The sequence below is a fragment of the Schistocerca serialis genome, chromosome 1 (genome assembly GCF_023864345.2).
Source record: "Schistocerca serialis cubense isolate TAMUIC-IGC-003099 chromosome 1, iqSchSeri2.2, whole genome shotgun sequence".
Classification (NCBI taxonomy): domain Eukaryota; kingdom Metazoa; phylum Arthropoda; class Insecta; order Orthoptera; family Acrididae; genus Schistocerca; species Schistocerca serialis.
The window spans coordinates 348,562,239-348,706,417 of NC_064638.1; positions in this window are offsets into that span (position 1 = coordinate 348,562,239).

Consider the following 144,179-nt stretch of genomic DNA (forward strand, 5'->3'; position numbering starts at 1 on the left):
TTCTGACCCAACAAGTAAGTGAATGGAATGAGTCTTGGGTATAATAAGTGTCAAGTCGTGTGAACAAAAAGTTTATGAAACGCGTGAGATCGTATGAGCGCATGTTGACTCGAAGTAGGGCGCGTGAATTGCTTTTAAAACAGAAAATAAGGGATTCGGAAAGATTACCAATGGCAGATCGAGACCTTGACCGAATTGAGGTAGAGACCCCACATGAAGATGGACAGAGAATAGAGGACAGTACAACAGAGGATGCAGTATCGCGAGAAATAGGACAGATAACGCACCATAACGAGGATAATGTACGGCAAGGCATGTTGTTGTTGTTGTGGTCTTCAGTCCTGAGACTGGTTTGATGCAGCTCTCCATGCTACTCTATCCTGTGCAAGCTTTTTCATCTCCCAGTACCTACTGCAACCTACATCCTTCTGAATCTGCTTAGTGTATTCATCTCTTGGTCTCCCCCTACGATTTTTACCCTCCACGCTGCCCTCCAATACTAAATTGGTGATCCCTTGATGCCTCAGAACATGTCCTACCAACCGATCCCTTCTTCTGGTCAAGTTGTGCCACAAACTTCTCTTCTCCCCAATCCTATTCAATACTTCCTCATTAGTTAGCAAGGCATAGAAAAACGTAAGTCAGCATACGACAGAGGAGCAGGAAAGTAGAGAGACAGCCGATGAGGATTCTAACTTGCGTCTTGAATACGTAGAACCCATAGTACAAGTAATCAGAGCTCACTCACCACAGAGTACAAGGAATGCGAGCAGAAACGTGTCACAGCACAGTTCAATGCAATCGGTTGCAAACCAACAATTGGGCGAAAACACAGAGCGTAGGACGTCGGAAGAAAACGCAATAGGACCCACCAATCTGGCAGAATTATTACAACAAATTACGGAAACCATGACAAGGCAAAATAAAGACATAGCGAACCAAATTCAAATTCAGAATGCAGAAACCACGAGACAAATGCGTGAGATTAAAGAACAAAAAACAAAAAAATTCAGTTACACCTAGTCATATTGAAGACGAGGCAAAAGAATCTCGAGAAGTGATAGGAAACTTAATAACAGGTCACAATCAATTGAGAACAGACATTGACAACATACAAGTGGACGTACAAACATTGCGTAGTGACATTCAGGACGAGATCAAAACATTACGCAACAACACCCAGGGAGAAGTCAAGAAACTAGAGAAAGAGATAAACGAAATTACTAGACAACCAGCAGGTACAGCGCGTGAAGTTGTTGAAAACACAAAATCAGCGCTGAAAAGATATGATAACCGCATAGTCAAAATAGAAGCGCAAACGAAGCGACATTCTCAGAAATTGCGAACAGAGTTGTTGCAAACCATTGCAGAGCGTAGTGAACAGGATCGGACAAGCACAGAGTCTGCAACCACATCCGTATCTGTAACAGCACCGGAAAAACAAGCAATTAACGAAGATATTACGCATTTGCGATTCCAATCACAGGCGGAAAGTAAGATACGTGAAATCAGACAGCCTACACAGCAACAAACACGTTTCGAAATTCTTGATGAACAAACGTCATCACAAACACTTGCGGAACCACAAATGTATGTTTCAAGACAGTTTGGATCGTGCAATGAAGCAGCAAGGTTAGCCAGACAAGATACCGAACCAATACCTGACAATGGAAAGCCAGGTCGAGAAGAGTACAGTGCAATGCATTCAGCTACACGTTCACAACCGATGGAAGAAAACTATTGCGTACCACTCCAACGATACTATGCAAGGGTAGGCGAAAGTTACAGTGGACAATATCCAATGGATCTAACACAACCGGGAAGAACGACGGGAGAAATGATCAGAAACAAAAGCGGCGAAGAATCGCGAATTTCATATGGAACTATGACGAAGTACGACAACGATCATTTCCTCACAGTCAGAAAATTTCAACACTTTCTAGAAGGAAATTCATTACATCCACGAACTTTTATTGATCAATTCCGAGTAAGATTACCCGAACACTGAACGCTAGCACACAAATTAGACTTTATATCTGCACACATGTCAGGAACAGTCGCAGAAACCATGCAGAACGTTGCAGCGACATGCCGATCGTACGAAGATTTCAGAGAGAAGTTTCTCTCACGATACTGGTCCAGCGAAGCACAGAACAGAGTGAAGCACGACTTATTACAGAACCCATATTTTGCAAATTCAGGAGAGAAGAGTCCCGTGAAATTTTTCGAATTAATGGCAAAGAAAAATCAATGCCTAGATGTACCATACAGTGACGGAGAGTTGATTAAATTATGCGGGATGAAGTTACCATTTAAATACCAGCAATCATTAGTAGCGCGCGGAGGCAATGACGTCGAAGCATTTAAACATATTCTAAGGGAACTAGAGTTCATATTTTCGGAAGATGACGCAAGAAAAACACGAAGCGCACGTGAAAACGAAAGCAAAAAGCAGTGTAATCCACAAGACACAGTACGTGATAACTTCGCACCAAGAAACGACAATAGATTTCAACAAAGAACCGGTTATGATTTAGAAGAGAATATGGCAACAACCACAATTCACCCAGGAACGGCAACAACTATTACAAAGGGAATAACGACAACCGGAAAGGGTACTGGAGAACCAACAGACCGACAAATTATCAACAAAGAAACCACTATCAACAAGCTGAACAAGAAAAGAGAATACAGATAGAAGGGGTGGAGGTAAGACCACCAAACCCCGAAAAACGTTCGAATTGACAGCTAAGCGCCCATGCCAAAGGGAATGGCGCACCGACCCAGGACAATTGCAGCACCTTGAACACAGAAGTAAATACCTTATCACGAGAAGAGAAGAAGGAAGAAACAAATCCGCAGGGACCAGATGAAAACTAAAACAGGAAAATAACAATATCGCGTTGGGACGAAATTAATTGGGAGAATACTGACGAGGAAGATAGATTACCAGAGGCATGCACAACGAATGTAGGAGGAAAGGACGAAGTAATGAGTATTGCAGAGCTGTTTGAGATGGAAACCAGGGAAAGCGAATTCAATGAGGATAATGCGCAGTCGACAGAAGTTGAAAATAAGTTACTAGTGGGCACACAACCCAACGCATATAATGAAGGAAGTTATGAAGCGATAATTAGAGCATTTAGATGCGATTATGTGGAAGTAGCGACGAAGAAGGAGAAGATAGACGAGGATGAGGAAAAAGTAGAGGATGTTGAAGAAAACGTAAATGAAGGAAGAAATAGAGAAGAGGAAATAAAAGAGAGAGAAGTAGCAGTCGAAGCTAATCCTACAGAAAGTTCGAATTCACAAGGGAAATTCCTGAAAAGACTCATGTATGATTCAGTGGAGGATTCGTTGATGCAGGAAGAAGAAGAACAGAACCAACCCTTTCAAATTCAACCAATTGTGAAGGCCATGGTAAAGCATATCCCAGTCAATATTGTAATTGATAGCGGAAGTGAATTGACTGCGATCTCAGAAAATTTATTCATGCAGTGTAATGCCAATGAGGAATTGCCAGTTCTGAAAACACGTAAGGTTAAAGTAAGAGGTCCTATTAGAAACAATTCTGCGGAAGTTAAGAGACAAACAAGGTTAACTCTTTCGTGTCAAGGTCAAAAGATCGAAGCCAACTTCGTGATTATACCTAAACTAACTGTAGATTTGCAGATTTTTTAAATGAGAGACGAGCGATAATAGATATGGGGGAAGGTAACGTAACATTCAACTGCTCTTCCAAGTCCTTTGCTGTCTCTGACAGAATTACAATGTCATCGGCGAACCTCAAAGTTTTTATTTCTTCTCCATGAATTTTAATACCTACTCCGAATATTTCTTTTGTTTCCTTTACTGCTTGTTCAATATACAGATTGAATGACATCGGGGAGAGGCTACAACCCTCTCTCACTCCCTTCCCAACCACTGCTTCCCATTGATGCCCCTCGACTCTTATAACTGCCATCTGGTTTCTGTACAAATTGTAAATAGCCTTTCGCTCTCTGAATTTTACTCCTGCCACCTTTAGAATTTGAAAGAGAGTATTCCAGTCAACATTGTCAAAAGTTTTCTTAAAGTCTACAAATGCTAGAAACGTAGGTTTGCCTTTCCTTAATCTTTCTTCTAAGAAAGTCGTAAGGTCAGTATTGCCTCAATATTTCTACGGAATTCAAACTGATCTTCCCCGAGGTCGGCTTCTACCGGTTTTTCCATTCGTCTGCAAAGCAATTCGCGTTAGTATTTTGCAGCTGTGACTTATTAAACTGATAGTTCGGTAATTTTCACATCTGTCAACACCTGCTTTCTTTGGGATTGGAATTATTATATTCTTCTTGAAGTCTGAGGGTATTTCGCCTGTCTCATACATCTTGCTCACCAGATGGTAGAGTTTTGTCAGGACTGGCTCTCCCGAGGCCGTTAGTAGTTCTAATGGAATGTTGTCTACTCCCGGGGCCTTGTTTCGACTCAGGTCTTTCAGTGCTCTGTCAAACTCTTCACGCAGTATCGTATCTCCCATTTCATCTTCATCTACATCCTCTTCCATTTCCATAATATTGTCCACAAGCACATCGCCCTTGTATGGACCCTCTATATACTCCTTCCACCTTTCTGCTTTCCCTTCTTTGCTTAGAACTGGCTTACCATCTGAGCTCTTGATATTCATACAAGTGGTTCTCTTTTCTCCAAAGGTCTCACCCCTAGTAAGATAAGCCTCTACATCCTTACACTTATCCTCTAGGCATCCCTGCTTAGCCATTTTGCACTTCCTGTCGATCTCATTTTTGAGACGTTTGTATTCCTTTTTGCCTGCTTCATTTACTGCGTTTTTATATTTCCTCCTTTCATCAATTAAATTCGATATTTCTTCTGTTACCCAAGGATTTCTACTAGCCCTCATCTTTTTACCTACTTGATCCTCTGTTGCCTTCACTACCTCATCCCTCAGAGCTACCCGTTCTTCTTCTACAGTACTTCTTTCCGCCATTCCTGTCAATTGTTCCCTTATGCTCTCCCTGAAACTCTGTACAACCTATGGTTCTTTCAGTTTATCCAGGTCCCATCTCCTTAAATTCCCACCTTTTTGCAGTTTCTTCAGTTTTAATCTACAGTTCATAACCTATAGATTGTGGTCAGAGTCCGCATCTGCCCCTGGAAATGTCTTGCAATTTAATACCTGGTTCCTAAATCTCTGTCTTACCATTATATAATCTATCTGAAACCTTTTAGTATCTCCAGGATTCTTCCATGTATACAATCTTCTTTCATGATTCTTGAACCAAGTGTCAGCTATGATTAAGTTATGCTCTGTGCAAAACTTTACCAGGCGGCTTCCTCTTTCATTTCTTAGCCCCAATCCATATTCACCCACTATGTTTCCTTCTCTCCCTTTTCCTACTCTCGAATTCCAGTCACCCATGACTATTAAATTTTCGTCTCCCTTCACTACCTGAATAATTTCTTTTATCTCATCATACGTTTCATCAATTTCTTCATCATCTGCAAAGCTAGTTGGCATATAAACTTGTACTGCTGTAGTAGGCGTGGGCTTCGTGTCTATCTTGGCCACAATAATGCGTTCACTTTGCTGTTTGTAGTAGCTTACCCGCACTCCTATTTTTTTAATTCATTATGAAACCTACTCCTGCATTACCCCTATTTGATTTAGTGTTTATAACCCTGTATTCGCCTGACCAAAAGTCTTGTTCCTCCTGCCACTGAACTTCACTAATTCCCACTATATCTAACTTTAACCTATCCATTTCCCTTTTTTATATTTTCTAATCTACCTGCCCGGTTAAGGGATCTGACATTCCACGCTCCGATCCGTAGAACGCCAGTTTTCTTTTTCCTGATAACGACGTCCTCCTGAGTAGTCCCCTCCCGGAGATCCGAATGGGAGACTATTTTACCCATGAGGACGCCATCATCATTTATCCATACAGTAAAGCTGCATGCCCTCGGGAAAAATTACGGCCGTAGTTTCCCCTTGCTTTCAGCCGTTCGCAGTACCAGCACAGCAAGGCCGTTTTGGTTAATGTTGCAAGGCCAGGTCAGACAATCATCCAGACTGTTGCCCCTGCAACTACTGAAAAGGCTGCTGCCCCTCTTCTGGCCTCTCAACAGATACCCCTCCGTTGTGGTTGCACCTACGGTAAGGCCATCTGTATCGCTGAGGCACGCAAGCCTCCCCACCAATGGCAAGGTCCATGGTTCATGGGGACGGATGTTGCATATATCTGTATAGTTTTATGTTTTGTTTATTCTTTTGTCAAGAAGAATGCACAGTTCTGTAACTGGTGAGCCATTAGCCACTGGGAACATATCTTGGAGTCCTCCCAGGGGGGTGGGTGTGTATGTTTGTCCTTAGGATAATTTAGGTTATGTAGTGTGTAAGCTTAGGGACTGATGACCTTAGCAGTTAAGTCCCAGAAGAAAAAAAAAGATTGTATCTTCTGCCTCCACAATGTTTTCTTATCGTAAGAAGGGGCACACAATTCGTCATGCGGTTAGTGAATAAGAAAGTAAGGAACATTATAAAATCACGTGATCCAGATGCAAGGCAGAAAAGTAAATAAGGTTATCTACTTGCTGGCTTTTATACTGGCGCATCTCTACGATCTGTTACAAAAAGTCAAAAAGGCGTAATTTCCACAGGTATGACCCCTTTGTGTTCCTGATTAAAAAGCGTTCAAGGTATGAAGTACATAACTTTAACAATCATTACTTGAATATAAATGTAATGAGAGATATGGATATCACATTTCCACTGCATGCTAGAAACAGTCGAGAAGCCCATACGAATAACAGTTTTAATTGGCTCGCCGTGCCGAGAGAAAGGGTTTCAGTGGTTGCATAAACATTATCAGTATTAATAAAGTAGTTACACAACAGGCTACACAAATGAAAAAATGGTCGGTATTATTCCGAAAGTATGAGTACCCTGAAAGAGATCCAACAGGAAGCGGAAAGACAAAGACGGAAAAACCTTCCAACTACAAAAAAAAGACTAATTTTTCGAAATGTAGGCAGAAGAGACTGCACCCCCCCCCCTCACAACCGATCTGCCATTTTTTCTACACATAAAACGAATTTTTATTGAAAAATATAACTTAAATGAGCTATATAAGAGAAAAACAGTACATACAACAAATTACGTGCCAATGTAGTGAACAAATTACACATTGTATAAACTTTCCAAAAAAGCTGAAAGTAAAATAACATCTATGTCTTATTGTTAAGGCAGCTACTGTATTTTAGTATGATGTATATTAAAGAACATACTGCATTTTCTCCTCATAAATAATTACTGTTCTTACATTATTAATTGGAAATAAAAGAAAAAGGAGTGTAATTAAGTGACCAGAAAACATTCAAAAAACTGAGTTTTTAATATAATTTAACTTTCCATGTCCTTGCTAAGAGCAAAGTGAACACAATCATTATGGCACTGAAGTTTAGCAGCTGTGTTTGATGCCAAGGTAACGGAATCTGAAACACTGCTTCACCTATACTCGTTCTTATGTAATTCATTTGCTGATACTGCTTTGCCAAGCTAAAGTCACTGGAAACGTCATATAAAGGATGTTACAAAAAGGTACGGCCTAACTTTCAGGAAACATTCCTCACACACAAAGAAAGAAAATATGTTATGTGGACATGTGTCCGGAAACGCTTACTTTCCATGTTCGAGCTCATTTTATTACTTCTTTTCAACTCACATTTATCATGGAATGGAAACACACAGTAACAGAACGTACCAGCGTGACTTCAACCACTTTGTTACAGGAAATGTTCAAAATGTCCTCCGTTAGCGAGGATACATGCATCCACCCTCCGTCGCATGGAATCCCTGACGCGCTGATGCAGCCCTGGAGAATGGCGTATTGTATCACAGCCGTCCACAATACGAGCACGAAGAGTCTCTACATTTGGTATCGGGGTTGCGTAGACAAGAGCTTTCAAATGCCCCCATAAATGAAAGTCAAGAGGATTGAGGTCAGGAGAGCGTGAAGGCCATGGAATTGGTCCGCCTCTACCAATCCATCGGTCACCGAATTTGTTGTTGAGAAGCGCACGACCACTTCGACTGAAATGTGCAGGAGCTCCATCGTGCATGAACCACATGTTGTGATGTACTTGTAAAGGCACATGTTGTAGCAGCACAAGTAGAGTATCCCGTATGAAATCATGACAACGTGCTCCATTGAGGGTACATACTGACGAAACTAAAATGAGCTCTAACATGGAAATTAAGCATTTCCGGACACATGTCCACATAACATCTTTTCTTTATTTGTGTGTGAGGAATGTTTCCTGAAAGTTTGGCCGTACCTTTTTGTGACGCCCTGTATATCCTCAAAGCTATTTCGATAATCATCTTGCAATTCACGGGTGTGCACCCAGCGATCCGGCACATGATAGGTTGCAACTCGGCCCCCGGAAGAAATTCATAGGAGAGCGTGGCGTTGGCACTGTACTCCGCTAGGGACGCACTTTCGCCGACGCTCGGCTCGCTTCGATTTTACAGGTCATGACGCAGACCAGTGAAAGTTCGGTTTCCGCAAATACAGAAGATGTGTACTAAGTTCAAGCAATTTAGACTTTTTAACTTTTTTTAAAATGGACAAGGAAATGATGGCTTTATTTATTTAGCGTTACAGAAACAACCCTTACCTATGTGGTCAGTCATCAAAAGGATTTTCGCACACATTAAAATTTTAACAATGCTTAGTAATAGTGTTTGCGAATATTAAAACACTAAACTTCAAATACTCGGATGACCTGCCTGTGGCCAGAAAGCCGCGCGGTCTGGGGCCCCTTGTCACGGTACGCGCGGCTTCCCCCGTCGGAGGTTCGAGTCCTCCCTCGGGCATGGGTGTGTGTGTGTGTGTTGTTCTCAGCATAAGTTAGTTTAAGTTAGATTAAGTAATGCGTAAGCCTAGGGACCGATGACCTCAGCAGTTTGGTCCCAGAAGACCGTACCACAGATTTCAATTGTAGGCAGAAATCATAGTTACTCCTAACAGCATGTCGACTGGGATTGCCTATCTCAATGCCGTAGTTTATTCGTATAGACATAGTAAATAATTCTTGTCCGTTGTATACATGATTGAACACTGAAACTGTTGGAACTGGAGGTTATTCATAATGAATCAGTTACAGTCAGGTGCTTTTAAACGTGTTCATTTTTTCATGCTGAGATTTCCAGATGCCTTGCATCCCATCTTCAGATATTTATATTTATTACATGTTGTGAACATCGTTTATTTACTTACGTTATTACAGAATTTTGCAACATAATTTTTAAGACGCGCAAATGAATATAAACATCTGAAGACAGGGTGAATATAAAATGAATGTACTCTCAAAAACAGGTATGCTAAGAGATGATTCGTTGGAGTGGCTTATCGGGAGAGCTGCATTGGTAGCGCTGCACTCGTGTTATGTGACGAGGTAACCCGCGATCGAAATGTCCAAAAGGAAAGCTGCATGTGTCCTTCATGGCTCCTTCTACTAGAATTTGAATCCCATTGTTTCGATAACTAGCTCAGCTGTGTCGATATTTCTGCTGTATAGTTTGCAAAATAAGATATAGAGATCCCATTCAAGGCGTTAACTAATACCCTCGAAGCTCTTATATCTCAAAAAGTTTCAATCCAGTCCTCAGTTGGCAGAAATCGGAAAAAATCGAAAGCTTTTCGTCAAGTAGTTCATTTGCTTCGGATCCCGCTCGACAATTTTTTATGTCCTACAATACCTAGCGAGGAATGTAGCTGCAAATCCATCATTGTTGAATATGAGCTAACTGTATAGGCGTCTAGACGGCAGCTGTATCAACCAAGCGCACTGTTGACACACAACTCATACGACGCCTGATAGGTAGCAGTCATTTCCATATGGTGCACGCGGAACATAGAAACACGACAGTTGGGAGCACTCGCGTTCCCCTTCCGGTTAATTGTTACTTTTTTTGTCAGTTATTGCGTCCCTTGACGGGTGCCTATCTCGCCATCTGGCTTAGACATGGTCTGCAGTCATGTGTTCACCATTAGCGTGCTTGATATGATAATAACAATGGTGAGTACACATCATCTTATGCATCTGGTTAATTATGGCATTGCCAAAGTCGTTTTTATTACTGATCAGTTGCATGACATAGCAAATTTTAATTTTCCTAGTGAATGCTTTTCAAATTATGTATATTAAAACTTTTTGTATATAGAACTGTAGTTATTACTATTGAAACAATAGACGTCTGTAGCATATTATATGTGGGTTTGACGCCAAGTTATACTGGGGTCGGGGGGTGGGGTTGGGGAGGAGAACCATTATCAAACTACGGCCCCCACCCTTCCACAACATTACCCTGGTTCCTAGCCTGCCCAACGTTGGGGTAAAGTGCGACAAATAGTAATATTTTCTGTGTTCTATCTTGTTACTGTGTTAAACGTATTGTTAATCGTATCAGTGTAACTTCCATCCCCATCTCAAAATACATAAGAGCATGCTCAGCTATAACCACTTTGAAACATTAGCCTACCCCGAAGATTAACTTATACCTAAGTAAGAGTGTATGTAGGCAATTCGTAAGCAGTCCGTCTTAACTATCCCTTGACTACCACCTTACATTGCTTGTATTTTACTTTTACGGGAAGGAATCCAGACGACATGCACGACGTGCAAGGGTGTTGGCCGTGAAACGGGAAACAACCCCGTCACTTAACACGTTATTACACGTCAGCATTTCATCTGCGATTTCCCTTATGCTTCTAATGGGCACCCAAAGTGACTATGTCTCTTTAGCTGCAATTTCATATGCGCAACAAAACTTAGCGATGTTCCGATGCCTTTTCGTAAGCTAAGACATAATTTCTGTTGAATCTTCAAGTGCTTACCTTATAGTACTTAATTTACAAATACACAATTCCTGTATAGAGAAGCAAAACTGCACAAATTCGAAATTTAGGTGTCCGCGCCAGACAGATACAAAGCGGATCATCAGATAGTTTCACGAGTAAGTAAAATACGAATAACAATGAATTCCGAGAAAGAGTTTACATAAGTTCAGCACAGAAGCATGAAACTCAAGTGGCGCGGCACTGATAAATTATATCGCTGGACATTTAATTCGGGCACTGTGATCTCTAGATAGAGATCACCATTGCTCAGACGTAAATCATAAGACGATTGAAATTGCACAGATGTTTGCGGAAGCAAGTTAAAAGTTTTCTGTACGTTCTGTTAGATTCAGTACATTAATTTATTGTCACTGATACATACCTTTACTCTCATTTTTCAGTTTGCTTCGTAAGTGTTCCAGTGTCGAACAATAACGAAGAAACGTGTCTGCTACTTTTCTTTTAGAAAAAACTAACCATGCTTGAATTAATTGCAGAACCAATTAATTAATTTTCTACTCTTCCTAATCTACTTCGCTTCTCTAAACGATTCCGTTTTTCGCTTATGGGTATCAAAAGTACAAAGCGTCTCACACAGCAGTTTTACATCTCCTTCCGTACTTGGTGATACATTGTCAGGTGCATGGTAGTTGGTACCAATGATTGTACCTCACTGTCGTGTTTATTCCCCTTTCCATTGATGTATCGAGAATGACTGTTCAATTGTTACCGTGCGCTCCACTGTAATATTAGTCCTAATGTTGCCCTGGTGGTTCATATGAGAAAGATACATAGGACATTGTAGTAAATTCCTAGATTCCCACTATGTAGCCTAAGGAGGCTTTCGTAAGATAGTTGAATTCTATATTCGAAAGTCAAGTCACTCCGGTTTTTCATCATTTCCCTGACGCCCTCCAGTGAGCCGAACAAAACCATGACCATTCGTCCTTTCCTTTTATACGATTCGTTCAGTATCCCTTGTTAGCCGTATCTCTTATGATGCCCCTGTACTTGAGCAATTTTCTAGAATGAGTGGCACTAGTGTTTTGTAAACAATTTCCTTTGTAATGCATTTTTCAAGCATCCTAACAATGAAAGGAAGTTTGTTACCGTACCTGCTTTACCTACAACTAATACTATGCGAACATTCCATTTCTGGATCCCTAGAAATTGTTACACTTGGATATTTGCACGTGACTGTTTCAAATTGTGACTCACTGATATTGCAATCATCAGATAATATGTTTTTACATCAGACAATAAGCGATGTACTTCTTATTGACAAGGTTGTCTATTCTAGAGATCTATAGTGTGTTATCAATATGATTACAAACTTCGTTTGATACTTCGTATTGATTGTACTTTTGTTAATAAGCAGTGTTGTGTCACAGTACTGAATGAAATACTGCTTTGTAGAAGTCAAGAAACTGCACCCGCCTCATTGCTTTGATCTTTGGCCTTTTGTCGTATGAGAAGAGCCTGAGTTAGGTTTCGCACGATAGTTGTTTCCGGATTCCCTGCTGGTTGGCATTCTGTTAAAAATATTTCATTATATTTTCTAAGATTCTTCTGCAGTTGGATCTAATTGATTTTGGAAATAATTTTGGGACTCATTTCTGCTACCAGATGAGAGTGACCTGTTCTTTCTTCCAAATGCTGGGCAAAGCTTTTCTTTGTGGAATTGACTTAATATTACAGTTAATGTGCTAATACTGTATAGAATCAAATAGTGGTTCCATCGGCCGTGGTGTTTTGCTCAGTTTTAGCGATTTTACCTGTTTCTCAACACCATTGACACTAATTTTTGTACCACTTACTTTTGCAACGGTACAAGAATTAAAATTGGACAGTATTTTTCTAGGAACTGTTGCACCCCGGAATAGTACTGCAAGCTAACACTAAAAATTTGTAAATGTTGTTGACGGTGACACCTAAAAGTGACCTCGGAAGCGAATGCGACAAGCGGGATCGGCTGAGCGCCCCTGCCTCTAAACGAAGAACAATGACAGACAGATTTCGTCATACTGGTGGCAAAGCATGGTGCCACAAGAAAGCCCAGTTATAACGCAACAATAACATTTCAGCTGTTGATGCACCAGGAAAGGGTGAATGAAAGATGAAGTTACATAAGTCTGAAGCTGTTAGGAGAGCTGATTACACGAGAATACTAATACACACTATGTCAGAGCTACCCCCATCACAGCAGAGTTGACGGAAAGCGCCAGCATAAACACTACGCCATTTTAATCTCACTGTCAGTTGCAGCTGCCCTGTGCTGTAGGGGAGCTATGTCGATCGACTCCTGTGTGGCTGATCGCCTACAAGCACCTATAGAGTCACTGCCTCGTAACTAGAGGCCACGGGTCGAACAGTGTCGGACTTACATATAGGCCCACTAGGCAAGGGCCTAGGGGCGGCACCTTAAGGGGCGGGGGGGCATTTTTTGCTCTGTACTCGTTTTAACCCTTTACGTTTTAAAATAACTGCACTTACAAACGACAAAAATTTTAATATTGTTAAACAACTTGGGAGTGGCCGAGCGATTCTAGACGCTACAGTCTGGAACCGCGCGACCGCTACGGTCGCAGGGTTGAATCCTGCTTCGGGCCTGGATGTGTGTGATGTCCTTAGGTTAGTTAGGTTTAAGTAGTTCTAAGTTATAGGGGACTGATGACCTCAGAAGTTAAGTCCCATAGGGCTCAGAGCCATTTGAACCATCTTTAAAGAACTTGCTAGTTTAAATAAGCCTTAAGAACGAAATTCGACAATACAAAATGGGAATATACATAGTTTACTTGGTGACTGAGTGGCAATTTAACATTGGGTTTCTGTGTAGTATCATCTTTGTGATTGTTCAGAATATTTTGAAGTAAGCTGTCAGGATGGCAATCTACAATACAGTGTTTGAAACGTTATTATTCCGAGAATGTTGTCGGTTCTACTTAACCCTAGCATATTTTCCCCTGAAAATACCGGGACCCCTAAAAACCTGTGATAAACTAATCATCAGTTTCTTAAATACTGTAACATGTGTGGGCCTCATTATGTAAAACCCGACTCTAGTTAAATTTCTTGTAGAAATTATGGGAAAGTATCAAGTCAACCCTCCATTACTGTAATTAATGTGAAAGCTCTGTGGTCTCCAATATCTGAGCTTTGATTTAATGACACCCGTTTAACGAAACATGTTGATACTGGGAATGTTCTACATGTTTATACCAAAAGAACATTACCAGAATATCTAATAATATGTGAAATACATTTCACAACAGTTTAAAAGTTTTATTTATTTATATACTTTAGTTACTTTTTTGGCGAAAAAAAGAAGAAACCAACTTTCGTTTGTCTAATTTATTGTGCAGCAGCCTGCACGATATCAAAGTTCCCACTTTGTCCAATCGAGTAGTACGTGGCATTGCAGATTTTATTTTAACTTCTTAACTAAGCTTTTTTTCTTCAAGAAAAGGTTATTTTTATTTTACGTTGGAACAAAAGATACATTTGCCTGTAGACATAACAGCAGTGTTCACACAAATGACAACACACCACATCAACTGCCAACAAGACTATTTAAACTTTGTAGTCTGTCTTCTCTACCCACAGAAACAACTAAAATGTTGTAGGAATACATGGGATAAAAAATTGCTAAAATTATTTGCTTTTTAAATCAGAAAGACAGTGTCAAGAATATTCAGAACATATATGCGTCTCAGCTAAAATTCCGTCCCATTTTCTTTACGAGACGAATTTCAGCCAGCAGGTGTTCACTGACAATAGAGAAACAGGCGACAATGAAATTAAATTAATCTGCATTGTCGTTCTTTCATGACATGAGAATAATTAGCATCAACAATAAAAGGCACCTTATGACCATGCAAGGAAATTTCCACAAACATAAAACCAAAGCAGAGGGGAAAAATCCTGTTGAATGACCAAGTACACGTGTCATGCAATTCATTATTTACACTAATAGATAAAATAATAGAATAATGTTCACAAAAAGGATAAATATAATAACACTGTCCAATGTAATAATAACAGAACCCAACATCTTTACACTCACTCATCCATGATCCCTCCCCAGAATATTGAAACGACAAGTCAAAACAGCTATCACCAAAGTTTTCAGCCACTCGCTAACAGCTAGTACAACCGCCAACCCCCCAAAAAAAAAAAAAATAATTCGGCTCTATCCCCCCCCCCTCTCTCTCTCTCTCTCTCTCTCACACACACACACACACACACACGCGCGCGGTATAAACATCATAAACAGAAGTTAGTAACGAACATATACTTCGTTAGGTTGGCAACAAATAGGTAAACATGCCAAAGAAGATGAAACACGTAATGGAGTCGCAATATTTACGCTGTGAAAAGAAGTGTACGACGAAATAGTTGTATCCAGTGACAAAAGAACGATAGTCCACCGCAAAAAAGAGTGAGAAACATGGTGAACAGTGTGTGGATGACGAGAACACAAAGATGTAAAAATATGGCAGTGATAAAAGTGGTAGTGCGATCTCCAGACCAGGGTCAACAGAAGCGTCCGATCTTACCCGTCGGCTTTGACCCGTGACGTAAGCGTGTTGTGGTGTGTGACGTCATTACGGCGCGGAGTTTGATTTGCGATTGTGGCGTGTTTGTAGATGTCTTGTTTTTGTTTGTCGTGCTCTCTGGTGGTGTGTTCATGGTTTTCGTTTGTTTCGTGTGGTGGGGTCAGTTTTCTGTTGCTCAGGTGTTGGATTTGAAGCGGAATTTCTATTAGTGAGTTAATGGTTAATTTAATGCTCATTGCTGTACGTCGGGTGAGTTTGTTATTGAGTGTATTTGGTTGTGGTTTTTTGTTCAGGAATGGATATGAAAGACCGCCTTAACAGTGTTCGGTTGAGGGCGATGATGGGGGAGACAGCTTTAGAGCTGATTAAATTTCTTCAGCTATTTGGCTTAATTGCCGAGGTCGTGAAGTGCGGTGTGTGCGGTGAACCTATGAAATTGGTTAAAGTTCCGGACTCTCGGACCAGGGACGGATACATGTGGTGTTGCCGGAAAGATGGCGTATGGCGTTCTGTAAGGCGTGGTACCTGGTTCGAGAAGTCTAGATTGGCCATGCGTGAGATTGTGCTTATTACGTATTATTTTTGTTATAGTTGCGGGCAGAGTTTTTGCGCGTTTGAGACTGGTGTGAGTGAGAGGACTGTTTTAGACTGGTATTCCTTTTGTCGTGAGGTGTGTTCCGAATTTATTAAGTACAGGGGTAAGTTGGGTGGGCATGGGGTGCTTGTGGAGGTGGATGAGTCGCAGTTTGGTAAAAGGAAGTATGGGAGGGGGAAGTCTGTGGCTGGTCTTTGGGTGTGGGGGGCTGTTTTTCAGGGGGGTGGGGGTACTGAATGTGTTTTTAGGGTTGTGGAGGGGAGGTCGAAGCCTGAATTAGTGGGGTTAATTGAGGAGTATGTAGAGCCGGGGTCCACAGTAGTTTCAGATGCGTTTTCTTCATATAGGGGGTTGGGTGAGAGGGGATTTAATCATTTAGTAGTGAACCACAGTCTAGAGTTTAAGAATTATGATACTGGGGCTTGCACTAACACAATTGAGGGGATGTGGGGAACGGTTAAGTCAGTTCTTGGGAGGGGGAAGAGGCGCTCTTCCAACCTTCAGTCTCATTTAGATGAGTACTGTTGGCGGAAGAGTGTCCCAGAGGGCTATTGCATTCTTCGGGTTTTTTTAAGGGCTGTGGGTAAAATGTATAGACCGAAAGTGGTTAGTTAGGGTGGGCTGGGTAGGTGGGTGGGTGGTTTATTTTGTTGTATAGTGTTTGTGTGTTGTATTTTGGAGTTGTGGGGGAGGGGGTTGACGTTTGGGTGGGTTGGGTTTTTATTTTAGTTCAGTATTTTTTCGTTGGTGTGTGTGTGTGTGTTTTTGTATGTGTGTGTGTGTGTGTGTGTGTGTGTGTGTGTGCGTGCGTGCGTGTGTGCATTTGTGTGTGATTGTGGTGGCCAATCTAGTTTGTGGAGCTGGAACTTTTTTGAGGTAAGTTCCGTTTTTTTTTTTTTGGTTATTTATGTATGTTTTGTGTATTGGGTATAGGCTGGAAACATCCGATCTCACGCGTCGGCTTTGACCCGTGACGTAAGGGACCTACACATGTATGTGTGTGTGTGTGTGTGTGTGTGCGTGCGTGTGTGCATTTGTGTGTGATTGTGGTGGCCAATCTAGTTTGTGGAGCTGGAACTTTTTTGAGGTAAGTTCCGTTTTTTTTTTGGTTATTTATGTATGTTTTGTGTATTGGGTATAGGTTGGAAACATCCGATCTCACGCGTCGGCTTTGACCCGTGACGTAAGGGACCTACACATTGATCTGTAGCGTAGCCCTGAATACGAGGTTAGGTTGGGAGTTTTTTTTTGGAATGCGGCCGCGGCAGCGGCCGCCTATGATTCGAAAATATTGATTTGACACTAATGAACATGTATACGTAATATGAAGCAATTTGATGAACATATTGATCTGTAGCGTAGCCCACTTGAGGTTAGGTTGGGAGTTTTTATTTGGAATGCGGCCGCGGCAGCGGCCGCCTATGATTCGAAAATATTGATTTGACACTAATGAAGCCTGTGGGGGGATGGGGGGGGGCACTGCAGACTCCCCCCACCGCATAACGACACATGATGATCAAATTTTGAAAAAAAATGAAAAATTTTTTCCGTACCTGCTAAACTGCATAAGTGCCGATGTATGTAGGTGTAAGGGAAGCTTTCGTTTCTTAGTTTTCTATTGGGGGATGTGATCGGTAGGTTCTGTTGAGCTATATAGGTTAAGGGAAGTGTCCGATTATGGATAGGAATGTGTTTTTTGGTATTTGGTCAGTTTTGTGATGTTGATTTATTTCGTTGTTTTGCGTGGTTTTGAATGGCGGTCGGTGGCTACATTTCTGTATATTTAGTTTCTCCGCACCCAAAAACCCCTAATTTCCCACGCTTGTCCCGTCACAGTCATTAGGCTTTTTGTGAAACTTGTGTATTTCAGTGTTTACAATACGTATGCGATGTTTTTATATCCGCCATATTGGAATTGTTTATAGTCGTTTCCGCGGTATTTGTGACGTCATGGGTCAAAGCCGACGGGTAAGATCGGACGCTTCTGTATTTCCGATTCCACCGATGGTGCCTTAGAACAGGAGAAGGCGAAACGCGTATGGGATAAATAAAGTAACTAGCAGCAGGAAAAGGCAGTTTGATTTGCAAAACAAGTATTTATATGCTTGCTGCGGAGGATGGCCACACAAAACAACTTGTTACTAAGAAATAATTATTCACAACTATATATTTATTAATCAGAAATACGTGATTGTCTTCCCCATGCACCGGCAGCTCAGTCAGGCCAGCAGTCAACAGCGGTCAGTGCGCGTCACCTGGCAGTTCTCTTGCACCGCGGAATCCTCTCATGGCAGCTGTTACGTCACAGGTGGTCAGTGGCCTCCTGGCATAGCATCCGGCACGGCTCTCAAAGGGTGAAGACAGACAGCAGCCTCTCGGGGCTGATCTCTGAAGTGCTCTCATTGAGGACATGTATCCAGGAGACTCGCTATCGAGCCCAACTGGCAGTATTCATTGTCTTGAAGAGTTCGAGACCAGTTGCGGATTTAAAAATTTTGCGCCCCTAATCAGACCATATTATATGAGCCCCCCACCCCCAAAATAAAACAAATTTTATTTTAAATAATAACTATTAGGCCCGTTTCACACTGGGACACTGGTGACGGTCACCGAAAGAGATACATTTCTTTAAACAGGAGCGTTCATACCGGGACACTACACTGCCTCACCGAGCCACTGTGACGCAGCAATGAGTCATCCTCGCCACATCTGACGGACAAAGTCACTGTGTTCACAGCAGTCACCGCCGGACATGCATTAGTTTGAATTGGAGTGTTCACACGGGAACACCGATCACAGACGCAGCGTTGCACATATGCCAACTGAAAGGCAGGATCATTTCAGAGACAGCGACGCAAAATATTCATTGTGCATTATACTGTACACACTGCAGCCCTGAGATTAGATTTGAATAACATGGAAGATTTTGTAAGTGAAGTAGAAAGCTGTCCTGCTATTTGGGATGTGAAAAGCGATGACTACAGCAACAAAGTGGTGAAAAGAATGCGTGGCAAGAAATTACAACGAAGTATTTGCCTGATTTCAATGAGAAGAGCATGGATAAGAATAACAAAATTAAGTTGCATGTTCTTTTTCAAATACCTTATTTTTCGGACCATAAAAGGCTTGCGAAATTTAGTTGCTACCCCTGTACGAGTCCATTTCACTAACTAATCAGTTGGCAATACCTGCGGTGTCGGAAACCAGTGATCTCAGAGTGTTCACCACAATCACCAGTGACCATCACTGGCGACCGTCACCAGCGTCCCAGCATGAAACGGGCCTTACCCCATCACTTAACAGTTGCCGTTTTGGGTGAGAGTGCTGTGAGCTTTTTTCCGCTTCACTCTGCTATTCGTTGTTCTGAAGGACGTGTCAGCGGTCTAGTCGCACTCAATCAAAATGTAATATGCTTCCTGATCTGTACTTGGTGCACGACAGCGGATAAAACAAACTTAAAACTGCATTGTATTAACACATTCTCCGGTCGAAAGACAACAGAAGCGAACACAAGGAAAATAACTTTTCTTTTATGGCAGAGCTTGTATAAGAGAACGGATTTTTGTTTTACATTCACTTTTAATGTTCTTTTACACGAAACCGTTGAAAATTAAAATAAAAAAGTTGTGTTACGATATAAAAATTGAAGCGAACATCCCATACATTAGAAATTAATACGTACTTTCACAGAGATGCGTTCAAAATTAAAATTAAACTGTCGTTTTACAATGTATAGCCGCTAAAAAAAACGTTCGGTATAAATACATGAATCTATAGGAAATCGTAAGAAATTAAAATGAAATAGAGACTTCGGTGCACGGACTAATAACTAAATACAGACGAACAAACACAGAACTGGATTTGCTATTACTTAATTTTACAGACTAATGTGGAAAAATAAAATTTGTTTTGTAATATAATTGTTAACGTGTAAAACATTAGGTTCTGTGTAGCTAGAGGCTGCATAATAAGTGTACACAATACCTTTAATCCATATAAGGGCTGAACAGTTTTGTACTGCAGCTACTGCTCTCACCATAGCTCTTTCTAACGGTATTAGCAAAGCTTTTACGTATTTATCGACAGAACAGAACTACGTTATTTGTTAACACTTTTTCATCTGAACGTACTCTCCGATAACGTATATTTCCGCGATAACTATACATTTCAGCAGACGTCAAGAATACGTATCAGTTGTAATATAGTACAGTATCACTATGACTTGACTGTATAGCGCCGATCGGCCAGGGTCAGTCGGGTATTGTTCAGTATCGTTGGGCGCCTTCTGTCACGTCTGCACGTAAACGAGGTTTAGTTCCTCTTTCTGCCATCGGCAATTGTAAAATAAAAAGTAATACGTAGTTTGTAAATCCAATGAATGTCCTCTAAGTTATAAAAAAAATCACATAATAATCTTAAATTTTTAAAACTTATATGAATATGTACACAAACTCACCAGTGAGCAAAGTTTGCGTCTGGCTTTGACGGCAATCGTACGAGGGTAATCCCAAAAGTAAGGTCTCCTGTTTTTTTTATAAGTACCAAGACCTGATTACTTCTACAATGGTTTGCATCAGTTTACAGCTTGAACATTTAGCTGTTTTTCGACATAATCACCATTTCTGTCAATGATAACCCACTGAACTATGAAGATACGAGGGTAACCCCAAAAGTAAGGTCTTCTATTTTTTATAAGTACATAGACCAGTTTATTTCCACAGTGGTGTACATCAGTTTACAGCTTGAACATTTAGTTATTTTTCGACATAATAACCATTTCTGTTGATACATTTTTGTAGACTCTGTGGCAGTTTTTGAATGACCATGTCATACCAGCTCGCTGCCATGCTGTTCAGAAAGTTATGAATCTTTTCTTTCACCTCATTGTCGAAGCTGAATCGCTTTCCGGCCAAATGTTCTTTTAACCTAGGGAACAGGTGTTAGTCGCTGGGCGCCAAGTCAGGACTGTAGGGTGGGTGGGTGATTATGTTCCACTGAAACTGATGCAGGAGAAAAACGGTTTGCCGAGCGATGTGTGGGCGAGCGTTGTCATGGAGAATGTGTACGCCCTTGCTCAACATTCCTCTTCTCTGGTTCTGAATTGCTCGTTTGAGTTTTTTCAGAGTCTCACAGTACCTGTCAGCGTTAATTGTGGTTCCAGCGATTCAGCTCTGACGATGAGGTGAAAGAAGAGGTTCATAACTTTCTGAACAGCATGGCGGCGAACTGGTATGACATGGTCATACAAAAACTGCCACAGCGTCTACAAAAAAGGTTATTATGTCGAAAAATAGCTAAATGTTCAAGCTGTAAACCATTGTAGAAGTAAACAGGTCTATGTACTTATAAAAAAATAGGAGACCTTACCTTTGGGATTACTCTCGTATCTTCGTAGTTCAGACGGTTAGTTAGGAGGTCCGCTTCGATGTGAAGAATGGACAAGAAGTTCGATTTCTCCTCAGACAATGTAGAACGTAGGTACGATTTCAGTCTTTTAAGAGCCGAAAACGAGCGTTCTGCTGAACAATTTGTAAGTGCTGTACATAGAAATATTCTAAGAGCAATGTCAACATTCGGAAATATGGAATGTAACCTCTATTTCGTAAAAAATTACTCATTTCGACTGGTGTGTCACTAATCCCGTATGATTTCAAAAGTTCCGCGAAATGTACATATTCACTAGGAAAGGAAGGTTCTAAATCTGTGTCATATGCTGCTTGGAGTTTTGCTGCACGTTCAGCAATATCGTCAGGTGAGCTGTTCTTAAGGCTACTGAAAACTCTGAAGGAGTCCTACAGTGTTCTATTGCTTTCCTTCCTCCTCACTAATTCGACCTACAAGTTGTCGAGCTTTCAGCGTACCATGGAAGGTCGTTCCTATCATGAATTTTCCTATTATCCTGCATGGAGTCAGTGTTGGCCTAAATTTAAGCCACAGTCCTCTATAAGCTCCACTGAAGAGCTCAACGTTCCTTCTTAATTTATGATACTATTACCTAGCTTACTGGACATATGTACCTTTCTGATTGTTTTAGTTCCCCTTTGTACTTTGGTAATCATTGCTGTAAACTACCTCATAGTCAGTGGTACAAGCTTCAGTGTGAACATCTTCAAACAGGTTAGGTCTGTTCATCGCCATTAGATCTGATACACTAATTTGGCTTATGTACTATCTCTGTCAACTACCAGTAGTCTTCAGAAAAGACATTTAGTATTGTTTTGCAGGATATCTTGTTGCACCCACCACTTACAAAATTGTAATCATCCCAGCCAATGGTTGTATGGTTTACATCTCCTTCAGTGACGGTAGTGAGACAGAGGAGTTTAAGTACCAGTGAGCTGAGGTTATCTCTAGAGTTTTCATTTATGTCTGGGAGCGAGTCTAGCAGTCAATAGAAGAATGCAGTTATGTTTATGCTCATCCTTGATAGTCTTACCAAAATTATCTTGGGTGTAATTTCAATTTCTATATCACAATCAGTGTACTTCAGTTGCTTACTTACTATGATGAAAACACCACCTTTGTATTCTGTTAGCTTATCCTTTCAATACAAACTTAGATTTACTCAAAAGTCAGCTACCTATGTAGTGGCCTGTGATGTGCAATGCATCTCTGACCTCTATAGCAGCACTCAACAGCTCTCAGTGCTATTGCAGAGTTCAAGCCTTACATCTGACTAAGAATTGAACTTTGTTAAATTCCTGTGAGGATGACTGGTCTTCTCAATCTTCTCTGTCAGTCACTGGAGTGATCCAAGTATGATCTTGGAACCCAGATGACAGGCATCTTTCATTTCAACGTGCACTGCAGTTTCGTGGTACAGCCTTTTCGACATGCTGAATGAGGCTGCCTCTTATAAACAATGAATACATTATTTGATTCTTCTTATTCCCTGCTACCACTACACTTAATTTTACAATTATTCATTATGTGTCTGAAATGTTGATGACTAACAGACCCTTATCCACTGGCATTCATTTTACCCGGATAAAAGACAGAGCAGGCTTCCCAACAAGTGAAGCGTAACACTGGTTCAGTTGCAGTTTCAGTTAAGGACAGTACCTGAAACTGCACACCTTGAGTCTACCTGGTCTCATACCTCTCTTGTACAGGGCTCCTAAACCAAACACTGACACAACACCTACAGTGAAGCTGAGAAGTAGTGATAGGCCTTGTATTTTCTGGAGTGAAGACAGTGTGTTTGACAGAGGTTAGTATTTGAGGAACCTTTGCTGTCTCTGGATGTGACTTTCAAGTTTTCCTATCACATCCATTTGCAGCAGCAAAGGTCATTCTCAGTTGCTTACAAATATCAAACAACATATCCCTTGCCACAGAACAGTGTGCTATTGTTCTTATACAAGTACTGTACTACTTTGCTCTTTGGATAACCATATCGCATTAAAAAAACATTCCAGCATTACTACCTATATTTATTTTGATACACTGTTGAAATACAGTGTGTAAACTTTTAGATGGCAGACCTCTCCCTAGTCCTGAATCGGTAGAAATCGGTAAACATCGGAAGGCTTCGGTCGGCACACAGTTGCCACTGCTACCAACGTTACGTAGCTGACTGTGTTGTACAAGGTAGCTGTTGTCGTCTGCTTCGTTATTGTTTTGCACTGTACTGTTCTGCCTGTTTTTATCGCGCAGTTGTGCTAAACATTATCAAAATGAGTGAAGAGGCAGTTGCTGGCCCATCTCGGGAGTCGCCAACAACCCCTACCGGTAGGCCTATAAAAAAAAAAAAAAATAATAAAATAAAATAAAAAATAAAGAAAAACAAAAAAATTGTTTTATTAACTTAAGTATGTTGTTAAATTAACCTAATTATGTCATGTATTGGAAAATTCGACTCGTTCCACATCATTACGAAATATCGTATTCATGATCCATGGAACTAGTATTAATCTAATCTAATCTAACCTATGGTTAGAAGGAAACCAGTATTATGTAGCGATGCTCGCAAAATTATATTGCGTGTGATTGAATGCTGCGAAAGGGAAAGGGAACAGAAAAAATTGCTTTCATTACTCTTTTCGGGCGTTCGGAGAACAACTCACCAAAGTTTTATTGCAATCGGATGAATAGTTTGTGAGTGCACAGTAGACAAACATACATACATTCATTTTTATATATATAGATATTAATATACATGACGATTTCAGTTTCGTTTACGAACAACATTTAAAGCGAGTTTTACTTCCAAGCCTTTCGTCTGCTTTCGTGTAAGCATGATGCGCAATTTGTAGTGCCAGCACTGCAACTGGTAGGTGTGCCTTGTCCCCCCCCCCCCCGCGCCCCCCCCCCCCCCCCCGCCCCCCTAACGGCTACTCTCCCTTTGTCAGCCAATGCTTGCTTCCTCCTCTCCCCGCACTCCCCTCACAACTCAGCCGTCTTACAGTTAACACACTGTACTTACACTTTTATCAGTTTTGCTCATGCAGTTCTGAACTTGTTCAGATACTAGTGGGCTCTTTTCTACAGCTGGTATAATACCTGTGAACCATTTCTAACCTGGCATGTGGTCTAGTTCTATTGATTTACTGACATCCTAATATTAAATGAAACGAGATTATCTTTTAACAGACTAGGCAGCTGGAAACTTAAATATTAAATTATCTAAGTGACTGTCAATATTGAGTCTTATGATGCAAGTTGTCCAATGCACAACATGTATACAAAAAGAGAGACTTTTACTAAAATGTTTGAATAGCGTATGCAGCAAAAATTTGAAAAAGGGAATCTGCTGTACAATTCAACTCTTTAATTGTCCCAACTTATCCCTTATTTCAGTATGGAAGTCAAGAAGTTTCATTCTTATTGAAACAATTTACATTAAATATAGAGGAGACTTTGAGTCACACACAGGCACAACAAAAAAATTGCTATACATTTAAGCTTCTGGCCAAAAGACCTTCTTCTAAAGTAGAAAACATACACGCATTCACACAAGCACCACTCACACACATGACCACTGAGGTCCGCTGTACACAGTCTGGTCTCAGTGGCCAGACTAAGCAGCTGAGAACATTAAATATTAAATCCTCTAAATTGTTGCTATTATTGAGTCTGATGATGCAAGTCCTTGAATGCACCATATGCACGCAGAAAAAGTGTTTTACTAAATTACTGTGATAGCATATGCAGCAAGTAAATTGCAAAATGTTGAGTTGTAGGCAGGCACAATGAAAAGACTGCTACACATTTAGGCCTAAGCTTTTGGACAAAAGGCCTTCTGCTAAAGTAGTTTCTACTTTTTTTTAAAAAATAGGAATAATTCTTGTGTGAAAATATTATCATTATTCCCATCTATCTAAAGAATTTTCTGTAAGACATCCACTCACAAATATTTCATACCATGTCTGAAGAATGTCTGAAGATGGCCTTGTAAGCCGAAAACCAGTTAACAATAAAAGTAATATCGTAGAACAAAAGCAAACTAGTGCTTTTCATTTATTATAATTTTGTTCTACCAAGAACCAACGGAAGATTCTGTTAATATTTCATATCATGTTTATGACTTATTTGAGACAGTAAATGATTGTTTCATCGCTAAAGAATTACTTCATAACATTAAGTATTGAGATATCAAAAACTGAAAATTAAAAAAAGAGTGAAAATTTAGTTCATTAATTTATAGCTTCTGCTACTGGTGTGATACCATATGATCTGCCTGTCATGCTGTGACAAGAATTTTCTTATGATTAATAGCACATAGGCTTGTACTCATGTTGAACATTTGACATACATAAGAAGAAATACTCCATTTAATTCAGGAAACCAACTGTTTTTGAACAATTGTCATCAGTTTCATCACCACTACCATGCTCAATTTTTTGACATATACTGATGGAAAAGAGCTCCTGCAGATTTCTCCATGAATTACAGCCTTTACCTATATGCAACCATGTTGCTCCTGTGTACTTTCCAATGTCATCTACTTGCCTTTTATTAGGCCACGTCTTGATCTTTTCTGATCTCTTGAAGTCCAGCAAAGAACATTATTGGTCAGTCTACCCATCATTCTCTTAGCTGCATCTCATGCCTACACCCATTTCACTTTCATTACATTCTTAATTATATCTTCTACTCTCATTTGTTCTTGATCCATTTATTTATTTTCCTGTCTCGCCTATTTATTGTCTTAGTAAATATCCCCTGTACTCAAAGTCGGTGACTCGCTGAATAAGTCAAAATTGGTAGCAGACATTGATTGTAAGCTTTACATTTCGGGTATGTTGGAGGTCACTTTTTTATTCTTTCTTGTGTGGTATATCATGTCTTTTTCCTTGACTGCCCTAAAAACTAAAGGTCATTAACTGATTCAACAGCTTAATTATCAATTTATGCTGTCTTCTTGTTGATATGTTCGTTTTCAGGCTTACTTAGAAATTTACTGTGTCACATTATGTTTAAGAATATTCTAAACATGATTTACAGCAAAACAGGCAAGAAAAAGGGGAAAAGAAATACGTGAGAAATAGACGATTCTCAACTTCATCAAGGCATAGTAAGGAAAAACATAACCTGAGGCATTTGCAGAAGCCATAAAATTGCGCAGGAGATGAAAATGAAACAGAAGGAGCTGCAGGAAGACACAAATGAAGTAAATTAATGTCTGGGCTACATTGCTTCAGATCGAGATTGAAAGTATGAAAAACTAAGTGTTCGAACCTATTTCATTTTTGATTACTTGGCTCTGTAATGTAAATATTGCTACTCCATCCTTATCCAATCTGAGCTTATCTAGCAATCTTTAATGGCCTCATTATGAACAAGGTGTCAAACCTTAATAGTCCTTTCTTCTCAGAGTATTATATATGTTGTAAATGCCTAAGTATGCAACTTAGTAAAATCTCTCTTCAAAATGTACACATTCTACACAGAGTACGCGAAAGAACTTGCCCCCCTTCTAACAGCCGTGTACCGCAAGTCTCTAGAGGAACGGAGGGTTCCAAATGATTGGAAAAGAGCACAGATAGTCCCAGTCTTCAAGAAGGGTCGTCGAGCAGATGCGCAAAACTATAGACCTATATCTCTTACGTCGATCTCTTGTAGAATTTTAGAACATGTTTTTTGCTCGCGTATCATGTCACTTCTGGAAACCCAGAATCTACTATGTAGGAATCAACATGGATTCCGGAAACAGCGATCGTGTGAGACCCAACTCGCCTTATTTGTTCATGAGACCCAGAAAATATTAGATACAGGCTCCCAGGTAGATGCTATTTTTCTTGACTTCCGGAAGGCGTTCGATACAGTTCCGCACTGTCGCCTGATAAGCAAAGTAAGAGCCTACGGAATATCAGACCAGCTGTGTGGCTGGATTGAGGAGTTTTTGGCAAACAGAACACAGCATGTTGTTATCAATGGAGAGACGTCTACAGACGTTAAAGTAACCTCTGGCGTGCCACAGGGGAGTGTTATGGGACCATTGCTTTTCACAATATATATAAATGACTTAGTAGATAGTGTCGGAAGTTCCATGCGGCTTTTCACGGATGATGCTGTAGTATACAGAGAAGTTGCTGCATTAGAAAATTGTAGCGAAATACAGGAAGATCTGCAGCGGATAGGCACTTGGTGCAGGGAGTGGCAACTGACCCTTAACATAGACAAATGTAATGTATTGCGAATACATAGAAAGAAGGATCCTTTATTGTATGATTATATGATAGCGGAACAAACACTGGTAGCAGTTACTTCTGTAAAATATCTGGGAGTATGCGTACGGAACGATTTGAAGTGGAATGATCATATAAAACTAATTGTTGGTAAGGCGGGTACCAGGTTGAGATTCATTGGGAGAGTGCTTAGAAAATGTAGTCCATCAACAAAGGAGGTGGCTTACAAAACACTCGTTCGACCTATACTTGAGTATTGCTCATCAGTGTGGGATCCGTACCAGGTCGGGTTGACGGAGGAGATAGAGAAGATCCAAAGAAGAGCGGCGCGTTTCGTCACTGGGTTATTTGGTAACCGTGATAGCGTTACGGAGATGTTTAATAAACTCAAGTGGCAGACTCTGCAAGAGAGGCGCTCTGCATCGCGGTGTAGCTTGCTCGCCAGGTTTCGAGAGGATGCGTTTCTGGATGAGGTATCGAATATATTGCTTCCCCCTACTTATACTTCCCGAGGAGATCACGAATGTAAAATTAGAGAGATTAGAGCGCGCACGGAGGCTTTCAGACAGTCGTTCTTCCCGCGAACCATACGCGACTGGAACAGGAAAGGGAGGTAATGACAGTGGCACGTAAGGTGCCCTCCGCCACACACCGTTGGGTGGCTTGCGGAGTATCAATGTAGATGTAGATGTAGATGAATAATTCAAATAATGAGTGCTGCTGAACCCTCAAGTTTACGTAGGTGAAGAATGTGAAATTAGCAGCTTTCAGCTAATATGTATTGCATCCCTTGTGAATTGATGCTAGGACCAGGTCTCTTGGTTCTGAGTGTGACTTTTATATCTTAAGCAGTAGGTAACAAGAGACAATGTGAGCAAATGACAGTTCATTAATAGCAAGGACTGGCTGAACAGAAGAACTAGAACTAAGAAGTTCATAAATATTAAGGAAGCTTTTAGAAAACTGTAGGTGGTGCACTGGTTAGCACACTGGACTCGCATTCGGGAGGACGACGGTTCAATCCCGTCTCCAGCCGTCCTGATTTAGGTTTTCCGTGATTTCCCTAAATCGTTTCAGGCAAATACCGGGATGGTTCCTTTGAAAGGGCACGGCCGATTTCCTTCCCCATCCTTCCCTAACCCGAGCTTGCACTCTGTCTCTAATGACCTCGTTGTTGACGGGACGTTAAACAACACTAGCCTAACCTAACCTAAATAAAACTGTAAAATTACAAGGAGACAGAATGGGTGGCAAAACTTACCTTCAGGAGCTGAAATTCCAAGTTCCACTGATAGAAACACTTAAAAGTAGAAAAAAAATTTACCAAGCATTAATAACTTGTATGTTCTTTTCTATTTTCAGAAGTTAGAATTCCATTTCTGAAGGTAAGAACTGATCAGAGAATGTGCCTTCATGTAATTTTACAATTGAATTTCTCTTCAAATAATAAGTAATTTGTTGTAAATTTTACCAAGACAACATACATTCAAACAATTTAGTTAAGCCAAATGATATCTGTCTTAAGATTGGGAATTCAAACAGTGTATAGCTGTAAATTTTAGGGTGCTATAAATGATAGGCACATGGTATGGGACAATCACATTCATAAAATTTTCTCCAAAATAAGCACGAACATTTTCCTAGTGAGGAAAAGGTTTAGGACAGCATATCTAAATACACCTTAACCACTTACTGTTTCTTAATAAAGAGAAATATTTCCCATAAAAATTTGAAGAAGTTAGTAATGATACAACAGAGGACAATAACATGCATTTAAAATCATTTCCCACTGCAGTCCTGCATAGTTGAAATTATAGATCAGTAAAGAACAGTAATTTGAAATGAAACAAGTTAAATTAATTGAAAATATGGTTTCTGTAGAGGAATTTTTCAGTTGTTCATTTTTCTCTTTATTTAACTATTGAAGCAAGTCTTACAGAGAAAGGACTGGAATAAACTCAGTAGAGTAAGTGACATGGGAGAAAAACAGTTTGTTTGATATCGTATACAAATATATTTGTGTATTTCAAGAAAGATATCTCATAACTGTAATTTGTTTCCTTTGTCTTCTCACAACTAGTTCCAAAGAAAGCTCACAAACTGACATTACATGTATAGTTTAATTTGAGCTTCATATACAATATGCATTTGAAAATTTCAATGAAGGCCCTCAGAAAATAAAGGAAAATAAGGGTTACAACCAAAATACCTTTACTGGCCTTCAGAGAATCACCATTAGCTATGACACACTTCTGATATTTATTTATTCGTGTTCTGTACATCTAGTGTACAAGAGAATTGTGTGGATGTGGAATGAGTCATAATTATACAGGAGAACAGTAGCCTACTTTTAGATACTCATAGATGCAAATTGCAGTATGTGTAAATGAGCAAATTACAAGCTTAGACACTTCCTTCCAGAGGTATAAAACAATAATAAATTACAATTATTCTACATTAAGTTATAACTTTTTTTAGAAGGGAAGTACATTGTTATTCTGACATAGGTCATCATATTCAATTACAAAGTGCTAACAGCAAATATTACAAGACAATGGGTCATAACTGACTTACAATATAGAAGTGCTTATGTCAAAGAACTCATCAAGAGAGTAAAAACTGTGTTCCAGAAGATTTTTTTAAAAAATTTGCTTTTAAATTGTGGTATTACATTAATAAGATTTTTTATGTCCATAGGAAGTGCTGTAAACACCTTTTTGCATGAGTAGTGTATACCTTTTTGTTCTAGGCTCAAGTTTTTTCCATCCACATGCAAGTCGTGTTTTCATCTTGTCTTATAGTTGCGCTAGTCACTATTGGTTTTGTGCATGGGTAGGTCCTTAACTAAAAAGGACATAAGGGATACGATATATTGTGAGGTCAATGTTAATAGTTTGTGTGTTTTAAGAAGATTTCTACCTGAATGATTTCTACTCACTCCACTTAGAATTTGGATTGCTTTTTTCGGAGTGACATATATACTTCATTTGCCATTGGTTCATTTCCCCAAAACATTATGCCATGTGACAACAATGAATGAAAATAGCCAGAATAAGGAGCCTTAACCGTGTCAGTATTTTCTGTCACTGCTGTGATACATAGAGAATAAGCTATTGAACAAGTCTTTTTCTCAAGTGCAGAATATGGCACAACAAATTAAATTTATTGTCAACGTGGAGGCCTAAAAATTTAGAAGAATATGCATGCTGTATATCTTGACCATTACAGCTTAGACTGTCCTGCACTTTCTGAGACCAATGGAAATGGATGTACTGGGATTTTTTAAAATTTAAAGTCAGGTCATTGCAGGTGAACCATCTATAAAGATCATTGAACACAAGGTTGACATGTTTCAATGTCATTGTCAGGTGTTTTTTTCGACTAAAAGAGATATATCATCTGCGAAGAAAGTAAATTTGGTTGTAGCTTTGTACAGTGTGGAAGGTCATTAATAAAAATAAGAAAGAGCAAGCGGCCCAGCACAGAACCTTGCGGCACACCTGTACTTACTGTTCCCCAACCAGATGAGACAATTGTGCAATCTCCATGATTAGGTGATACCCTCTGCTTTCTATCAGTTAGGTATGATTGAAGCCACATTCCCATTGTGTCACTTTAACTATAATAGACAGACATAAAGCTGTCGGAAACTTTTAGCAAACACTTTTTGTGGAAACACATGAAGCACTGTGGTCATGCATCACTGGATATCTGCATCACTACCTTAGATGAGACATGGTGCTTACAATACAATCTGGAGACCAAGTGACACTCAGTGATATAATGTTCATATTCTTCCTCACAGCCCTCAGATAGAAGTTCTTAATGGATGGTGCCTCTGTTGTCAAAAAAGGCAATCAACATCACCTTAATCTTATTTCAGATTTCTGCCTTTTTGCAGAAGTTTGGAAGATTATGAACACCATGCCCTAGACTGTTGCATGGTTTCTGAATCATATTGGTAGCACCAGGTTTCATCTTCCATTATGAAGCAGATCTCAAACAACCTGTGACCATGGTGCTTCAAGTGATTATACAAGAAGCATTTGCTGACAGTTTTCAACAGTTTTACAACCAATGTCAGAAATGTGTTGTAGCTAATGGTGATTACTGTGAAGTCCAGTGAAGGTATTTTGTTTTTACTTGTGTTTTTTCTATTTTATGAGACCATTCATTGAACTTTTCAGATGCATTTTGTAGGTTAACTGGCAGTGTTATTGTCATATAGTAGTCAATCATATGGTATTCACTCACGTGTGCCTCCATATAAGTCCACTGATCCATAATTGCTCACTATATACTTACTTCAGTCACTTTCTTAATGCTCTCATGGCACACCCCACAACAAATGATTCTGAATCAGTTGTTAGTATGGAGACACCAAGTATTGGATATCATTTAATGTTCACTTTTTTTTCTACCTCTATAAGGTTCATTTATCTTGTATGTGTACTATAAAGAAATGCAAAGGAAACATAGATGTCAAACAACTTACACTTTTCAATAATAACACATGAGTTCATTATATTTCCTTTTCAATATTTAATTCATAACTTGAATACCAGTAACCAAATATACACACTGCAAGACATTTAAAATATTTTTATAACACAAATAAAGATCTTCTGTCACTTTCTTTTGTGGTCTGATTTAAAAATAACACACCAAATAACACAACACACAGTGTTTTTTTTTCTTTCCCCTGATAAATTAACAATGAGCTCCTCATTTCTTCTGCTATCTAACTCTGACTATTCACTACACTGTTTTTATTTCTCATCACATCCACTACTGCAGAGTGTGAATGGCTGCATTGTTGTTGTTGCTGGATTGCCTCGCTACTCTATGATATGTTTTGTGGTGAGCCAGGTGTTCTTGTTTAGAATTTCTGAGGTTAATGGCTCACCTTACTAGTGCTTTTTGTAATGAAGAGTTCCCACACACTGCTTCTGTTGCTTTAAGTCACATGAAACTTATGTGGTGCTCCATCAGTGCTTCATGCAATACTGCAGGGTACTCACAACAGAACATACAAAACTACACCAATTCTTCTGTTTAACATTTTGTACCTCATATAACTCCTTATATCTACTTGTATTTCTAGCCCTGTTTCTTCCTTCCTGTCCTTTCTCTCAGTTACAATTGTACATTTATGGTTAAGATTATTGTTGCACAGACCAGTCTCTATCATGTTTTATATCAAGTAGAACACTTGGGAGATTCTGTGTTCTTTCAGTTACTGCTTCACAGTCCATGCATGCAACCTTGCCCATCTCTATAATATAGACTTATCATTTGTGCTGCATTACTCTGAAACATCCATAAAAAATTAGTATTTCTAGAAATGCTCTTTATTACCTATTGTATATGCTAATTGATAATTCCAACCTGGATTTTCTACTGTGTGATCTGATCTTCACTCTTGTTTCTCCTTCTCTCTTTTTTATTTTTTCTATTTTCCATATTCGCATGATTTTTATATGGTTCTTTTTATGATTCTGTAGCATCTCCCACCTCTCCATTTTACAGTAAAACATTTTGTCTATGTGCCGTCTGCTGGCATAGTCATGTATACACTCAGGCTTCTAGGAAGTTTTGTACCTGTAGCTATTCCTGCTGCAAAGGTGCCTACCTGCATTGTCCATTAAGCCCTATGGAGTCTCAATGATGAAAGTATTTCAGAACAGGTGTAATTCATTTCCAGGAATACCATAATGCTAATGATGTAAGCAATACAAATTTTCAGGTAAAGTAGGTTTTCCCACATTTAGTATCACCAAAAATATTACCATGACAAGATCCAGTTTCACATCAAATGTTATATGAAAGTAAGTTCCACTTTACTACACACAAACATGTGGCATTAACAACATAGTCACCCTATGAAGCCACAGTCCTTTTTGAAAACAATATTAACAGAACACAGCGGCTGTTTGGTATAGAAACAGTGGACATATTCAAAGGACGTTCGCACAAAATCACACGTGTTATGGAAACTAATGTGTTGAGTCACACATAAGTGTTTGGTGAACAATACTGTTGACTGATTCTTACATAAAATTGCTACCTGACTCTTGTGAATATGCTGCATAAAAATAAAAACTTACTGTGATTTTGCAAACTACATTGGTGTGAAAAATGGCTGGTTTGGAAATTGCTAATTCAGATGGTCTATATGCTATGACAGCAATCTTGTTTGCAAAATATGTGGTGGTTTAGGAAACTACAAAAGATCATGGAACCATGTTATGCATCCACATTGGGAATAAACCATTTACAATTTATAACAGACCATAACCAAGGGAAACTGACCATATGAACCATACGATGCTAGTTTTATACTAGATTTCAAGTGAATTGCATAATACACAAAGCTGATTTTCAATTTACATAAATTTCATGTTTATAAACAAAGTTCAACCACTGAACATAAAAGCAAAGCACAATAGTCATCCTGTTAATTAAACATCAAGGCAATTCAAGAGCATTATTGAAGAGCATTAGTATGGCAAAAACATGTGATTAAATAATGTTTCATTTGAAAGAAACCAAATGTACTTAAGAATTTCCAAATCTGTTGCATAATGTGTTCAGCAATATTTTATTGTTCATTAGTTAACATTTGAATATCTTATTCTAATATTATTTAAACTTTCTATGATCACAACTATAATTTACAGGCCTTTCAAACACAAACAATACGCTTTGTATATATCTTTTCGCTGTTTGTAATTACCAGGTGCTAAATATGTAAATTAATTTGATAGCATTGTTCTAATTCATTTTGGAACAGTGCAATTTATTATAAATACCAGCAATTGGTACCAGAGTCAACTCAGACATACTTTATATGTGCCAGAGTGATAATGTAGGTTACATTATGCTACTGTCATATACTCTGTGCTATGATTTTGTTCCTTTATTGGAGAAACCCCCCCCCCCCCCCCCCCCATGAACCATGGACCTTGCCGTTGGTGGGGAGGCTTGCATGTCTCAACGATAGAGATAGCTGTACCATAGGTGCAACCACAACGGAAGGGTATCTGTTGAGAGGCCAGACAAATGTGTGGTTCCCGAAGAGTGGCAGCCGTCTTTACAGTAGTTGCAGGGGCAACAGTCTGGATGATTGATCTGGCCCTGTAACACTAACCAAAACGGCCTTGCTGTTGTGGTACTGTGAACGGCTGAAAGCAAGGGGAAACTACAACCGTAATTTTTCCTGAGGGCATGCAGCTTTACTGTATGATTAAATGATGATGGCGTCCTCTTGGGTAAAATATTCCGGAGGTAAAATAGTCCCCCATTCGGATCTCCGGGCGGGAACTACTCAAGAGGACGTCGTTATCAAGAGAAAGAAAACTGGCGTTCTACGGTTCGGAGCGTGGAATGTCAGATCCCTTAATCGGGCAGGTATGTTAGAAAATTTAAAAAGGGAAATGGGTAGGTTAAAGTTATTTATAGTGGGAATTAGTGAAGTTCAGTGGCAGGAGGAACAAGACTTTTGGTCAGGTTTATACAGGGTTATAAATACAAAATCAAATAGGGGTAATGCAGGAGTAGGTTTAATAATGAATAAAACAATAGGAGTGCGGGGAAGCTACTACAAACAACATAGTGAACGCATTATTGTGGCCAAGATAGACATGAAACCCATGCCTACTGCAGCAGTACAAGTTTATATGAAAACGAGCTCTGCAGAAGATAAAGAAATTGATGAAATGTATGATAAGATAAAAGAAATTATTCAGGTAGTGAAGGGAGACGAAAATTTAATAGTCATGGGTGACTGGAATTTGACACTAGGAAAAGGCAGAGAAGGAAACGTAGTAGGTCATTATGGATTGGGGCTAAGAAATGAAAGATGAAGCCGCCTGGTAAAATTTTGCACAGAGTATAACTTAATCATAGCTAACACTTGGTTCAAGAATCATGAAAGAAGGTTGTATACACGGAAGAACCCTGGAGATACTAAAAGGTATCAGATAGATTATTTAATGGTAAGACAGAGATTTAGGAACCACATTTTAAATTGTAAGACATTTCCAGGGGCAGATGTGGACTCTGACCACAATCTATTGGTTGTGAACTTTAGATTAAAACTGAAGAAAATGCAAAAAGGTGGGAATTTAAGGAGATGAGACCTGGATAAACTGAAAGACCCAGAGGTTGTACAGAGTTTCAGGGAGAGCATAAGGGAGCAATTGAGAGGAATGGGGGAAAGAAATACAGTAGAAGAAGAATGGGTAGCTTTGAGGAATGAAATAGTGAAGGCAGCAGAGGATCAAGTAGGTAAAAAGACGAGGGCTAGTAGAAATCCTTGGGTAACAGAAGAGATACTGAATTTAATCGATGAAAGGAGAAAATACAAAAATGCAGTAAGTGAAGCAGGCAAAAAGGAATAAAAACGTCTCAAAAATGAGATCGACAGGAAGTGCAAAATGGCTAAGCAGGGATGGCTAGAGTACAAATGTAAGGATGTAGAGGCTTATCTCACTAGGGGTAAGATAGATACTGCCTACAGGAAAATTTAAGAGACCTTTGGAGAAAAGAGAACCACTTGTATGATTATCAAGAGCTCAGATGGAAACCCAGTTCTAAACAAAGAAGGGAAAGCAGAAAGATGGAAGGAGTATGTAGAGGGTCTGTACAAGGGCGATGTACTTGAGGACAATATTATGGAAATGGAAGAGGATGTAGATGAAGATGAAATGGGAGATAAGATACTGTGTGAAGAGTTTGACAGAGCACTGAAAGACCTAAGTTGAACCAAGGCCCCGGAGGTAGACAACATTCCATTAGAACTTCTGACAGCCTTGGGAGAGCCAGTCCTGACAAAACTCTACCATCTGGTGCGCAAGATGTATGAGACAGGCGAAATACCCTCAGACTTCAAGGAGAATGTAATAATTCCAATCCCAAAGAAAGCAGGTGTTGACAGATGTGAAAATTACCGAACTATCAGTTTAATAAGTCACAGATGTGGAGTACTAACATGAATTCTTTACAGACGAATGGAAAAACTGGTAGAAGCTGACCTCGGGGAAGCTCAGTTTGGATGCCGTAGAAATATGGGAACATTGAGGCAATATTGACCCTACAACTTATCTTAGAAGAAAGATTAAGGAAAGGCAAACCTACATTTCTAGACTTAGAGAAAGCTTTTGACAATATTTACTGGAATACTCTCTTTCAAATTCTGAGGGTGGCAGGGGTAAAATACATGGAGCAAAATGCTATTTACAATTTGTACAGAAACCAGATGGCAGTTATAAGAGTCGAGGGACATGAAAGGGAAGCAGTGGTTGGGAAGGGAGTGCGACAGGGTTGTAGCCTCTCCCCAATGCTATTCAATCTGTATATTGAGCAAGCCGTAAAGGAAACAAAAGAAAAGTTCATAGTAGGTATTAAAATCCATGGAGAAGAAATAAAAATTTTGAGGTTTGTGGATTACATTGTAATTCTGTCAGAGACAGCAAAGTGACTTGGGAGAGCAGTTGAACAGAATGGACAGTGTCTTGAAAGGAGGGTATAAGATGAACATCAACAAAAGCAAAATGAGGATAAATGAATGTAGTCGAATTAAATAGGGTGATGCTGAGGGAATTAGATTAGGAAATGAGACACTTAAAGTAGTAAAGCAGTTTTGCTATTTGGGGAGCAAAATAACTGATGATGGTAAAAGTAGAGAGGATATAAAATGTAGACTGGCAATGGCAAGGAAAGCGTTTCTGAAGAAGAGAAATCTGTTAACGTGGAGTATTGATTTAAGTGTCAGGTGGTCGTTCCTGGAAGTATTTGTATGGAGTGTAGCCATGTATGGAAGTAAAACATGGACGGTAAATAGTTTAGACAAGAAGAGAATAGAAGCTTTCGAAATGTGGTGCTACAGAAGAATGCTGAAGATGAGATGGGTAGATCACATAACTAATGAGGAAGTATTGAATAGAATTGGGGAGAAGAGGAGTTTGTGGCACAACTTGACTAGAAGAAGGGATTGGTTGGTAGGACATGTTCTGAGGCATCAAGGGATCACCAATTTGGTACTGGAGGGTAGTGTGGAAGGTAAAAATCGTAGAGGGAGACCAAGAGATGAATACACTAAGCAGATTCAGAAGGATGTAGGTTGAAATAGATACTGGGAGATGAAGAAGCTTGCACAGGATAGAGTAGCATGGAGAGCTGCATCAAACCAGTCTCAGGACTGAAGACCACAACAACATATTGGAGAACTGTGGGACAGCTTTGGAAAAGATGGCAAAAGTAAGAATTCTGTCATGATTCCTGTTTATCTACGTAATTCAATAAATTTTGATCAAAATGCTGAGCAAAGTAATCAAGCTGTGTCTTGAAAGGCAGATGTAATATGAACATAATCAAAACCAAAACAAGGCTAATGCAATACAGTCAAATTAAATCAGGTGATGGGTGAGGGAATTAGATTAGGAAATAAGGCATTAAAAGTAGTAGGTTCTTTATTTCAATTCCAATAATACATTGTAAAATCAGTAACAATTTTTACATTTGCACATGCACCAGAACCTTTAAACCATAGAAAATTCGACTCAGTCTCATTTACCATGTTAGCACTGTGAGTCCTTAGAGCTAGAGGCATACTAGAACTAAAATAATTTCACAATAATTCTTCACATACAATAGGTGGCAGGAGAACACACATGTAGATGGTATTATGTGTGCAAGCTTTTGGAGCCAGTGGCTCCTTCTTCTGGCAGCAGATTGAATGAGAAGGAAGAGGGGTGATGGAAAAGGACTGGCAAGGCTTGGGAAAAAGAGTAGAATTCAGAAAATTCACCCAGAACCCCAGCTCAGGAGACACTTACTGGATGGAATGAGAAGTTCCTTCTAATCCCGATGGTAAGTCTCCCCTGACCCGAGGTTCTGGCTGACTTCTACAAACTCTACCCCTTTCCTAAACTTCACTAGTCCTTTTCCTTCATTCCTCTTCCTTCCCTCTCAATCCTTTAGCCAGAAGAAGAAGCCACTAGCTCCAACAGCTTGCATGCCTAATACCTTCTATATTTGCGTTTTCTGGCCACCTACTGAATGTGTATAAATATTGTGAAATTTTGCTATTGCCCTTGGCAACCAGATAAGTAACTGGTTGGAGAAAGGAACTGCACATATGAAAATATGAACTGAAGGGCTATTATTGAAAAGAAGTGTGTTGCTGTTGAAACACAACAAAAGTCATCCAACAAAATAGATATTTTAAGATGGCAAAATGGAAGATTAACAGCCAGTTGATTTGAAGGATGATGACTAATTGTTGTGGGAAAGTGGAGACTATGCAGGAGCTGGTAGTGTGAGAAGAAGTTGCTCAACAGCTTCACGATGCCACCAAGTTGTAGCAGCAAAGTGCAGGCTACATTTCAACACTGTGTCTTTCGCAACAAAGCAGGGTGAGCTCTATTTACTCCAGAACAATTTTCATATTTTTAATTTTCTGCTTTACATGTCAGTATGTGTTCAATGAAAATTGGATTGATTGGCAATAGTAGTTTTATAAACAAGTGTTGGTAACTTTAGTGAACTGGGAAAGTTTTGAGCACTAAATATTACTTGAATTGTATGCCAGTATGAACTATAAATATGGAAGAGCATTCAAAAGATTTTTTGAAAAATAGCGGACAATTTAAGGCAGATCAAGAGAAATTTAAATCAGATATAAATACCAAAATGGGACAGAAATGGAGAGTCAGATACTATCAGAAGCAGTAGTAACAACTGAAAAAAGCAATGTCATTGGTAGTGACTGAAGTGTTATGAAACAATGTGTGTATAGTGTGTGCAGTGACTGATAGTGAGATATGAGTGAACAGTGTGGCATTACATTATTTAATAAGTTATTTGTAAAAAAAGTATTGTATACCAGGAGTAAATCTAATGCTTGCCTCTAACTAGAAGTCTGTAAATGTATGTGTATACAATTTAGCTTATTTTAAATTGATCTAAACTTGTAAATACTTTTACATGCCCTATGTCCTTGTAACAAGAGATTTACGGATGAATACAGCTACTACTACTACTACTATTACTACTGCAGCAGCAGCAGAACAGCAACTACCATTGGCAACAGCGGCAGAGCCACAGTTACCAGTGGCAGCAGCATCCCCAGAATCATTATCATCAGAAACGCAGGCAACAAGAGAAGAATCAAAACCAATAACGGAAAATGCAACATCAACACTGGCAGAAGTAATAGGAGCCACTCATCCCCTAAAAAAGACAAGAATTTCACGACCATGCCATCTGAAGGAGCAGCAACATTGGAAAACTCATCAAATGGACATATACTGAGGAAGAGGAAAGAAGCAGTTCCATCCTATCTCAATGATTTTTTTGCTGGAGGATTGCAGGAAAACCACAGTAAGATAAATACAACTGTAATGTTCTTACATATTAACATGCAGTCTCTTAAGAACAAACTTAATGAACTTCAGTATTGGCTGGAAAACTTAAACTGCACTGTGAAAACTGCACAGTGATTTCAATAAATGAACACTGGCTTAGCCAAGAAGAACTAAAATTAAGTGTACAATTTGGATATGAATTGGCAACCGGCTACTTAGAACAAGTATTAAACATCGTGGTGTATCTGCATATGTTAAAATAGTGTGAACCTAAACTATGAAGTTACAGATGTAAGTGGACTGTGCATAGAAGCAGAATTTGAAGCTACAGCCCTAATGTTTTCAAAACAGGAAATTATGATAGCTTCAGAATACCCCTCCCCCCCCCCCCCTCCAAACACAATGAAGACCTGTTTGTGGAGCTTCTGGAGGAACTGATGCTCTTGCTACTCAAATACGAAGATTACAGAATACTAATATTTAGTGATATTAACACAGACATTAGGTTTAAGAACAGAAATGTTAATTACTTGCTAAATATATTAAGATCCCTTAACTTCAGTCGTGTAAATGACAAACCCACAAGACAGAAGCTTGTCTAGATAAGAAACTGTGTAATTTTCATCCAGACAAAACAGAATTCAACACAGTCAAGCATTTCAGATCTACGGACTGTAGAAAAATTACAATACCAGTTAAGAAATCAAAGCTGAACAAGTTGATAAGTATATTGAATTTAATACAATGGGATAAAATAATAACCACTGCAGGTGCAAATGACACTACCAACAAATTTTTACAACTATTAACTGAAAATTTTGAAGCATGTTGTCCTAAGTGCTGCAATAAAATATTGAAGCAAATTGTTACACCAAACCACAAAGTTTAAAAAGCTGGTACACCTCACATCTAAGTAGAATAAGAACCATAATGCTACTCTATCATGATAGGTCTAAGCACAATAATGCTGACAATGACATGTATATGACAGTGAAAATGATTTACAAGTCTGAAACCAAGGTAGCTAAGTTCAAGAAAGTGATGCATATATACTGAACTCAGTGAATAAATGCAAAGCTGCATGGGAAATTATTAAAACAGAAATAAACTGTGATGATAAATTATACCAGACACTAATTCCACCTTATATTCTAAATGCACATTATGTCAGTCCTCAATCAGATAACTGCATAATGGAGGATGTGAGTAAGGCAGAGGTACTGCTACCAGAAATGAACAGTAAGCAGACAGACAGCTTTCACTGGTCTCGTGTAACTGAGAAGATGGTCAATGAATTAATAGCTAAGCTCAGTAACTCTACAGTGGACCATTACTACAGTCTCTCAAATTACTTCATTAAATATATCAGAAATCAAATTGTAATATCATTGAATAAAATAATCGACAAAATTTTAAATGAAGATAAATATCCAAAATGTTTAAAAATATCTGTAGTTAAACCAGTACATAAGAAAAGAGATCTAGCATATCCAGATAACTGTTGATCAATAACACTTAAACCAATAGTATCAAAAATAATAGAATAGTGCTTGCATAAACAGATGAATCAATATGTTGAAGATAATGATGTACTTACCTGCTCACAGTATAGTTTCAGATCCAGACTTTCTGCAGTCAAAGCAATTGAGAGTGTGGTAGCAAAAATATACAATTGTTTTGAAAATAAAGACTTTATCTGTGCAACACTGTTGGACCTCAGCAAAGCTTTTGATATGGTCCCCACAATACTCTCATACAAAAGCTCTACCATTACTGAGTGAGAGAGAATGATCAAATGTCAGAATGTCTCCCAGTTGTAAAGAATATAAAAGATTCATCTGCAGTTGTACCATGCAATGCAGTGCTATGTGCTTATGACACAGCAGTTATTACATGTGATACCAATCTTGAAAATGCATAAAACGGCATGGCAGTGACAATGGAGAGATGCACTACTTGGTTTGAGGCAAATGTACTGTAGAAGAATGATAGTAAAACTGTATTCCATTTGAATGCTCCCAGTAAAACAGTAAAATTATTGGGATTTCATATAGATCAAATCTCAGCTGGGATACCCACACAGGGAAGTTATGTGGCAAATTGGCACGTGTCATCTATCTGCTGTAGCGAGGTGAGGAGCAGTGTCAGCAAAGAACTTCTGTTATAGGCATACTTTGCATTCTTCCGTTCCCACCTGAGTTACAGAATGTTATTATGGGGAAACTCCATAGGCTCAAAATTAGTGTTGAAATGGCAGAAGAAATCCATAAGGTGCATAGCAGGACTTAGCCTGTATGAATCATGTCGAGATTAAATCTAAGAAACTAAATATAATGAGCGTGCCTGGCTTATTATGTATTTACAACTGCCTTGTCTTTGTTAAAAAGAATCTGAGTAAATTTGACTTGAGGAGGACAGTTCATGACCATAACACAAGGAGTGGACGTACAATTAATATGCCATATGCTAGGCTTGAAAAGACAGTTACAAATATCTTGGTTCTGTCTACTTCAACAAATTACCTGAAAATGCCTACGCAGTGCCAGTACATAAATTTAAAACTAGTCTTTTGAGGTGGATGAAAAGTAAAGTAATTTACTTTGCTCAAGTGTTCCTTGAATATGTGACAAATGAACCACTTTCCTTATGACAGTGAACAATAAATTAACTGCAGACTATACATATGTCACACTGTCCAACTATTTTATTACTATATCATGTACGAGGTGCATTCAAGTTCTAAGGCCTCCGATTTTGTTTCTAATTAACTACTCACCCGAAATCGATGAAACTGGCGTTACTTCTCGACGTAATCACCCTGCAGACATACACATTTTTCACAATGCTGACGCCATGATTCCATGGCAGCGGCAAAGGCTCCTTTTGGAGTCTGTTTTGACCACTGGAAAATCGCTGAGGCAATAGCAGCACGGCTGGTAAATGTGCGGCCACGGAGAGTGTCTTTCATTGTTGGAAAAAGCCGAAAGTCACTAGGAGCCAGGTCAGGTGAATAGGGAGCATGAGTAATCACTACAAAGTTGTTATCACGAAGAAACTGTTGCGTAACATTAGCTCGATGTACGGGTGCGTTGTCTTGGTGAAACAGCACACGCGCAGACCTTCCCGGACGTTTTTGTTGCAGTGCAGGAAGGAATTTGTTCTTCAAAACATTTTCGTAGGATGCACCTGTTACTGTAGTGCCCTTTGGAATGCAATGGGTAAGGATTACACCCTCGCTGTCCCAGAACATGGACACCATCATTTTTTCAGCACTGGCGGTTACCCGAAATTTTTTTGGTGGCGGTGAATCTGTGTGCTTCCATTGAGCTGACTGGCGCTTTGTTTCTGGATTGGAAAATGGCATCCACGTCTCATCCATTGTCACAACCGATGAAAAGAAAGTCCCATTCATGCTGTCGTTGCACGTCAACATTCCTTGGCAACATGCCACACGGGCAGCCATGTGGTCGTCCGTCAGCATTCGTGGCACCCACCTGGATGACACATTTCGCATTTTCAGGTCGTCATGCAGGATTGTGTGCACAGAACCCACAGAAATGCCAACTGTGGAGGCGATCTGTTCAACAGTCATTCGGCGATCTCCCAAAACAATTCTCTCCATTTTCTCAATCATGTCGTCAGACCGGCTTGTGCGAGCCCGAGGTTGTTTCGGTTTGTTGTCACCCGATGTTCTGCCTTCATTAAACTGTCGCACCCACGAACGCACTTTCGACACATCCGTAACTCCGTCACCACATGTCTCCTTCAACTGTCGATGAATTTCAATTGGTTTCACACCAATTCAGAAAACGAATGAATGCACGCTGTTCAAGTAAGGAAAACATCGCCATTTTAAGTATTTAAAACAGTTCTCATTCTCGCCGCTGGTGGTAAAATTCCATCTGCCATATGGTGCTGCCATCTCTGCGACGTATTGACAATGAACGCGGGCTCATTTTAAAACAATGCGCATGTTTCTATCTCTTTCCAGTCCTAAGAAAAAAAAACGGAGGCCTTAGAACTTGAATGCACTTCGTACTTCCTACCCCCATGAACCATGGACCTTGCCGTTGGTGGGGATGCTTGCATGCCTCAGCGATACAGATAGCCGTACCGTAGGTGCAACCACAACGGAGGGGTATCTGTTGAGAGGCCAGACAAACGTGTGGTTCCTGAAGAGGGGCAGCAGCCTTTTCAGTAGTTGCAGGGGCAACAGTCTGGATGACTGACTGATCTGGCCTTGCAACACTAACCAAAACGGCCTTGCTGTGCTGGTACTGCGAACGGCTGAAAGCAAGGGGAAACTAAAGCCGTAATTTTTCCTGAGGGCATGCAGCTTTACTGTATGGTTAAATGATGATGGCGTCCTCTTGGGTAAAATATTCCGGAGGTAAAATAGTCCCCCATTTGGATCTCCGGGCGGGGACTACTCAAGAGGACGTCATTATCAGGAGAAAGAAAATTGGCGTTCTACGGATTGGAGCGTGGAATGTCAAATCCCTTAATTGGGCAGGTAGGTTAGAAAATTTAAAAAGGGAAATGGATAGGTTGAAGTTAGATATAGTGGGAATTACTGAAGTTCGGTGGCAGGAGGAACAAGACTTTTGGTCAGGTGAATACAGGGTTATAAATAAAAATCAAATAGGGGTAATGCAGGAGTAGGTTTAATAATGAATAAAGTAATAGAAATGTGGGTAAGCTACTACAAACAGAACAGCGAACGCATTGTTGTGACCAAGATAGACACAAAGCTCACACCTACTACAGTAGTACAAGTCTATATGCCTACTAGCTCTGCAGATGATGAAGAAATTGATGAAATGTATGATGAGATAAAAGAAATTATTCAGATAGTGAAGGGAGACAAAAATTTAATAGTCATGGGTGACTGGAATTCAAGTGTAGGAAAAGGGAGAGAAGGAAACATAGTAGGTGAATACGGATTGGGGGTAAGAAATGAAAGAGGAAGCCGTCTGGTAGAATTTTGCACAGAGCATAACTTAATCATAGCTAACACTTGATTCAAGAATCATAAAAGAAGGTTGTATACATGGAAGAATTCCAGAGATATTAAAAGGTATCAGATAGATTATATAATGGTGAGACAGAGCTTTAGGAACCAGGTTTTAAATTGTAAGATATTTCCAGGGGCAGATGTGGACTCTAACCACAATCTATTGGTTATGAACTGTAGATTAAAACTGAAGAAACTGCAAAAAGGTGGGAATTTAACGAGATGGGACCTGGATAAACTGAAAGACCCAGAGGTTGTACAGAGTTTCACGGAGAGCATAAGGGAACAATTGACAGGAATGGGGGAAAGAAATACAGTAGAAGAAGAATGGGTAGCTCTGAGGGATGAAGTAGTGAAGGCAGCAGAGGATCAAGTAGGTAAAAAGACAAGGGCTATTAGAAATCCTTGGGTAACAGAAGAAATATTGAATTTAATTGATGAAAGGAGAAAATATAAAAACGCAGTAAATGAAGCAGGCAAAAGGGAATACAAACGTCTCAAAAATGAGATCGACAGGAAGTGCAAAATGGCTAAGCAGGGATGGCTAGAGTACAAATGTAAGGATGTAGAGGCTTATCTCACTAGGGGTAAGATAGATACTGCCTACAGGAAAATTAAAGAGACCTTTGGAGAAAAGAGAACCACTTGTATGAATATCAAGAGCTCAGATGGAAACCCAGTTCTAAACAAAGAAGGGAAAGCAGAAAGGTGGAAGGAGTATATAGAGGGTCTGTACAAGGGCGATGTACTTGAGGACAATATTATGGAAATGAAAGAGGATGTAGATGAAGATGAAATGGGAGATAAGATACTGTGTGAAGAGTTTGACAGAGCACTGAAAGACCTAAGTTGAAACAAGGCCCCGGAGGTAGACAACATTCCCTTAGAACTACTGACAGCCTTGGGAGAGCCAGTCCTGACAAAACTCTACCATCTGGTGAGCAAGATGTATGAGACAGGCAAAATCCCCTCAGACTTCAAGGAGACTATAATAATTCCAATCCCAAAGAAAGCAGGTGTTGACAGATGTGAAAATTACCGAACTATCAGTTTATTAAGTCACAGCTGCAGAATATTAATGTGAATTCTTTACAGATGAATGGAAAAACTGGTAGAAGCCAACCTCGGCGAAGATCAGTTTGGATTCTGCAGAAATGTTGGAACACGTGAGGCAATACTGACCCTACGACTTATCTTAGAAAGTAGATTAAGGAAAGGCAAACCTACATATCTAGCATTTGTAGACTTAGAGAAAGCTTTTGACAATGTTGACTGGAATACTCTCTTTCAAATTCTAAAGGTGGCAGGGGTAAAATACAGGGAGTGAAAGGCTATTTACAATTTCTACAGAAACCAGATGGCAGTTATAAGAGTCGAGGGGCATGAAAGGGAAGCAGTGGTTGGGAAGGGAGTGAGACAGGGTTGTAGCCTGTCCCCGACATTATTCAATCTGTATATTGAGCAAGCAGTAAAGGAAACAAAAGAAAAATTCGGAGTAGGTATTCAAATCCATGGAGAAGAAATAAAAACTTTGAGGTTCGCCGATGACATTGTAATTCTGTCAGAGACAGCAAAGGACTTGGAAGAGCAGTTGATCGGAATGGACAGTGTCTTGAAAGGAGGATATAAGATGAACATCAACAAAAGCAAAACGAGGATAATGGAATGTAGTCGAATTAAGTCGGGTGATGCTGAGGGAATTGGATTAGGAAATGAGACACTTAAGGTAGTAAAGGAGTTTTGCTATTTGGGGAGCAAAATAACTGATGATGGTCGAAGTAGAGAGGATATAAAATGTAGACTGGCAATGTCAAGGAAAGCGTTTCTGAAGAAGAGAAATTTGTTAACATCGAGTATAGATTTAAGTGTCAGGAAGTCGTTTCTGAGAGTATTTTTATGGAGTGTAGCCATGTATGGAAGTGAAACATGGACGATAAATAGTTTGGACAAGAAGAGCATAGAAGCTTTCGAAATGTGGTGCTACAGAAGAATGCTGAAGATTAGATGGGTAGATCACATAACTAATGAGGAAGTATTGAATAGAATTGGGGAGAAGAGGTGTTTGTGGCACAACTTGACAAGACGAAGGGACCGGTTGGTAGGACATGTTCTGAGGCATCAAGGGATCACAAATTTAGTATTGGAGGACAGCGTGGAGGGTAAAAATCGTTGAGGGAGACCAAGAGATGAATACACTAAGCAGATTCAGAAGGATGTAGGTTGCAGTAAGTACTGGGAGATAAAGAAGCTTGCACAGGATAGAGTATCATGGAGAGCTGCATCAAACTAGTCTCAGGACTGAAGACAACAATCATGTACTTATTGTTAATTATCTATTTCATTATTTATTTCTGATTCACTGAACTATGTAGTTCATTTATCATGTAATTGATCTGTTAGGAAAACTTTTGTTGTTATTGACATTTGCATAAATAAATATTTTATCCATCTAGGAATATTATATTGTAGTTAATGACATTTGTCCAAGTTTGTATTATTATTATTATTTTTGTTGTTGTTGTTGTGTTAACAATATTATGAGAAGGAATGTAGCTATTCACTATATAGCAGAGATGCTGAGTCGCAGATAGACACAACAAAAATACTCACACAATTAAAGCTTTTGGCCTTTGGCCTTCATCAACAATAGTCGCACACATGCACATACACACACTCACGCAAACGCAACTCACACATATGACTACCATCTCAGGTAATTGAAACCACACTGCAAGCAACAGCACCAGTGCATGATGGGAGTGGTGACTGGGTGGGGGTAAGGAGGAGGCCGGGGTGGGGAGGGATAGTATGGTGGGGGTGGTGGACTGTGAAGTGCTACAGCTTAGACGGAGGGCTGGGAAGAGGTGGGGGGGGGGGGGGGGGGGACGGTAGCAGAAAAGGAGAAAAATAAAAAGACTGTGTGTGGTGGTGGAATGACGGCTGTGTAATGATGCTGGAATGGGAACAGGGAAGGGGCTGGATGGGTGAGGGGTGAGGACAGTGATTAATGAAGGTTGAGGTCAGGAGGGTTACGGGAACTTAGCATGTACTGCAGGGAGAGTTCCCACCTGCACAATTTAGAAAAGCTGGCGTGGGTGGGAAGTATCCATATGGCATAGGCTGTGAAGCAGCCACAGAAATGAAGGATATCATGTTTGGCATCATGTTCACCAACAGGGTGGTCCACTTGTTTCTTGGCCACAGTTTGTCAGTGGTCATTCATGGAGACAGACAGCTTGTTCTTTGTCATGCCTACATAGACTGCAGTGCAGTGGTTGCAGTTTAGCATGTTGACCATATGCTTGGTTTCACAGGTAGCCCTGCCTTTTATGGGATAGGTGATGTTAGTGACTGGACTGGAGTAAGTGGTGATGGGAGGATGTATGGGACAGGTCTTGCATCTAGGTCTGTTACAGGGGTATGAGCCATGTAGTAAGGGATTGGGAGCAGGGATTGTGTAAGGATGAATGAGTATATTCTGTAGGTTCAGTGGACAGTGGAATACAACTGTGGGAGGGGTGGGAAGGATAGTGGTCAGGACATTTCTCATTTCAGGGCATGACGAGAGTTAATTGGAACCCTGGCAGAGAATGGAATTCAGTTGTTCCAATCCTGGGTGGTACTGGGTTATGAGAGGAATGTGTAGGTTCAGTGGACAGTGGAATACAACTGTAGGAGGGGTGGGAAGGATAGTGGTCAGGACATTTCTCATTTCAGGGCAGGACAAGAGTTAACTGGAACCCTGACGGAGTATGGAATTCAGTTGCTCCAATCCTCGGTGGTACTAGGTTAGGAGAGGAATGCTCCTCTATGGCCGGAAGGTGGGACTTTGAGAGATGGTGGGAACTGGAAAGCTAAGGCACGGGATATTTGTTTTTGTACAATGTTGAGAGGATAATTATGGTCAGTGAAGGCTTCAGTGAGACCCGCGATATATTTCAAGTGGGACTGCTCGTCACTGCAGATGCGATGACCATGGGTGGCTAGGCTGATGTAAGGGACTTCTTGATATGGAATGGGAGGCAACTGTCAAAGTGGAGGAATTGATGGTGGTTAGTAGGTTTGATATGGATGGAGGTACTGATGTAGCCATCTTTGAGGTGCAGATGAACATCTAGGAAGATGGATTGTTGAGTTGAGTAAGATGAGGTGAAGCAAATGTGGGAAAAGTTGTTGAGGTTCTGGAGGGGTGTGGATATGGCGTCCTCACCTTTGATTCAGATGACATCTTTACTATTTGGATCGAAGGTGAGGAAACCCTATCTACATTCCTCTAGAACCTCAACAAATTCTCCCCCACTTCCTTCACCTGGTCCTACTCAACACAACAAGTCACCTTTCTAGATACTGACCTACACCTCAAAAATGGCTACATCAGTACCTCTGTCCACATCAAACCTACTAACTACCAACAATACCTCCACTTTGACAGCTGGCATCCATTCCATACCAAGAAGTCCCTTATGTACAGCCTAGCCACCCATGGTCATCGCGTATGCAGTGATGAGCAGTCCCTCTTGAAATATACTGCAGATCTCACTGAAGCCTTCACTGACTGTAATTATCCTCCCAACCTTGTACAAAAACAACTCTCCCGTGCCTTAGCTTTCCAGTCTCCCACCACCTCCAAAAGTCCCACCATCTGGCCACAGGGGAACATTCCCCTCATAACTCAGTACTACCTAGGACTGGAACAACTCAATTACATTCTCTGCAAGGGTTTCAATTACCTCTTGTCATGCCCTGAAATGAGAAATGTCCTGACCACTATCCTTCCCACCCCTCACACAGTGGTATTCTTCCATCCACCAAACCCACTCAGTATAATCATCCATCCTTACACACTCCCAGCTCCCAATCCCTTACCACATGGCTTATACCCCTGTAATATACCTAGATGCGAGACCTGTCCCATACATCCTCCCACCACCACCTACTCCAGTCCCGTCACTAACATCACCTATCCCATCAAACACAGGGCTACCTGTGAAACCAGTCACATGGTCTACATGCTAAGCTGCAACTACTGTGCTACATTCCATGTAGGCATGAGAATCAACAAGCTGTCTGTCCACATGAATGTCCACCAACAAACAGCGGCCAAGAAACAAGTGGTCCACCCTGTTGCTGAACACACTGCTAAACATGATATCCTTCATTTCTATGGCTGCTTCACAGCCTATGCCATATAGATCCCTCCCACCAACACCAGCTTTCCTTAATTGTGTAGGTGGGAACTTTCCCTGCAATAAATCCTACATTCCCATAACTCTCCTGGCCTCAACCATCATTAATCACTGTCCTCACCCATCCAGCTCCTTCCGTGCTCCCATTCCATCACTACACGGCTGTCATTCCGCATTACATACACCCAGTCTCTTTATTTCCCTCCTTTTCCGCTACTCCCCCTCCTGGTCCCGTCCTCTCCCCTGCCGTCCATCTCAGCTGTAGCAATTTACTGTCCACCACCCCCACCAAACTATCCCTCCCCCTCCCCACCACAGACTCCTCCTTACCCCCACCCTGTCACTACTCCTATCATGCATTGGAGCTGCTACTCGCAGTGTGGTTGCAGTTGCCTGAGACTGCAGTCATGTGTGTGAGTGTTTGTGTGTGTGTATGTGTGTCTGTTGTTGACGAAGGGCAATGGCTGAAAGCTTTAATTGTGGTAGTATTTTTCTTGTGCCTGTCTGTGAGTCAGAATCTCTGCTATATGGTGAGTAGCTACTTTAATTTTCATAATATTGTTACATTCCATCCTGGATTATTGTGTTAACACTGATGATACCAATTGCATGTAAATATGCTCAAAGATAGACTAAAACATTTTTATTTGTGTTTATTTGTATTTGTAAATATGCTAATCAGGGAGCACAGATATAACAAACCGATTTTAACTCAGGTGCTGAAAGTCTTAAGTTTTTAAAGGCTCATGCTGACACAAACACTACTGTAGGAGAGTTAACAAGTGAACCAAGTGCTAAAGTGGATGTTAAGACAGACCAACAAGCATATAAGTTAGAGACAGCTAATGAGAAGATAGGCAACCAAGCAAATAATTTAGAAGGATGTGTTATTGAATCAGTCAAGCAAAAGACTCAGCTATATTGAAAGATGTTAGATTTAAAAACAACCATACTAAATTTACAGGTCAAAGTACATCAGTGAGAATTAAGCTGTGTGATCTTGTGAGGAAAGAGGTGAATGAACAATTTAAGGAAGGAAATACATAGCCTACATAAAACGTATTAAGAAGTTTACTGAACAAGAATTTCCAGAAGCCCATAAACAAATTTCATACACTACTGTGAGTCTTAACATTTTGGGGAAAATTAAAGATTAAGATAAAGATCTCAGGTTCCAGTTTCACAACACTGGGGGAGTGTGTAAGAGATTTAGTTGATTAGAAGGTTCAGTGAAACATCCAGTCATCTTACAGTACACATCATTTATCATCTGACCTGTAGAAAACAGAGATACTAATTCAAAAACTTTGTGCAGAGCTTCTCAAAGGAAGAGGTTAAAATGAAAGAAAGATAATGGGAGTTGTGAGGTTCTGATAGATTTATTACAAGAAGTTTGTTTAGAATCAGAGACAAATTTAAATAAACTGTAACAAAAATTAAAGTATTTTTCGAAGTATTTTTGAAAACATTACCAAAGTGTTGGGATGTTATGAGAAACATAGATTTTGTCCTGAGCAATCTAGAAGGCAAAAAACATAAATTTTGTTCTGAGCAATCTAGAAGGGAACTGTATAATTTAGGAACATATCATTCATAAGAATTCATTGTGTGGAATGATGCCTATGAAAAATTTGAAAAGAAATACCGGTTATGTAGTACAAAAGAAAAATTTGTTCTTGAGTTACTGAACACGTATTGTTACAACAGTAGTTGGTGTAATTATAAGAAGTATCTAGAATGATGTTTAAAAAGATCAAAATACACTCCAAACAAAAAAAAAAAAAAAAAAACACGCTTCACCAAGTTACCCATATGTGATGGATATCTGTAGATGTGACGTCCATGTACAGACAAACAAATGATTTTACTTTCAAAAAGAGCAGACGATTTATGCAAGAGAAAGAGCTTGACAAATTGAGCAAGCCATCTTGGGCTTACATTTCAGCTAGATAATGCCTGCCCACACAAGGCAAGAATTTCTACTGCTTGTCTTTGTGCTTTCCAAGTCCTACCTTGGCCAACAAAATCAATGGATCCTTCCCCATTTGAGCATGTTTGGAATAATATGCACAGGGCTCATCAATCACCTCAGAATTTTGACACTCTAATGTGCCAATTGCCAGTTTAGCAGAATTTGGTACAATATTGCTCAGGAGGACATCCACCAACTACATGTTATTGACTTGCCCTGAGCTGTGCGCTGAGTTCAGTATCTTGCACCAGGTGAGTTGAGCATCTTCTTTGCCAATTAGAGGGCCTTTTGTTTCCTCCTGAGTGGAAAAGAAGAAGGGGGTTGTGCAGAAAGGCACAGTGGCAGTGAGGACTGGGCAGTTTTGCTGAATGGTGTGTCCAGTGGAACACAGGGGCTTACAGGAGAGCAGTTGGTCAGCACTGCAAGTGGCTGTTTTTCGGGATTGAGCATTAGCAGTCAGTGTTCTCAAAGGAGGGTGGTGTGGCTGTTGACATGCTGTGCTGAGCCAGCCTAGTTCTGCCCTGGCTGTACTTGTCTGCACAGTACTCATGTTCTTCCCAGAGAATTTTGTCTGATTTGGCAAAGCCCACCACTCATGTCCCCTTCAGCAGTAGGAATACCTTCACCACAGGATTTTGCGAGGCACTGAGAGAACACCTTCTTCAGGTTCCTTGGTTGAGGAACAAACAATGTTCCACTTATGTTTATGTTGAGCTTTATTTGTATGTTCTCTGGAGGCTTGCCTCCATGTCTTGCTGTTGATTGTTTGAACAGGATTGTGACATATGCTTGGATCTCTCCCATGGGAAAATTGGCTTGTGTCTAGAGTAAATGATTTTGAACAAAATTTGGGATGCAGTTTTAAGCCAAGTGCAAACTGTTGTTTTGTTGATTTAATTTTAAGACCTAGATGCCCGTGCCCAATTCTAAGTCACATTTTGTCACTACGTTGGTCTTATGAAAAGAGATTCACTTCATTTAATGGCACTGGCTTTTTTTCTGGCAGCCAGTAAGTTACCCTCTCCCAACCCCCTTAGATACCACAACAACCTTACAGCAAACAAGCTTCTTGAAAATAAAGACAAAACAGTAATAATGAAGTCATCCTCAGTTATAATGCTGCCATAACTGATACTGTATTTGCATCCCCACTGGGTCCTGCATATGCAAATTCACATAAATTTTTGGGCATCGTTGTTGATGAACACTTATCATGGAAAGAACGTATAGATAATATTTGCAAGAAAATCAGTAGAAATGTGTATCTACTGAAATGGGTCTCAGCCTTCTTGGACCATGATACTTTAAGGTAAATGTATTTTGGGTTGATTCTTCTGCACCTTCAGTATGGTTTTGAGATATGGGGTGGGGCATCAGCAATTCATATACATAGACTGTTTAGATTACAAAAAAGGCAGTAAGAATGGTAACCAGAGTAAAGAAGAGAGAGCCTTGTAGAGACATCTTTAGAAAATATAAAATTCTTACGGTGTACTCCATGTATATACTGCAGACAGTCATGTTCGTGAAACAAAATCCTGAATTTAATATGAGAAACAGTAATGTACACAACTATGATACATGGGGAAGGGAAAATTTTCACAGAATTGTGACCAATAAAAAGGCAACAAACCACAGCCCACATAGAATGGGAGCAATTTTCTTCAATGCATTACCCTGTGAACTCAAGAAAGCAAATCTAAGTATGCTAAAGAGTAGATTGAAGCACTTATTAATAGAGAAGTGTTGTTACTTTATAGAGGACTTTAAGTTGTAGTACCATCTTGGAAAACAGTGTATATAGACAGTGTCTCCGATCTATCAGTGGTATGAAAGAATGTAATTATACACTGTATTATGTGTACTGTACTATTATAAATATAAGCTAAATTGTGTTACACTATAGAGGAATGTACTTGTAGTGCCCTTTTGAAAAATAGTGTGTACAGATGTGTCTGATCCATATGATGTTATGAAAGACTGTAAATATTTTACTGTATATGTGTAATGTAAGCTAAATTTTCCTGACAATGTCTGAAAACTTTTTGTTATATGGACGTAAAAGAAATAAATGAAATAAAATAGAAATAAATGGAATATTTTATATGATGTGTAAGTGATGCTTGGCTCTGTTAGATTATATTTAAAATTGTGTTAAAAACTATTCCGTGAGGTTAGATGAAGTTCTTGAGAACTCTCATTTGATCATTAAGCTAATAAAAGGCCATTTGTATTGGGGATCTGAGCTGTGGATACAAATTTCAATTTAGTATCCACAACCTGAGGTGTGCAAATGGCCTTTTACTAGCTTCTGCAACTATTACGATTGCGGTGATATTTGTTCTGAGTTGAAGATATTAATAATTTTATCTTTGGCTGGTAGCAATTCCAGATGTAAGTTCATAACTCACTAAAACCTGTTAATTTAAATTAGTTTTGTGGGCCAAGTTCATGTTCAGTGGTGCTTTAATCTTAACTTAGTATTAGAGCTAGGGAAAAGACTTTGGTTTTATTTAACCTGTTCACTGCTTAATGGAGCTTGCAAATTATTAATAGTTAACATTTTGATGAATTGCAATTTTTTAAAAAAAGAATCTTATAGACTTTCTAAACTGTTCAACTTCTGGTTTTCTATGTTTAATGTTTTTTCTTAAGGGTGAAAGTTCAAGTTTAATTTTTAATGTGGTTTTTTATTTATTTATTTATTTATTTTTTTAAGTTGAGCCGTGTACCTTGTTGCAGTTGAGGAAAAGAAATTATTGTTAGTTAATAAATTGTTTTACAGAATTCTTGCTAACAAATGATGTTCAATAGTTTTCCTGAGCCCTTCCTCTAGGACCTATTGGTTGGTGTTCTTATAAAATACAAGCACTAGTTGCCTGTACCATTTTTAATTTGTGTAGCTCCTTCTCTTGAATAAATTATCCACTTTTTCTGAAATTGTAATTATTCGGTTGTCTATACGTACATCACATCTATCAATTTCTGTCTAATTTGGGTAAGTTCTTCATGGTATGTTGTTTTCTTGTCTTAGAATGTATTTAGACAAACCTGTAAAGGAAAGTCATTTGGTTCAAATGGCTCTGAGCACTATGGGACTCAACTGCTGTGGTCATAAGTCCCCTAGAACTTAGAACTACTTAAACCTAACTAACCTAAGGACAGCACACAACACCCAGCCATCACGAGGCAGAGAAAATCCCTGACCCCGCCGGGAATCGAACCCGGGAACCCGGGCGTGGGAAGCGAGAACGCTACCGCACGACCACGAGATGCGGGCTGTCATTTGGTGAAAGTATTAGTTCATTGTCTATCTTACCAAGGGCATAAAGGAATGTGGTACCATAGTTCAAAATATATAAATAAATTAATCTTATTCTGTTTATTTAGTGTTAGTCCTGCTTGGTAGCAACGTCTACTGGGTGAGTTCACGATCACCATTTTGTCTGATTGTGGACCATGTCTGGATGAAGATTTACAGCCTTCATGTCACTGTACAGAGAATCACCTCATTGCTACCTTGATTGATCCTTGGGCCTCTTTCCGATGACTTCCACTGTGTATGCTCCCTTTGCAGTGGTAGTGTCCTCTGTGCAGCACATGTCCAAACCATTGCAGACAGCTTTCTGTGCTTCTTCTGGACTGGTGTGACCCGGAAACATTTCACAGTAATGTCATTTGAAAAGTGATCCAATTGAGTGTTGCCACCTGTCCATCTAAGCGTCTTAGTCTCCATGACCCTCAACTGCTGTTATGACTCTTTTGTTGCTGGCCAACACTTAGAGCTCTAGAGAGCAAAAGGACACATGACAGTCCAGTATATCTTTGACTTCAGATGATCCTTAATCCAATGATCACAGGTGATGCCTGTTGTCTTTCACCACTTCATCCAGGCTGCCTGTGTCCTTGCGTTGACCTTTTCTGTAAGTTGGCCATCCCTATAGATTTTGGAACTGAGATACTTAACTTTTGATGCTCTTGGTAGATCTTCTTCATCAATGATTATGGTTCCAAACTTCTCGCGGATCTGAAGCCGTGTACTCAGTTTTCATTTTGCTGAGCCACAGGCCTTATTGTGCGAGCTGGTCATTCTACTCTTGTGTTTGGTGCTGGAGATAAAACTTGTTCGTGGCAGCCACCGTGACATCATGACAGTGGCACATGCAGAGCTGATGTGACAGTGTCCATCACAAGAATAAACAGAAGTGGTGATAAGGGAGGTCCTTGATGGACTCCTACTGTGATGCAAAAGTCATTTGACACTCCTGCAGGGCTGGCCTCTGTGGCCGAGCGGTTCTAGGTGCTTCAGTCCGCCAACGTGACATCATGACAGTGGCACATGCAGAGCTGATGTGACAGTGTCCATCACAAGAATAAACAGAAGTGGTGATAAGGCTGGTCCTTGATGGACTCCTACTGTGATGCAATAGTCATTTGACACTCCTGCAGTGCCAGCCTCTGTGGTCGAGCGGTTCTAGGTGCTTCAGTCCAGAGCTGCACTGCAGCTACAGTCACAGGTTCAAATCCTGCCTCAGGCATGGATGTGTGTGATGTCCTTAGATTAGTTAGGTTTAAGTAGTTCTAAATTTAGGGGCTGATGACATAGTGCTTAGAGCCATTTGAACTCCTGCTGCCACTTGGACATGGCTCCTTGGTTCTACGCACAGAAGCCATACACTGTTAATGGTGTACTCTGGAATGCTGTGGTCTCAAAGTGCTAATCAGATTAGGTCATGTGGTACCTGACTGAAAGCCTTTTCAAAGTCTAGAAAAGCAATATGCAGTGGCTTGTTATTTTTATTCTGTTTTCAGCCAGCAGCCAAACAGCATGTATTGCATCAGTTATGCCACAATTTTTCACGAATTTGTCTTGGTTCCTTGTGATTTGAGCTATCTCATGAATCCTTTTGTCAAGAATGCATTCAAGGATCCTCATTGCATGGCTCGATGATCTGATCAGGTGGTTATTGGAACATTCAGCAGGGATTCCTTTCTTTTTGACAATTGCTACAGTGATGCTCCGCTGGCAATCTGTTGGTATTACACATTGTCTGATGATATGTTTGAAAAGATTTGTTAGCCAAGCTGCCACATTCCACTGATGAGAACAGCATAACTCTGTTGGGAGGACATCAGGCCCAGTGGCTTCCCCCCTCTCCCCCTCCCCCTCCTTCATCTTCCTCAGATCAGCCGTGACTTCACTAATAGAAATTACCTTGACTGGTCCTTCAACAGCTGACTTGGTTGATATTGGTGGGCAGAGAAATTCCTTGGTAAGAATGCTTTCAAAGTAGCTCTGCCAGTAGTCCCTTGCTTTCTTCTGGTCAATCAGCGGCTCACCCATTTCATCACTGATGCCATAAAAGTGTTTGATGTCTTCTGTTTCCCAACGCATTGATTTGACTAGTTGATAAATGTAATATTCTCTTTTGTTTGTGTCTAGTTTCATGTAGTGATCTGAATAATTGTCTGTTTAAATTAAAATTAATACCAGTAATAATAATAATAGTAATAATAATGGAAAGTGATTTCCTCTATGGTTTTGATGTAATACAGTAAATAACAAATTCCATAATAGGAATCAAACATTTAATTCAAAACATATGAACAATGAATATCTGAATAATCTCATTGGCACACCTTTTCTGCACTATTTTTCAGGAAATAATGCACATATTGATGCTGTGGGCAGGCTCCAGGACACGCCAGTGGAACTGTAGACCCTTTTGTAGAGAAGGGCAGTAGCACTCACACATCCCATACGTATTCATGAGTGGTTGCTGGAGGGAGAAATGATGGAACCAGAAAAAGAAAAGGTAAGACCTATTGTAGCTGGAAAAGTTTTGGAATAAACAAAGATATTCATTTAGACACTGATAGAAAAAATCATAGGAAGTGCTACCAGCAGTAAAAGAAAAGTTTTCATGTCCTTTACTAATAGTTTAATAGTTTAAGAAATGTCCATTGCAGGTACATACCAAGGTACTTCTTGCTTTTGTGTGTGTGTGTGTGTGTGTGTGTGTGTGTGTGTGTGTGTGTGTGTTTTTCTTAAAGAAATGTATGTCAACTGTTATTAAAAAGTTAGTTCTTCTCTGTGTGCATTGCTTTCAAGTTAATTTATTTTGTGTTAGCAACATCACATTGATGAGGGGAAGAACAGGCAAAATGGCATAAATGTAAACTGTGATGTGCTAACATGAACATTAAACTAACTATTACAGTGTGTTAAAATGATTAATAAAATGATACTAGCACCTACATATATACGTACATCTACATCTACATCTATACTCTGCTAATCAGTAGTTATTCTAATCTTATCCTCACAATCCCTATGTGAGTGGTACATAGCAAGCTCTAGTATATTCTTAGAACCATCGTTTGAAGCTGGTTCTTGAAACTTTGTTAATAGACTTTCTTGGGATAGTTTGTGTCTATCTCCAATAGTCTCCCAGTTCGGTTCCTTCATAATTTTATAACGAATAACTTAATATCAAAATGATGTAGATGGGTACTTAGAAGGCTAAGATGAGATTAAGACAAGCAACCAGGTAATTTAATTTTGCTGTTTGTAAATCAGGAGTAACAGTGTCTCAATGTAAGCGGACCAAGGAAGGAGAACCTACAGCTACATTGAGATACAGGAAGGATATTGTGTATAGGGACACCATCTCTGTAGAGAAAAAGACAAACATGATGGGAAAGGAGAAGGAAGTGTATCTGACAAAAGTGGTAGTAGAAGTGAAATATGTAATAGTTTAAGACATACCCCAGTGTTGTGCAGAATAAAACTAGCCTCAGATGAAGAAGCTTGAGGAAGACAATTAATTATAAAAATATTAAATCTATGAAGAGTGTTTGAATATGTGCAGAAAAAATAACAAACACCAGACATTTAAAGGTGTTACTATATAAGAGTTTTAGGGAAGTCTTAACATTTTTTTATTTTGTAAGTATTAAAATGTAATTTGTACAAAAGTGAAAGCTATTATTGAATGAAAAGGTACCAGTTGCCAGGATCAACTGTTTTCTCATAAAATATACACATTTTAATGACTCTTGCTTTTGAATATAACATGAAACTGCACGGTTCCAACTGTTCTATAATTGCCATTAAATGAAACAACAAGTTTACTGTTACCAGTCACCATTTTATTTTTTCCACGACGCGTTTCGAAGGTTTAAACCTCCATCATCGGGTGGATTTACATTAGTTAGTATTACATATGTGTGTATGTTGTGTTACGGCTTTGGAGGAACTTGTGGCACTGCCTCCAGTGGTCACAGGTTCCTTTTTCTGTCGTAACACTTCACATGTATACTGCCACATTTGTAAACAAATATGGCGTAGACGCCATATTTGTTTACAAATGTGGCAGTATTGCAGCAGTTTTGCGAGAGGAAATACTTGCTCAGGCACAAAAACATAAGTTTCAGGAATTGCCAACTTGCTTTGAAGAGGTGCAGAAGTCCTAGGAGGATGTATGTTGAGACTTTAACAATGTAGTTCAGCCTGTGTTAGAAAACAAATTTGATTTTGTTTGTTATTCATTCAATATTCCATGTTTGCACTCTAACATTGAACATTAGAGGTGACAAGAGGTCTTGTTACAATATGTATAAAAAGTGTGATTGAAGAGCCAATAGACAGGTTATAAATTCAAATGAATATCTTGCATTATGTAATAGAAGTTAAAAATTGTGAAGTAATTTCTCCCAAGAGCAATATAAATTCAGATGGATAAAAGTCCAATAAAGCCATACAAGAACTCATAACGAAGATCTCAAAAAGACAATGAAGAAACTGCAGTAAATAATACAACATCAAATGAAACACCTCACTAGCCCTCTTCCTGTTTTAACTTAAGGTCAATAATTTCCACTGTGTTGCTTCAGGTGAGTAACATGTAAGTAATGCAGTGAGCTTTTGAATGTGGGATGTAGCATGTTTTGTAAATACAGTAAATAGCAGTTTCCAGTAAAAGCATGTACTTTTTGAATAATCCATGTTGTTTTGGTTATCTGTGCAATGTCACATTCACATTAACCCAGTTAATAGAGAGCTTGCAGTATTTCCTGATTCATTCTACAAGACTTTTCTCCTCTGATCAAGATGACTGTGATACAGGAGCTGAGAGCAAAGTTTCTTTTATCAATATGTAGTTGTGATGTGTATTCTCTGCATGTTTCGGTTCCATTCATCTCTTCAGTATTCTGCCCTCCTAATGCTCATTACATTTGTTTATGAATAAAAATTGTATTAAAAGTTCTTTCAGCTGCAATCCACATGTTGCAGGTAAGCACATTGGACAAAAAGTTAATCATCCCCCCACCCATGAGATGGTGTAACGCCCCCTCTAACCTTGATAACATCCTCCATATATTGAGAAAGACAGTCCACAAATTTCTTCAGGTATATCATATCGAGTTAAAGCAACATATTAATAATTATATCCCACAGACTTGTCAAACTGTGGGAGTACTGACAGGACATTCCCAAACAGTCCCTGAAATTTCGTGTGAGTTTAAGATGAGATGATTTAGTAGACCAGCTGAGGTGTGACAAGGTACCTGAGTGGTCATCAAACCAGGAACATGGTCTTGCAGTCCTATGAATATAACTCTTGTCTCATCAAAGATAGAAGTATCCAGAACATTCTAAGATGTAGGTAAAAATGGTAATACTTGATGACAGAGACTGTGAAAATAAACATCCTGGTTATGTTTACAGTATCATAAGTGAGTGGACCAAAGCCATGGTACAAAGCCACACCAGAACATCATAGAACCACCTCCAGTCAGTTACTGTCCAGTTTATTCACTCAGATTTATGTGCCAGCGTGACTAATAACCTTTTATGAGGTACCCAGCATAAAATGTCCATTGCATGTAATTTGCTTCACAGCATGTACTCAGAAACTGGATTAAATGGTCCTTGGATCTGCATTTGATGACAACAGTAAGTCCTGTCGGATGGCACCATGTTAAATGGCAGTGAGTGGTACACCATTCCTTATAGGCATCTTTGACAGTCATCATTGTTACATCAAAAAATCAGGGACATGTATTCAGTGTTTTCATGGTCATGTTAAAACATGATAGATCCATTTCATCATGACTCTGTGTTGGACCATGATACTGCACTGATTCCATATAACCAGCTGACACACATACCACTTCACTGCCATGACATACGTCATTAGTGGAGAGTCACACAACAGCCTGGTACTGGTTGTTCACCATTAATAGCATTCCAGAATGACCAGTGTACTCTACTTAGGAAGTGACTGTATTTCGTCCTGTGAGCTTATATCTGCTCATGCTGTTGAATGGTATCTGTGGTGTCTGGCTTCTCTGTATTCTTGACTATGCTACACCTTTATCTTCCATATAATCCGACATGAGAAAAGTTTGTATTAGTTTTGTACACCGTAGTATTTTTTCTGCTGCTTCCATAGATCACTTATGCCAAAATTGTCTTCCTTTCAGGTCATCCACTATAACCTGCTACTAGCAGTGTGGTAGGTTTAGTAGTAACTGTTTCTCACTACCCTGATTTTGATTCTATTTCTTGTTGCAATCATTTCTTTCTATCTTCTTGTACCATAATATCTTCTTCTATCTTGCTGTCAGGCACATCAGTGCATTTCTACATATGCCCTATATATCTTTTTGTTGTAGAAACTAATTCACCTGTTTCAGGCTTACTAGTATTCATACATGTCTCCAAAATTATGCAATTCTTCCTATAACTTTTGTTTATCTTCCCACATTCATCAGTAGTTTTCTAATCCCAGCACCAACTCATTGAAACTGTTGCTGGAGCTTTACAGTCCCTTTACACAATTTGGTTTCTCAACATTAGATTCATCTGTTTTCTTACCAAGGTTATTTACTAAAATATTCATTTTTTTTATTTATTCATTCAAGGATTGTCTCACAATGATATGTGAATTTTCATGGTAGTACAGTGGAAATCAATAGCTCAAAATATATGGGTCTAAAATATATATGAGTCTTTTCAAAAAATTACAGAACTTTGTCCACAACGTTTTTCTAAGCTTACCTTTTGCTTATTGTGCATGATCTCCTTCAAAATACTCACATCCACAATTGATACACCACTCCCAATAACCTTTCCACATCCGGAAGCTGTCTTGATACATCTGTTGCGTTAAGTGCTGTCTGTGAATTTTCTTTTATCTTGTCTATTGTTGCAAATCTTGGTCCTTTCAATGGGGTTCTTAACTTTGGAAATAAAAAAAGTCTGCAGAGGCCAGGCTTGGAGATTACAGAGGATGAGGTAGCACAGTGATTTCATTTTTTGTGCAGTAGTCACTCATCAACAGGGATGAATGTGTGGGTGCATTATCATGATGCAGAAGCCATGAATTGCCTTGCCATATTTCAGGCCACATTTCCTCATAGGTGTCAGATCACATCCCACTAGTACCATCAATTAACAATTTGTCCATATGGCATGAATTCATTGTGTACTAATCTTTCAGAGTCAAAGAAAACCATCAACATGGCTTTGACATTTGACTAACCTGATGAGCTTTTTTTTGGTCTTGGAGAACCTTTCCCTTTGTGAAGATTGAACTTTGGTGTCAATATCGTAACTGTAGCCCCATGTCTCATTATCAGTTATGATTCTCTTACGGAACATCTCATCCTCATTTGTATGATCCAAAAACTCTTCACATATTGTGAAGCAAAGATCTTTCTATTCTTGATTCATGAGCCATGGGACGAACTTGACGGTAACATGATACTGAAATGTTACATTCTTCTGGAATCTTTCAGACAAACAGTCTTCGGTTGGTATGCATAGTTTTGTTGATGTTCCTGACATGAGTGTCGTCGATAGATGTCAAAGAGCATCCTGAATGAGTCAGCTTTAACTTCCTTCTGGCCGTTTTTAAGCTATGTGAACCATTTGTAATACTGAGTATGGCTTAAGCACTTGTCACTGTAGGCTTCCTGCATCATTTGGTGTGTCTCTGTAAAGGTTTTCTTGAGTGTAACGAAACATTTAATGCAGATATGTTGCTCCTCTAATCCTGCCATCTCAAAATTCACAAACTGTGCGCCACAATGTTCTACTCAATACAGCACCAAACAATAACTAAGAGACATACAACAATGAAACTTCCAGCAGTTACACATTAAATGCAGGTGTGTGTGTGGATGGCCACCGCATATCTTTCCAACACACCATCTGTTGTGTCTAGACAAGACAGCCTAGACACAATGAGAGGAAGCCGAACGGCACGCGCTAAGTTAAAGCAGGAGGGCGTGAGGTCCGAAACAGGATACGTAATGAATGCTATAAAGAAAAGTACGTAGCTTCTGGAATACTTAACTTTAATCCATCCTTTTGGTACATCTGGAGATTGTGGCGATACAAGTGAGACTTTTTAGATACATGCAATGTTACTAATGGCGCCTTGCTAGGTCGTAGCCATTGACTTAGCTGAAGGCTATTCTAACTATCTGCTCGGCAAAGGAGTGAGGCTTTGTCAGTGTGCATCGCTAGCTACGTCGTCCGTACAACTGGGGCGAGTGCTCTTCCGTATCTCGAGACCTGCCTTGTGGTGGCGCTCGGTCTGCGATCACACAGTGGCGACACGCGGGTCCGACATGTACTAATGGACAACGGCCGATTTAAAGCTACCACCTAGCAAGTATGGTGTCTGGTGGTGACACCACATTCCTCCCCCGCAAATCGGCGAACGGTCGTATTATAAGGCTTCCGCCTGCCATGGGGAGGACCCCATGTTGACGTATGCGATGAGGTGGGGAGCCTAACAACAGGCGAGGCTGTGCCACCCGCACCCGGCCATTCGGTCCGAGGGGAGCTAGGAAACACCTGAAAACCTAGTCCAGGGTGCACGTCAACATGCGGTGTATGCGCCCGTAAAGAGACAGGAGGGGCCGAAGGGTCGACCTCCATTGCGTCGGGGTACCCGACGTCGAAGACGCCATGTGGTCCGGAGCGGGCAAGAGTTCCATGGCGGAGGACGGCTGGTCACGGGAAGCGATCGGTGGCGCGTGACCCAGGGAGGTGCTTGGTGGCTGCAGCGAAGCATCCACTGTGGGCGGCACCGGCTGGAGGACAGGCGGCGGCGGCGGAGGCGGCAGCGGCGCGTCGCCATGGGGCAAAATGGAAGGCATCGTCGGTAACACCTGGGGATGAGGCGAGCCAGTAGATGGGTCCCCAGGGCGCTGACCGGACGGCACCGTCGCTGAAAGCAGACGGGGAGCGGCAGAACCCGTGCGACGACAGAGGCACAGCTGATTGAGATGCCGACGCACCTCACCAGAGGCCCCCAAAACCAAATACATCGCGCGGCCGAGGCAGCAAAGAATGCGCCCTGCGAGCCAACGCCGTGAACCGCGAAAGTTGCGATAGAATACAACGTCGCCAGGAGCAAAAGCAGAAGTCTGCCGCTGCACAGGAACCTGATGCGGCGGATGCAGCAAAGACATCAAGGTTCGATGAGGACGACCGTGGAGCAACTCAGCCGGCGAGCGACCATCTCGGGGCTGAGAGCGATACTAAGACAAAAAGAGCAACAACGCGTCCTCCCGAGAATGTGACTCTTTCAACTTCAACATCTGTGACTTGAAAGTCCGGACCAGTCGTTCAGCGGCACCGTTTGACTGAGGCGAAAACGGCGCGGATGTCAGATGTTGAATACCATTGGCCTGGCAGAATGACTGAAATTCTGCGGACATGAATTGTGGGCCATTGTCGGAAACAATAGTCTGCGGAAGACCTTCAATGCAAAAGATAGCAGACAACGCTTGGATGGTGGCAGTTGACGTCGTGGAAGACATCCGGACAACAAAAGGAAAATTACTGAAGGAATCCACCACAACCAACCATCGAGCATTCCAGAACGGACCAGCAAAATCGATGTGCAAGCATTGCCAAGGGGACGTGGCTTTTGGCCATGCAAAGACTTTCCGCGGTGGTGCGGATTGTTGTTCGGCACACGCCATGCCAGAAGAGCACATATTCGTAATCGCAGCATCGATTCCGAACCAAGTACAGTGCTGACAAGCAAGTTGTTTCGTTCGCACTGTACCCCAATGTCCTTGGTGAAGAAGCCGTAAAACAGAGGACTGTAACGAACGTGGGACCACGACTCTGGACTGATCATTATCAGAACGCAACAACAAAACACCACGTCGAACAAAAAGTCTCTCCCTGTGAGCAAAAGATCGGCGAACCAACGGATCCTCGATCCGAGACTTTGACAAAGGCCATTGCGTAGCAACAAAACGCAAAACGGTAGCAAGGACCGGGTCAGCAGTTGTGGCTGTAGCTACACGACGAAAATCAATCGGAAACGATTCGACCACTTCATCGGTTTCCGAATCAATGAACATGCAAGCAAGTTCGGAAGAATCGAATGCTCTATCCTCAGCAACAGGCAAACGGAATAACGCATTGGCGTTTCCGTGCTTAGCAGAGGACCGATACAAGATATCGTAGCGGTACTGCGAGAGGGAAATAGACCAGCGAATGAATTTCTGCGCTGTACGCGGAGGTACAGGCTTGTTCGGATGAAAAAGCGACGTCAAAGGTTTGTGGTCTGTGATGATGGTAAAGTGACGACCATACAAGAAATCATGGAACTTAGTAACACCAAACACGAGAGCCAAAGCTTCTTTCTCTATCTGTGAATAATTTCTTTGCGCAGACGAGAGCAATTTGGACGCAAATGCAATAGGGCGATCATGTGACCCATCTTTGTGCGCAAGCACAGCACCGATACCGAAATCCGATGCATCTACCATCAACAAAAGGGGTTTCTGGGGATCGAATGGCGTAAGGCAAGTATTAGAAAGCAGCGCCGATTTCAACTGGTGAAAGGCGCGTTCGCATTCCGTCGTCCAGACGAACGGAACACCCTTACGGCGTAAGCAATGAAGCGGAGCTGAAATGGAAGAGGCATTGCACAGAAAGCGATGATAATAGTTAATTTTACCCAACACACTCTGTAGCTGCTTCAAATTCCGCGACGAAGGCAAGTCGTGTATGGCACGGAGGTGCTCTGGACTCGGATGTATGCCTTGGGCATTGATTACATGTCCCAGGTATGGTAAATCACGAGCAAAAAACACACATTTGTCCTTCCGCAAGCGAAGACCATTTTGTCGCAATACCTGAAATAATGTTCGTAGGTGTGCTAAATGCTCGTCTGCTGTCTTTCCGGAGATCACAATATCGTCCAGATAGTTCGCAGGAGTAGGGACCGACGCACAAACAGTTTGTAAATATTGCTGAAACAATGCGGGGGCGGATGCACACCCGAATGGCAGTCTTTTGAATCGGTACAAACCAAGATGCGTGTTAACCACCAAGACGCGCTGGGATTCGGCGTCCACTGGGATTTGCAAGTACGCATCTGCTAGGTCTAACATCGAGAAGTATTTACCCGGGCACAGTTTATCAAAAAGATCTTCCGGGCGGGGTAAGGGAAAAGTTGCAATCACGAGTTGTGGATTCACTGTTGCCTTGAAGTCCACACAAAGTCTCAGTTTTCCGGAAGGTTTTGGCAAAATTACTAAGGGTGAGGCCCAGAGAGAAGCTTGCACACGTTCAATTACACCTTGTGATTCTAAATCGTGTAATGTTCTTGCGACCTCATCACGCAATGCGTGAGGAACATTGTGCGCTCTGAAAAATTTCGGTTGCGCGTTGACTTTCAGTTCCAAATGTGCTTCATAGTTCTGAGCGCAACCTAAGCCCGGTGCAAAAATGTCTGCAAATTCTTCACACAGACGAGAAACACTGTCTGAAGGCACAGTCTGAGTCACCGATAGGACCTGATTTACAATAGACATGTTAAACAACTGAAATAAATCTAAACCAAACAAGTTCACTGCAGAAGAAGAACGAAGAACGTAAAATGACACCAGTTTTGTTTGTCCCTTGTATGTTGCAAGAAGAGTGCACTGTCCTAACACAGGGATATTCTGACCTGAATAACTATTTAACTGAACATTTGCGGCACACAACGGAGGTTTGCCCAGTTGTTTGTACGTGTCGTGATTGAGCAAAGAAACTGCAGCTCCGGTATCGAGCTGGAATGGTATGACCTTGCCATTAAAGTCCAAATCTACAAAAAGTTTATTGCCCTGCTGACGACAAGAGCGACTGTCTTGTGCAATTTGCACTGATACAGGTACAGCATCACTTGCGAATTGACGTGATTTCTGGCAACGTCGACGCACAGTATTTGAGGGACGAACACAGTCACTGTTAGAGACAGTGGCACTGGACGAAGTGGAATTAACTACATGAATGTCCATGGGCGAAGGTTCACGAGCCTGAGTATTCCTGGTTCGATTCCGGCGCAAAGCAAAGGGCCTGGAATGGTTTTGATTGTCTGGTCTGAGCTTTTTCTGGCAAACACTTTGAACATGTCCTTTCTTATTACAGAAAAAGCAAATAGCTTGGCGTGACGGGCAATTTTCACACGAATGTCTAGTAGCACACCGCGGGCATGATTTCACTGCATTTGTATGCTGGCGTGGCACACCTGGTGTAGAGCGTGGCGGCAGCTGCGTGGACGTGCGCGAGGGCAGTTTACCGGTCCGTGCAGCGCGCCCGGCGGGCCGGTTAATGTTACACACGGCTGGCGAAGTTGCAAATGATTCCTGTGCAAAGTCAAGTGTGTCTTGTCTATCTAATATGTATATCACTTGTTGAAGGGAGGGATTAACTAGTTTCAAAATCTGTTCCCGTATGCGAACATCAGAAACGTTCTGTGCTATTGCATCACGTACCATAGTATCTGAATAAGGGAGTCCACATTCACACTCAAAAGCGCAATCCCTTGTCAGGCCTTGCAATGTTGCAACCCACTCCCTATTAGTCTGACCGGCCATACGTTTTGTACGAAAGAACGTATACCTGTTTGCAACGACATTGACTGTTTCTTTGAAATAGGCGTCCAATGCCAACAAAATTTCTTCATAGGACAGAGTCGCTACATCGCGTCGGGGAAATAATTTCACTATCACACGGTATGTTTGCACCCCTACACACGCCAATAAATGAGGCTGCCGCTCGTTACCTTGAATTCCGTAGGCGGCGAGATGAAACCCAAACTGGCGTGACCACTCCGTCCAGGATTCCACGTCTGCTTGAAAATTACGGAATGGTGGTGCAACTGCATGTTGTGGCTACGGTAGCGATGAAGCGGCGGCGGCCGCATCGTTTTGCAGTGCACGTTGACCCTGGACGAGCTGTCCAAGGGCATCCAATAATGCCTGCGTCTGCTGATTCTGCAAGCGATAAAATTCGGACAGTACATCTGGCGAAGCCATGACACAAGTAAATGTAAGCAATTAGAAAGAACAAGACCCTTTCCGTTGACTCGTCGCCAAAAATTGTTGTGTCTAGACAAGACAGCCTAGACACAATGAGAGGAAGCCGAACGGCACGCGCTAAGTTAAAGCAGGAGGGCGTGAGGTCCGAAACAGGATACGTAATGAATGCTATAAAGAAAAGTACGTAGCTTCTGGAATACTTAACTTTAATCCATCCTTTTGGTACATCTGGAGATTGTGGCGATACAAGTGAGACTTTTTAGATACATGCAATGTTACTAATGGCGCCTTGCTAGGTCGTAGCCATTGACTTAGCTGAAGGCTATTCTAACTATCTGCTCAGCAAAGGAGCGAGGCTTCGTCAGTGTGCATCGCTAGCTACGTCGTCCGTACAACTGGGGCGAGTGCTCTTCCGTGTCTCGAGACCTGCCTTGTGGTGGCGCTCGGTCTGCGATCACGCAGTGGCGACACACAGGTCCGACATGTACTAATGGACCGCGGCCGATTTAAAGCTACCACCTAGCAAGTGTGGTGTCTGGCAGTGACACCACACCATCAGTGCAAAATTATGAATGTTCTGGAATTTTTTGAACAGACGTCATAAGTATGCTTTACGAGGATAGGACAAATTGTTTGCAGTGGCCTTGATGCAGGAACCACCCTGTAGTTTGCTAGAAATGATTTAGGAAAACCACAGAAAATGTTAATCAGGATATCCAGATAAAGGAAAATTCCATCCTCCCATATATGAGGTCAGTGTTTTTACACTTGCACTGGCTCATTCAGTTAGTCCCCATTGTACCATGTTCTTTAATTTACATACATTTTGCTTCAGATCACTCATAAAACATCACTTTAATCTTCATTGGTGCACATACTGAGGACATTAGCTGGTTACTTGTGGACCATAATGATGTTGCAATGCTTCTTGCACTAAATCCACTGTGGAATCTTGAAAATTTCTCAGGTATTCAGCAAGGTAGTGTCGCCCAAAAGGCACAATATTTTGGCAAGCTGACTTCTTGCATCTTTAGGTGTTCTTGGAGTCTGATTGATCTCTGATGGATGCCGACTTTATATAACCTCCACCCCTCTCCTGCAGCCTCCGTCTAGGCACTTCCAAGTGGTCCACAGCCGGTGGTGGGGGGAAGGGTGGCACCATAGGTGGGGGAAGCGCGGCACCCTGCGATAGATCATGGGCCACAGTCCTTCTGTGGCTACAGCCACTTTCAGAACTCTGCCATCACCCCGACGGCAGACTTCCACAAGCGGCCAGAGCTGCGGAAGGATTGCGGCCCATGATTTGTCACGGGGCGCCGCACTTCCCCCACTACCAAGCGCCGCCCCTCCCCCACTACCGGCCATGGACCGCTCAGAAGCGCCCAGATGGAGGCTGCGGGAGTGGGCGGTGATTATATAAAGTCAGCAGTCATCAGAGATCAATCAGACTCCAAGAACATCTGAAGATGGCGAGAAGTCGGCTTGCTGAAATATCGCGCCTTTTGGACAACGCTACCCGCCAGAGTACCCGACAAATTTTCAGGATTTCTGTACGCCGAGAAAACCTCAGATCACAAATCCACTCTGCTCTGAAAATCGACTCTGGTCTCTAAACACTCAACCATACCCCATGTGTGTCTTCAAGTCTTCCACTCAGTCCCCCTGGAAAACTGAGTCATCATCCCTCCATGATGAGTGAACTGTTAAATGCAAGAGAACCGCAAGACATCACTGTCACACACTTTATCTCTTGATTTATGATTTTCTTGTAAAAGCTTTATATCATCATGAAGTATTTTAAAGTGGCAGAGTGTTGAAGTTATCTTTTTCATTATTAACCACTGCTTTGAGCTGTCCAAGTAATCTTTAACTGTGCAGCATGTATTACATATGAAGAATGTTTGTCTGACTTTTTAAACAAATGTATTTTAGTAACCTTTCATTTACTTTGGAAATTTATTGTACAATTTTATTCTCTGACAGAAAATGCTGTTTTGAGTTTTTTGTATGTTTTTCATTGATAAATATAGATACAAATTTTGTCTTGTTCCTTGATTATATATAGAACTATTAATGAAATTCTAGTGTTTTTCCTGATAAGCACAAAGATTGATAGATGTCTGCATCTGGTGTAGTATGGATACCTTGTTTTTTTTTAAAAAAAAAGAGTGAAAACTGCTCATGTCATATCACAAAAGAAGGTGAATACGTTCTGGGCAGTGTTAGGGATGTAAAAGAGAGAACTAGCTTTTCAACATATCTGCAGCTTCAAAGACATTTAAATCAAAACATTGTGACGTATTTGCACACTTTTACTTGTGAGTATTAATACCAGTGTCATGTAATATAATGCATTGTGTCAAGTAAAGTAACAAGAGGTCATGTTGTATAACACAATACATGTCATCATGTCATCCAACATGGCATTTGTCATGTCATGCAGTATGACACAAAGTGTCACTGAAGTTTAGGAGGCATGCACCCCCACTCTAGGATGCTTAATATCATAGACGCACCCCTCCTCTCAGATACATCCTGCTGTTTATGCATTCCAACTCTTTAGAAGCACATAAATTTGTATCTATTTGTTCCTACGCCCCTCACCATGCATGTAACAAGGGATGGGTTGGGGGAGAAGTGGTCCACTCAGGGAAAAAACCCAGAAACCAAAAAATTGTTTTGGTGCCATCCTCCCCCCAGGAACATATCTACTCCAAGAAATTTTATCCCCCCCCCCCTCCCCAAAAAAAAAAAAAACAAAAAAAAAAAACAAAAAAACACACACACTTTTCAGCTATTACATATGTGCTCTTCAGCCAAGTGATATTGTATATATTATTTCTTACCGCTGGCAAATGTTCTGAATTTTGTGCACAGGATCTGGAACTTTGGCCTATGAATTGCAAGGTGCAGGTGTGCAACACCGTGCAGCTAAGAGAACTCGCTGCAGTCTGGGCAGTCTGCAACGTTCAGTCTTTCCTTCTCATCCCATCTGTTAAGTCTCTCCTAAATTGGGGTTCTTTGCAACTTTTTCTAACATCCCCCCCGCTTTCCGCTTTCCTAAATCCTAAATCTCACCAGTCCTTTTCTTTCCTACCCCTTCAAATCTTCTGTCAGAATAAGGAATAACTGGCTTGCACATTTACTTAGGCTTTATACGTGTTTTCTCCTGTTGCTGCTTGCTGAGAAATTTTCTTTCATCTATAAACTTACATTACATTTTCAAAATTTTATTATTTTCGCTGCTTTAAATAGTTATTTACAATTAGCCCAACTGCTATTTCTGTTTATTATTCTTATATCCCTGTTATGCAGGTTAAAAACTGGGACCACATTTTGTGCCTTTGATCTCCAGAAAGGAATCCGATAGGTAAGAACTGAGCATATGTAGGGATAGTAAGTCACCACAAGCCACTGGCTATTACAACCTCATAACATCCAAAGAGCATAACATGCTGATGACATTATTTTCATCAGTAACCTTGTGTGTTCATTTCATGTTACCTGACAATCTATATTCATCCCTAAAAATTTTTGTGTATCTTACACAATCTATAGTTCTATCACCTAGGCTTGATGTGAAAGTGTTGTTTTCCCACTTTATCCTGAAGTGCATATTTTCTGTTTTTTTATGTTCAGTGATAATTTATTACATACTACCCAGTTGTAAACATCCTTGAAGATTTCATTTGCTTTCTCTGATAAGAGTTCTCATGTTTTATCAGAGCCAAAAATTTTGCTGTCATCAGCAAAGAGAAATTTTCCTCCCTGTCTTATGCTGTGTGGAAAGTCATCAGTAAATGTGCCCTTTAGTTCAGGTATTCTTCCACAGTACATAAAGCACTCACAAGTCGTGCTCTTCTGCAATGTCAAAAATAACTGAATGAATCATGAAAGATACACTAATGAGTTGCATGAATAAACAAACCCATTTCAGTGAAGAATAGGTTTTGTTTCCAAAATGGGAGACATACAATATCAGCCATTACAGTGGAGACTAAAGTGGAACTTGAAGCTCTCAATAAGAATAATTGTGTTACAGTCATATTCTTAGACTTGTCCAAAGCTTCTAACACTGTAAGAGTTGACTAGGCCCAGTACTCTACCCTGTGTACCCTGTAGAACACCTATACTTAGATGTTTTTTGTCTGACAGTGTTTTACTAAAATTTTATCCACAACAGATCCGTGAACTATCTCTGACTTTCAAACACTTTTTTCCAGGCAAGAATGAAACCACTTGTTTCCTACTCTTCTTAACCTAGTGCTTCTAACTTGTTTAGCAGAACTTTTATCATAAACAGTGTTAGAAGCTTTGGACAAGTCTAAGAATATGACTGTAACACAATTATTCTTATTGAGAGCTTCAAGTTCCACTTTAGTCTCCACTGTAATGGCTGATATTGTATGTCTCCCATTTTCGAAACAAAACCTATTCTTCACTGAAATTGGTTTGTTTATTCATGCAACTCATTAGTGTATCTTTCGTGTTTCATTCAGTTATTTTTGACATTGCAGAAGAGCACAACTTGTGAGTGCTTTAGGTACTGTGGAAAAATACCTGAACTAAAGGGCACATTTATTATGTTTTGTTAACATGGTTTATATGCTGTCTATGCATGACATCAAAACAGAATCTGGAACCTCAACTATCCCTGCTGACTTCTCATTTTTTAAAATTTCTGTATTGTCTTCTTGACCTCAAGATCTGCTGAGGAAGGCGTCATTGTGTGTGCTGTGTAAGTCATTGTAGGTACTACAAGTTTCAGGAATGTTTTGCTGCAACTTCTATGCAGTGCCAGAGCAAAAGTCATTTACCGAATTGACCAATCCAGAGAAAATTATTATCAAAATCCAGAGCTGGTTGGCTGGTCCTGCCCATAACGCTCCAAGTGTTCTCAATCAGGGATATATCTGGCGATCTTACTGGCCAAAGTAGGGTTCAGCAAGCATGAAGACAAGTAGCAGAAACTCTTGCCGTGTGCATTATCTTGTTGAAATGTAAGCCAGAATGGCTTGCCATGAAGGGCAACAAAACGGAGCATAGAATATTATCAATGTACCACAGTACCATAAGAATGCCACAGATGACAACCAAACAGATCTTGCTATGAAAAAAAAATGGCACCCCAGACCATCAATCCTGGTTGTTGGGTGGAATGGCATCTGATAGATTGGTATCTCACTGCTGTCCAGGGTATCTCTATACATCTCTTTGCTGGCCATTGGGGCTCAGTTTGAAGCAGGATTCATTGCTTATAACAATTCTACTCCACTTAATGAGATCCCAGTCCATAGATGTATCTGACATCACCCTGGACAGGTGTGGGAAACCAAACTGACTGTCGCCTGCCATATGGCCAGAGAGCCAGAAGTGATGGTCTGGGGCACCATATCTTTTAATAGTGGGACCCCTTTGGTTGTCAGTCATGACACCATTACAGCACAGTGGTATGTCGACAATCTTCTACACCCTGTTTTATTGCCCTTCATGGCAAGCCATCCTGGCCTTACATTTCAGCAAGACAATGCCCACCTGCAAACAGCAAGAAAATCTACAGCTTATCTTCCTTATTGCCAAACTCTACCTTGGCCAGCAAGCTCGCCAGATCTCTCCCAAGTTGAGAATGTTTGGAACATTATAGGCAGGGCCCTCCAAACAGCTTGAGATTTTGACAATGTAATTTGGCATGATATCCCCAGAAGCATTTTTTATACCTGTGATAATTATCTACAAACGTGGATTAGCATACAGCTTTTGTAAAGGACTGAGACATGTCTTGGAGGACTTTTTAAGGTCCACAATAATCCAGCCACTTCTGTTAGCTGCCATTATTAAGTCGTATTCACTTCACTCCAGATTTGATTTGCCAGTGCACTAGAAAATTATGTAATTTGTGTTTTGAGAAGATCCTTTCATAGGCCAATGGCTCTGGATGTTTTACCAAGCTTGTGTTTAGCTTTATAATATGAGACTAATGATCAGAAAGACCAAGATCTCTTATAAGTCCTTTACTATTCTTCTTACAAATATCTGTAAGTATATGGTCCAACACTCATGCCTAACTTTTTGACACCCTATTGGCAGTATTTTTCATTTGTGTCATAGTAGAAGTCCTCAAAATGTTGATGAAGCTATTACTAATTTCACCTCAACCCCTGAGTTATTATTTGTCCCACATATTACTGTGTTTGTTTTGAGGGCTGAGACTTTCCAAGACTTCAGTCGGTTCATTGAAGGAAGTGTTCACATTACCACTGGTTGAGCTGTACACACACAGAATGATTACTTTATCTTCTTAAGTATATCTAGCATTGTTAGTTCAAAGGCTGCTAGTTTAAAACGTTTATTTACACTCATTGTGATCAGATCTTCTCCTGCTTTAAAATGTGTTGTAAATATATGACCCCCCCCCCCCCCCCCTCTTTAAGGTAGTTCTACAGTAATAACTTGCACATTCTTGTGACAAGACAGCACAATATACTGTATTTAACTATCTCAACACCAGTGCACTGTGTACAACTTTGCCGGTCAAAAACTGGAATTCAACTTAAAGCTGATGAACTTTATTTATAATAGACTGTGCATTTTGATAAATAATAGATAAGTTTGAGAAATTTCTGATGTCTTTGTGCACAAAGATAGAATTTATCTTTCAGAAATGCATTTCAGAAATCTCTAAGCTGATTGAGATACTTTTAAGGAGAGGAGTCCGTTGCCATGATTTATCTTAAAATAAGGTCTAGTGTTCCTACCAATGGAAACAGTTGTTTGATCATGTACAGCCACACGCCCACATGCTATATTCTCTCCAACTTCCTTTCCCAGACCTGTTGAGGTGCAGACCATACCTATAGTAGCCCCATGTCATGATAGCTCCAACAACACCAGTGCAGTGTACACTTGGTCAACAGCCATCAGTGCTTTACCCACAAAAAAAAAATGGTTCAAATGGCTCTGAGCACTATGGGTCTTAACTTCTGAGGTCATCAGTCCCCTAGAACTTAGAACTACTTAAACCTAACTAACCTGAGGACATCTCACACATCCATGCCCGAGGCAGGATTCGAACCTGCAACCGTAGTGGTCACGCAGTTCCAGACTGTAGCACCTAGAACTGCTCAGCCACTCCAGCTCTGCACTGACTCACCATACAGCACAGCCAAGATGAAGCCAATTGTGCTGACAGAACAGCTCAACAATGTTCACATTGCTGTTGTCAGTTATGGAAGCTGTCTTACCCAGGTCACTACCTGTATTGTGTACATCCAGTCCCTATCCAAGCTGTTCCCTGTCCCATCCACTATCACCACCCAACCATCTTTCATGAAATCTTTGCACAAAGGCAAACCCTGTCACCTAATTCAGCCCAGAGTGGCTTGAAAATGCTGGTGACCTGATACTCCTACCCTAACTTCTCCTATAATTAAGAGCATACACCTGTGCCATGACTGCTGCCTAGTAGCAGTACTCTCTTCTTCATAACATTTGTACTCTTCCTAGCCTCCCTACTCAGGGAGGAGTCTGCTACATATTTCCTGCTTTTACACCTTCTTGAGGCTCTTCAAACCTCAACTTCATCAGCTGGAACCTGTTGTTGGTAGACAAAATAAAACTGTCAGACCACATCCTCCTCCTTCCAGCCTTCCAACCAACTGACAGCTCCCAACCATTTCCCTCTCATTAGCTCTCTCCTACCTGATACAGATGTGCCTGAAGGTCACAGTTCCCCCCACTTCTCTTTTAAGCTGTTCCTTCTCCAAATTCTGCAGTCATAGGAGAGGTCCCCAGAGTTCATCCCACCGCATTCTCCTATGTTGTGTAGAACAGAAGCAGCAATCTGGAGGGGAAAGGGATGGGGAAGGGATAGCAGATTATGGGTGGGAATTAATAAGAGCACTGTCTGGTACAGTGTTGGGAGGCTGTGGGGAAGGGAGGTTGAGGGGAGGGGGGTGGATGGAGAGCAAAAAGTGGGAAAGGAGGAAGACGGTTGGGTGCATAGTCAGGGGCTGGCACTCAAACAGGATGGGAAATAACAGGGCGGAGGTGATAGGAGAAGGGGCAAAACTCTTGAGTGAAGGATGTGCAGACAGTAGGTTACAATAGATTGAGGCTGGAGTAACTTCAGGTGCGGAGAATGTGTTGTGAGGATAACTCCCATCTCAGCAGTTCAGGAAAGCTGTCGGTGGTGGGGAGGATCCCGATGATTCAGACAATGAAGTAGCCACTCATATTAAGCATGTTATTTTCAGCCACATGTTGTTCCACAGAGTGGTCTACTTTGCTCTTGGCCACAGTTTGGTGCTGGCCATTCAGCATGGTGGACAGCTGGTTGGTAGTCATACCATTATAAAAAGCTGTGCAGTGATTGCAGCAGAGCTGGTATATCACACAGCTGCTTTCATAGTGGTCCAGTCTCTGAAGGGGTAGGATAAGCCTGTGGCAGGACTGGAATAGGGAGTGATAGGTGGATGGATTGGACAGGACTCACACCTGGGTTGTCCACTAGGACATGATCCGTATAGCTAGAGTGGCAAGAGGTCAGTATTTGGAGTAGCAGTGGGGATGAGAACGATGTTGGATAAGATGTCCCTTCCCTCATTTCGGAGCATGATTACAGGTAATCAAAATGAGTACTGGGACTCCTTTGGTTCTTCGGGGGGGGGGGGAGGGGGGGGGGGGCGAGATGGGAGGCAGATATATTTGCACAATGAGACCCTCAGCATACTAGACTTTTCCCTGCAGATACGCTGTCCCCAGGTGGCCAGGCTATAGGGGATGGAATTTTTGGTCTCAAGGGAATGACACCTATCGAAATGCAGGTACTGTTGGTGGTTGGTGGGTTTAATGTGGACAGAGGTGAAAATGAAGCCATCAGAGTGGAGCAGGTCAATGTCCAGAAAGGTTGCACACTGGGTTGAGGAGGTCCAGGTGAAGCAGATAGAGGAGAAGTTGTGAAGGAAAGAAGGTAGGTTGTCTTGGCTCTGAGTGCAGATCATGAAATAAACTTGAACCAAACTAGGGGTTTGGCATTTTGGGAGGCTAGGAAGGTCTCCACTAGATGGCCCATAAATAGGTTGACACAGGAGGGCACCATGCGGGTGCCCTTGACTCTGTTGTGGATTTGATTGTATACCTTCCCTTCAATGCAGAAGTAGTTGTGTGTTGGGATAAAGTTAGTAAGATGTCTGTATAGGAAATCAGTTTAAAACTGCCACTGCAATATTTCACTAAGATGGGAGCTAACGTAAGACATTCACTTATCAATTCTACTTCAGCCCCTATTTTACTACTAACAAATAATATTTGTTAAGTGTTTTTGTATCTTCACTATATGCATTAACATTTGAAATATGTCTCAATGTTAATTGCCTATTATTCAGCATTTACCAATAAATCATGCTGTAGATCAATAGCACTAATGGCTCTGCTCTTATATAGCTGAGCAGAGAACTTAACATTTATGTAGGACGAGAATTACAATGAAGTAAAACTCCAGACAAAGAAGATTCATTTCAGTGACACAGAAACTGTATTTTTAAAATATTAAATTAACAACATAATACAGTTTTTTACAGACCTCTGTGTTATGAGACATCAGTCACATCCTATCAGTACAACAGTTTGAACAAGAAGAAGGATTTTTCTAAAAGAATCCTAGATAACAAAAGATTGAGATTTTAATTATCTTTTTCCATGGGTATTGTCTGATATATGTATATTTTTACAAAATATTGAATTATGTCATGGACAGTAATTATTTACTATTTTATTAACAATGAAGTCCTTTTATTAATATCATGAGAGTACGATTAATGTTCATTCACATTCGCATTCACATTCCACACACAATGCTGTCATGAATATTATTCTGAAAACATTATAGGCATGGATATTACACAGTGGTGGAGGAATCCCCCCATGAACCATGGACCTTGCCACTGTTGGGAGGCTTGCGTGCCTCAGCAATACAGATGGCCGTGCCGTAGGTGCAGCCACAACGGAGGGGTATCTGTTGAGAGGCCAGACAAACGTGTGGTTCCTGAAGAGGGGCAGCAGCCTTTTCAGTAGTTGCAGGGGCAACAGTCTGGATGATTGACTGATCTGGTCTTGTAACATTAACCAAAATGGCCTTGCTGTGCTGGTACTGTGAATGGCTGAAAGCAAGGGGAAACTACAGCCGTAATTTTTCCCAAGGGCATGCAGCTTTACTGTATGGTTAAATGATTATGGTGTCCTCTTGGGTAAAATATTCTGGAGGTAAAATAGTTCCCCATTCGGATCTCCGGGCGGGGACTACACAAGAGGACGTTGTTATCAGGAGAAAGAAAACTGGCGTTCTACAGATCGGAGCATGGAATGTCAGATCCCTTAATCGAGCAGGTAGGTTAGAAAACTTAAAAAGGGGAATGGATAGGTTAAAGTTAGATATAGTGGGTGGCAGGAGGAACAAGACTTTTGGTCAGGCAAATACAGGGTTATAAATACAAAATCAAATACGGGTAATGCAGGAGTAAGTTTAATAATGAATAAAAAAAATAGGAGTGCGGGTAAGCTACTACAAACAGCATAGTGAATGCATTATTGTGGCCAAGATAGACACGAAGCCCACACCTACTACAGTAGTACAGGTTTATATGCCAACTAGCTCTGCAGATGATGTAGAAATTGATGAAATGTATGATGAGATAAAATAAATTATTCAGATAGTGAAGGGAGACGAAAATTTAATAGTCATGGGTGACTGGAATTCGAGTGTAGGAAAAGGGAGAGAAGGAAACATAGTAGGTGAATACGGATTGGGGGTAAGAAATGAAAGAGGAAGACGTCTGGTAGAATTTTGCACAGAGCATAACTTAATCATAGCTAACACTTGGTTCAACAATCATAAAAGAAGGTTGTATACATGGAAAGAGCCTGGAGATACTGACAGGTTTCAGATAGATTATATAATGGTAAGACAGAGATTTAGGAACCAGGTTTTAAATTGTAAGACATTTCCAGGGGCAGATGTGGACTCTGACCACAATCTATTGGTTATGAACTGTAGATTAAAATTGAAGAAACTGCAAAAAGGTGGGAATTTAAGGAGATGGGACCTAGATAAACTGACTAAACCAGAGGTTGTGCAGAGTTTCAGGGAGAGCATAAGGGAACAATTAACAGCAGTGGGGGAAAGAAGTACAGTAGAAGAAGAATGGGTAGCTCTGAGGGATGAAGTAGTGAAGGCAGCAGAGGATCAAGTAGGTAAAAAGATGAGGGCTAGTAGAAAACCTTGGGTAACAGGAGAACTATTGAATTTAATTGATGAAAGGAGGAAACATAAAAACGCAGTAAATGAAGCAGGCAAAAAGGAATACAAACGTCTCAAAAATGAGATTGACAGGAAGTGCAAAATGGCTAAGCAGGGATGCCTAGAGGACAAATGTCAGGATGTAGGTGCTTATCTCACTAGGGGTCGGATAGATACTGCCTACAGGAAAATTAAAGAGACCTTTGGAGAAAAGAGAACCATTTGTATGAATATCAAGAGCTCAGATGGAAACCCAGTCCTAACCAAAGAAGGGAAAGCAGAAAGGTTGAAGGGCAATATACTTGAGGACAATATTATAGAAATGGAAGAGAATGTAGATGAAGATGAAATGGGAGATACAATACTGCATGAAGAGTTTGACAGAGCACTGAAAGACCTGAGCCGAAACAAGGCCCCGGGAGTAGACAACATTCCATTAGAACTACTGATGGCCTTGGGAGAGCCAGTCCTGACAAAACTCTACCATCTGATGAGCAAAATGTATGAGACAGGCGAAGTACCCTCAGACTTCAAGAAGAATATAATAATTCCAATCCCAAAGAAAGCAGGTGTTGACAGATGTGAAAATTACTGAACTATCAGTTTAATATGTCACAGCTGCAAAATACTAACACGAATTGCTTTGCAGACGAATGGAAAAACTGGTAGAAGCCGACCTCAGGGAAGATCAGTTTGGATTCCGTAGAAATATTGGAACACGTGAGGCAATACTGTCCTTACGACTTATCTTAGAAGAAAGATTAAGAAAAAACAAACCTACGTTTCTAGCATTTGTAGACTTAGAGAAAGCTTTTGACAATGTTGACTGGAATACTCTCTTTCAAATTCTAAAGGTGTCAGGGGTAAGATACAGGAAGGGAAACGCTATTTACAATTTGTACAGAAACCAGATGGCAGTTACAAGAGTCGAGGGGCATCAAAGGGAAGCAGCGGTTGGGAAGGGAGTGAGACAGGGTTGTAGCCTCTCCCCAATATTATTCAATCTGTATATTGAGCAAGCAGTAATGGAAACAAAAGAAAAATTCGGAGTAGGTATTCAAATCCATGGAGAAGAAATAAAAACTTTGAGGTTCGCCGATGACATTGTAATTCTGTCAGAGACAGCAAAGGACTTAGAAGAGCAGTTGATCGTAATGGACAGTGTCTTGAAAGGAGGATATAAGATGAACATCAACAAAAGCAAAACGAGGATAATGGAATGTAGTCGAATTAAGTTGGGTGATGCTGAGGGAATTAGATTAGGAAATGAGACACTTAAAGTAGTAAAGGAGTTTTGCCATTTGGGGAGAAAAATAACTGATGATGGTTGAAGTAGAGAAGATATAAAATGTAGACTGTCGATGGCAAGAAGATGAAATGGGAGATACAATACTGCATACAACAACAACAACAACAACAACATCGGAGGAATCCAGGAGGTAAAGGGGTGGGAATGATGGAGAGTTGGTGAAGGAAGTGACTGGTATCTTTGATGTGGGAGGCTAGGTTATGGGCAGTTGTTTGGAGGTGTTGTTCAATGAGAGCTAAAATTCTTTCTATGGCAGCACAATAACCAGCTACAATCGGTCATCCAGGATTGTTCGATTTGTGGATTTTGAGGAGCACATAGAAACTGGGTGTGTGTGGGGTGTTATAGGGATAAGGATGGAAAAAGATTCAGGGGAGAGGTTCTGGAAAGGGCCCAAGGCCTTAAGCAGGGATTGGAGGTTATGCTGGTCTTCTGGGATGGGATCAATCTGACAAAGTTTATAGATGGTTGCGTCAGATGATTGGCAGAGGCCTTCTGCTAGGTAATCATTGCAATTCATAGCAACAGTAATGGAACCCCTGTCTGCAGGGAGGATGATTAGGCCAGGATTTGTTCAAGGTTGTGTGTCACTGTCCTGTCTTCTGCTGAAAGTTTGGTGTTCTGAGGAAGAGTTCTGGGGGAAAGGTTGGTGTTATTAGGAAAGGACCTAGGGAAACTCAGCAGCCATGAATGCTCCATTGTAGCTGGTTATTGTGTCCTCACTGAAAGAACTTCAGCACTCGCTGACCAACAACTCCAACCAACTGCCCATAATCCAGGCTCCCATGTCAAAGAAACCAACCACTTCCTTCATCAACCCTCCACCATCCCCACCCCTCACCTTCCGGATCTCTAGTCATTGCTGTTGATGCTACTTTCCTATACATCAATATTCTTCACACCCATGGTCTTACTGCTGTTGAATACTACTTTTCCAAAGGTCCTGCAGACTCCAAACCCACTACCCAATCCTCATACACCTTGAAATTTTCTGACAGATTAAAACTGTGTGGTGGACCGAGACTCAAACTAGGGGGCTTTGCCTTTTGCGGGCAAGTGCTCTATCATCTGAGATACCCAAGCATGACTCATGCCCCGTCCTCAAAGCTTGTACTAATGCCAAAACCTCATCTCCTACTTCCCAAACTTCACAGAAGCTCTCCTGTGAACCTTGCAGAACTAGCACTCCTTGAAGAAAGGATATTGCGGAGACATGGCTTAGCCACTGCCTGGGGGATGCTTCCGAATGAGATTTTCACTCTGCGGGTGGAGTGTGTGCCAATATGAAACTTCGTGGCAGATTAAAACTGTATGGTGGACCGAGACTCGAACTCAGGGCCTTTGCCTTCTGGAAACATCCCCCCAGGCTGTGGCGGCCATGTGTGCATGAGGTTTGCTTTCATATGTGAATGAATGTGTGTATATTTCCTTTTCTGACTAAGGCTTTGACCAAAAGCTAATGTGAAAGTGTTTTATCATTGTGTCTGTCTGCAACTCATCAAGTCATCTTTATGGTGAGCAGCAGTCTATCTTTTTCTTATATTGTACATAAATGATCTGATGGACAAGGGAAGCAGCAAACTGTGGCTGTTTGCTGGTGATGCTGTGGTGTATGGGAAGGTGTTGTCTTTGAATTACTGTAAGAGGCTTTAAGATGACTTAGACAAAATTTCACAGCAGCAACCTGAGCGCCATCGTCCATTGCGCCGTGGATCTCATGGAGGAACAGAGTGAGCTGAGTTTCACAGGATCTCTGTTTGCAGAATCCATGTTGATTTTTATAAAGGAGATGTTCATTTTCCAAGAACATCATAATTCTTCAGCATAAAATATGTTCCAAGATTCTACAACAGATTGATGTCAATAACATAGGTCTATAATTGTGTGGATCTGTCTTATGGCCTTTCTTAAAAATGGGATTGACCTGCACTTTTTTCCAGTCATTAAGTGCCTTTCATTGCTCAAGCGATCTACAGTAAATTCCTGCTAGAAAGGGAGCAAGTTCTTTCGCATAATCCTTATAGAATCTTATAGGTATCTCATTTGGTCCTGAAGCCTTTCCACTGCTATGCGATTGTAGCTGCTTTTCAGTTCCACAATCGGTTATCTCAATATCTGCCATTTCAACGTTCACGTGACAATTGAAAGGAGGGACAGTGTTACAATCTTCCATGGTGAAACAACTTCAGAAGACCGAATTCAGTATTTCGACCTTCTCTCTTTTATCTTCCGTTTTGGACCTGGTGTGGTCGCTGAGAGAATGAATAGATGAATTTGACCCACTTATTGATTTTAAATATGACCAAAATCTCTTAGGGTTTTTACTCAGGTTGGTTGCCAATGTCTTATTTTCAAAATCATTGAATGCCTCTCTCATTACTCCCCTTATGCTCATTTTCGCTTCGTTCAACTTTTGTTTGTAAGCTAGGTTTTTACTTCTCTTGAATCTGAGATGAAGTGCTCTTTGTTTATGTAATGCTTTTCTAACATGGTTATTAAACTATGTTGGATCTTTCCAATCCCTTAAAACCTTGCTTGGAACATACTTGTCTAGGGCATTTTGAACAATGCCTGTGAATTTTTTCCATTTGTTCTCTACATCTTCATCCTCATTACTGAATATTTGATGCTGACTGCTGAGATATTCTGAGATTTGTATCTTGTCACCCTTGCTGAGCAAATTTATCTTCCAATCTTTCTTAACAGTCCTTGTAGGACCCATCATCATAGATACTGTCACAGCCTTATGACCACTGATACCTTCCTCTACGTTAACTGATTCGATAAGTTCAAGTCTGTTAGTTGCCAGTAGGTCTAAGACGTTACCCTCACGAGTTGATTCCCTAATAACACTCCCAATCTATACCTGGCATGTTGAAGTCACCCCCTGTTACAATGGCATGATCAGGAAAATTACTAATGATATCATGCAAGTTCTGTCTGAAGTTCTCTACAACTACAGATCCTGACCCACGTGGTCTATAAAAGCATCTGATTACCATTTTTGACCATTCTTTGATACTCAATTTCATCCAGAATCTTTGATAATCTCGCTGTATTTTACCAAATTTTTTACTGCAATAAACATGCCACCTCCATTGGCATCTAACCTAACCTTACGATAAACATTCCATTCTGAACTTATGATTTCGTTGTCATTGACCTCTGGCTTCAACCAGCTTTCTGTTCCCAATACTATCAGTGCATTATAACCTTCAGCAAGAGATACTAATTCTGGGATATTTCCTTGGACACTCCTGCAGTTTACTTAAAGCATATTAATCTTTTCTGTCTCTGATCTGCAAGGACCAAGATTCTCTGAGGCTGCTGTGGCTGATTTAACAGGCAAATTGTGTTTGCTCCCAAGGGAGGGGTCCTCTAACCTAAAAAAGCCCCTTGTGCACGCCACACATACACTGCTACCCTAGTATCTGCTTCCTGCGTGAAGTGCAAACCTGACCTATTAAGGGGAACCCTTCAGTTCCGCACCCGATTGCAGAGGTCGAGAAATTCGCATCCTATACCATCGCAGTGCCATCTGAGCCTCTGGTTTAGACCTTCCACTCTGCTCCATACCAGACGACTGCGATCAACCCTGGGTATGATGCTACAATTAGACAACCTAGCCTGCACCTCACGTGTGCTGCTAGTTGCCTTCACCAAATCAGCCAGCTGCCGAAAGGAGCCAAGGATGGCCTCAGAACCCAAGTGGCAGGCATCATTCATGCCGACATGTGGCACTACATGCAGCCGGATGCACCCAGTGAGCTCGATACCGCTGGCAGGGCCTCCTCCACATCACGGATGAGACCTCCTGACAAACATACCAAATGCACACTCGGATTCTTTCCCACCTTGCCTGCTATCTCTCTGAGGGGCTCTATCACCCGTCTAACATTGGAGCTCCCAATGACTAGCATACCTACCCTCTGTACTTGTCCAGACTGTTCAATTTGACCCACAGTTTCCTGTCGAATTCTGTACCAGCAGTGTCACAAATATGCTTTTGGAACCATTCACGCTCTTCAAGATTTTCAATAAGTTGACAGCTTTGGTTCCACAGTTCTCTCACACCAATACCACTGGCTTCTAGCTCCTCTGCTTACTGCAATGGTGGGTTTGTTGAGTGGAGTCTATTTCATCATAAAGTTGGTATGTCTTCCTGTATCGGTAATCCCAGGTTCTGCTGTATCTTGCGGTATTCCCTAAGCAAGGCCTCGCTTCTGTGGATTACAGATGGATGGATGTTACTCAGCAGAGGAAACCAATAAATTGGTGTTGGTCAGAGTGCCCCAGTTATTAACTGCTCTGGTTCAACTGGACATCAATCAAGTTAGTGTGGCAGCTGTTTAGCCACACCGGGCCACAACACTCACCTGCTGAGAAGACCTGTGCAGTGGATGATGTGCGCAAGGAATCTACTGAAGCTCCCCACATCATTCCACACAATTTTTGAATAATATGCTTACAAGTTTTCATCTTGGCAGCAGTATTTTCAAGATGTTCTCTATATGAAAGGGTGTGGTCAAGGGTGACAACAAGGTACTTGGGGTACTTTTTATGGCAAAGAGTGTTTCCGTTAAGTTTCACTCTGAGCTCCACATTAGCTTGTTTGTTTATCAGATGGAATGTACATACTTCAGTTTTACTTGTACTGGGTTTAAGTCACCACTTGCCAAAATAGGCCCTCATAATGGCTAGATCATCTGTGAGAATTGTCTCTGCACATCCTAGATCCTTGGTTTTTCAAGCAAGAGTGATATCGTCTGCGTAGCAGAATTTTGTTGACCTGGTATTGCGGAGATCAGAGATGTATAGGCTGAATAATAGTGGGGCTAAGATGGAGGCCTGTGGTGATCATTATTTAATTTCCTCTACTTGCTCACATTTTCTCCCAAGTAAATACAGAAATATCTATCATTTATTATGGTATTAATGAGAGTTACAGTTTTTCGGCATCGGACTGTTTTTAGTAATTTGTATACCATCCCTTCTCTCCAATCTGTGTCATATGCCGCAGGTAGGTCTACAAATGCACCAGATGTCTTCACATTTTCTTCGAAACCAAACTCTATGGAAGTTGTTAGGGCCAGTACCTGGTTGCGGCAACTTCTGTGTGGCCTGAAACCCGCCTGCTCAACTGGAATATGTTCCAGAGTGAAACCGCTAATTCTGTTATAGATTATCCTCTCCAAGAGTTTGTAAGTACAGCTCAAAAGGGAAATTGGTCTGAAGCTCTATGGGTGGTCAGGTAATTTACCTGGTTTCAAAACTGCCACTATTTTTGTTCTCTTTAGCTCGTTTCACAGTGATCCACTATCTAGGATGTTGGAGAAGATGCAGATCAGCCATTTTTTTCCACCATTACCCATGTTTATCACAAATTCTGGGTGTATGTTCCCTGAGCAGGTGCTTTACCATGTTTAGTTTGTTTCAAGGCCTCATACAATTCAGCCAGCGTAAATAGTGAAGAGAAATTGGATTCGTTTGGGCACTGAGCTTTTAAAGAGGTGAGTTCTTGTTTTATTTTAGAAGTATGTTTTTTGTCACAGGGTGATCTAGATGTTTCAACTAAATAGTTAGTGATTTGGTTACCTGAAATACCAGGTTTCTGCCCAAGTTTATTTGAAGCTCCGCCAAGCTTACTCAGAAGGCTCCATGCCTTTCTGCTTGAATGTCTGAAGTTTACATTTTCTACCATCTCACGCCACTGTACTCTTCTGGCAGCGTCAAGACTTTGGAGGAGGTCGTCTGGAATATCGCTGTCACCAGTGTTGCTATAGTGTTGTAAAGTTGTTCACAATGTTCATTTGAGCCTGGTATATATTTCTTTCTGTACCCATGAATGATAAGCTTCTTAGCAGCAGTAAGAACGGCCCCAGTGAATTGAGGGTAGTTTTTAGGTTCTGGTGGAATAAAACAGATATATTTATCTAGGTGGTCAGCAAAACTCCGCCAGTCAGCTCTACTGAAATTCCATCTGGGTCATGATACAGATCTCGCTATTGGGAGGATTACTGGCCTGTGCTGGCTGTGTGAGAAATTAGGTATGACCTCTCTGCAGTCCCAAGACACAAAGCAGAGATCCAGGTTGTAATCTCTTCGCCATGCGGCTGATCTGAAAGTTCCCAGATCCTTGGCATCATAAACCAGGTACAGATTTTCATTTTCAGCCCAGTCGTTGAGTGTAATACCACATACATTGTCGTAGTTCCAGTGACAGTGCTATTAAAATCTCCAGCATAAATTGATGGGTTTGCAGTGATTGGCAGAACATCCAGTGGCTATGGCCCATTTGGTGGCTTGTAAATATTATTTGTAATGGTCTCCTCCACTTGCATAGAGACATAATGGATCTCATTGTCTGTATTTGTCAAAATGAGATGAGTGTGCCTGATATTACTCCTTACATAGGTGGCAACACCATACACACTGTGATATGTAGCACCTGTAAGATCATAGCCATGGATCCTACCTCTTCTAGGCAGGTCTTCTATAGTTGGAGCATGTGTTTCCTGGATTAGAGTTATGTTAATATCATTATCTTCAAGGAGTTCAGATAGGTACTTGCTTTTAGCTCGGCTAATACCTTCTAGGTTTAAATGGCATACTTGGATTGAAGGGCCATGTCTTTTAAACATTTGGTCCTGAAAAGGTCCATTTTTTAAAGCTTTTTGGTTTTGATTTGTCTGCATGTCTGTAGCCAGGAAATTCAATATCTGGTTTGACTGCCAATTCATTCTAGCTCAACTGTGGTGAAGATGTGATTTGATGGAATAGGTGGAAGTAAAACCACAGCGGGTGGTATATGTCTGACAAAGGTAGACTTCCAAGATGCATTTTAAAAGTGCTGGGAATGATGGTATTGGTGTGTTCTCTCCCAGTGGGGCTACTTTGAAGATTATAGTAGGCGGAAAAAAAAAAAAAAAAAAAAAAAAACAGGACACTCATATTTTTACCTAATTTCATTACCACCCTTGCACTTACCTTTCTTGTGAGTCAGTAACCATGATGTTTTGAAATGCAACTAAATAATCCATAACGAAAATGTGTGGTTCAAATGGCTCTAAGCACTATGGGACTTAACATCTGAAGTCATCAGTCCCCTAGACTTAGAACCACTTAAGCCTAACTAACCTACGGACATCACACTCAACCATGCCCGAGGCAGGATTTGAACCTGCGACCGTAGCAGCAGCGTGGTTCCGGACTGAAGTGCCTAGAACCGCTCAGCCACAGTGGCCAGCGCAAAAATGTATCTTCATTTAATAAATCAGAAAGGAACATGTAGTTACATTACACAGAAGTCAAATTATTTTCTTCAGAAATAAAAATGACTGCTATATAATTTTTATTGTAATAGCATGGATACATTTTCTGCAAAATTTAGTCACTTGTTAGGTACTTAGTTACAACTGATAATCCTAAAAATTGTAATACTGGTTTCAACATTATGGAACACAGAAGTCAGTTTTCCTTTCCTTTCAGGTTTTATTAAGCAAATCTAGATTTGGCTTGTGCCTAGCCATTATCAATCCACTATTTCATAATTTCAATGCATGTCCTAGTACATCAGTCCCCTGTTGTTCAGGCTTCTGTCACAGTTTGTTAAAGACATTCCGAATGGAAGAATTTATGATTCCGTTTGACTGCAGACTGTTTGGGCAAGTGTGCATACATGCAAAACAACATTCAATAAACAATGTTGACACACACAGCGTCGCTGACATTCTTCACAAAATTAACTTCTAAATAGCTGCAGTCCCATTAGGAGATATGGTTTAAGTGATGCTCCTGTGTACCTGCTTTCATTTTGATTTTACTCAGCTTGAGGGCCATAAAATGGAACGCTGGCTAATTAGATGCAGTGGTAGGTTATAGCTGCTTTTCTTTTCAGTGTATGTCTTCCCCTTTCTTTAGGCATATGACAAGTTAAAATAAATGCAGTAGGCCTATAGAGGGTATTGTGAAAATATATATTTCTATAATGTGTTACTCATTAGGAAACTTGTTTTACACAAATATTTAATTAACTGAGAAATGTTGTTGCAAGCATTATGTTTCTTGATTAAAACCAGGTACAATAATGTATCCTGAATGATTTTCTTGGAACACCAGGACATTTTTGAAAAAAACTGGGTCTGTCCTGGCAAAGCAGGGGAGTCTGGTCAGCCTATGGTGCAGAATATGGCACAGATAAGCCACAGTAGTTTTAAACTTTTGGATATAACCTCATAAATCCTTTTGAATTCAGGACAATGTAAAACTGCATACCCAGAACTGAATAAAGTTCACTAATGCAAAAAAGAAACTACTATAGGAATTATGTGTGTGAAATGTAAGTGGTATATCAAACTGACAGTGCAAAATCAGATCCAGAGAGAGAAAAGTGATTATGACTGGAATATTTTTACTGAAATGAAGCCTACATTTTAATGCTGACAGCAAATATTAAATTATTTCTGCTGTAACAGGAGATACTAGAGTGTGGAAATATGAGTGCTAGAAGTTGAAGCAGTCCATGAGGAAAGTGTAACATAGTATATTATGACTTGATTAAAGTAAGACAATATCGCATAAATGTATGAGCTCCAATCTCAAAGGTGACATATTTAAGAGGTGAAAATTTGTTGATCAGCGGCAGGAGTAAAGCAAACTGAAAGTATTCAACAGTGTTGTGAAACAGGTTCAGTGTCTTCATTAAAAGGAAATAATATTCCCCAGCTCACTAAACATATCATCATATTGTAATGTTTTATTAATATAGAAACTTAATTTATCTTGAGCCCATGGAACATCAAAGTGCCACTGCTGTAGGAGAGCAGCAACTGGAGATTGTCAATTCATTTCTGTATCTGTATAGTCTGGTGACAGAAGATGGTGGAGCCAAAGAAGATGTGAAGAACCACATAAAGAAAACAAATGCTGCCTTCATACAACTGCATCCAATATGGAGAAATAGAAACATCACACGCAAAACTAAAACTTGTATTTTTAATACAAATGTGAAGGTGTCTTTCTGTATCCCAGTGAAAGCTGGAAAGCAGGTAAGTAGATAACAGAAAAAAATAAGTAACAAGGATCTCTGGGAAAAAAATCAGACACCTATAGAAGAACATATACATGGGAGAAAGTGGTTGACTGAGCCACCCATTGAGAAAGCGAGGAGGAGCACTCAAAAAGAAGCCATTGGAATGGAATCCCCAAGGAACAATGAAGAGAGGCATGCCTAGATGTACATGGAAGAGGACAGTGGAAGGGGAAGAAAGGAGAGATGGCAAAGACCTAGACGGAATTGAGGGAAGGACAGAGATGAATGGCAAGTTTTCCTGTCCCCATAGGTGCCAGAGGAAGTAAGTCAAATTAGTAAGTCGTAAAGTAAATGTTTCAAAATATCAAAAAAGGCTGACATCTTATTTTAAATGCTGACTGTTATATCTGAACTTCTCTAAATTGTTAACAGAATTTCTGTGAAGATACAGAAGTGCCATTATTATCAGTTTTGTGTTCAGTTGTTAGTTTGTCACATTCTCATACTGCATGTTACACTATTACAGTGCTTTTTACTACATTGTGTTGCAAATTAATAGAGTGTTGATTGATATACAAGGTATTTTATGAATTACAATTAACGTATCTGCCAACGTGAAACATATTATTTGTCAACAAGGATTCAACAATAATTGAAAATGGTAACAGGAGAGATAACTGAGTTTATCAAACTGTTAATGCTCCAACAGTGGCAGTTTATGGAACAGCAACAGGAAGCATCAAGAGAACTGCACTGTCATTAAAACTAGTGACAAATTGAAGGCCTATGTCATTGGATCAAAATCAAATTTATCAGCATTTCCTTCTTTTGAGGATGGGTTGCTCTCTATGGTGGCCAGTGGAACTTGGTTGGCAGAGGTCAGGAAGTACAGTAGTCCACCACTCTGGATGGAGTAGCTTTGGAACAGGGAGTGGATGCTTCATGTTTTTACACAGACATATGATTGTTAAAACATTCATTATTGTTCATCAACTACAAAAATCATAATAAGACTCAGATAAGTCACCACTGGCAGGATGTAAACTGTACATGGCCTGCAAGACAGTGCGGATGTCAGTGGGCAGCACCATGGGGACAGTAAGTGATGATGACAATTCTGCACAGGTGCTGACCACAGCAGCTCAAAATGCTGACTGGGGGATGCCTGCCATGAGCCCAGAGTGGGTGAGATGGCTCAAGGCAGCAGCAATGTCTATGCACATGAACAGAGACAGGCAATGAGTTAACCTGCATTGGTGATAGCAGCTGAATGGCTGCATCTCAGGTTTGAGAGGTAGACCTTCAGGCTAGGAGGGTGGCAGCAGCTGCAGTTGGACCAAAGGTGATAAAATGATTGCAATTTGCTAAAAGTCATCAATGGAGTCAGTACAAGATACCAGGTCACAGATAGCAGTGGCAGAGTCCAGAGGTGGAGACTGGTTGATCCATGTAGACTCACAGTCCCATGGACCACCTTAGGTCCTCCCTCAGATTTGGTGGCTGGTAGACTGCAATACTTATCATGTAAGCCATAACAGGACCATGACTAGGATATGATGCAATCAGATTACCTACACCTCATCTGATTTTCTGCTGCATTGATGATATCATGACTCTGGCCTTCTGCTGTGCCAGTCTATGTGATAACTGCTTGGCACCTGTCAGTACTTGCCTTATCAACAGGTAACCTTTGATATTACTTCACCTTTCTGGCCTGAAGTGACCTGCTTCTTCAGTCTCTTCCATTAGCTGTGCAAGATCTCTCAATTTTATTCAGCCATGCCAAGTAAATTATTTGTAAGGCAACACTTCATTGAAAAGAACAAAGTAGCAGTAAGATACTTACCTTTGCCACCTGTATCCACATTCAGAGTCACATCTGGTGACAGAAAATGACTGTAAATGGACGTATTTCTTCTCAAGAGTCAGCACTGATATATTTTATCAGCTGATGAAGACCCTCAAACAAAAAGTCATTAGTAAGGAATCATATTCTAAGCTGGTTAAGCCCCAATTGGCTCATTTTAAGCCAAAAACACATATACTTGGCCACTTCAAAATTAGTCAGTAAAAAGTAGTGAGCAGATTTCCTATGTGAACGTAATGACCAAGAGACTGCTTTTATTGACATATCAGTCAAAGATGTCATTATACTACATGCTCTTCATGGTACAGTGTGGAATTCAGCCATGCAGTACAGCAGTTCTTCATTGTGAAGTGCTACAGGTCAAATAAGATGGCTTGGTGCCATAAGCCGGCCACTTATGACAATTCACCAACTTTGTGTTACATCATTGCATCATCACCCACCTGCCAGCTGTTGCCCTGGCTGTTCCTGTGACTAGGAACCCATAGGAATGCGACAAAACATGACTTCTTCAGCTTTTATGTACAACAGACCCACTGTTGCAAGTACAGTTACTGGTTATTGAGCCAAACAGATCATCAAAGCATCAATGGAACATCTAGTCATCTACCACTGTTTGTTGGCTTCCATTATTAGACTGTCAACCTACGTCTGCCATATCAATGGAACCGCCAGTCAGTAGTCCAGCTGCAGGACAGATGGATCGAAGGTCAAGCTAAGTTTCTCCCAACCATGAGCCATTGGGTGCTGCCAATGCCAGCCGCTACTCTCCAATTACCGGTCCAGTGTTTGATGATGGGAAATACTGCTGACTACCACAGGGGTGAATGTCAGCTCCCTCAACTGAAAGTTAGAGAGCTGAGATGCCGCCACCTGACACATCATAGGTGTGTCTTGCAGGCCACGTTTAGCAAGATCACAGCAGAGTTTGAGAATGAGAAGCACTGCCACTGGCATGTCTGTGCCAGCTTGTTCCAGCCTGAGATTCTTCAGCCACCACATGATGCCCTCTTCCTGTGGGCACACTGTTCCTACGCCTGTCCAGCCATAAAAGCAATAAATTATGTCATCAGCCAATGGCAGCATACATCTTCTGTGCCTTCTCCATCAGATAACCGCTTGCCAGTAACACTTTATATCATTACAGGTTGAGTCAGAAAAGCTGCTGGAGTTTGGAATGGTAGACCACTTAAGGCCAGCAATGGTGACCACAATGGTGTTGCTGTACTGGGATTCAACAAAAATGTACAAGTAAGTGCCAAATTTTTTTCTGGCATATATTTTGTCTTCCAGTAGAAATGATGAGCAAAATACCAGTGAGTGAAAAGGTATCACTCAGGGAGCAATTCAGCACTTTCTGCCTCAGTCAGCTGAAATGCAGGCTGACAATGTGGATTTATATGTGGAACTAGAGAGGCTAAGGAAGGAAACAAGGGAACTGTCAGTTCTTGACATATCCCCACCTCTTTTGGGTCCCAATATAACCTCATTAGTAACTTCATTTTCTGGCAAAACAGTCGAGGGTATTTTGCTTTTTATGATCTACATTACAGCTGCATAATTAGGGAATTGGAATAACAAGCAACTATAAAGTATTGCGTGGTTGAAATTAACAGGTGATACTAGGGAATGCATGATGTGTCACAAAATACTGCGACTGATCAGGACTTGTAAGAATGACTGGTGAAATGTTATAGAAATAACAACACATCTAAATATTATTGGAAACAACTTATTGGAATAATTTGAAGACAGGGAGAACTGGTGGGAAGTTTTGTTGACTGTACTGTGAAGATAAATATTACTACATACAAATTAACAGATGGTATCACCAAGAGGGACATTTTGCAGGAGGCAGAGCAGAGGGTTGCAGGGTTTGCCTGCTGAGATGTTGGGTAAAGTGTGAATGTTGGTTCCAAAAACTTTAAACAAGGGCTTAGCAACTACAATGGCTTTGGTGTAGTGATTAAGCTTATGGAGAAGAAAGTAACTTTTAATACTGAGATCATATTTTATGGACATGGTCAGCCAGGCTGCATTAAACATAATTGTAGGAAGCCTCAGTGTAAGAAATGTAAATGAGTGAGACTCTCTGAACAGGAATGTTAGCACAAGGTTATGCGAACATAAGGAAGAGGAAGGTGGTCGAGTGGTAAAGCTTGCACACACTTTATATGAAAGAGGAAATTATGTGACCACTGCAGCATTCCTAGTGAATGTAAGCATGAGGCACTCCAGTGCAGAATCAATGGCAGACTATTCTTTAATTGGCTATGTATGAAGAAGTCTGTGCCAAAATTTGCTGGCTCCAGGATTGCAGGTATCTGTTGTAGGCTAAGTGGTGTAGATTGGGGGTAGTGTTAACTCATTTGGTCTGGCATTGTTGGGTTTCCAAGTGGGTCAGAAACTTCTGAGCTTAAGTGACAGTACTCCCTAAGATTGGCATAAGATACAACATCATATTTGTGCTAGATTTCCTGATTAAATATCTCGCCAAAGTTGAACAGCAGATTCTAGAGTTGGATGTGGCAACATTCCATTTAGTTTTTACTGCCAAAAAAACGAAAATATTTGAAGTTTCCTCCCAGAGATTGGGGAAGCCAAATAAGCTCCATAGCAGGTTTCTGAGGTGTGACTCATGCGATATAACTGTTTAAGGTACAGGGAAGCTAAATTGGGTGGATGAATAAGCAGACCTTTCAGTTAATACTCAATATGTTGTTGAGTCCATAATAGAAAATGAAGAACTGGACAAGGCACAGTGTCTGATACATGCAGTTTATTCCACATACAAGAGTTTGACAGAAGCTGGATAGTGCCCAAGAGCATGGGCAGTTCCAGTTTGCTAGCAGTGGAGCTATCACAAAGTGCACTGACAGTTAACTTGGAAGTATTGGAGGAGGAAGAATTGGACAGGTATTTCAGGAAAGAATATTCAAAGCTGCAACAGTCATCAATTTAACTGCATTGTAGGCTAAAGTGCCACATTTGGAGGGAATGACAGGAAGGTGATGGAAAGATTATTAGAAGAATACATAGAAGTCCTTAACCATCACAGACCATTGCCATCTATGCCAGTAATGCAGCATAAGATTCCCACTGGGGTGAGCCACTGGTGTATAGGAAACCAAACTAAATCCACATCATCTCCTAACAATGATGGAATTTATTAACCTGCAGCTCCATGACAGGATTATAGATGAGAGCAACAGATCTTGAGGGGCACCAGTAGTGATTATATGAAAAAGAGATGACCTAGCTGGTCGGGGTGGCCGTGCGGTTCTAGGTGCTTCAGTCTGGAACCACGTGACCGCTACAGTCGCAGGTATGAATCCTGCCTGGGCATGGATGTGTTTGATGTCCTTAGGTTAGTTAGGTTTAAGTAGTTCTAAGTTCTAGGGGACTGATGACCACAGATGTTAAGTTCCATAGTGCTTAGAGCCATTTGAACCAAGAGATGAGCTGGAAGGAAGGCCTCTAGATTTTGCTCTATCATTTAAATCAGCTTGGGGTCACTGAAGTGTTCCTCATGCGTAACATCAGGGAGTCTTTGGACAACCTGAACTAATGCCAATATTTAACAACCGTGGATTTGCAAAGTGGGTACCAGCAGTTAGAGGTGGCACCAGATGACCAACCCAAGATGGTGTTCACTGTTTCATCTGGTCATCATTTATCTGTCAGATGCCATGCTTACTGAAAACAGTGTTGGTGACACTCAACACTTATTAGATCGACCGCTATGAGATCTGAAACTGAAACAGTGCATGGTACACCTGTAACATTATAGTCTTCACTAAGCACATCAAGGGCATGTGGTCCATTTATAGTATGTGAACTGATCTCTGGCTTGTACAAGCTATGTGTGAATTCCCGATGCCTATATGGAGAAAGAGCTGTAGTCCTTTCTAGTTCTGGCTAATTATTATGGAAAAATTGTGCCTAATTTTGCAGAAGTTGCAAGATCTGTAACACATTTGTTAAAAAATTTATTGCAAGACATCTTTTACATCTGTCAAAAAATTGAGCAATATTTCAATGGACTTCAGACTGTGAGCAAGCTTTTGAACATTTAAAGAACCTGCTGACCAATGGTCATTGCTTCCCTAGACTATCAGAAACAATTTATATTGTTATGTGATGCCAGAAGTTGCCCCATAGGGTGTATATTAAGCTAGGAAATAGGCAGAACAGAGTACTAAACAGCTTATGCTCATAGACAACTAATTAACATGGAGAAAAATTACTCAACTACTGAAAAAGAAATGCTCATTTACATTTATGGTATCACTTTCTTCTGTTGATACTTACAGTGCCAAAGCTTCAAAATTTTAATGCACCACACAGCACTCAAACGACTTATGAGCCTCAAAGACCCAACCAGCCACTTGACTGGATGTAACATTCTGAGTCTCTTTGCACAAACACCTATGGGAGCTAAATATATGTCAACCATAATTGATCTTCTTTTACCATTTGTATCTATGTTTGTGATGCTGTATCAGCAAGTGGAAACAGAAACCAAGGCAGTGAATAACCACTGCATATTGAAGTTTAGGATGCCAGAGACTGTGGTTACTGATCAAATCACTATCTTTATATTCAAACTAACAAAACAACTGAGTCAGCTTTTGTGGAGTAGGAAGGAATGGACTTGTACACTACATCCACAAGTTCATGTGATGACAGAGAGGGTGCATAACACAATATGAAATAAACTAAGTTATATAGTCACCACAGTGACTGGGATGCTCTACTGTTGTAGGTAGTAGCAGCCTATAATTCTTAGGTACATGAGAGTATAGGCTTGCCACCATGTGAGGCTGTTTATGGGCGAAACATGCCTTGCCCTTCTGAATAATGTAAACCAATCCTTTGAGAAAGATGTATCCTCCATTCAGAATTTTATTAAGCGACTGAAGGGTGTAATGGTGCCAGGTTCAGAATATGAATACAAAGCAGCAAAAGCATGCACAAAAAGGTAAAGCAAAGCTACCTAATTACCACATCAGGCAGTGGGTAATCTTAACTAAGCCCAATGTACCAAAAAGAAAAACGTTGAAGTACGTTACATGGTACCAAGGGCCATACCAAGTAATTGAAATGATATTTCCATTTAATGTAAAACTGCAACTTATGACTCATACCACGGTTGTGCATCTAGGATGAGTCCGTCTTTTAAGGCTGCTCCTGAAGCTCTGCCTCAGTTGTTGACAACTTCTTTGGAAAGGGGGGAAGATATGTTAAGGAAGAGTGGTAAGCTCAGATGAAAGGAAAATGATATCCCAGCATTACTGCAACATAACCATATGCTTGCTGGTCAGATGGTGGTCTAGCAAGTGAACTGAGGGTTTCTTCTTCCGCTAAGGCACAGTCTAGATCAAACCTAGGAGCAAACTGGAGAGAATCATAGGAGGCAAAACTGCTTCTGGCCTCAAAGTACCAGACAAAAGGAATCATAGAAACAAGAGGCATTGTTGTAGTGACTTTCTTGGGTCTGTTGTGTAGTTACAGGATGACACAAGCTCCAAAGGTACATTCTATGAATAGCAGTGTATTATTTGCCCAGTACTGAGATTTAGTGCTGTCAAACCATTAGTGGACACTAAGACTGGACTTCTGTGTGTGAACAGTAGAAATTGGAATTTCATGGTTGGAGGATACCATTAGGAAGTTACAACTCAGGATTCAGGATTAAGCGGCCTTGAATGACACCCAAGGGGAGTATTAGCTGTTACAATCCTCATTCACATGTTTGCAGGGATGGCTACAACAGACTACAAAATTGATTCCATGAGATCAACAGAAGGGAGACACCAAAGTGATGCAGGATGTCGAATTTTAAAGATAGTCTTTGGTACTCCTTATTGCAAAAGAGTTAGGAAAAGAACATTTGATGTTGCCCTAGGTATTGGTAGGCACACAAGATAAATCAAAGAACCATCAAGCTACACACTACATAGGTGGAAAGTCTACTGAAAGAAGTGGTAATTAATACTTGACATCTCCATGCTGTAAAAGCTATGCTTATGTCTCATATTCAGGGGTTACAATAAACCATGATTTGAGCATTGGTATGAATCATTTGGATAATGTTGACACCCTGCTGTCACCTGCAAGGTTCTTCTGTAATATTGCTGATAGTGTCATCGATGCATGTGCTGAGACTATAAAGCTGCAGGAAGTGCTCATCCATGGTACTCATGCTCACCTGATCCCAAAACTCATACCCTGGTACAGTTTCTTGAAGGGCTGCTGAAGGTTATGGATTGTTGACAGTAGTGGATTTACCCTTACCACTGTATTACAAAATGTCCATTGTGCTATCAACCAGAAAGTATCAGCTTGCAGAGTTGACTGCAGATACCACTGATCTCTAAGGATTGCTGATTCGAGTGTTTCAAAATTAATGCCCACCAGGTGACATGGGGATCCCTAAGGACATTTGTGTATGTGATGGTACAAGAGATACTACTGCTAACACTTTACAGAAAGTCCCACAAACTGCTCTCCACTTTGGAGCTGCTGCAGTGCCAGGCCAAGTGAGTTACAGTCTGTCCTATAAAGTTAATATGTTTATAGTACCAGGTTCAAATGAGCTCAACCCATTCCACATCGAAGAACCGGTGTACAAGTATCCCAGGGAGGTGATTGCAAAATGGCTGATTCAGATTGCTCTGAGCACTATGCGACTTAACTTTGTAGGTCATCAGTCACCTAGAACTTAGAACTAATTAAACCTAACTAACCTAAGGACATCACACACATCCATGCCCGAGGCAGGATTCGAACCTGCGACCATAGCGGCTGCTAGGTTCCAGACTGTTGCGCCTAGAACTGCACGGCCACCCCGGCCGGCTTGTGATTGTAAATAAAACTGAATTCTGCCATAGGTGTGGTCAGACTGGCTCTTTTCAGTAGCAGATCCAGTAGTCATCATTTGCACATGTTACAACCAAAGCCAGTTAGGTGTCACATGGTGGTTAGACATGCAAGGCTGAAGGTTGTTGATCCATGGCACCAGTCGTGATGTTTCTGGACCTACCTTACTATTATCTTCCAGCATCACTGCAACTATAATCCTGAACACCATCTACTCACTGCTTTACTTACCAAACTTATCCTTCAAAATGCTGCTGACAGAAAACTTAATCTATCTAAATGACACCTTAGAACCATCTCTTCTGTTTTCCATGGACCAAATATTGGCAACTCAGAATGGTCGTGTTTTGATGAAACTTCTACTGGCACATGTGAAAAAATGTCATACTGAACTCAGCACTGATCCATAATCTTGGTGATGTTTATTGCTACCTCGAGTGCAGAATTACCCTGATTCCACCGTGACCTGTGAGTTCATACTAATAGTGTCAGCACAGGTGAAGTAGAGATGCAGCCTTGAGGGATTCCAGACTATGTGTGACCTCCATGAATGTGGAACTATGGAAATAGTTTAAATACACACATCAGAAAAAGTTTTGCATCACCTCAGTTCCCAGAACTCCTAAAGATAGGCGTTGACTGTGTATATTGCATCACAGACACAGTCCCTTTGACTGTTCAGTGATGTCACTAAACCCACCCAAAGATGTAAACAATCTTGGATGAGCAGTGCCTATTAGACAGAGGTGGTCCGACAGCTGATCAGTTCTAGTCACTCCACCAGAAAGGAGGTACATGGCTCATGTTGTCTGTAGTTCATCCATGCCTAGATGGTCACTACCGTGGTTCAATCACATCCACATTGTTACTTTGTGCCAGGAAGGGCTCTCAACAAGGGAAGTGTCAAGGCATCTCAAAGTGAACCAAAGTGATGTTGTTCAGACATGGAGGAGATACAGAGAGACAGGAACTGCCGATAACATGCCTCGCTCAGGCTGCCCAAGGGCTACTACTGCAGTGGATGACCGCTACCTACAGATTATGGCTGAGAGGAACCCTGACAGCAACGCCACCATGTTGAATAATGCTTCTCGTGCAGCCACATGACGTCGTGTTATGACTCAAACTGTGCACAATAGACTGCATGATGTGCAACTTCACTCCCGACATCCATGGCGAGGTCCATCTTTGCAACCACAACACCATGCAGCATGGTACTGATGGGCCCAACGACATGCCGAATGTTCTCTTCACCAATGAGGATCGCATATGCCTTCAACCAGACAATTGTAGGAGATGTGTTTGGAGGCAACCCGGTTGGGCTGAACACCTTAGACACACTGTCCAGCGAGTGCCGCAAGGTGGAGGTTCCCTGCTGTTTTGGGGTGGCATTATGTGGGGCCGACGTATGCCGCTGGTGGTTGTGGAAGGCTCCATAACAGCTGTAGTGCAACCATATTGGCAGCATATTGGCAAGGCATTGATCTTCATGGACAACAATTCACACCCCCATTGTGCACATCTTGTGAATGACTTCCTTCAGGATAATGACATTGCTCGTCTAGAGTGGTCAGCATGTTCTCCAAACATGAACCCTATCGAACATGCCTGGGATAGATTGAAAAGTGCTGTTTAGGGACGATGTGACCCATCAACCATTCTGAGGGATCTACACTGATTAGCCACTGAGGAGTGGGACAATCTGGACCAACAGTGCCCTGATGAACTTGTGGATAGTAAGCCATGACGAGTACAGGCATGCATCAGTGCAAGAGGACATGCTACTGGATACTAGATGTAGCAGCGTGTACAGCAATCTGGACTACCAGCTCTGAAGGTCTCACTGTATGGTGGTACAACATGCAGTGTGTGGTTTTCATGAGCAATAAAAAGGGTGGAAAAGATGTTTCTGTTCATCTCCATTCCAATTTTCTGTACAGGTTCTGGAACTCTTGCAACCAAGATGAAGCAAAACTTTTTTGATGTTCATATAAATAGGAAAACAGACCTTAGGCAGCAACAGCAACCTAGAATTTTCACTCTGGACTTGTATAATATGAAATATGTAACACAGAAAATGTATCAGTAAGTACCTCTGTTTCAGCCATACTTACCAAATAAGGAATTTTGTAGGTGAAGTTTTCCAAAGAGAGAAGAGTGAAGCAGCACATATCATGCAGGATAGGTCTAGTGCTGTAAGCTGCCCACTTGTGAAAATTCACCAACTCAGCATTATGCCATCACATCATCATCCACCTGCTGGCTACCACCCTGGTGTTACCATAACCATTAGCCATTCGGAATCTGGGGAAATGTGATTTTGTGAGATGTGACACCACAATAGACCCACTTTGGTGTGAATAAGTACTAGCCACTGCACATAAATGAAGCATCAATGAAACATCAAGTTATCTACCACTGTCTGTTGGATTTCCTTCCATGTGAGAGCACCAACAGCATCACTACTCTGAGGCCACCAACAGCATCACTACTCTGTAGTTCAGCTGCACACTAGATGGACTGAGGGTCAAACTGAGGTCCTCCCAGCCTTGAGACACTGGGATCTACGAATGCCAGTTGTTCACAAGCTACCAGTCTAGGGTTTTACCCTTACCAACATTGCTATTTACTTCTGGGGCTGAATGCCAGTTTGCTCCACTCACAATCACAGGAGCTGAGGTGCCACCATCTGACACAGCTTGCAATGCATTACTGAGTGAGATTGCAGCAAAAAGGTATGGATAAGAAATGTACAGTATGGATAAGAAATGTTGACACCAGCACATTGTTGTGGGTTGGCAGGAGAGGAAGCCGAAAGGCACGCGTTTTAGCTCACGCAGGCTGGCGTGAGGTCTGGAACAGGACAAGGAAATTAGACTTTAGAAAAAACAGACGTAGCTGGTGGAATACTTAACTTTAATCCATTAATGATGAGCGTCGCTCTTGACTGTACATTATCAATAGTAACTGAACATGGCGCCTTGCTAGGTCATAGCAAATGACGTAGCTGAAGGCTATGCTAACTATCGTCTCGGCAAATGAGAGCGTATTTTGTCAGTGAACCATCGCTAGCAAAGTCGGTTGTACAACTGGGGTGAGTGCTAGGAAGTCTCTCTAGACCTGGCGTGTGGCGGCACTCGGTCTGCAATCACTGATAGTGGCAACATGCGAGTCCGACGTATACTAACGGACCGCGGCTGATTTAAAGGCTACCACCTAGCAAGTGTGGTGTCTGGCGGTGACACCACACACATCTATGCCAGTCTGTCCCATCCTGAGGTCCATTCCCCAATGCCTGATGTCCACCTCCTGTGGGTGTTGAGTTTCTATACCTGTTTAACCAGAACATCAATAAACTGTTTCATCAGTCACTGGCTGCATAAATCTTCTGCACTTATTCTCCAGTTCCACTAGAGAACCACTTGTTCACATCAATTTACTCCATACTACTGAATAAAGTTTCTAAGATTGCTGAAGCCTATGAAGCTACTCAATGCACTGTGAAAACAATCAAAGAACTACAGTTGCAAATACAAAAGATTCTCCCAAATTTTTTCTAAATCACCAGACACTATAAATCCAAGAGACCACAGTCAATAATCTCATCAAAAGAAAAGAGTCTAGACCGAGAAAAATGTAAGTCTTACCCAAAATGTGAAGTGAACCATAGTTATAATGAATGGAAATTCAGGAATGCAGCATGCAACATCTAAGGGAAGACTGCTAGCATATCCATCATTTGCCTGGGAAGAAATAAAAATCACCCTTTTATTCCCAAGATGTATCAACGTTCAAGCTCATAGACCAGGAAAGCACACATCATTCATATTATTAATCATTATGGTGTGTAATGAGTCATTTTACATTTACATTACATAGTCATATTAAATGTGGCTACTTGTTGTTAATCATCAGTTTCTTAGTATTGTTGTGAGTTAATAATATGTGCCCTTCACCTTTTATATATTACAAAATTAAAAATTCTTGAATGGAAAAGAAGGAATTGTCAGGGGAAACTACTTCAGTTTGTTTTCAAATTTAACTAATTTAACTTTGCTGTCTGTCAGACATTTTATATCACTGGGTAAGTGATCAGAAATTTTGGTGGCAGTGTTGAGCATACCATTTTGAGTTAAAATCAACCTTAATGTGGAATAAAGAATGTCTTTTTTCTTCTTCTGGTATTGTAATTATGTGGATCCACAGTTTTCAACCTTTTTTAGTTTGTGGCTCCCCTGACCAACTATGTTGTTTCCACAGCTACCATGTAAGGTACCTTGTAAAAAGTGAACAACTTAATAAAGAAAAAAATTATGAATAAAATATTACTCATCTCAGTGCAACATTTGGCATTGCTTCTTGTTACCAAATAGCGTCAGATGGGATACAGCTACCTTCATTTCCTTCTCCTCACAGTCATGATCTGTACTTTGTGTTAGTGGCAGCCACTGCCAAAAAGCCACTCTTGCAGTGATAGGAGGTTGCGAAAGGAATTAATACTGTCAGTGCTTTCTTGCTGAAGCTTGGAAACTCTTTTCTTGCTGAATATAAAAATATTGGAAATGTCACTGATGACAACTTAACTTTTAGTACACAATCCGATGAAAGTTCTATTAAGTCTTCCTCTTCTGTAATACTGAACTCAGAATCACAATCACTACTGAAGGAATTTTCAACCCACCGGAATGTATCACATTTTTAAGGGAAGTATTTTTCAAAATGAATATGAAGTTCAGATAAATGTCCTTCAATGACAGAAAAATATATTTGGATTAAGGCCTATCTCACTGATGTTTATAAAATACTCCAAACACAGGAAGTACTCCATTTATCCTCCATTATTCATTTTTCTCTTACAATAAGCTTCTTTTTGAAGGTCAAAACTGTGTCAATAAGTTGAATGAAATGAGTTTCACTTCCTTGCAGAGACTTATTCAGTGAGTTTAACTTCTCAAATATATCACATAAGTATGTGACCTATAATAGAAAGTCAGTGTGTACAAAGCATTTAGCAAGTGATATAATTTTCTTCTTCTAGGTAAGAACAGACTTCTCACCTCAGTTCAAAAATTCATGATGATACATTTCACCTGGAAAACCAACAAGTCTTGCTATAAAATAAGAGAGATGCATATTCAGCTCCCTTATCATGACACATGTATCTAAAAAACCTAGTTTTCTCAGGACAAGTTATAATAAAGTTCACCACATTTATGACAGTTTGCTGTGTTGATCAACACTCAGCTTTTATGAAGTGCTTCTCTGTGAATAATGCAATGGGTCTACATAATATCAGGAGCTCTACCATGGATAAATGCTTATAGGCCACTATAACACCCCAACATGGGTTGCATACATCACTAAACATACCGACACATCCTCTGTAAATCAGCATTTGTGGTTCACAGTTATGCCGAAGTGTACATCACTCCTGAATTTTATTGTATATCAATGCAAATAAACATACATTTTGGAGAATTTTCAGAAGCTATCATTGTCCTTTGTGTAATCTGTTAGCAGTATGTAACAAATCGAGGTTTGTGATTTAGTTAATGTAGCAGATTTTCTAAGTAACATTTTGTGTTGCATTTGGTTTTCCCTTAAGAGGAGTAGCCCCATATATTACCTGTATTTATTGTAAATTAACTTGGTTTTTGAATTTGCTAACAACTACAATTAACATCAAAATGTTGTAGGAAACTAGCAATCTTTACCACAGGTTTTTGTGTTGCCTTAATAAAAATCTCATTTTGTGTATCTGGTTCCATTCTTATAGAGAATTGGCATTTTTTAGCTCTACAGATTTAATTTAAAGTCCTTTGTTCACTTCCTTGTAATACATTGCACCAGCCAAAATCCAGCCGCAGTGTGAATGCTGTTCTTAAACATGGGACAAGCTGGTTCACATTTGTAAGCAGCTGGAAATCGCCCTCACTACTGTCAAACAATTGACAGCTGCTGCAGATCGGTGTGTTGGAAGAGCTCCTGAGGGCCATGTACCTCAAGTACCTCTGCAGAAAGTACAGAATCTATCTGTCATTACCCATCCACTTGACTGTGAGTAGCGTGTCAATGGTAGATCTAGTCATCCTGTACAGAGTAGAGGGGGGCCAGGGAGGACTGAGTGTTGTACCGATCCCCATAAGTTTGATGTGCTTTCTTTCACTGAAATTGAAGCTGAGCCAGTGGGACTCATTTCACGTGTTGTGGGGAAACCTGTTTTGTTCAGTGTCAGGAGGAGGCAAATGCAAAAGAATAGGGTCTAGTAATTATCAGTAGTTGAAACTTATGGCAAGTGATGGTACTCCTTAGAGAAATGGCAGCAAGGCACAGGAACAGACACCAGGTGCACTCAGCATGTATGCTTGGGAGCCTCATTCACTAAGTTGAAGAGGCTCCAGCAGCCATTAAGGGAACAGGGTGTAACCACATGCAGCTTGTGCCACACATTGAAACAAATGATGCCTGTCATCTGGGCTCCAAAGTCATTCTTGGGACATTTCGATGGCTGGCACAGAAGTTTGAGAAGACCAGCCTTGCACATGGAGTTTCAGTGAAGCTCACAATTTGCAGCATTATCCCCAGAACTGATCGTGACCCTTTCATTCTGCATCAAGTGGAAGCACTGAACCAGAGACTTTGAAAGTTCTGTGACAAGCTAGGCTGCAACTTCCTGGACTTGCACCATACGTTTGAGGACTGTATTGTCCCCCAAAATAAGTCAGGGTGCATTACAGATCAGAAGCTCCTACTCAGGTAGCTGACTGTGAGTGGCTGTACATGGCTCTTTTTTTTTTTTTTTTTTTTTTTTTTTTTTTTTTTTTTTTAGATTAGGCAACTTTCCTTCTGATCCAGATAATGATAGCTGCAGGAAACCCAGAAGTATCAGTGTAAGATAAAAAGAAATGCCTCCCACCACAGGGGAGAGTATTAAAATCCTAATGGTAAACTGCCAAAGCATTCATAACAAAGTGCCGGAGTTTGAAGTGCTCATGAAAACCAGTGAAGCTCACATGATATTAGGTACAGAAAACTGGTTGAAACCTGAAATTGATAGCAGTGGGATTTTTGGGGAAAATTTAAGTGTATGTAGAAAGGATAAGCAAATGGGAAATGGAGGTGGTGTATTTGTTGCATTAGACAAAAAACTCAGATCGCTGAGATAGAAATTGAAACTGCATATGAGATTGTTTGGGAAGAATCAGTATCAGGGTTGGGTATAACATGATAATTTGACCCTTCTATCACCCATCAGACTCATATTCTGATGTGTCTAACAACTTAAGAGAAAATCTCAGTTCACTTGTATGTACGTTCCCCAATCATCGGTGGAGACTTTAATTATTCAACAATTAATTGGGAAATTTACAGTTTTGTTAGTGGTGGGCATGACAAGACATTGTGTGAAACTTTACTAAATGCCTTCTTTGAAAGCTACCTAGAACAGATAGTTAGGGACCCTACTCATGATGGAAATGTATTGGAACTAATGGCAACAAATAGACCATACCTCTTTGAGGATGTCCACATCGAAGCTAGTATCAGTGTCCATGACGTGGTTGTGGCAACAATGATTACCAAAGTACAAAGGACAACTAAAACAAGCAGAAAGATATACATGGTCAGTAAACTAGATAAAAATTAATAATGTCATATCTCAATGAGGAATTTGACTCCTTTTAGCACAGATCAGGAGCATGCAGAGGAACTCTCGTTCACATTTAAAAGAATAGTTCACAACACACTGGACAGGTATGTACCCAGTAGAACAGATCATAATGTGAGGGAGGGGGGGGGGGGTGTCCATGATATACAGTCACTGTAAAGAATCTTCTAAGGAAACAGAGATTATTGCATAATACGTGTAAAACAATGTGTAGGGCTAAAGAAAGAGACATATTGAATGAAACACATTTGGCGATCAAGAGAGCAATGCATGATGCCTTCAATGACTACCATTGCAGAATATTGTCAAATGACTTTTCACAAAATCCAAAGAAATTCTGACTATATGTGAAGGCTGTTAGTGGCAACAAAGATAGTGTCCAGCTCCTAGCGAATGACACAGGAACTGAAATTGAGGGTAGGAAAGAAAAAGGTGAAATGCTTAACTCCTATAAAGGAAAACTCAGGAACAGTGCCTCAATTTAATCCTCATAGCACTGAAAAGTATTAGCATCAGTGGTACTGAGAAACATCTGAAATCATTAAAACTGAACAAAGCTCCAGGCCAGATGGAATCCCTGTCAGATTTTATTCTGAATTTGCAGCTGAGTTAGCCCCTCTTGTCACTATAATCTATTGTAGATCCCTTGAACAAAAAACAATGCCCATTTCTTGAAAAAAGGCACAGGTCACTCCCATCTACAAGAAAGGTGGTAGACGTTATCCACAAAACTACTATCCAGTGTCCTTGACTTTGATTTGTTGTAGAATCTGAACATATTCTGAGCTCACACGTAATGAGGTACCTTTAACAGAATGACCTCCTCAGTGCCAGCCAGCATGGTTTTCAAAAGCATCGATTATGATGTACTGAAAGCTGTGGATCGAGGTAACCAGGTAGAAGCTGTGTCTCTGGATTTCCAAAAAGCATTTTACCCAGTACCGCACCTACGCTTATTGTCAAAAGTATGATCATATGGGGTATTAAGTGAAATTTATGACTGAATTGAGGTCTTTTTAGTAGGGAGGACACAGCATGTTGTCTTGGATGGAGGGTCATAGTCAGATGTAGAAATAACTTCATGAGTGCCCCAGGGAAGTGTGTTGAGAGCCTTGCTGTTAATGTTGTGTATTAATCACCTTGCATATAATTGTAAAATCAAGCTTTTTGCAGATGATGCAGTTATCTATAATGAATTACTATCTAAAAGATGCTGCCTAAATATCGAGTAAGATCTTGATAAAATTTCAACATGGTGCAGAGATTGGGAACTTGCTCTAAAGGTTCATAAATGTAAAATTTTGCACTTCACAGAGTGAAAAAAAGTAGTATCCTACGACTATAATATCAATGAGTCACTACTGGAATCACTTGACTCATAAAAATACCTGTGTGTAACACTTTGTAGTGATATGAAATGGAATGAGCACTTAGATTCATCATGAGTAAAGCAGGTGGTAGCCTTTGTTTTATTGGTAGATCACTAGGGAAGTGCTATCAGTCTACAAAATCAATTGCTTACAAATCTTTCATGTGACCATCCTAGAGTATTGCTCAAGTGTGTGGGACCCGTACCAGATAGGACTAACAGGGGATATTGAATGTATACAGAGAAGGGGAGCATAAGTAGTCACAGGTTTGTTTACCCCATGGGACAGTGTTACAGAGATATTGAAGTATCTGAAAATGGCAGACTCTTGAAGACAGATGTAAACTATTCCAAGAAGTCTATTAACAAAGTTTCAAGGACTGGCTTTAAATGATTACTCTAGGGATATAATACACCCAGCTATGTATTGCTCACACAGAAACTGTGATGATAACATTAGGCCAGCGAAAAAAAAAAATTTTTTTTAACTTTTTTTTTGTTTTGATACCTGATATTTATAGATTTTTATGAGCTGAATGTAAATGTAGCCTTAGTTTTTTTTTGTATCACCCACTGCTTTTGAGCAATATGCTTTATACTATATAGTATAAAAATCCTATGCTATATGGTAAACGGTGAAATCAATGAAACACTTTTTTACAACATAAGCATGGTTTGTATTTACAGTAAGCTACTTAAAACAATGATACGTGTTAATAGGGGTTTCACTTGTCAGCTGGGATTGCTTTGTATTTTCTTTATCTTTTTTCTTTGAAGCTTCATATGTAGCTTTTTCTATGATGAGTCACTTGTTGAACTTCTCAGTGAAGTGACTAACAGAAGTTCCCCATCATATTGGTGTTCCAGCGGCCTCAGTAGCGTTTTTCAATCACTTTAATGTCCTGGTGAAAATGCTCTCCTTGTTCCTCACTAACATCTCCCATATTGTCCAGGAAGTAATCAAGGTGACTGTTCAAAAAAGTGAACTTCCAGGCTCATTTAACATCCTAAAGTTTTAAACTTGTTTAACATTGTAGCTATAATAGAAACATATTCTGGGTCTTTTTCATATCCTAAGAACTTTGTAATGACTTGCTTGAATGATACCCATGCTTCTTTCTCATTTAAGGTCATTGTGGATTCAAAGTTAACATCAAACATCAGTTTTCTAATGTCAGGTCTGACAAAGACACTTTCTTTTAGTTTAGCTTCTGAAAGGTGTGGAAACTTTTGGCAGAGATACTTAAAACATGGTCCATCTTTAGGCAAAGCCTTTCCTTTACAAACTTGTTTCATTAGGCCTAACTTTATATGTAGAGGTGGTAAAGTACTTTTTTTGGATCTACAAGGTTTTTGCGTAGAATTTTCTTCTCACCATGTTTTAAAGACTCTCTCACAGGCCAGTTCTTTCTGCACCAGTGTTGATCCCTAGACCTACTGTCCCATTCACACAATAAATATGGAAATTTGGTACAGCCACCTTGCTGACCAAGGAGCATGCATGTTACTTTTAGATCCCACATATCATCCAACCATGAGCAGAATAGCCTATTTTATTTAGCACTATTTCTAGGTTTTCATAGGTTTCTTTCATATGTACAGAATTTCCAACAGGTATAGATGCATACATGTTAGCATTGTGTAATATAACAGCCTTTAAACTAGTTTTGGATGAATTAATAAACAGCCTCTAGTCTTGCTTTTTGTATTCAATACCAAACTCATTCATCAGGTGGGGAATGTCTGAGCAGTATGCTAAATCACCTTCTTGTTGAAAATTCTTGGAGAACTGCTGCTCTCTCTTTCTATACATGTATATGCTGGTTCCATCTGCCAATAAGTTCTCTCCTTTTAATCTATAGCCAAGCAATTCAGCTTTTTCTTTCGTTAAGCCCAGATCTCTAACCAAATCGTTAACCTTCGTCTGAGTAAACAATTTGGGCTCTAGACTTTCTGTATTGTAATAGAATTCATCATCATCTGGTTCATCTAAATCACATTGTACATCAGAAAATACTTCTGTTGGAATATAATTTAAATCATCTGATGATTCAGGAAATGGCAAATCTACACCATGCCCTACTGGTCAGAAGGCAGATGGAAGGTTAGGGTAGCTTATTACTTTCTTGTTTTTGGAATTATGACCAGTAATATCAACACTGCAAAAGTAGCAATCATCGGAATGATTTCTTGGCTCCCTCCATATCATAAGAACATCAAAACTAAAGGCTTTTTTCTCATTTTTGGACCATTTTCTCAGATCTTCAACACACACATAACATACAATGTGCAGCGCCCAACATTTATCTTGATCACCAAGTTTAGATCCAAAGTATGATAGATAAAACTTTTTCACAAAGTCTGTAAAGTTTCTTTGGTGTTTTTAATCATAAATTCACCACAAATATAATAAGAACTGTCAGCAGAGTTTTTACAACCACAATTAGACATTGTACTGAGCACATGTACAGGAAACAGGAAAGTTAGGTTAGGTTGACAGTAAACAAAACACAATCTGTTAACACATAAATAGACTCAACCTTTTTTGCCAGAAAATATTTTTCAGTGGTGCTGACAGTGCCATCTACATTCATTACACCTCCTTTTTAAATTATTTTAACTATATAAAAGCTGTTAAATTCTTTTAAAAAAATTCTTAATTTAATAAATGTAACTGTAAAATGTGAAGCAATGGTGTGTGATACAATTTTTTAAGTATCATATTTGGACTTCCCACCCTAAAAAACATTGGAATAAGGTATTTTCAGCAAAAAAGTTTTTCCATCGTTGGCCTGGGTAATTACTGCCTGCACAGAGGCATTCAAACAATCATTCTTCTCATGTTCCATATGTAAATGGAACAGGAAGGAGCTCTAATAACTGGTACAATGGGACTTACCCTCTGCCATGTGTGTCATGGTGGTTTGAGATTATAGATGTAGATGTAGACAGTGGGCCCAGTTAATTTGATTTTCTGCCATGAACCGAGCGATGTGGCGTAGTGGCTAGCACACTGGACTCGCATTCAGGAGCATGATGGTTCAATCCTGCTTCCGGCCATCCTGATTTAGGTTTTCTGTGAGTCCCCTAAATCGTTCCAGGCAAATGCTGGGATGGTTCCTTTGAAAGGGCATGGCCGCCATCCTTCCCCGTTCTTCCTGAATCCGATGAGACCGATGACCTTGCTGTCTGGTCTCCTCCCCCAAACAACCCAACCCTTCTGCCATGAAGTTGTCCAATATTTGGAACAAATCTTTCCCTGTCATACCTGGAACTGTTTCCTTACCAAAAAAGATCATCTTCCATCATTTTGTTACATTTTTCATGAACAAATTGCACACAGAAAATTAAATGAGCGTCTATATTGCCGTCAGTCACCTCATCAAGCTGGAAACCAAACATCTTCCTCTTTAATTTTTACTATAATTTGTTCATGAAGATCCTCCCCTAAATCTCGAATTCAGTGATTAATTGTAGTGTCAGACAAATGAATGGACAACATCTGTTTTGTCACGGATCCTCCATGCGTAATGCTCACCATGTCAATAGCACATGGTGGAATTAGTTTTTCTGCAATCATACAGACTTCCTTGCATTTTGGTATTGGATAAACTACATTATAGGATGGTAAAAGTGCTTTATTTGAGATTTTTGCCTGCTGAAAAATGGTTATTTTTGGTCTTTCACTTGATTTAGTTTGCGTGAAGAATATTCTCTTGGTTTGACTATGTCATTCTTATGAAAAATTTCTAAATAGTCCTTTAATTTTCTAGGTAGCATGCATTCAACTGAAAGTACTTTCAAACTCAAAACAGGCTATGGATACTCTTCATTGCTTGCATAAGGGCATCTGAAACCTAAGTAGCTCTCATTGTATTTTCTACAGTGGCATTTCCTGGTTTCTTTACCATTTCTTTGTTGTCCTTAGCAAGTTGTAGCTTTTTACTTCCACTTGAGAAATTTAAAAACTTTTCCATAATTTATAGTCTTTGCTGTCTCTGTAAGGAAACCACAATTTTTAAAAATGGATTGAAAATACAGCAGTCACTGATGGTGCTATGTGTAATGTGCAATAAATCAACTTTGAGATTATAGATGCTTATACAGGCTGGCCAACATCTAAAGTGCAATTCCTCCAAGGCCAACCAGGTTAACACAAAAGATGAAATTTCCCATGACTGTCTTCTTTGCCACTAACTATGAAACAAAACATAACCCTCCAGGCGATCATCCCTGATTACCACTGATGTACATCATTATTCCTTTTGAACTGCAGTGCAGTGGATTATTAACAATTAACTTCATGAAAGAATAAATATGTAGTACTCAAGTTGATTGTGGGTAAGCATTGATCATTATTCTTACAGAATGTTTTTCAGAAATGAATACTTTGTTTCTTAAAGTTGAGCTACACCAGAACATTATTTCGCACACACACACACACACAGTGATCGTGTGTGTGAGTTGCATTTCCATGTGTGTGTGTGTGTGTGTGTGTGTGTGTGTGTGTGTGTGTGTGTGTGTGTGTATGTTTTCTGTCATCTATTTTTGACAAAGGCCTTGTTGGCCAAAAGATTATGTTGTGACAGTTTTTTTGTTGTGCCTATCTGTGACTCAGCATCTCCACTATATGGTGAGTAGCAACTATCCTTTTTGTAATATTGTGGCTGAACAAAGCTGTTTTAGGAGTTACAAAATGTGCTGTTCCCAGTTTAAATTCTCATCAGCATGGACACAAAATAATTTTATTGTTTCCATCCTAGTTATTATTTTCCCACCATGTGTTAAACTTATTGTTGGTATAGCATCCCTAGAAGTGCAGAAATGATTTTTTTTAATGATGGTGGGACTATTCCCAACAAACCAGTCAATGATACTTTTTACAATTTCTTTCTGTTTCTGTATGTATGCTTTTATTGATTTCAATACTAGTGTTATCTGCAAAAAGAGCCAATTCTGCTTGTTGTACATTAGACAGATGATTCTTTACATACATGAAGAACAATAGTGGATCTATGAGTGAGCCTTGGGAAAGCCAATATGTGATTTCTTCCCAATCAGAATAATGTCCCTGGACTACATTGGTTGGATTACTAAGCATAACTTTGTGCATTCTTCTGGTTAGATGTGACATTATCCATTGTGTGGCTATACCATCAATTGTACAATTTTTCAATTGAGGTAAAGAACACTGTGATAAACACAGTCAGATGCCTGAGATACTTAGCAAAAAATGCCAACAAGTGATATTTTATTATTTAATGTTTGTAAAATTATTTTGAATGGACATGTAAACAGCATTCTCAGTAGAGCAACAGTTCCCAGTGACAGTAAGAGTAACTATGTAGAGGCTACTATAATGTTGTACACAGTATTATTATTCTTATTACCCCGCTGTTCAGCGCCCGTAAACCTCAAACACACACACACACATTATTCTTATTATCATTATTATTGTGGCCAAACACAATGCATTAACACTCTGAAGTCCTTCCTTTTTTGCCAGTGCAGAAATAAAGAGTCCAGTGATCAGGTGTTTGGGCCCATAGGAACTTACCACAAAAATTTCCAGTGATCAGGTGATTTACAAACACTGGGTTCAAATGGTTCAAATGGCTCTGAGCACTATGTGACTTAACTTCTGAGGTCATCAGTCACCTAGAACTTAGAACTAATTAAACCTAACTAACCTAAGGACATCACACACATCCATGCCCGAGGCAGGATTCGAACCTGTGACCGTAGCGGTCACGTGGTTCCAGACTGAAGCACCTTTAACCGCATGGAATTGCCACTAGGAAGAGGAACAATGCAGAGGAAGCATGTTTTGTAACAAGTGTCTACCCACACTGTGGATAATTAGCTTTCTTATCGGAGAAGGAGTTGTAGCAGCAGTCACAATACACCAGGAATTGCTTCATCATTCATTTTAAAAACACACACACTCACATTCACTCACTCGCTCACTCTCTCTCTCTCTCACACACACACACACACACACACACACACACACATACACACTCACCACATACATTTGCACACACACACACACAGAAAATAAATAAACCTTCAAATATAAAAGCGGTTGTTAGACACAGGCAGTCTCATTGACTCATTACTCGGTGGCTTAATGAAACATAGCAAACTAATGAAACTTTGTCAGTTTAGAGATAAAAGTGTTCAAAGAAAATTCTTTTTATTCTAAAGTTTAGTTAGGTGCTAAAGTTGGCAATGGTGTGGAGTTCGTGGGAAATTGTAAAATGCGCTTTTAAACTCTTCTCGCTGGCTGCAGTATGCTGTTGTCCACAGTGGCACTGGCATTGCCCATAGGGCTTCAGGTAAGGTGACTGCATGGGGTAGGAGGAGGGGGGTCACTACCTAATATCCAATTACACTTATTGGTAATTGTCTATTAAAGGTCGACGGTTCAATCCCGTGTCCGGCCATCCTGATTTAGGTTTTCCGTTATTTCCCTAAATCGCTCCAGGCAAATGCTGGGATGGTTCCTTTGAAAGGGCATGGCCGACTTCCTACCCCATCCTTCCCTAATCCGATGAGACCGATGACCTCGCTGTTGGGTCTCTTCCCTCAAACAATCCAATCCAAATCTATTAAAGGTTGGGAATCACTGCAATAGACCAACTCATTTGAAATCCAAACTGTGATTTTTTAAGGATGTTGTTATTACTCAGGTGAGATACTGCTCTAATATAAATTGCCTCAAAAATTTTGGCAAACGTCAGCAGTGAAATACATCAGTAGTTATTGACATCTCTTCTATCATCTTTCTTGAAAAGGTGTTTGACAATGACATACAGCAGTCTCTCCAGAAAAATGCCTTGAGTTAGTGATTCATTACGTATTTCAGATAAGAGTGGGTAAATTATATGAGAACAAATCTTTAGTACTCTGTTGAAGGCCCCATCATATCCAGATGAGCTTTTATTTTTGAGAGAATATATAATTTTCATAATATCAGAAGGAAAATTGGATGAGACATCCATATTCTTGAATTCTACATAAGTTGAATATGTGTTTAACATATTCCTTTTATTTTTCCCTTGAACTGTTCGTTCCTAAATTTCCTGTTATATTTAAGGTATGATTATTAAACACATCTGCTGCTTGTGACTGGTCATTTATAGCCCTTCCACTTAAACTAATAGTAATGTTGTTCTGTTTGTGATGTGTTGTGCTATGTTCATTTTACTACATTCCATATAGCCTTAAGTCTGTTGTCAGCATTACTGATTTCTGGCATAATGTGCATTATCCTTGATTTTTAATAGCTTTTCTTAGTAATTTTGAATAGTTTTTGTAGTGTGGAACTAATGCAGGATCTTGAATTGTATTAGCAGCAATACAATTCCCTCTTTCTTTCACAACTGGAAATTAGTGACTGGCTGATGGTGCAATTAAATTCCTACTTTATACTGGTACAGCTTGGTCACTTATGAACCTAGACACCTATAAATTTCTGAGCTCACCAGAATACCTTTATTCAAACTCTACTCTAGTAACATTTGATGGAGCCCAGATTGACCTGAAGATTTGGTTATCCACAGCATGCAAAACTTCATGAATGTTGTAGGAGGCTCGAGCTTTTTTGACATGTCTCGGCCTTGCACAGTCCTTTTCAAAACTACTCGGTATAGCATGACATTTCATTTAGCAATGCAATACAACACTGCAATGCCATGAAGAGAGAATTTGAAGATTTAATTTACAACAATAGATGATTTGTAAGGGATTCATTGTTCTGTACATTAATAAGCTTTTTGTGCTAAATTAGCAGGCATAGAGCACATGATGGAGTTGTCAATGTGAATTGTTAGTTTTCTGAAGTCACATGTATTATTAGATCATCAGTTGCAATAGTTTTTTGATGGAACTGAATGAAGAGTATAGTGATGTTGTATATTACTCTAAAGAATAGTGGTTATGTCAAGGGGATGGCTAAAATGATTTTCCAATTTAAGACACACTATTGTTTAATTTCTGAAGGAAAAAGGAAAGCAGGATTGAAAATTAAAACATCTTGAACAGCTTGCAGACCTCTCACTGTAAGTGGATTTGACTGATTGCTGCCCACATTAATATATTGCAAGGTGAGAAACAACTCATTTCTGATTCAGTGGGACTGCATTTTAAAAGAAAATTGCATTGTTAAAGGGGCAACTTCTGGCAAAAAGCCATCCCTTTCCTTGAGCTCACTGGCATTAAACAAAATGTGAATTTTGAAGAATTCATTGTACCATTGAAACAATTACAAGAATAATGTTCTAAACCTATTGAGGTCACTGTCAGTCTTACATCTGTTTCTGAGCTGTTTTCAAGACTTTCATTTCAATTGAAGACACCACTGTGCTGTGTAGATGAGACCAATCGATCTGTTGCGCAGTTCCTGTTTAAAAGATTAATTCTTTTATAATAAAAGTGCACAGGGTTTCTATGTTGTTTTTTTTTTTTTTTTCAGGAAGGGTACCCATTTCTCCATAATCAGGTTAAAAATGTTGTATTGATCAACATATGTGCATGAAAGGCTTTTTTCAATTTTGGAACTAATCAACCCACGAATATGTAGCAACCAAAATGATAAAAGTCTTTGACATTGTCTGCGTCTGTCTGTATGCCAGCAATTTGTACCAAATATAAAGTTTATTATATCTTCAGTGTGCCAAAAATAATTAAGACTAATTTTTTGAAATTTAGTGCTATTTTTATTTTTTTATTAATTTTATTTATTTTTGCTCTGTGTTGTTATGAAATATGAAACCAAGCTGCATGGAAGATGTTCAGTGTTTCCTGTGCGATTGCATTGCCATCTAAATGTGACTTATTCACAGTTTTCTCCCCTTCCCTTTCAGATAGCATGGCGTGATAGTGGGGGAAGTGTGAAGCCTGGCCACGGAACTCTGCACATGAGTGAGGGCACTGTTCATGTGCATAATTCTTGGCCTTCTGTGACCTAAAGAGAAAAATAATGACCATGCTCAAATACAATAGGACAATCAAAATTCTTCCATTAATTGTTAATTCGTGAAAAACAGCCAGTCTCTTTGGCATGAACCATTTTGATGCCTGAAAATTGAATATAAATGAAAATGAGTCATTTAGTGTAAACTTTGTGGATCAAAGCCTTAAAGAAATTAAGGAGAAAATATGTCAGGATCATGAATCTCTATTCTAGCTTGGTTAGGTACCTATAAAACCAGAAAAATAGTTCTGAAATTGAAGACAGGAGCCACACCAAAATTTTTCAAACTCAGAGTAGTACCATTTGCCATGTTGGACAAAACTGAAGTAGAAACTGAACAGCTGATCAAAAAATAAATATTTAAAACAAGTCCAGTCAGTTATGGCTGCATGAAAGCCAGTGGATCAGTAAGAATCTGTGGAGATTTTAAGCTGACTGTAAATCCACAGCTGGAAATAGATCAGTGTTTGATTTCAGTGCCTGAGTAGTTCTTCCAAAAAATCATAAAAGGAAAATGATTTTAAAAATGCATTTATCGGATATATATATCCAGTTGAAATTGGATGAACAATCCAAGAACATGAGAGTTGTCAGTACTATTTATTTATCTGTTTATTCTTCGTGATTACAGCTATTATATGAAAAGCTAGAGTAGGCCATACAAATCACATTTCTGTGGCTAGCAATAAATCCGTCTATTAACTATTTATTTATGATACTGAAGTTTTTTACTACCATAACTTCTTCTACTAGTACAAAACTACAATAAATCAACACAACTACTAGTATTACTATAAGCCCTACAGAATCTGTTCTCTGGTTGTCCATTTATCTGGTTGCCTTTAACTTGTAGATTGTTATTTTGGCTACTGGGTTTGCCCTCATACTACCTCAGCAATTGTTGCTGGATTCCTTGGGTGTTGGGCAGCAGGTCAGCAGCATTTGCACTATAGCAATCAATTCCACCCTCCACTGTTACATATTAAAAGTCCGCACTTCCTTGATCACTTGCACCAGTGCAATGTAGATTCTTGGGAAACTATTTCATTCAATTGAATCAAAACACCTATCAGACATCTAACTTTCTAGCTGTTATTTTAATTTGAACAACCAGTTTTGGTTCTACATTACACCATCTTCAGGCCCTCTGACGAACATGTCCCCCCTCTGGTCCAGTCAAAATAGGGGCTAGCATTCAGTGACTGGTATCCATAGATCTTTGACACCGTGATCGCTTCGATCATCACTTGCCAACTGTTGACTGGACCAGAGATGGGAATCTTCCTACATGTTGGTCACGGGCCCTGAAGATGGCATAATGTAGTGCCAAAACTGGTTGCTCGGATTAAAATATCAACTGAAAATTTAGATGGCTGAAAGGAGATTTGATTGAACACTCTGTGCTGAAGAGCCAAGGTCCCAGAATCATCTGTATAAAGACGGAAGTTGCTACTCACCATATAGCGGAGCTGCTGAGTTGTGATAGGGACAACGAAAAGATTCACCAATTATAGCTTTCAGCCATTAAGGCCTTTGTCAGCAATAGACACACATACACACACACTCACTCAAATGCAACTTGCACACATGTCTGCAGTGTCAGATAACTGAAACCACACTGTTATCTGAGACTGCAGATGTGTGTCCAAGTTCCAGTTGTCTGAGTGTATGTGTATGTGTATCTATTGCTGACAAAGGCCTTAATGGCCAAAAGCTATAATTGGTGAATATTTTCGTTGTGCCAATCACAACTCAGCATCTCCACTATATGGTGAGTGGCAACTTTCCTTCCATAATATTGTTACATTCCATCCTGGATTTTCCATTGTTTGATTTTTGTATAAAGATTAACATACAGAGATTTCATTCAGTGATTGCCAACCTCAATTATCTTCTCTCCATCTACAAAGAATTTGTCTAGCCTGAATGGCAGCATGCTGACACATGGTTCAAGTGATTTCCCTAAATCGTTTCAGGCAAATGCCGGGATGGTTCCTTTGAAAGGGCACGGCCGATTTCCTTCCCCATTCTTCCCTAACCCAAGCTTGCGCTCTGTCTCTAATGACCTCGTTGTCAACGGGATGTTAAAAAACACTAACCTAACCTAACATGGTTCAATGCCTTGTGAAGTCTTCCTTGGCCATCCTGTATACTGCGACTGCAGTATCATCCAAGATATGCCAGATTGACTCACTCCTTAGTGTTGCTTTGGTATCCCACATCCTTAATACATGATGTCTGTTACCCGCCACATCTTCATTGAGTGCACAGTTCCACAATGTGTGTCCTGATGTGCCCACACTGCTGCAAGCACAGCTGTCATAAGTCTGTCTTTTGATTTAGCATAGGAACGTATCATATGGGCCATGACCGGCCAGATAATGCATCAATTGGTTCAGCAAGTTAAGAAATCTCATTTTTAATCTCTCCCTGATGTAAGGGAGAAACTCATATGTTCTCCTGCATCTGCCTTTAGTGTCCCATTCACTTTGTCACAGTTGTAATACTTGATCTTTCTTTACCTTTTTCGAATTGGCCTCAGTTCCAAGCACCCTTTGTACTTATATTTGATTGCCTTTCCTTATCAAGTAAAAGGTTCTTCTCTTCCTAATTTCCTAGTCCAGTGGCCATATTCCTACAATTACTAACAAAGCATCATTTGGTACAGTCCAGTACACATGGATACCTTAATAGTACTCTTCGTTGAAGTCTTCTTGTTAATGAGGCTGGCCTGCCAGCTGGCCAATACTCCATCTAAGCCCACTGTCTTTACAATATGGTGGGCTGTGAAATACTGCAGTTGGTCTCTTTTGAAATACTGCAGTTGGTCTCTTAGCCATCACATCAGTCACTCTAGACCAAGTAAAGGGGAAGTCCACACAGTAATGAAAGTACATCCACACATAGCTGCACACACTAATCTAATTCACTTATCTGCTTGAGTGACTGATGTGCCATTTCCTGTGTCCTGCCCCATGGAGGCAGACCATTTGCAGTGTCTGGCAGTTTTTGCAATTAGTGAGCAGCATTTTAATAATTAGAAAAGAAAAAAAGACATACATATTATACTGAATAATAATACAAAAATCTATCATTATTTTAATATAAAGAATACCTGTTATAGAAAAGAAAAACAGAAAAAAAAGAAATTATATTTACTGAAAATCCCTTCACCAACAAGGCCACGAGAGGAAAGATTCAGAAATTTCCTTAAGCCTTACTGCTTTTGGCCTCATCCTATATACTAATTTTCGCATTTTATGTATCCATCTCCTATGCCTATGTCTATAAGCATATACTGTCACCTTGATACAGTGATAGTGCTGGTGTGAGGGGCAGTGCTCAGAATGATATCATTGAGCTGTGGCCCTCTCACCAGCAGTTTTCTACCCTATTTCTACATCTAAATCTACTCTAATGTTATCATTTTATACTTTTACAAAATTTCACGTTAATTACATTTTCTTATTACAGTTCATTACATAGCCTTGAACCTAGTTGTTCTATAATGTGTTATATATGTGAATTGGTTATATTATTCAATTCTGTCTCTGTGTCATTATCAGTAATATCATCATCAAAATCCTCAGTTCTGCTGCTATAAGTTCTCTCTGTTTTTGTCTCCATGGTCTCCCTCTGTTATACTCTACTTGTAATTGTCTTGAGATATTGTCTGCTGTGCTATTTAATTCTATGTGACTGGGTCCCTAATGGAACTGTAAATATTGAAATGTCTCAAATCTGATTGTCGTACATGTGTGTGTTGCATGTAAGAGAGAATTGTCTGTTCTGGGGTCTCAGTGTCTCCACACATGCATGTCTCACTTTCCCTGAGATTCATTTGTCTGTTCTGGGGTCTCAGTGTCTCCACACATGCATGTCTCACTTTCCCAGAGATTCATGCAGTGTAGATGTGTTGGGTAAAGCCCATGTCCAGTCAAAAAATGTGTAATGTCTTGACCCGGATCTACGAGGGGCGTTCAGAAAGTAAGCTCCGATCGGTCGCGAAATGGAAACGACTATGAAAATCCGATAAAGCTTTGCACAGATGTGTTGGGTAGTGTCTCTAGTATAACCCCAGTTAGCATCACGTCGCTCTTCTCATTTCTGAGCTCGCAGTGAGTGCGTAAAGATGTCTAGAAAATAGTGTCTGCCGCCAAGTACGAGGGCCTGGTGAGAAATTTCGCCTGAAGCTATGCAGCTAACATTAAATAACTGTCGTGCTGTTTCTTCTTCAAGACAATTCTCAGCCGCATTCTGCAGGGGCAATGAAGATGCTCCTGCATCGTTTTCAAATGGAAATGTTAGATTACCCACAATACAGTCCGCAATTGTCTCCCCCTGAGTTTCATCTCTGGTCACATGAACCGCTGTCTTTGAAGACAACATTTTGACACAGACAACGAGGTGTAGGCCAGCGTGGAGAATTGGCGGAAAGCACTGGCGGCTGCCTTCTATGATGAGGCTATTGAAAAGTAGGTACAACGCTATGACAAAAGTCTAAGTCAGAACGGCGACTACGTAGAGAAGTAGCTGAAAGGTGTAGCTAATTGTTAGAAGTAAAACATTTCTGATGTTCACTGTGGTTTCAATTTGGCAATCAATCGGAGCTTACTTTCTGAACAGGCCTCGTATGTATGTCATTTGAAGTCTCTTCCTGATGTTTGGGAAGAAGTCATGGACCCTGCAGCCCTTTTCACTCATATCGCAGTCTCTCTGCCAAGTATCTAGGCGTAAATTTTTTAAGTGTAATTTGTCTTGAATGTCTTCTCCTATTATAGCCCTTACCTGATCTCTACTGCCCTTCTTTAATGAGTATGCTGTGGCACCTTATTTAATAGTTATTTTGATCAGAAAGAAGCCCAAGACCACAGATAGGGCATCCAGTGATGTAGTTTTAAAGGCGCCTGACGATCTCAGCGGCCCCCCTCTCTGCGTGCGGTGAACAGTAGTTTTGTTTACCGCTAGGCTCAGTTTATATACTTATGTGCTAGGTGCAAAACATATGATAGATTCAAAAATCTCACAGTGGTACACTCTCATGTATCTTAATGGTAGTCGGAATACTAGGACTACCAAATGAGGGGGGAGGGGAGGGGGCAGTGCTTACCACACTTGTCATTCATTTGGAGGGTGACAGTTAAAACATACGTATGGCCACCCACATTTTGATTTTCTATGATTTCTCTAAATTACTCCAGGCAAATGGTTCATTTGAAATATCATGGTCAATTTTGTTCTCCATCCCTGAAAAAATTTTAGCTTGTGCCCATCTTTAATGACCTTGATGTTGATGGAATGTTAAACCCTAATCTTCTTTCTGCTTTCTTTTTTATGGTTCAAGCACCAGACTACCATTTGGCTCCAATTACATAAAAGCAATTCCTGAAACAAATCACAAGTGCCACACATAGATGTGCCAATTATTGTGATGCTATAACTCTTACTGCAACAAATATGATAAGCACATGAGGAACTTAGACATGTGTAATAGAATAAAATGTGTATTCTTCAAAAACGAAGTGGAATAGTTGAACATTGTGTTGGAGCCACAGGGCAGTGGACCCAGTAACTGGTGTGGGTGGAATGGCTGGCGCCGTTCACCGTTTTGAAAGCGGGCAAAAGGAGGTTGCGGTGTAACCATGGTGTGACGATCATTGAGATGGCATGAGGGGAGGGGGGCTGTGACACTAAGCATATTAGAATGTGCTACCCCGTGCATAGAAATGTTCAATTCACAGTTCTGGGACTTCGTTGGCATGTCAAACCATTCTGAACGTAACGACATACATGAAGGATGAACCACAATGTTTTTAACTGGAAGGTTGTCCACATTGTCATTAGGTGGCGTGCACTGTCCATGTTGTGGCTGTTGTTGTGCTGCCGTGCTAGATGCCAATGTCCATGTTGAGCGGTTAAGGTTAGGTGGCTGCTGGGATGGCTGGCCGTAAATAATTGTTCACTTTAAACCAAACTCACATTAGGTACACTTGACCACTCGTGGTTGCAAGCACAGTTAATATGGTGCATGGCACTAGCACAGAAAGACACTGGTAGATCCTTTGTGGTGGGAACAATGTGGGCTGGTACACGAAGTCCGTTAATGATGTAAACAAGCACAAAATAACTCGCAATCACACGACAATGATGTTGGGGTCACCATTGTGGTTATCACGTAATGCTGATTGGTAATAACCCACTTTAAATGTCATAAATGCATTTATTAAACACGAAGCAAGAAGAACAAAATGTGGCAGTACATCATCACTCAAAATCGTAGTCGTTGTGCCAGCACAGTGGTTGTAGATGGCAGATGGCATGATAAAGTGATAAGTAGGCGCGTTGGAAACTATGCTGCAAGAGTCCTGTGCCACCGACTGCTGCATAGGCAGAGAGGTGTCGGTCGAAGATGGAGTCGGGAGGTGGAGCGGCAGCAAGGACGGGGCATCGGAAGCCAGGTCAGAGAGTGACCATGCAATTAACAGACACAGTCTGTGGTCATGAGGACCCGAATAAGGTGGGTGCAAGGCCGCTCGCACAGAGTCATCATGTAGCTTCACAAGATGCAAGGTCTTTGGAGATGAACACAGGCAGGGTGGAATGAGGGCATGGCAGGGAGGGCAGTGGCTTGCAACATGCTCACAAACCTATTCAACCACAGCAAGAAGGCTCATAGTACTGGGCGACACTGAGTCCTCCACGAACTCTGCTGGAAGGACGAGGGGCTTACCGTATACAATCGCAGCGAGGGATGTGTTCAAGTATTCTTTATGTAATGATCCGACACCCAGCAGGACCCAAGTTAGGACCTCGGACCATAAGCCGACGTGGCACATAAGTGCTCAGTAACCAGTCTCATCATGGCTCGCATTCCCAGATGGGCCAAGCCATGCAAAGCAGTAAAGACCCCATGCCAATGAGCAGTAGGGACCAGGGGGTGCCCATAGAGATGTCGCAAATGACCAGGGTTCTCAACCCATGTAGGATGTAGGGATGGACACAGAGCAATAACTAGTCCAAAATTGATTGCTGTATATTGTCGTCTTTGGCCTGAAGTCAGGTAAGCTCTTCCAGATTCAATGGTGCGGTCAGCACATAGATGCAGGATAGGTAGTCTGCCACAACATTCTCTGCACCGCAGATGTAGCATGTATCAGAAGAGTGCTGTCGAATCTGGTCCAAATGGGAGGCCAAGGAGGTGGAGAGTGAAGTCGTGCTGAATTCGTTTGAGCATGGAAGAATAGGACCAGACTCGTGGCGTAGCCAAGGAGGCAGAGAGCAAAGTCGTGCTGAACTTGTTTGAGCATGGAACAGTAGGACCAGACTCATGTGGAGCGCAGCGGCCTGCAGGTCTGAGGAAAGTTCGTAATGGTGTAGAAAGTTTAACCCGATATCAGGTACATCCATGTCAGCTTTGTGGAAAGTCCAAGGAAAGGTGTGGACAGGCGATGCATGAAGCGACATCTTGATGAAGCCAAGGACCACAAGAGGGGAATGATTTGCAGCAATCAAAGCAAGGTTAGCAGGTGAAAGTATGTTGCCTGCGTGCTTGGCCAGGATAATGCTGACATCAGCACTGGTGTCAGCAAGAAAGCGGATGCCCGTTGACATGTCTGTGGCATAGAGGCATCACATCGCTGAATAGAGTATTGCAGCATCGGAAGGTAGAGGCCATGAAGGAATGTGGCGGGATGTGCCTGCTGGTCTCGTTTGGGTAGGTCCAAAGCGCATGGCAGTTGTGGGTGGCATCCCCGTAATAAGCATGGAACCAGCATAGCCTGTAGGTAGGGTAGTGCGGTGTGGGAGGGGGCCGCAGCTGACTGTGTCAGGTCTGGTAGCTGATCAAACTGTTGCTAGGGTGAGGTTGGCGGCTGTCGCGAGCCTGCTGGCAGTACCCCCTGTAGGCCCCTAATGAGAGCTCCTGACTGGCAGCTGAGGCACTGAGGTGATCACATTGGCCTCTGCTGGCAAGGTGCAGAACCAGAGGTGCAGGTAAGACAACTGAGGGTGATGGAGATGTTGTTCGTGACAGGTGGTGTCGTTGACGAATGATAGCGTATGCCTGATCCGCCATGCGTAAACAAACCTCTAGTGGGTTGGCAACATGAGACAGTAGATGAAGTTGCAGTTCTGAAGCCATCTTGACCATCCACAACGTCCAAAGTGCGGTGTCAGGTAATATTTGATCGTCTATTAATGCACATAGGTGCCGCCTAAGCTGCGAAGTGTTGCAGTCGTCAAGGTGCTCCTCACGCATAATTTGATCGATAGCTTCCACTGAAGAGCAGGAAAGGTGCTCAATAAGCAGTGCTTTCGATATTGAATATTTGGACCAGGCAGGTGCTGAGAGAAACAAGTCGCTGATGAGGTCCATATGAACGTGGAGGTGGCTCACCAGGCAGACAAAATGGACGTCATCATTTGAAATGCCGTGGATGTCCAATAGGTGATCCACTAAGGTGAACCAAATCTTTAGGTTATCTTTTTGCAAAGCACGTAGCATGGGAAACCTACCAGGTAACACATGTTGAGGCAGCACCGGAAGACGGAGATCTGTGCGAGCAGGGCAGGACTCCTCCAATACCAGGAGTGCCGTAGCGGTGAACAGTGAGATGCCCGAGATCTGCGTGGGGTGGCGGCCGCATGCAGCACATGGTGTGGAGTGTGCAGGTGCAAAAGTCGGTATGGTGTGTCCAAATTGCAAGCCCAATGAAGAACACAGCACGGGTGTAATTGCCGGTGCTGTTGCAACAGTGGGCGGAAGGCGGTTTGGCATAGTGATGGGGGGGGGGGGGGGGGGTGGGGGGGGGGAGGGGGGGTGCGGCTGACCCGGAAACTGACACGGGCGGAACTTCAAAGAGATCAACGTCAAGGATAGGGTGCTCTGTGCCAGAGACACCCCACTTCCTTCTTTTTGACAGTTTCTCCAACTACAAGTGTTAAGGCAAATTATTTGTTTAAATGATGAAATTAACATATATCATTATGCAAACAATACTTTTGAGAAAGTTGTTAATCACTTTGGAATTAATTAAGGGCTGGCTTTGCTAACATTTTTTCATATAGAGCCAAATAGATTATTTAAGAATACTGGTGGTTGTTCCTCCAAATGTTCATAATTAGTACAGAATTTATATTTGTTTATATGTCAACAGTAGAATTTAAATTACAAAACAATTACTGATTTCACCCTAATACAAAAATTACTAACTAGGAATAGTTGAAATAAATTAGAAAATCAATTACATACATAAAACTAAGCACAAAATTAAATCTGGTGTTCTATCCTTTAAAACTGAGGGTCAACCTTTCTCTTTTATGGAAATGCAGGTTATATTCACATATGTTCATAGTAATTAGTGAAAAATGAGAAAATGAATTTAAGAAGGCCAATGGCAAAACAGGAGGGGCAGTAAAAATATCCCAGCTTGCTTTGTCACATCACCCCCTCACTGAATTAAACAGGTAAGTATTGCAAATAGTATTAATTCAATGACTGCAAGTGACCCCAGGCAGTGGGTTAAAAATCCACACACAAAAAATTACATAAGAAATCTCATCAAAAACTGCAGTACATATATGTTTTCAAATTTATACTTATATGACTTGGCCATATGAAAATCCCCATACAAAATATTTACATACAGTGTATTGTACATTTGCAAAAAAATTTTTAAATTAGTCATCTTCATCAGAAGTGGTGTCCTTTTTGGGTAAATAAAAAATACATTTTAAAATACATATCACTTTGTACAAGTCATGTCTTGCTTAAATAAAAATTAATCCTCACGGGTACCAAAAAAGTTAAAGTACACTGCGCATTGCAGTTCATTTTTAGACAGAAAATTTCGCTTGCTTTATATTTAGTATATTTTAGAAGCCTTTTCACACTTTTAATGAGCTTTTACACACTTTCTCACCAAGATGTCCATGCCTTCAACAGGTCCAAGTGGCAGTTAACAAGGAAATACACTGCTATCAGTTCTCCTGGAGGTGGTTTTCTTTCGCCACTGTACATGAAAAAATTAGACAAAATACACTTCTTTAGTACACTTAACTTTTACTTCTAACTTAAGTGTAAGAAAATAATGTTTCGCACTAAAAATTATAGTCATTAATTCATACATAGATACACTACATATTTCTCATAACATTACAATAATTAGCACTAAAATTGACTATAGTATGAAAGGTGTGGACTAGAAGGAATTTAAAATCTAGTGCACATCACACTACAATACTTTACTCTAAGTCATAAGTGTCTGAAACTTGTTAAACTTGAAAGACTTTTGTTTCTTTCCCATTTGCAAAATAGCAAAAACTCAAGATGTGCAGTAGCATAGATTTACTAATCATTACCTTTATGAAAAAAATAGTCACCATCACATAACTTAATTACTATTCAAATCAAAATTAAGGGGATGAAAGTTGTACTAATTCATAGCCCTATTTCTCCACTCTGAGTACTACTTTCATTCAAACAGAAAATTAAATCCTCAGAAAATGTTACCAAATAGGTGATCTGTCAGAATATTCACATAACTCTTGCTCCACCATTATCAGTTAATTAGCAAATTACTTTTCTCTGTTCCAGTACCACCACTTTAAGCTCATAATTTCTTAGAACACAAACAGAAGTTTTCAGATAATGTATAGATCCAATGATCCAGCATTATATTACTTGTACCTCACTAAAATATTTCTCTTTCTGTTAATCTCTCATTCCCAGCTGCAGTGTCATGAATTGCATAATATAAACAGTACCCAGTGTTGCCTAGTTCAAAATTCAGATGCTTTCTACTGCATATTGCCTCTGCTGCTGCACCAAATTATACTAATTTCACACCTGATCTGATTACTTCAGATGTTAATTATTCCTAACATATGCTGACACCTTTCATTGTCTGTTTACCTTACCTCTTTGATAGATATTCTTAAAAGTATCCTGCTTTAGAAAATAATGTTAAAGTCAAAGAAAGAATGTTTCTGATTCACTTATTAACTACAGATAGGTTAGGAGAAGAGTTTGACTGTCTCAGGAAACATGAAAAATAAGACACAGCTGGGGTAAGCATTATCCCCACATATTGAATCCAACACAGAATGTTGAACACCCTACTTGCTATTTGCACAAGAATTTAGTTCCAAATATTATATCAATGATGAGATTTTGAATCACCAACAAACTGCACTCCAACAGCTGTCTTGCCAATTTCACAGTTAATAGTACCTCTTGTTTCACACTCTCTGATCGCTTACCAGTAGCGCCAACAATTTTTATCCCAGAAACATGTCATATCTCAAACCTACCAATTAATCTTCTGTTGTATTCATTTCCCCTGTTTTAGTCAGTTGTTTTCTGATCCATTCTTTAAAACTCTCGAAAACTTCTTATGCTTCAATTTATCCAGATGTCACATTCTTAATTTCCTATATTTTTTTCTAAATTTTTAGTTTTAATCTGCATTTCACAACCAATAAACTATGGTTCATATCCCAATATGCCCCTACAAATGTTATGCAATTTCAAATTTAGTTCAAAATCTGAGTTCGACTTTTGCTTTCTAGAGCAAAATTCTATTAACAGATGAGAACTCATACATTGATTCTGTGGAGAAGTTTTTCGACTTTGTTGAGAGGATAGAGCAGGCTACGTGCTATAGGCCTGGCTCAAAGGGAAACAATCCGTGGAATAACCATAGCGATCTGGGGGAGAGAAGAAATATGAATTGGGGTAACAATCATCAAAATGGTCACAGAAATAGGAATCAGGGAAATAATCATCAGAACCATCATGGGGACAAAAATATAAATAAACATTGGAGAGGAAATGGTGGAAGATATAATGAGGAGAGCCACAGTCAAAGGGATTTTAGGGGCAGTGATGTAAGAAATGAACCAAGGCCAATGCTGGGTAATGGACCTAGAAGAGGGAGACTTTAAACTAGGAGGTGTCTGAAATGGAGCCCACTTTGGTACAAGACAAGTTGTAAACAATAGGGCCAAGATATGGAACCATAATAATTATAATCAGACTAGGGGTGGTTATTCTAAAAGGGAGTATGACAATAATGATAAAAGTAGGAGAGAGGAAAGAATTTGTGGTATGGAGGCCATTTTAAATGATGAAAATGTATTGGGGAGCTGGTGCATGGAGCATGGCAAAAGGAGAGCTTTTAAGAGGAAGAATGTTAGGGGCTTAAAGGCCCAAATGGAAGAAATCAATGCAGAGAATGTTTTTTTGTAAAGAGTTTGGGGATGTGAATTCTGAGAAAGATAGTATTGGTTTGGTAAGCATTATTAACAGGTCAGGGACTAAAGCACTGTCTGAAGGTATAGATGGATGTTGTGATGACCAAAGTGTGTGTGAAAGTAATAGTAAGAAATTTGTTGAGTTGTGTGTAATGGAAGCAGATACAGTGGATGATAATGTTAATTCTGAGAGGGCCACGGTACCTGAAACTAATGGCTTTGTAGATGATGGTAATTATTTTGGGGCCATAGTGCCTGTTGTTGATGTAGTGATAAATGAATATGTACCAGAGAGTGTATCTGCTGAAATTTATGCGGTTAGCTGTGAGCAGCCGGAAGGGGCTGGTTCTGAGATGTCTGGTGAAAGTGTTTGTAAAGTGCGGGATGGTAATGCAAGTGATGTTTTGGTGGGGAAATCTGTATCTGAATCCATGAAACATGATGAAACAAATTGTGCTAGTGTGTATGTGCATGGGGTTAAACAGCAAACTAAGAATGATGAACAGTGGAAAACTAAGGGGGAATCTGAATTGAGCTTAAATGATTGGGTAGCAAGGGCAAAATGGTTGCAAAAATATACTCCAGAAAATTGGACAGTAGGGAAATATAATTATGTGAACAGTTTAAAGCAGTTAAATGTTGAGGATGAGGCATATTATGATGTATCCAGGAAAATTTTTGATGGGGATAAGGAGCTTAATGGTTTAATGGGGGATTTGGTACATGAAATGGTAGGATGTGCTGTGGAGAGTTACTGCAGGGTTACAGATTGTGGAAAATTAGTGTGTGATGAGGGAGATGATGTTGGAAAGGTGAATAATTATGTACTGTATGAGGATGTTCGGTATGGGGGTATGGAAGAGGCTGATTGGAATACTGGTTGGATGGGAAAGAGTGAATCTGATAATGATGCAAATGATTGGGTGGATTTTTCTAAGTGTATACAGAAGTTGGGACCAAAGCTATGGGAGAAGGAGAAGTTTAGCAGAAGGAGAAGTTTAGCAGAAAATTAGGATGGTTGGGCTTAGAAAGTAAAGAACACAAAGATGCTTTTGAAGTAATATTTGAAGGGGATAATGAAATAGAATCATTCAATGGGGAGCAGGTATGCACTACAGAAAAGTACTGTCCTAATGAAGTGGAGGAGAATCTCTTAGCAGAAGTAGAGCTCAAGCAGGAAAATTTTAGGAAGGTGCAACCAATAGTTAAAGTTCAGATAGGTAAGGTCAGTGAAGAAGCCTTGGTGGGCACAGGTAGTGGGATAGCAGAGGGTTTCTACTATTATATTAGTAATGACAAAATGGTAGAATTCCCAGTCACAGGGGTTAGAATAAAAAATGCTACTGGTAATTACAGCAACCCAGTGAGGAAGCAGGCTGTGTTAGATGTAAACATTGGTGGAGAGTTGTTTAGTCACCCATTCCTGGTGATTCAAAATTTAAGTATAAATATGGTTTTGAGTACAGATTTTTTAAATAGATATGTGCCAGATATTAACTGTGGGGGACAGGTATTGGAATTGAATGTTGGGGGTTGTCAACCCATGTAGGATGTAGGGATGGACAGAGAGCAATAACTTGTCCAAAATTGATTGCTGTATATTGTTGCCTTTGGCCTGAAGTCAGGTGAGCTCTTCCAGATTCAATGGTGCGGTCAGCACATAGATGCAGGATAGGTAGTCTGCCACAACATTCTCTGCACTGCGGATGTAGCATGCATCAGAAGAGTGCTATCGAATCTAGTCCAAATGGGAGGCCAAGGAGGTGGAGAGTGAAGTCGTGCTGAATTCGTTTGAGCATGGAACAATAGAATCAGACTCGTGGCGTAGCCTAGGAGGCAGAGAGCAAAGTCATGCTGAACTCGTTTGAGCATGAAACAGTAGGACCAGACTCATGTGGAGCGCAGCAGCCTGCAGGTCTGAGGAAAGTTTGTAATGGTGTAGAAAGTCCAACCCGATCTCAGGTACATCCATGTCAGCGATGTGGAAAGTCCAAGGAAAGGTGTGGACAGGCGATGCACGAAGCTACATCTTGATGAAGTCAAGGACCACAAGAGGGGAATGATTTGCAGCGATCAAAGCAAGGTTAGTAGGTGAAAGAATGTTGCCTGCGTGCTTGGCCGGGATAACGCTGACATCAGCACTGGTGTCAGCAAGAAATCAGATGCACAAGGTTTTATGTTGTTTGAGAAATTTGGAGGTGTAATTGTTAATTTGAACATATTTTGCACTGTGTTCTCTATGTAGACACACCAAACTTCTTTTGGTGTGTGGGGGTCAAGTTGGTGGACTGAATATTAGCTTAGGAATTGTAAAATTAAAGTTAGTTCATTTTCCTGCTTGTAATCTCAGTCTGGGCTAGATGATATGAATAGTGGATAATTTTAACAACTTGTATAGGTCAATTTTAATAGACATTTTTAAAAGCAGATTAAGTCATTTTTGAGGAAACATTGCCAAACCCAGGAATTTAATTCATGGTCTGTAATAATCAAGTAAAGTTTTTTTTGAGTTTCTGCTGCCACATTATCAGTATCATTTTGATTAAGGAGGCTTTGTCGCCCAGCTCTACTGCCTCAATGACGTGGGCATTTCTAATCTAGTATTCAACAGATTGTTGGGCACAACTACCCAGCTGTTGCTATAGCATGTTTCTTAGTGATGGTTTGCCCTGAAATTCTGTCTTAGCTGTGTCAGCTCTGGATTGCATGAGGATGGGACCACTCTATGTTAAACGGGGAAAACTTTCGTGTATATGAGATTTTCATGGGGGATTTTATGTATTCCCTGGTAGTACTTCATAAACTGGCTAGTGGGAGGACAGGAAATAGCGCCAGAGTAGAGAATTATGACACTACAATGAGTTTGCGGCATACCTGGAAGACATTTTAGGCAGTGAGAAGTGATAGTGTTTGTGAAACAAATTGATAAATGAGACATGTTCCGAAGTGGATAGATTGATTGGAAACAATGTGGTGTGCATAATATGCTACACAAAATAAGGAAGTTTTTTCTGGTCTGACAAAGTGTAAAAAAAAAAACTGATAAAAATTATTGTGATTTTGTTAAATTTGTTTGAGTTTGCTTTGCTTTGCCAGGCCTGTTGTACTATACACACACACACATAGAAGACACGAATTTAGAATCATAGTTAAGGAAATAGATATTTTTTGGATTGGGATTATTTACAGATATGTTACAAATTTCTTTTTGTTGGGTACAAAATAAATAGGGAATTTTACTTAGTTTAGGGTGATGCCACCGCCGACTAGATTGCCAAGTAAACTGTTAATATTCTAGGACTAATTTAACATGACTGTTCAGTCACTCTTCCCCCCCCCCCCCCTTCCCCCCCCCCCCCCCCCCCCTACTGCATTTACTGTGTGACGCACTAGCAAGTGGGGGTATTGTGATGGTACAAACCCTCGTTACTAGATGAATAGGTCTAGTATGCAAGGGTTCCTTTGTGGACAGTGAGCGTGCAACATGATGGGCCATTCTTGGAAGCGTGTGGTGCGCCCGCTCGAGATTTGCAATGAGTCAGCGGGATGCCTCTGCTGCCGGGCAGCCCCATGGCCTGGCAGCTCTGTGGCATGCAGCTTGGGGAATTGTTTAGTTTTTCGCACATTATGTGAAAACTATGTAACTTACAGTGAAGAGGAATGTGGCAGTGGATTGTGGTCTAACTTGAGAATTGTTTAATATCATGAATACTGAAAAATTAATAAACATAGTAAATAACAAGTTACAGAGATGAGCGAGCACTCATTAAAAACGTCTCATCATAGCGGATCGAGTGCCATAGTTGTATGTTAAGATTCATAAAAAATTAAGCTCATAAAAAGCAATAAACAAAGTTTGATGGAAAATTGTTTATAAAATTCAACAGAAAATTCATGATGTGAAGAACAGCACTATATAATAATTTGGGTGACATCACATGTATTTTAAACTAGTTAAGTTATACTATACAATTAACTTGTGATAGTTTCCATTGTTTGCAAATTATTAATAACATTTATCATGCATAATTAATTAATTATTATAGATACGAAATTTTTGAGCAGCGCAATGTGTAGATCGCTATAGATTACTTCTAAAAACAGTGCTATATGCAGTTCTATGTTAAAACTTTGCAGCACAGATGTATTCAAACAAATTTGCACTAAGTGGCAAAATTTTGCGAAAAACTGAAACTTGATTTACGGGTGATAGAATAATCCTAGAGATTAATGTAACATAGTAAATAAGATGTACAATCGGTGAGCATGTGGGTGGGGGAGTTGGCTGGTGAGTGGCGAGCGAGCCCCACTTGTTGCTGGCCCATGTGGTTGTCTGAGTAAGAATTTTTTTTGCGCCGATTTATTTTGACAGAGAGTATTGTTTAATAGTGCCAGCATGCAAGTATATATTTCGTGAACTGAAAGTGCTACAATTATTTGTTGCAGTACGAATTACAAGGTATACATCAGCATAAGTGAACATGTAGTGATCTGTGATTTCGCACTAAAACTGCTAGAACAAAGAGGACAGTGGGACTTGTGGTTCTGTTCGAGTTGATTGAGTAACTCTCGAATATAGCATCCTACATTACTGCTATTGTGGGCTCAGAGTCAAATTATTGTTAAAGTAAAACTGTAAAACGTCTCACCAGTGCTCATTTCATAGTGTGAAGAAAAGGGCGATGCCAATAAATAGTGATGGTAAAAGCTTAATTGAACTGTGTCATGAAAAATGATTTTGCTATAACAATTGCCTAATTTTTGTTCCCTAGCATAAACTGTACTCATGTCTGAGTGAATATTAATTTCAAAACCTATAACTAATGCACAGGTGTGGAACAGTGTACTAATGCACCAAGTGTGGAAATCATCCCCTGAGACTTACGTGAGAGCCAAAATTTGCACTAATATTTTTAACGAACATTTGTATATGCACATTTGTGTGAACTCTTCAACCGCACTTATTTTCCACCCTGTCGCAGGAGCATCTCAAATTCATTTTCAAAACACTGAAACATTTTGGCCTTGTGATCAGTAATGACAACTGTCAGCTTTGGAAACCCAGATCTACTTTCCTAGGTCATTTTATGAGCAGTGATGGCATATGAATTTCAAAGCAATGCATAGAGCTCATCTACCAGCTGGTACTGTCACAAAACTACCATGAATTATGTCAGTTTTTTGCAATGTCAAACTTTATCATCAGCAATTACCTCATTCAACTGCCATTCAGGCCTTATTGATAAATGGTCTGGAAGATGAACCCATATCCGGCAAGCAAGATCTTGTATGGACCTCACAGGAGCAATGGACATTTGACCAGATTAAAGGCAGCCTCTCTCAAGCTACAACATTTGCACACCCATTTGCCACCTGCCCTCTGTTGATCACTCACAGTGTAAGGAATTCTTCTGTTGTATAGCAGTGCTTCAGCAGACAATAGCAGGTGTGCAGCAACCATTACATTTTTCTCCAAAAATCTGACTGAGTTCCAGTGCAACTGATCAGCATATGATAGGGAACTGTTCGTTTTTTTTTCTTATGAAGTAGTGCACATTTCAAAGATGATATTTAGAGCAAACCACTTACTACCTATACCAGTAGTCATCAAAGTATTTTGCTCAAGAGCCAGTGGCACCTCGGGTTGCATATGTTCTGATCTTATTATTAATTGATAACATATATAAGTTAGTATGTTATGATATATCTAAAAACACAGATGATGTGACTTACCGAACAAAAGTGCTGGCAGGTCGATATACACACAAACAAACACAAACATACACACGAAATTCAAGCTTCCACAACAAACTGTTGCCTCATCAGGAAAGAGGGAAGGAGAGGGAAAGACGAAAGGATGTGGGTTTTAAGGGAGAGGGTAAGGAGTCATTCCAATCCCGGGAGCGGAAAGACTTACCTTAGGGGGAAAAAAGGACAGGTATACACTTGCACACACACACATATTCATCCGCACATACACAGGTATACACAGGTATACACTTGCACACACACACATATCCATCCGCACATACACAGGTATGTGCGGATGGATATGTGTGTGTGTGCGAGCGTATACCTGTCCTTTTTTCCCCCTAAGGTAAGTCTTTCCGCTCCCGGGATTGGAATGACTCCTTACCCTCTCCCTTAAAACCCACATCCTTTCGTCTTTCCCTCTTCTTCCCTCTTTCCTGATGAGGCAACAGTTTGTTGCGAAAGCTTGAATTTCGTGTGTATGTTTGTGTTTGTTTGTGTGTGTATTGACCTGCCAGCACTTTCATTCGGTAAGTCACATCATCTGTGTTTTTAGATATATTTTTCCCACGTGGAATGTTTCCCTCTATTATATTCAATCATTAGTATGTCATGAGCACCAAATAGACTAGCTGTAGTAAGGTAATGATAAGTTGCCCACCAGTCCCAAAGTGCTGATCTTTAAAAGTCAGCACTATTTGCAGCACTTCATTTCTCACTTATTATATAGGTGACATGATTATCTGTAAAACAGAAGTGCTATCCTGTAAAATGTAAAGCAATTCTAGATGCATCAGGACAAAATATCAGCTGGTAAAATACTGGAAACAAGCTGTTAATATAAAAGAATGTAGAGTTGCACATTTCACAAAATCTAAACTGAATAAATTTTTTTAGTATATGATTAATGATTAATCACTGGAATCATCCCCTCCATCCCCAAGAACCATGGACCTTGCCGTTGTTGGGGAAGCTTGCGTGCCTCGGCGATACAGATAGCTGTACAATAGATGTAACCAGAATGAAGGGATATATGTTGAGAGGCCAAACAAACATGTGGTTCCTAGAGAGGGGCAGAAGCCTTTTCAGTAATTGCAGAGGCAACAGTCTGAATGATTGACTGATCTGGCCTTGTAACACTAACCAAAACGGCCTTGCTGTGCTGGTACTGCAAACAGCTAAAAGCAAGGGGAAACTACAGCCGTAATTTTTTCTGAGGGCATGCAGCTTTACTGTGTGGTTAAATGATGATGGTGTCCTCTTGGGTAAAATATTCTGGCTGTAACACAGTCCCCCATTTGAATCTCTGAGCGGGGACTACTCAGGAGGATGTCGTTATCAAGATAAACAAAACTGGCATTCTATGGATCGGAGTGTGGAATGTCAGATCCCTTAATAGGGCAGGTAGGTTAGAAAATTTAAAAAGGGAAATGGATAGGTTAAAGTTAGATATAGTGGGAATTAGTGAACTTTGGTGGCAGGAGGAACAAGACTTCTGCTCAGGTAAATATAGGGTTATAAATACAAAATGAAATAGGGATAATGCAGGAGTAGGCTTAATAATGAATCAAAAAATAGGAGTGCGGGTAAGCTGCTACAAACAGCATAACAAATGCATTTTTGTAGTCAAGATAGATATGAAGCCCACGCCTACCACAGTAGTACAAGTTTATATGCCAATTAGCTTTGCAGATGATGAAGAGATTGAAGAAATGTATGATGAGATAAAAGAACTTATTCAGATAGTGAAGAGAGACAAAAATGTAATAGTCATGGGGGACTGGAATGTGACAGTAAGGAAAGGAAGAGAAGGAAAAGTAGTAGGTGAATATAGAATGGGGGCAAGGAATGAAAGAGGAAGCCATCTGGTAGAATTTTGCACAGAGCATAACTTAATCATAGCTAACACTTGGTTTAAGAATCATGAAAGAAGGTTGTGTACATGGAAGAGGCCTGGAGTCACTGGAAGTTCCAGATTGATTATATAATGATAAGACAGAGATTTAGGAACCAGATTTTAAATTGTAAGACATTTCCAGGTGCAGGTGTGGAACCTAACCACAATCTATTGGTTATGAACTATAGATTAAAACTGAAGAAACTCCAAAAAGTGGGAATTTAAGGAGAAGGGGCTTGGATAAACGGAAAGAACCAGAGGTTGTAGAGAGTTTCAGAGAGAGAATTAGGGAACATTTGACAAGAACATTGGAGAGAAGTAACACTAGAAGAAGAATGGGTAACTTTGACAGTTGAAATAATGAAGACAGCAGAGGTTCAAGTAGGTAAAAGAACGAGTGGTAATAGAAATCCTTGGGTAACAGAAGAGATATTGAATTTAATTGATGAAAGGAGAAAATATAAAAATGCAGTAAATGAAGCAGGCAAAAAGGAATACAAACGTCTCAGAAATGAGATCGACAGGAAGTGCAAAATGGCTAAGCAGGGATGGCTAGAGGATAAATGTAAGGATGTAGAGGCTTATCTCACTAGGGGTAAGATAGATACCGCCTACAGGAAAATTAAAGAGACCTTTGGAGAGAAGAGAACCACTTGTATGAAAATCAAGGGCCCAGATGGAAACCAGTGCTAAACAAAGAAGTGAAGGCAGAAAGGTGGAAGGAGTATGTAGAGGGTATATACAAGGGCCATGTACTTGAGGGCAATTTTATGGAAATGGAAGAGGATTTAGATGAAGATGAAATGGGAGATATGATACCGCATGAAGAATTTGACAGAGCACTGAAAGACCTAGGTGGAAACAAGGCCCCAGGAGTAGACAACATTCCATTAGAACTACTGATAGCTTTGAGAGAGCCCACCCTGACAAAACTCTACCATCTAGTGAGCAAGATGTATGAGACAGGTGTAATACCCTCAGGTTTCAAGAAGAATAAAATAATTTCAATCCCAAAAAACCAGCTCTCAACTGTGCAGTCATCAGTCATCAGGTTCCCAATTTTCATACAGTCCAATTTTTTATAGGGTCCAGTCCTGTCACTGTCACAAATTATGATGATGATGGTGATGACAAAATGGTGAGGACATCACAAACACTCAGTCCCCTGGCAGAGAAAATCCCCAACTCAGCCAGGAATCAAACTCTGCGATCCAGAGGAAGCAACACTAGCCACTAGACTGTGAGCTGCAGACGTTGATAGGCGTGAAAATTACTGAACTATCAGTTTAATAAGTCATGGCTGCAAAATACTAACACAAATTCTTTACAGATGAATGGAAAAACTGGTAGAAGCTGACCTCGGGGAATATCAGTTTGGATTCCACAGAAATATTGGAACACCCAAGGCAATACTGGTCCTACAACGTATTTTAGAAGATGGATTAAGGAAAGGCAAACCTGCATTTATAGCATTTGTAGACTTAGAGAAAGCTCTTGACAATGTAACTAGATGTTACCGGGAAAACTTTTACTGGAGCACCTAAGCTGCCAGATTCATGCATGCACAGCAGTCCCAGATTTTGGGGAAGGGGGGGGGGGGTGAATCATATGCTTGAGGAAAAAAACCTTGTTTCACAAAGCACCTAGCATCCAGTCATATGAGTTTGAAACACATCCCTGTCAGTTTTTGAACATTTTCAAACACATTCTAAGTTGATATCTGAATGAATCATAAGATGATTTGTGAATGCGCGCATAGTGTACATTATGTGTCTGTCAGGGGAATCCTCGTCTCATGTAGAAACAAGCTTTCCTACAGACAAAAGGGGCTATACAAGCTGAGCGGAGTAAGGCCGAACCGATGAATGCCAACCATTGTCTGATTGTGTGGTTGATTGGGTTTGTGAATAATGAGCATTGTTATAATTACTAGCGAAATCCATAGATTCATACTACCGGAGTGGAAATAAATGAATAACAGGTAAGAAAGATCACATATTAAAATGGCTCTGAGCACTATGGGACTTAACATCTGAGGTCATCAGTCACCTAGAACTTAGAACTACTTTAACCTAACTAACCAAAGAACATCACACACATCCATGCCCAAGGCAGGATTTGAACCTGCGACCATAGCGGTCGCGCAGTTCCAGACTGAAGTGCCTAGAACCGCTCGGCCACTGTAGCCAGCGATTACGTATTACCTGCTTGGTGTATCCAGAAAAATGAAATTTTGACAGAAAATATTTGGCTATATCGCTATACTAGTAAAGGCCAGTTGTACAGTCCCCGACTAACAGCACTTTAAGTTCTATTCTGGTTCAAATGGTTCAAATGGCTCTGAGCACTATGGGACTTAACTTCTGTGGTCATCAGTCCCCTAGAACTTAGAACTATTTATACCTAACTAACCTAAGGACATCACACACATCCATGCCCGAGGCAGGATTCGAACCTGCGACCGTAGCAGTCCCGCGGTTCCGGACTTCTATTCTGGTACACTTAACAACACCTAACCAGAGAATAATCGCAAGATAACTAAACCAGTGATTCTTGCAGAGTTAGTGAAGTTAACTGGTGAATAAGCTTTGACATTGACAGAAATAGTTACAGGATTAGTGATAACAAGACTCTTTGTTAGGATGAGGAAGGAGAAGAAATGGGGACATCACACAAATTATAGAACAATATGATGATTCCAAGTTTGTATAAAAATTTCGTACTACTACTTTTCAATCTCATGCTTGAGAAACTGGAGCGTATGAATGTAGTGTGAAACTATTTCCTAAAGTGAAGCTTTTTGCTTTTAGTAGGCATTTGATATTGGTTCTTTGTAAATTATATTCCGTCATTAAAAATGACCGTTTGTTCCAAAACAGTCTGTTTTATTTTGTGTGTGTTACAATTGTTGCAGGATTAGAAAGGCCTATTTTGTTTTATCTAGCAGAGAGTGACATAATAGATGTAATCAGATTGAGAAACAACACGAGTCTTGGGTCCTACTTGTATTAACAGCTTTTGCAGTATTAGCCAATGACATCTCAATTTTTCAAGTAGCAAAACGTTTGACAAACTTTGATTAAGTAGCAGATTCTTTCACAGAAAGGGAAGCACACCATGTAAAGCTGTAGGAAGATTAGAGAGGAAAAGTTCTAGGAGCTAAGTATTGAAGAAATGTGTATTGTCTTGCTTATCTCATGTCTTTACTGGTTTTATGTATCCTATATCTAATTTCATGTCACACAAAGCAGCAACTTGTTAGCTGATAGGGAATAACGTGTGCAAATTTTCTGAAGAGTTCTGTTTTTTCTTTTTTCAAAAAAAAGGACAGGATAACAAACAGGCCAACTGTAAGCATGAGAGGCACCACAGGACATTTTAATTTCCTCTGTCCTGAATATGGTTTGATGGCATCCGCTACAAAATATACACGTTTCAATTCCACAGAGTGAAATACAGTGACATACGATAGGAGAATGCTGTGTGAAGAGGTGTGGCACTGCACTTTGGCACACTTACGACCAAATAACATGTCTTACATTTCCTCAAACACAAATTTTTTATGCATTAGACTCTTCAGAAAGATTTGTGCTACAAAATGAATATATTTTTGAAAATTCAATTTTTTTCTAATTTCTAACGTCCTATCTTAAACACTCAAGGGAGTGGCGGGGTATTGCCTCAGTTTGGAAATACTGTAGATTTGGGGCTGATGTGCAGAGCAGTCTGAGTTATAGTGGGGAAGTGGGTAGTCTCCATGTGACCCATGTTTACATTTAGTGATTTTGCTGTTTCCTCTTCATTTACTGCTCTCACGTCAAATGAAAACAAAACAGATTTCTGTGGCCAGGGGCTATCAAGAGATTAAAATACATTCACATAATTATAGAAGGCTAAAATGTGTTCTTAGTTGCAGATTTTATTTTATTTCCACCTTTCTGCAGTCAAGTATTAATTGCCTTGCAGAACTATGAAGTTATTTTTGTCGGTTTGCTAAACAAATTTTCTTTTATTAATCTTTTCTGCTGAGGCAGACAATATATTTTAAACAAAGTGTTTAATTCCATACACTGTTAGCTGCATTTCAAGTGCACGTTTTCAACTTCTTGCACATATGGCATTATGCCATAACAAAGAACCAAACATGAGATAACATAGTACTGGTACTCCAGGAAAATTTACATTCCGAAAACTACATTGAAAAGCTTAATATCAGGTCATGGCCTACTTCACTGGGAATCTGGACATATGACTGTGCACTTTAAATATGCACTTTAAATGTGCACATTTTAGTATGGGTCACAAAATTCCAATGCTCTTGGAGTATCCTCTGATGTCTTGTTTCTTTTATGACATAATGTAAGATCTTCTAATGTTTTACGAACATATGGGCTCCCTATGACATTGTAGCTGCACAAGCACGGTGATGCCTGTCAACTGACGCTCTCTGGCAACTGCAGAAATGAATCTATTTCTAATAGGTCACAGGAAAATATTCCGAATGGTGGTTTGATAATCTTTGCTATCAAAGTAAATTTCCTTTTACGCAAGTTCAACTATGTGCGAGAATGTACAATGAATTTCTTAAATCACAGAGCGTTTGACTGTCATTTAAAAATCAAATCTTTGATGACGAACCATTAAGATGAATTTCGAGCCCAGAAGATCAGACATGTATGTCATTATCAAACATTTACTGGCACATTTGTTGAGATATCTTACATTCTAATATGCGCAGAAAAGACCAACATTATATGTGAAGGCTTAGCTTCTCTTGCAGAGTATTAATCTTATAGACCAATATTATATGTGAAAGCTTTGCTTTTCATGTAGCAACACTATGTATATTAATTTAAACCATTAGTTTTTTCTGTTTGTGTGTTCGCGCTTCTTAACAGTGATGTTGCTATTGGCTAACTACATCGTGTGTCCTCAGCTCTGAATACCCGCTGTCATCGGCTGGTGAGATCATGTGACATGAGCTATGCCTGGCTTGCAAAAGCGCACCGCAATGCTTCAGAAAGTAACATGCAGTTTTTGGTGGCATTCGAATTTATACTTTCGTAATACAAAAATATGCAGCGTACATGTTGCTGCTCATCAGAGATCTTTCTTTTTCCCTGTGTTTCCTTTTCTAAAGTGACGGGAAATTCTACGCCCATGTATATGATGATAAGCATTCAAAGGACTGATAAGTTATACAAATCCAAGAGAAAATATACTGTCAGTTAATAGGGAAAAAGTATGTTTTCACCTGGGAGAAAGTGTATTTTTAACTGGGAAATCCAGGAGAAATCCATGAATTTTTTTCCTTGTCCACGTATACACCCTGAAGAAATAAAAACTTCGAGGTTTGCCGATGACATTGTAATTCTGTCAGAGACAGCGAAGGACCTGGAAGAACAGGGGGGTTGAACAGAATGGACAGTGTCTTGAATGGAGAATATAAGGTGAACATCAACAAAAGCAAAACAAGAAAAATGGAATGTAGTCGAATCAAATCAGGTGATGCTGAAGGAATTAGATTAGGGAACGAGGCACGTAAAGTAGTAGATGAGTTTTGCTGTTTGGGGAGCAAAATAATTGATGATGGTTGAAGTAGAGAGGATATAAAATGTAGACTGGCAATGGCAAGGAAACGTTTCTGAAGAAGAGAAATTTGGTTACATCAAATATAGATTTAAGTTTCAGGAAGTCTTTTCTGAAAGTATTTGTGTGGAGTGTAGCCATGTATGGAAGTGAAACATGGACAGTAAATAGTTTAGACAAGAAGAGAATAGAAACTTTCAAAATGTGGTGTTACAGAAGAATATTAAAGATTAAATGGGTAGATCATGTAACTAATGAGGAGGTACTGAGCAGAATTGGGTAGAAGATTACTTTGTGGCACAACTTGACTGGATGAAGGGATCAGTTGGTAGGGCATGTTTTGAGGCATCAACGGATCATGAATTTAGTAGTAGTGGGCAGCATGGAGGACAAAAATCATAGAGGGAGACCAAGAGATGAATACACTAAGCATATTCAGAAGCATGTAGGTTGCAGTAGTTACTTGGAGATGACGAAGCTTGCGCAAGATAGAGTAGCATGGAGAGCTGCATCAAACCAGTCTCTGGACTGATGACCACAACAGCAACATTAACTGGAATCAATTTGGCCACACAGACATCTGGCATTATCAGTGAGTGAGATATCAAGCAGAATATCTCCATAGGCTCCATTGTGGATAGAGGAAGTGGAAGTCCTCAGTTTATTCACAGGGTAATGGGAAACTACAGTTTGTCCAAGAAAAATATTTATTATAAACATGTTTGGCCTCCCTTAAGTATCAGGGATTTATATCAGGTCAGATTACAAAATAACGTTGCAGAAAAAGGACTGTACAAGTGGTCATACACTGGTTACACTGGTTTGTCTCACAAGTGGATCAAGAATCTTTATTAGACATTGATCCTTTTGCAATGAAATAAACTTTGTCATAATGTTGTATACAAATATTACAGTTTCATGTAAACATAAATTATCCTTCTTCAGAAGCTATTACACACTTAATGACACTTTTCTTAACATCCTTCAATTTTTTTGTTTGGAATTTGACATCACAAACTTTCTTGATGGTTTGAACAGTGAATGGAGAACAAGTTTAGTAAATTTTATTTCCTCCTAATCAGTGCTACGAAACCACTGTTTCTACCTGACATTAGTGGACAGTTATCTATACATTCTGATATTAAACTTATTATACTACTCATAAGTAAGCCATTTTATCTACAAAATCTTTGATGTCAGTGATAAGATCCCAATCTTTTGTATGACTCTCATGGTTATGCTTATAAGAGGGCCTCTTCTACTGTCATTAATGAACAAATCATCAAAATTAGGCCACTGAAGCTATATCTGCAGTCGAATTGTATGCAAGATTAATGTATTTCCATATTTTTACTGTATTAAATTCTCCCTCAAATATATATTTTGAAATATATTCTATGTGGTGCTGACAGGTGGATCTGAACATGTAAGCTCATTATTCATCCAGTGTTTGTTTACTGGTTGAGAACAATGAAACGAAGTTTGAGAATGCTTTACTAAATAAACATCAGTGAAATGTTTCACATTTCTAACAAGGCTATTACATACTTCTTATTATGAAAAGGATAGTTGCTACTCACTGTACAGCAGAGATGCTGAGTTGCAGATAGGCACAACAAAAGGACTGTCAGAAAATGTACTTGCAGTCAACAAAGCCTTTGTTGGAAGTAGACAATGTACACACACACAATGTACACACAACTATCACACACATGAGTCTCAGCAGC